Genomic DNA, 144,179 nt, shown 5'->3' with positions numbered 1-144,179 from the left:
CAACACTCCCTCTGTTTGAACTAGGGATGTACAAATCCCTTACCTTGTTCCATTATGGGGATTCCGTGGTGGGTGGGAGGCACTCCGTCCCTCCCCCTGGAATCCTCCCCAGCCAGCTCCGCTCTGCAGCAAATCCGTGGAGCTACCAGCTGGGGCTGGCCGCAGCTGGACTTCTGGCCGCTGCTGGGCTTCTGTGGCCGAAAATGGCGGCTGCTATGCCAGCTGCCATTTGCGCCTCTGCCAAGCTGTGATATATAGGTCCATCCCGGGGGGGATTTCGGGGGGTGGCAGGGGGGAGGCCGTTCTGCCATGGACTCGGGGGGGCTGGATTCCAAAGAATCCAGCCTCACTGGAGTCGGTGGCGGATTTCTCCAACATCCCTAGTTTGAACAGGATATATCTTTGGATATATCTTTGCTCTGGATATATTCTTGTCACTGGAGGCCCAGAAACCCTCAGGGGCTTGGATCACCGATTCCCAGTTTCAGCTGGTGTTGTAATGACAACTTTTGCTAGAGATGGATAACCTAGCCACAGTGGTATATGAACACATAATCTCACAGTTGGATTTATGTAATACACTCTATGTGGGGCTGGCCTTCACCTAGTTCAGAAGTGGCAGCTAGTGCAGAATGGAGCAAGTAGGAGTCTCAGTAAGGAATCCAGCCATGTACACATTTGTGTTGAAAGAAATGCATAGGCTGTTTATCAGCTATTGAGCCATGTTCCAGTTTCTGTTGTGGACATACAAAGCTCTAAATCAACTAGGAGCAAGGTACGACGACATAGCAGACCGTGTTCCACTCTGTATACCCAGCCTATGCAAGCTTTCCCTGTTTTGATATTTCTTATCATACCACTTCTCCAGTTCATGGTTTCTTTATATATATATATATATATATATATATATATATATATATATGTGTGTGTGTGTGTGTGTGTGTGTTAATGCTTTATTTTGACAGTCTTTGGATACTTTTGTATGTCATCTGCTTAGAGATTTTATTACCTCAAACACTCTGCATTATTAATCTTCCCCATTTAGAATACCATGTTTCTTTCTTTACACCCACAAGTGAAACCACAACTCTCAAAACATCTTTTTCTCAGTCCTAACCACTCTCCACTGATATTTCTGATTAGGTGCTGCCCATTTCTCTGTGTAATGACAACTGCCGTCCTGGTTACATCAGGAAAAAGAAGGAAGGGGAGCCATTTTGCTGTTATGATTGTGCCCCATGTCCTCAAGGGAAGATTTCTTATCAGAAGGGTAAATGTCATAGATCTGCATACATATCAAGCATGCTACATATCATACAATATCAAGCAAAACTGATATAATGAAAGTTGGCATGGTCTTTGGTTTGGAAGGAGTAGGAATGGGTTACTGACCCTTGAACATCTGTGTCTCTGAATGTTTTATACACTTATTGATGAAAAGATGACAGGCAGGCAGGCAGGCAGACATGTTCTATGTTGGTGTGGAACTTGAAAGGAGCAGATCACTGGGGCCAGAATGACTAAAAGTCTTCCTAAATAGTCATTGGTACATTCCCTGGTGCACCCTTTGTAATGGAATTTAAAGAAAAAATTCCCAGGAGGGCTTAGAGATGGTTTGGGAAGGCGACTAATTCTTATTCACCCACTCCAACCAGGGTGATGGACAAGCTAGGTGTAAATGGGAAACAATACAGGACATTTTGTGAGACATAAGATGGAGAATGAGAATGAGAGTGAACATAGCTGTAAACTCTGGAAGCATTTGGATTATATCTCCCTCCCTGGAGATCTGATGTGGGATAAGCAGGGCTGCTATGTAGGGATGGCACGGGTGCACAATTCACTCTGGAAATCCAGTGGACCTGCTCCTGCCTGCACCCCCGAGCCATGCTTGCTGAACCCCTGCCCCCACTAGTCCCCTGCCCCCACTCAGCAATTGGCCCACACTCACCCCGGCAGCCTTGTCAAGCTTTGCATTCAACATTTTCTGAGAAATAAAATGGCAATCACAAAAATATGCTCCTAAGGAAGAAGGATGTGATTAGTCACTGGCAGTGGCAACAGGGGCAGGTGGAAAGACAGCCTCCAGGGGTGGGGAGTTTTTGCTTGCCTACACCATGCAGGGCCATGGCATGGGTGGAGGCTGACTGTGCCTCTGGAAATTCTCAGAGGGGAAATAGGGAGAAAGAGAGAGAATTTCAGGTGAGCTCATGGTGATTAGGTGAGATTTAGACATCTTGGTTCACAGTTCATGCATTGCCATAATACTATACCAAACCAGAAAGCTCTGTCTCACATCCAAAACATTTTTCATTATATTTATTTTTGTTCCTTTGTTCTGTTTTGTTTTCCAGGCATGGATAAATGCAGATGTATGTCGGCAGTGTTGTCAGATAGGGATAGGATCTTTGAACCATGCTACACTTTTGCTTTGAGGCCTCAACGATATTCCTAGATTGCATCAGCTGTCTTTCTCTCATATACAAAAAAACCCCACTACTTTTTCTTTCCAGATATGGATTCCTGCACTGAATGTTCAGGAGATCACTATTCAAACATAGAGCAGAATCAATGCATTCCCAAGGTTATAAGCTATCTTTCCTATGAGGAACCTTTGGGGATTTTGTTGTCTTTATCTGCTGTTGGATTTGCTGTGATCACAGCTTTTGTACTTGGAAACTTTGTGAAGCACCAGGACACTCCCATAGTCAAAGCCAACAACCGGAGCCTCACTTACATCCTCCTCATCTCCCTCCTCCTTTGCTTCCTCTGCTCCTTGCTGTTCATTGGAGAGCCAAATACGATGACCTGCCTTCTCCGGCAAACAGCTTTTGGCATCGTCTTCTCAGTTGCTCTTTCTGCTCTTTTGGCAAAAACCATCACTGTGGTTCTGGCATTCATGGCTACCAAACCAGGATCCAGCATGAGGAAATGGGTAGGGAACAGGGTGGCCAGTTTGATACTCATGTCCTGCTCCTCTATACAAACAGTGCTTTGTGTGAGTTGGCTAAGCACTTCTCCTCCATTCCCAGATATGGACATGCATTCACTGAATGGGGAAATTGTAGCAGAATGCAATGAAGGCTCAGTCACCATGTTCTACACTGTCATGGGCTACATGGGCTTTCTGGCCATTGTCAGCTTCATAGTAGCTTTCTTAGCCAGGAAGTTGCCAGACAGTTTCAATGAGGCCAAGTTCATCACTTTCAGCATGTTGGTCTTTTGCAGTATTTGGCTCTCCTTTGTTCCAGCCTATCTGAGTACCAAAGGGAAATATCTGGTGGCCGTCGAGATCTTCTCTATCCTAACTTCCAGTGCCGGCTTACTGGCTTGCATCTTTTTCCCCAAATGCTACATTATACTACTGAGACCTGACCTAAACATCAAAGAGCAAATAAGAAGAGCAAAATGAAGGAGAAAAACAGTGGAAGAATGTGAGAATCAATCTTCTTTTTCCAAAATGTATGAGGCATTAGTCTGCGTTGCATATGAAGGAAAAATATTGCCCCTACTTTTCAGCGAAACATGGCCTATTGTATTGATAAACATGGAATCAGATTCCATTCTTATTAATCATTAAGTTTTACTGAGAATACTCTGGGTTGCTCCCTAATAATTGTCCGCTGAAGGACCTGGCTGGTGGCTACGCGCCTGCTAGACATTTATCCTACAGGCTATAGGGGGAGTGAGACATACTTCCTCTGGCTAAGTCCTTATTCCATATGTTTTTAATGTTGCTTTGACAGAAGCCTCATGCTTTCTCATGATAGCATTTAAAAAAACCCAAACTCCCTCTCTTACCAAATATCTAGAAGTAATTCCTCAGATGATGGAAAGAAGAAAAAATAACCTGGTGAATATTGTTCATTTCATCAGTAATCACATCCAACAGTTGTCTTTCTCAATGATGCTATTGATCTGTAGATGTCTTGCATGTTGTATATTTGATTTGACTCAAACACAAACACCCCCCCCCATGTTCTCTGTATCAAGCTGTATCAGTGATTTTTTTAATTGACATTTGAGTGTGTGATTCCATTTCCCTGGTGTATGTTTTAAATTCACTTTAGTGTTACTTGGATACACAAATAATGTTTTCCAGTGCCTTGTCTAAGTTCTGTGACTTCCTTAACATTTTGGGGTATCACATTTTCCTCTGCACCGAGCATTCAGTGTCAGAAGGCTGCCAAATTAAGCTAACTTCTTCCTATAGCAGGTTGGCCAGTGATGAATAATAAGCCAGTCAGAAATAAAATCCGGGTGAGGTGCAGCCCAAATGTCAACAGGGTAAATTACATGTGAAGCTAGCAGGTCTCAGACATCCTCCCGGTGCAATTGAGTGCTGAACAGCTGGGAGGGATCTGGACTGCTGGAAGGGCATCATGCTGCCCACATGCACTGAAAGGGCAGAACTGCCCACAATAGTCATCTCAGAACTTAGATGGGAGTCACAGGGCAATTTTGCAGCAGGACATCCAGGCCAGGCTGCTGAGGCAAAAGAAGTCTATGATCTGGCTCTGTTCCTTACTGGCCGATAGTGAGGGATGTTGCAAGCGTCCGTCTGGGGGCTAGAGCTCAGTGAGTTCCTGCCAGTACCACCCACCCGGACACCAGTCCATGACCCCCTCCTCTTGCGCAACTTGGTGCATGACAAATCAGGCAAGAGCGGCAGCCACTGCCCTTTGCCAAGCGTGGCTCTGAGCAGCAGCGGTGACAGGATAGGAGCCGAGAGGAAAGCGGCATGGTGCTTCCCTCTCGGCTCCCATCCTGCCTCCACATCTGCTGCCACAGAGAACAACTGCACCCCTTTCTGCTATGCACTGGCATCCTGTTCCCATCCTGGTTCCTCCGCTGAATACAACTGTAGCTAGGGATGGCGGAGAATTTCTCCACGAATCTCAGGGAGGCCGAATGCCAATGCATTCGGCCCCCCGAAATTGGCGGTGAAATTCTCCGCTCCCCTGCCCCCCCCAGGATGGGACTTACCTCCCTCAAATGTCCCTCTCCGCGGAGGGTCCCGGTGGCTGTTTGGCGGCGGTTCGGAGGGGGCGGGGGCGGCGGCCGGTCTTCCAACCGGCTGCCGCCGCCGCCATTTCCAAGTAAATGTAAAAAAAATAACCACACACACACACGTGATAGGCTACGTAACGATTTACGTAGCCTATCACGGCTGGATTTCCAAAGTCAGCCATGATAGCCTACGTAAATCGTTATGTAGCCTATCACGGGTGACTTAAAAAAAAAAAGCGCGTACGCAAATAGCGTTGCCCTTATTTTCACCGTAGTCTATGTAAATCTTTACGTAGACTACCCGGGCCCAAATAAGGAACGCAAATGGCGGCGCCCATGGGCGACGCCATTTCTGTACGTGCTTTTTTTTTCCCCAAAGTCACCCGGGATAGGCTACGTAGCGATTTACATAGCCTATCACGGCTCACTTTGGAAATCTAGCCGTGATAGGCTACATAAACCGTTACGTAGCCTATCACGTGTGTGTGTTTGTTTGTTTTTTAACATTCACTTTTGTATTTCGCGGCCGGGGATACGGGGCGCTTCTTCCCGGCCTGAATTTCGGCCGGGCGAGGCGGGGCGCCTCCCCCCTGGCCTGAACTTCGGGGGGAGAACCGAAGCTCCTCCTCCCCACTGCGAAGCAAGCTGCGGGACCAGGTAAGTGACTTTCATACATTCCTAACTGTAGCTCTCTCTGCCAAGCACCAGCAGAGAGGGATGCAGCTGCTCTTGGTGGAGGCTGTGAGGGCAGGATGGGAACCAAAAGGGAAGCACCATGGTTGTCAAGGGCTCCATGGAGGGCTCTCTCAGTCTAATCCAGTAGCCAAGTCCAGACACAGACAAAGGGATTCTTTTCAAAGCTTTATTCTTCTTGTACAACTTAACAACTATACAGGTAGCAACTAGATCTGAGCAGCAGCATCCCTATGCCCTAAGTTGGAACAGTTGGCCCCCGTTTGAAAGGCAATTACTGGCAGACCCCTGAATATAAGGACTAGGGAGAATCCCTCCCCTTTTCCCTTGGATCCTCTGGGTGCAACCATTCTTTGAGCGCCAACCGGGCACTTCGCCTCCTTTCCGCACCCTCCATTTGGCGCCGCTCTCTGTGTCTGCGCTGCGCATCCACCCAGTCTTCTATCTGTTCTGGGTCACTCCCTGGACTGCTTTCTAATCTAGGAATGTGGGTGGGAGGACTCTCTGTCAGCTGCGGGCCCTGGGAAAAAGGGGCGCGCTCCTCTCCCAGGAGCGACTGCTCTTCCTCCGAATCATAACTACTCTGGGATTCTATGGGCTCAGTGTCCACCCTGACAATGTTGCTTCACTCCAGTTCTCATCCTGCTGCCTCCAGTGCTGTGGATAAGAACAACTGTGCCCCTCTCTGCTGAGTACTGGCAGAGAGGGACACAGTTGCTCACAGTGGCAGGGATGGAGGTGCTCTCAGCATTCCTGCGAACCACCAGCTGGCTCGTATCCCAACGCAAGCAGGGGCGGGCAGTGGGTGGGGATCCAGTGGCGGCTCACAGGGAAGACTCAGGTGAGTTTGGTGATCCCTGCCGATAACTGTTTCAAGAGTTGATTAATGTCTTTCTTCTTGTTGTTGTTGTTCAGTCGTTCAGTCATGTCCGACTCTTCGTGACCCCATGGACCATAGCACGCCAGGCCTTCCTCTCCTGCGCTCTCTCCCGGAGTGTGCTCAAGTTCATCTTCATTGCATTGGTGATGCTATCAAGCCATCTCATCCTCTGTCGTCCCCTTCTCCTTTTGCCTTCAGTCTTTCCCAGCATCAGAGTCTTTTCCAGAGAGTTTTCTCTTTGCAATGTCTTTCTAAACATCTGCAACTCCGAAAGTTGTGAGTCTATGGTCCAACCTGTGGATATACAAAATTATGTCCACAGCTTGAAGGATAACATTTTTCTCTGTGTTCTTCACAGCAACCTAATCTGAGCAGGAAGCCATCTTGAGATTACCTTTGCTCTGGGAAAAGAAAGAGTGAAACGTCAAGGCCACATACCACCTGTTCCTGCTTCAGTTGTTTGGCTGTTTTCAGTGCCACAATAATGGCAGCGCATGGGAAGCAAATTTTCTTCCCTGAAATCATCAGCATGATTAACCCTTCCGCTCACTAAGCCCCAAGGGATGTCTGGAGGCCTCAATGAGCAATAACTTTGTTATACAAGCCACCGATAATACTCAGACCTGCACCAAAGGGCCAGAAGCTGTGTCACTGAGAGGGATGACCATTTTCAGGGATGTCTGCACTGCTGGATTTACTGGATTTCTACAGAGATAAAATATGAATAGAAGCTTGAGATATCTGCACCTACCAGTTCCCTCTTTTCCCCAAAAGGATTCCTCCTTCTCTTGATATCACTTGATGCATCAGTACAGGAAAGGATCAAATATTTCACAGGGTTTTATCTTTGCATGAAGTAGTAAGAAAAAATGGTCAACGTTCAGAAATTTCAAAATTGGGGAAATGGTGTAGATATTCTTTTATATCAACTTAACATTTTTTTTAGGAAGGTTTTAATTTATATATGCTGCTATATGAAAACCCCTTATGTATTTTACTATACTTAGTGGTATATAAATATCACAAATAAAAAATAAATAAAATATATATGGTCAGCTCTCATTCAAGCAGTTTATAAACAGGCAAATCTGAGACATCAAGTACTCTTGAGGAAAATAGGGGAATGTGTCTCTAAATGGGAACTTCTGACCTCCAAATGGTGTTGTTGGTGGTGTGGTTGCTTGTGCTGTTGCCTCATTTCATGTGCAAGACACGTTCTGTTCATCACAGCACAAAGACTCCTTCCAGTAAATGCAGAGTGAGTGACGAAATCAGCAGTAGGCATGGGTTTTATCAACGGGGAGACCTTGTCATTGGAGAGGTTGCTTCTACGCTCTATTCCCTGTACCCTCCTACATCTTTCAGGGAAAAGCCATCTTCATTGTCAATAAAGGAACCCATGTAAGGACTTTTCCTCTACCCCTATAGTTTTGTTTTGCTCATACCATGTTGTTGTTCAGTCGTTCAGTCATGTCCAACTCTTTGTGACCCCATGGACCATAGCACGCCAGGCCTTCCTGTCCTCCGCTCTCTCCCTGAGTGTGCTCAAGTTCATATACATTGCATCGGCGATGCTATCTAGCCAACTCATCCTCTGCCATCCCCTTCTCCTTTTGCCTTCAATCTTTCCCAGCATCAAGGTCTTTTCCAGTGAGTTTTCTCTTCGCATTAAGTGGCCAACTATTTGAGCTTCAGCTTCAGTATCTGTCCTTCCAATGAGCACTCAGGGTTGATTTCCTTTAGGATTGACTGATCTGACTTCCTTGCAGTCCAGGGGACTCGTAAGAGTCTTCTCCAGCACCACAGTTCAAACACATCAATTCTTCGGCGCTCAGCCTTCCTTATAGTCCAGCTTTCACAGCCATACGTTACTACTGGGAAAACCATAGCTTTGATGATATGAACCTTGGTCGGCAAGGTGATGTCTCTGCTTCTTACTATGATGTCTAGGTTTACCATTGCTTTCCTCCCAAGGAGCAAGCGTCTTTTAATTTCATGGCTACGGTCACTGTCTGTGGTGATCTTGGAGCCCAAGAAAATAAAATCTGTCACTGCTTCCATTTCTTCCCCTTCTATGTGCCAGGAAGTGATGGGGCCAGATGCCATGATCTTAGTTTTTTTAATGTTGAGTTTCAAACCAGCTTTTGCACTCTCCACTTTCACCCTCAACAAGAGGCTTTTTAGATCCTCTTCGCTTTCTGCCATTAAGGTGGTATCGTCTGCGTATCTGAGGTTCTTGACAATTCTCCCAGCAATCTTAATTCTGACCTGTGATTCATCCAACCTGGCATATTTCATGATGTACACTGCATATGAGTTAAATAAGCAGGGCAACAATATGCAGCCTTGTCAAACTCCTTTCCCAATTTTGAACCAATTGGTTGTTCCATGTAGGGATGTCAGAGAATTCCGCGACGGATCTCGGTGAGGCTGAATGCCAGTGCATTCGGCCCCCCAAAATCCATCATGGAATGAAGCCCATGCCCTCCCAACCCACGAAAGGCATGCAAGATGAAGTCCCCACCGTTCCCAACCCATAAAAGGCATGCGAAATGGAGCACTTACCTGCTCCCGTTCACACTGCTTTGCGAATGGCGGCGGTCCTGCGGTTGCCATTTGCTTCCTCTTCATAGCTGTGATAGGCTACGTAAATACTTATGTAGCCCATCACAGCTAAAGCAGGGACACCATTTATGTCCCTGCGGAGGCCATGATAGGCTACGTAAGTATTTACGTAGCTTATCACGGCAGGGGAAAAAAACCAGCGTATGCAAATGGCAGCGGCTACGGCGGCCGCCATTTGCATTACCTTTTTTTCATGGTTTTTAGCCTATGTAAGTATTTATGTAAGCAATTATGGAGAAAAGAAGGGGAAAGCAAATAGCGTTCCCCTTTTTCCCCCAGCGGAAAGAGAGCGGAACGGAAGGTAAGTGTTCCATCCACCCCTAGTTCCATGTCTGGTTCTTACTGTTGCTTCTTGACCCTCGTACAGGTTTCTCAGGAGACAGGGAAGGTGGTCTGGTACACCCATCTCTTTAAGAATTTGACACAGTTTGTTGTGATCCACACCATCAAAGGCTTTAGCGTAGTCAATGAAGCAGAAATAGACATTTTTCTGGAATTCTCTTGCTTTCTCCATGATCCAGTGAATGTTGGCCATTTGACCTCTAGTTCCTCTGCTTCTTCGGAACCCAGCTTGTACTTCTGGTTCACATACTGCTGAAGCCTAGCTTGTATTTTGAGCATAACCCTCCTGGCATGTGAAATGAGTGCAAATGTACGGTCGTTTGAACACTCTTTGGCATTGCCCTTCTTTGGAATTGGAATGTAAACTGACCTTCTCCAATCTTGTGGCCACTGTTGAGTGTTCCAAATGTGTTGGCATATTGAGTGCAGCACTTTAACAGCATCATCTTTTAGGATTTTAAAGAGCTCAGCTGGAATACTGTCATCTCCGCTAGCTTTGTTGTTAGTAATGCTTCCTAAGGCCCATTTGACTTCACTCTCTAGGATGCCCAGCTCAAGTTCAGTGATGGCACTATCATGGCTATCAGGGACATTCAGATCTTTCCTGTATAGTTCTTCTGTGTATTCTTTCCACCACTTCTTAATCTCATCTGCTTCCGTTAGGTCCCTGCCTTCTTTGTCCATTATCATGCCCGTCTTTGCACAAAACCTTCCCTTGATAGCTCCGAGTTTCTTGAAGAGTTCTCTAGTCATTCCCATTCTATTGTTCTCCTTGATTTCTTTACATTGTTCATTTAAGAAGGCCTTCTTGTCTCTCCTTGCTATTCTCTGGAATTCTACATTCAGTTGGGTATATCTTCCCCTTTCTCCCTTGCTTTTCACTTCCCTTCTTTCCTCATCTACTTGTAAAGCCTCCTCAGACAGCCACTTGGCTTTCTTGCATTTCTTTTTCTTTGGGATGGATTTCGTTGCTGCCTCCTGAACAATGTTACGGACCTCCGTCCATAGTTCCTCAGGCACTCTGTCTATCAGGTCTAATCCCTGAAATCTATTCCTCACCTCCACTGTATATTCATAATGAATATGATTTAAGTCATACCTGAATGGTTTAGTGGTTTTCCCTATGTTCTTTAATTTAAGCCAAAATCTTGTGATAAGAAGCTCATGAACTGAGCCACAGTCAGCTCCAGGTCTTGTTTTGACTGACTGTATAGAGCTTCTCCATCTTTGGCTGCAAAGGACATAATCAATCTGATTTCGATATTGACCATCTGGTGATGTCCATGTGTAGAGTCGCCTCTTGTGCTGTTGGAAAAGAGTGTTTGCTATGATAAGCGTGTTCTCTTGGCAAAACTCAATTAGCCTTTGTCCTGCTTCATTTTGTACACCAAAGCCATGCTTGCCTACTATCCCAGTGATTTCTTGACTTCCTACTTTAGCATTCCAATCCCCTATGATTAAAAGGATATCTTTTGTTGGTGTTAGTTCTAGAAGGTGTTGTACGTTTTCACAGAACCGATCAGCCTCAGCTTCTTCAGCCTCAGTGGTTGGGGCGTAGACTTGAATTACTGTGATGTTGAATGGTTTGCCTTGCATTTGTACTGAGATCATTCTATCATTTTTAAGATTATACCCCAGTACTGCTTTTCCCACCCTTTTGTTGACTATGAGTGCTACTCCATTTCTTCTAAGGGATTCTTGCCCACAATAGTAGATATGATGGTCACCTGAATTAAATTTGCCCATGCCTGTCCATTTTAGTTCGCTGATTCCCAAGATGTCGATGTTCAATCTTGCCATCTCATGTTTGACCACCTCCAGCTTATCTTGATTCTTTGATCTTACATTTCAGGTTCCTAAACAATATTGTTCTTTACAGCATCGGATTTTCTTTTCACCACCAGACACATCCACAGCTGAGTGTCATTTCGGCTTTGGCCCAGCCACTTCACTCTTTCTGGCGCTACTTGGAAATTCACTCTGCTCTTCCCCAGTAGTATATTGGACACCTTCCAACCTGAGGCGCTCATCTTCCAGTGTCATCTCTTTTAGCCTTGTGATACGTTCCATGAGGCTTTCTTGGCAAGAATACTGGAGTGGGTTGCCATTTCCTTCTCCAGTTGACCACATTTTGTCAGAACTTTCCGCCATGACTTATCCATCTTGGGTGGCTCTGTATGTCATAGCTTATGGCTTCACTGAGTTACACAAGCCCCTTTGCCACAACAAGGCAGTGATCCATGAAGGGGGCTTATACCATAATAGACCACGAAGAACAGAAATGGATTCTCAGATTGCAATAATACATTTGTTGTAGGAAGTCCAATGCATTTTGGACTTTTTTTCTTATTTTGAGGCTGTCTTCAATAGTAAAGGAAAAAGGTCTGTAGAAAAAGGTCTGCAGCAAATCATCGCCTCCAGTGTCAACCTACTGGCTTCACCTACTGGCTTCCTACAATTCATTTACTGATGCTTCATCAAAAATTTATTTTGGAAGACATTAAAACAATAAAGGCAACCAAAAAATGAACAAGGGTAACAACATAACTGGATTGCTAAAGAAATAAAGCAACTTGCTAATGCTCATTCTTATTCTATCACTGAATATTTGTGAACAGCTAGAGAAAAATATCATAAATACTACATCACTGTATAATGAAAGGATGACAACAAATGTGATATAGGTTGTGTGTGTGTGCATGTGTGTTATTTTGTGAGGGCATGTGTGTGCATTAGTCACAAGAATATAGAGAACTGTACTTGGTTGAAAGTTGATCTAATGTGTGTAGGGCTTCCACATCAGAAATAATTGGAAACTGTGGCACCATAGTATCCACCTATCTTAAAGTTAGGATTCCTTGCTTGCTACAGTTGCTGACTCATTTTACACATCATCATAGTTTTCCAAATTTTATCAATTTGCTGCTGTTTAGTTGTTTGCTTTGGGGACTTCCAGTTATGTGCTATGCAATGTTGTTCATGCCTACCGAGAAGCAGGTCCTGTGAAATCAATAGGGCCGACTTCCAGGCATATGGTGATAGGATTGCAGCCTTACATGTTACATTTATTCTGTTCAATAATGTTATATGCTTGTATTGCACACCATCTCATGTCTCCCTCATTCTATCAATGCCACTGCTTCTGTTTTAAATATTTCCTTTCATATATATTTTTTTAAAAAATTACCAGTACCAGATTGTGCTCTTCCATTTATGTTTTCCATTTATGTTTTTCCAGCACGACAGGTTCTCCTTTTCTTTATTCTGAGTTAGTAAGAGATTCATATCTGATCTGCCTGATTACTCTCCTGTGTTTTGGCATTAAACTCTACTTATGGAAGCCTTCCTTGCAAAACATGCATGTTGATCTCATTACTAGAAATGCTCATTTCACCTGTGCATCATCTGTTATCATCAGGAGTTTAGGAGTATGAGGTGTGGGCTTCTTGCCTCAGTCAGCATGAATTCACTGGCTGTGCTTGTTCAAGCCAGTTTTTCTCGGGTCCTCCAACTCCACTTATTATCTGCAAGGGGCTAATAAAAATAAGATGAGGGAAATATCCCTCCCTCCACACATACTGTTATTCCCCAATAACTGGTATGAAGAGGAAAACATGGTTTAATACACCTCTTTCATTTCTGCCTTCAGTCACCTTTTCTCTAAGCTGAGCAGTCCCAGAAGATGTATCCTTTCCTCATAGGAGAATTGCTCCAACTTCCAGTTGTTCTTCTCTACCCTTTTTCCCAGTCTACGACTGTAAGTGGCATCCAATACACCATTTGCATCTGTGTTTAGCCCATCGCAGGAAAAAACACAGATTCAAGTGGCATATTCAAGTGGCACTTGCAGCCATTAGGGATGTATGAAAGGTACTTACCTTTCACGGATTATGTTTATGGTTGGGGGGGAGACATTCCATCGCTCCCCCGGAATCCTCACTGGGGGGGGAAGCGATCCGTTCCTCCTGCCCCAGAATCCTGACCATCCTGCTGTGCTCCACAGCGATTCTGCAGAGCCACCAGCCGGCTCCGCCAGCAGCCGAACATCCGGCCACTGGCTAGCAGGGACGCAAATGGCAGCGGCCGTAGCCGCCCCCGTTTGCATCCCTGCAGTCAGCCATGATAGGAACGGCCCTATCTGTGCAGTCAGCCATGATAGGAACGGCCCTCCATCTGTGGCGGAACGGCCCGCCCCCCCCCGGGATGAGACTTACCTTGGGCGGATCTTCCTGGCAGCAGCGGCTCCGGCGGCAGTTTCGGCGGCGGTTCGGCAGCGGAGGCTGTGGCGGCCGGTCTTCCGACCAGCTGCTGCCACCGCCATTTCCAATTTAAAAAAACAAACAAATTTAAAAAACGTGATAGGCTATGTAAAGATTTACATAGCCTATCATGGCTAGGTTTTAAAAAACAAACGTGACAGGCTACGTAAAAGTTTATGTAGCCTATCTAGGGATGGTGGAGAATTTGTCCCCGAAACATCGGGGGGCCGAGCGCCAACGAGTTCGGCCCCCCAAACAAGTTTCAGGGAGAAATTCTCCGCACCCCCCCCCCCACACACGGGACTTACCTTTGCCGAATGTCCCTCCCGGCGACGGGTCCGGCCAGCGGTTCGGCGGGTGTTCGTCCGGGGCGGGAGCGGCAGCTGGTCTTTCGACCGGCTGCCGCCGCCGCCATTCCAATCAAAGAAAAAAAAAACGCCCCCGTGATAGGCTACGTGACGATTAACGTAGCCTATCGCGGCTAGATTTGCAAAGTCAGCTGTGATAGGCTACGTAAATCGTCACGTAGCCTATCACGGGTGACTTAAAAAAAAAAAAAATTACATACGGGTAATGGTGGCCCCCATAGGGAGCCGCCATTCCCGTTCCTTATTTGGTCGCTGTAGTCTACGTAAATCTTTACGTAGACTACGGCGAAAATAAGGGCAACGCTATTTGTGTTGCCCTTATTTTCGCCGTAGTCTACGTAAAGATTTACGTAGACTACAGCGACCAAATAAGGAACGCGAATGGCGGCTCCCTATGGGGGCCGCCATTTGCGTACGCACTTTTTTTTTTTAAGTTACCCGTGATAGGCTACGTGATGATTAACGTAGCCTATCACGGCTGACTTTGCAGATCTAGCCATGATAGGCTACGTTAATCGTCACGTAGCCTATCACGGAGGCGTTTAAAAAAAAAAAAAACACTTTTGAGTTCGCAGCCGGGCGAGGCGAGGCGCCTCCTCCCCGGCCTGAATTTCGGCTGGGCGAGGTGGGAAGCCTCCCCCCTGGCCTGAATTTCAGCCGGGCGAGGCGGGAAGCCTCCCCCTCCGGCCTGAACTTCGTGGGGGGAGCAGCGAAGCGCCTCCCCCCCACCGTGAACAAGCTTCAAGGACAGGTAAGTGACTTTCGTCCACCCCTAAGCCTATCACAGCTGACTTAAAAAAAAAAAAGTGCGTACACAAATGGTGGCGGCTGTGGTGGCCGCTGCCATTTGCGTTCCTCATTTTGGCACGTCTTAGTCTACATAAACATTTACGTAGACTAAGACGGCGAAAATAAGGGGAACGCAAATAGCGTAGCGTCTACACTATTTGCGTTCCCCTTATATTCTCCATCTTAGTCTACGTAAATGTTTATGTAGACTAAGACGTGCCAAAATGAGGAACGCAAATGGCAGCGGCCATGGCCACTGCCATTTGCGTAAGTGCGTTTGTTTGTAATTTAAATCAGCCGTGATAGGCTACGTAAACATTTACGTAGCCTGTCATGTTTGTTTTTTAAAACCTAGCCATGATAGGCTATGTAAATCTTTACGTTGCCTATCACATTTTTTTGTTTGTTTGTTTGTTTGTTTTTTAAATTGGAAATGGCGGTGGCAGCAGCCGGTCGGAAGACCGGCCGCCACAGCCTCCACTGGAGAACCGCCGCCGGAGCCGCCGCCGGAGCCGCTGCTGCCAGGAAGATGCGCCCAAGGTAAGTCTCATCCCAGGGGGGGGCGTTCCGCCACAGATTTCGGGGGGCTGAATGCATTGGCATTTGGCCTCCCTGAGATACGTGGCGGAATTTTCGTACATCCCTAGCCGCCATAAAGCCCTGAGTTTAACCTAACTGTAGCCAATTATGGCTCTTCTATTTAGGTAAAAAAACCAGCACTTTACAGCCTCAAGTGGCATCAACTACGCCATTTGTGGCTGTATTTCTCCCAGGAATATGGTAATGGCAGCCACAAATGCTATGGAGCCGGAGTGCCAGCCCAAGGAAAATCCTCCAGAGCTGGAGGTAAGTTTGAGCCATTCTGCCGTGGATTATGTAGGCCGGATTCCAAAGAATCCGACCTCATTTGAGTCCATGGCAGAATCCTCCGACATCCCTAGTGAGAATATAATAATGGCTCAAGAAGGTGGGCATAGATTTTCAGACCATGGTGCCTCTGAGCACAAACCCAATGCAGGAATTTGTTTTGTGAAGTGAAGCTCATAAACAAATCCTTTCTCACCCACCTATTCCTCTTTTCCCTTAAGTTTTCTTACCTAAATACAGATGGGGAAAAAAATAGGGATGTCAGAGAATTTCTCCACGAATCTCCGGGAGGCAGAATGCCAATGCATTCGGCCCCCCGAAATTGGTGGAGAAACAGTCCGCCACCCCCCTCCGGGATGGGACTTACCTTTAGCGAATGTCCCTGGTGGTGGCGGCTCCCAGTGGCGGTGCGGTGGCGGTGCGGCCGCGGTGCAGCAGCGGCCGGTGTTCCGACCGGCTGCCACCGCCACCATTTCCAAGTAAAAAACAACAACAACAACAACAAATGTGATAGGCTACGTAAAGAGTTACGTAGCCTATTACGGCTAGATTTTCAAAAAACTCCGTGATAGGTTATGTAAATGTTTACGTAGCCTATCACGGCTGGCTTTGGGGGGGGGGAAGCATGTACGCAAATGGCAGCACCCATGGGCAACGCCATTTGCATTCCTTATTTTGGCATGGGTAGTCTACATAAATATTTTTTTGCTATTTGCGTTGCCCTTATTTTTGCCGTAGTCTACGTAAATATTTACATAGACTACCCGTGCCAAAATAAGGAATGCAAATGGTGGCGCCCATGGGCGCCGCCATTTGCGTACGTGCTTTTTTCCCCCCAAAGTCAGCCGTGATAGGTTACGTAAACATTTACGTAGCCTATCACGGCTGACTGCAGGCCAGGTAAGCAAACGGCGGCGGCTACGGCCGCCGCCATTTGCGTCCTGGCAGGAGCAGAACGTTCGTGGCCGGAGAGGCGGGGCGCTCCCCCCCGGCCAGAATTTCAGCAGGAAGGTATGGGGTGCCTCCCCCCCACCCAGAATTTCGGGGGGAGAAACGGAGCACCTCCCCCCCACCATGAAGCAAGCTTCGGGATCAGGTAAGTGACTTTCATCCACCCCTAGGAAAAGATATTCTTGTTCTGAATGAAATGAAACCCTTACAACTCTACTGCAAATCCCCTGGAATTGTACAAATAGTCCTTGAGCTACGTTCTGCCCAGCACTGCATTAATGAATGCAGCGAGGACAAGTTAATAGACTTTCAGGTACTGGCTGGACACCTCAGCTATGACAGGCAGTAGTCCTTGGTCATGCCTTCTGTGCTAGAAGTGTGTGTTTTCAAACTATAGTTTTAATATTTCGAAAGCCTGTGGCATCTAGGTAACTATACAAGATCTATATTAAGTCATAGCTAATATTCTCTACTGTTCCATTAATTAGGACACACAGCCTTTATTATCTTATTAAACATTTCTGAAAGTTAGAATATACAAGCAAGGTTTCCATGTACATTTTTAGGCCAGATACAATCAATTTGTAATTATACCTTTGGGAAAATAACTCCTTACATAAAATTGGCTAATTAAACCAAAGTCTATACATTTTTCTAGACATTTCCACATCCAATATTTTCTAGACATTTCTACAATGATGTGTACACATTGCAAAATATTTTTTGCTGATTAATTGATCAGAGACAACTTGAACTTTTCACCTGGCTTAATACACCTTCACACCTGTTATTTACCTAAATAAATCTATGGGCCAAGTGGTAGGATGAATGCCATCCAGGTCATCTTGACAACTATGTGTTTTATGCCAGTTACCTAGAATTTATTGTAAACCAGTTTGTGGCTTTGTGTATCTTCCCTTTAATATGTTTTCTTCGTTTTCCTTATTTACCTTAAAAATATATATATTGATGACATTTTGGCTGGCATTCGTCTATGTCTTTAAGGGCTATTTTCAGTGTAATTCCTAGATGTTATGTTTTGTTCTCTTGTTTAAATTAAACCTGCATTAAAATTCATTTCTCTTTAAAGTACTGCTTTCACCAAAACCCCTCTTCTAAGTCAGACAGTAAGGTCGGCCCAAAGATTCTGCTGTCTGAAGTGGAACAGTAAACATCACCCCTCATCAGGTTATTTTGGTACACGATGAAGAAAATCCCACAAGCACCCCACCCCGTCCTTGACAGTCTATGTGCAATAATAACAAAGTAAATAATGAAAAATTCAGTGCCATTTCATGACACCCAACATCTGCTGCTTGAGGCAGCCACCTGTCACTGCCTAGTTGTAGGGTGAGCCTTGTCAAACATGCACACACACACACGCACACTTATTTTCTCTGTATCTAGCTGTATCACTGTTTTTTAAGTGCTTTTTATCTTGTAACTTTATATGTTTTATTGACTTCTGAGTATATGATTCTAATTCCCCTGACGTATGATATAAATTCACATGGGGGTGATACACAAATAATGGATTCAAGTCTCTTGTCAAAGGTCTCTGACTTCCTTAGCTTTTTGGAGTGCCTCTGCACCCAGATTTCGATGTCATAGGTTTCTGCATCTGTGTCCAGTTGACACAGAATCACAGAATCATAAAATAGTAGAGTTGGAAGGGGCCTATAAGACCATTGAGTTCAACCCCCTGCTCAGTGCAGGAAGCCAAGTCAAAGCATCCCTGACAGATGGCTGTCCAGCTTCATCTTGAATGTCTCCAGTGTGGAGGAGACCACTACCTTCCTAGGTAATTGATTCCCTTGTTGTATTGCTCGAACAGGAAGTTTTTCCTGCAGTTCAGCAGGAATATGGCTTCCTACAACCTGAGCCCTTTATTCAGTGTCCCACACTCTGGGATGAATGAGAAGAGATCCTGGCCTTCCTCTCACACAAGTCAGAACACAAGTCAGGCATTTCTTGGAGGGGCCATGTTTTGCAGAATTAGTCTTCCCACAAATATTGGGGAAATTGAAGTCCCCCATTACTATTTCATCCTGCTTCCTTGGAACATTGGCAATTTGCTTTTCCAAAGTTTCATCCTCATCTTCTCCTTGACTGGGTGGCTGGTAGTAGACTCTGACCACCATGTTCCTTCTGTTCTTTGCTCCATATATTTTAACCCAGATGCTCTTGATGGGGCTACCAAGCTTATCCTCCTGTATTTCTGTGCAGAGATATCTATTTTTCACATACAGTGCAACTCCACCTCCCTTTCTGTTCCTCCTGTTCTTTTGAACAAGTTATATCCTTCAATTGCTGTATTCCAGTGATGGGAGTCATCCCACCAAGTCAGTTACACCTATCAAGTCATAGTTTCTTTCCCATATTAAGAGTTCAAGTTCGTTCTGCTTGTTTCCCATACTCTGGGCATTAGCATATTGACATTGATGACCATGTGCTTTATAGTCTGGCTTTCTTCCTACATTTTTGAAGACTGTTATTGGGTGCTATTAGAGCTGTTGTTGTGTCCATTGTGGTGCATGAACTTTCGTCCATTGTTAGTCCCAACTTTATGTCTCCCTTCCCCCATAGGATTCAGTTTGAAGCCATCCTGATGAAGTTCTTCATGCTGTGGCCAAACACATTCTTCCCAGCCCTTGTGAGGTGCAACCCATCCCTTGCTAGCAATCCATCTCCAAGGAAGTATAGCCCATGGTCCCAGAATCCAAATCTCTCACATCAGCACCACCTTCATAGCCAGTCATTCACCTGGAGTATTTTTCTTTCCCTTTCTATCCCTCTTCTAACTACTGGAAGGCTGGATGAGAAAACTATCGGGGCCCCAAAGTTCTTGACTTTCCCTCCCAAAGCTTCAAAGTCTGCCATGATTTCTTTGTAGCTCCACTTGGTGGTATCATTTTTTCCCACATGGATAAGAAGAAAGGGATACCTGTCAGTGGGCTTTATGAGTGAGGGCAACCCTTCAGTCACCTCTCTAATCCATCCTCCTGGGAGACAGCATACCTGGTAAGTCCATGGATCTTTGTGACATACTTGGATTTCAATCCCATGGATGCTTTTTTCCTTTTTTTTTTTTGGCGGGGGTGGCGGCGGGAGCAGTGGGGGCGGCTGGTCTCCTGGCCGGCCGCGGCTGGGTGCAGGGTACACAAATGGCGGCGGCTACAACGGCCGCCATTTGTGTTCACTATTTTTCGCTGTTCTAGCCTACGTAAATATTTACGTAGGCTAGAACGGCAAAAAATAGTGAACTCAAATGGTGGCCGCCATAGCTGCCGCCATTTGTGTATGCGTTTTTTTTTTACTTTGCTGTGATAGGCTACGTAAATATTTACATAGCCTATCACGGTTAAGTACAGGGACGCAAACAGTGGTGGCTACAGCTGCCGCCATTTGCGTACCTGCTGCTCAGCGGCCGGATGTCCGGCTGCGGGAGGAGCTGGCCGGCAGCTCTGTGGAATCCCCGCGGAGCGGAGCCTGCCAGGCAGGACTCCAGGGGTTGGGATGGAGTGCCTCCCCCCTGTCAAGGATTCCAGGGGAAGGGACAGAGCGCCTCCCCCCCACCGCGAAGCAGATCAGCGAAACGGTAAGTGACTTTCGTACATCCCTAATAACATTGTTATAAAAGCCATCCATAATGCTCATAGCCAGACCAACAGGCCAGAAGCTCTGTCCCAAAGAGGGATGATCATTTTCAGGGATGTCGGCACTGCTGGATTTACTGGGATTTCTACAGAGATAAAATATGAATAGTAGCTTGAGATGTCTGCGGTTACCAGTTCCATCTCTTTTTCCAAAGGATTCTTCCATCTCTTGATATTGCTTGATGCATCAGTACAGGAAAATGTCACATAATTCATGGGGCTGTATATGTGCATGAAGTAGTAACAAAAAACCCTCAACATTTTAAAAATGAGGATTTGGTACAGACATTATCTTATGTCATTTTAACGGTTTTTCTGTAGGGATATATATATATATATATATATATATATATATATATATATATATACTGTATGTAAACTGCTTGTGGATTTTATTATATTTAATGGTATATAAATATCACAAATAACTAATAAATAAAATTAATAGGGTCAGCTCTCATTCAAAGCAGGTTACAAGCAGGTGATTCTGAGACATCAAATGCTCTTTTTTCCTCCCACTCTTGTATTGTGAATTTTTACAAACCAAACCAAACCAAAAACATAACGAAACCTAAAAAAAAGAACAAAATAAAAATAAAAATACAACAACAGTTTAGGACATCACACACTCTTGAGGAAAATAGGGGAATGTGTCTCTAAGCAGGAACGTGTGTCCTCCAAATGGTGGTGTTCTTGGTTTGGTTGCTTTTGCTGCTTCATTTTGTGTGCAAGACAGATTCTGTTCATCACAGCATGAAGACTCCTTCACATAAATGCCCTACCCGGCGCCAGCTTGTCTGGCTGAAAGGGGGGGTGGCATTGCAGGCGGGTGGGGTGATAAGACGTATGGGCCTCTGATTGGTGCACCCCAGTCGCACCACCAGTCAGGGAGGAGCAGGCCGAGTTGTCTTAAACTTGACCCCCCTCCCTATCTCAGCTCTTTGGTGCGACGCAGCTATTGAGAGCTAATGACTCACCTGGATTCGACGAGGGATTCTTGCCTGCTGGAGACCGGCTTCGTCATCGTCTTTCCAGCCATCTGCATTCAGCGTGCTTTTGCGCGCCAAAGCTTCTATTCACGCGCGGCTATCGAGTTGCCGACACTCGCGGTGGGTCTCGTGCGCTCCGGCGCCACTCCCTCTGGGTCGGTGCCTGCTGGCCGTCGGGAGAGCCAAAGTTACTGGTGATATCGTGTCCCCCCCTCCTTCCCTCCCTCCTTGCCGGCTCTTTTCCTCGAGTGCCCACCGCAGCCCCAGTTTGGCTTGCGGCGCGGCAGTGGCGCTCGAGCAGGAGACCTCTCTTCTCCACAGCCGGCCGTTAGTTCTGAACGCTGGCTGCGGCTCCTGGTGTGCGTGCCCGGGGAGGCGCCTTACTCCTTCCCGGGGGATCTGGGTGGGGCGGTGCGTGCCCACCCACCTACTCCCTCAGCTTTCGTTCACCCTCGCCCGCTGGCTCACCCAGCAGCCCACTCGATCGCCCGCCCCCTCGTTCCTTTGCCTGCCCGCCCTCCCTCTCGGTTGCCCGCCCGCCCGTTTTGTCTGTCGGCTGGCCGGCCGGCTGGCCAGCTCTCGGCCTGTCTGCCGGCCGGTCTATTAGTCCGCTGGGCTCGCCTTCCGCCGGCCTACCCGGCTGTGGCCTCCTGCTTGCCTCGCTGGGGCCTCAGAGGCGTTGGTGGCGGCAAGGTGCGGCAGCGGCGCGCGTTGAGCGTGGCGTCCGTGTTTGCCGGCTCCAGCTGTCTCGGCAGCTGTGTGCCTGCCTCCCCCCCGCAGCTCGACAGTTTAGATGGCCTGGTGGGGAGGGGAGTCTGGCTGCAGGGCCAGAGGCTGGGTGTTTTCCCAGTGCCTTAGTTATTCTCCTATCGACATCTCCCCCCCCCAAAAAATTAATTAATTAAACTGTGAAGCAGCTGCGGCTGCCTGTTTGGCGCCTCTGAGCCAGGGTGCCCTCAGCTGAGGGTGCCCGCGCTCAAGCGCGTCTCTTTCTCCACTGATTAAAAAAACAACAACAACCTTGCTGCGCCTCTTGAGCTTTAATCTCTCGGTATGGAACTCGTATCCGCTGATCGTGAAGATTGTCAAGTAGTTGCCTGTTGCCTGGGGTGCCCACTTGTTTACTTAAGTCTCCGATAGCAGCTAAGCTTAACTCACCTTTGGCATCATGCCTCCCAAGAAGGGCCAAGGTGGTAAGAAAGGGAAGGGGAGGGTCCCGCCCACCCAAAAGACCGCTGCCAAGGCCTGATTCTGAGTCTGATGAGGACTCAGACCCGGTACTGGCATCAATTCTTTCTCGTTTGGAAGCTGCTGAGCATTCCTCAGGGATCCCTCTCCCTCCCCCAGCCAGGCCCAAAAAACCCTCAGTGGTCCAGCCTAAGCGAACGCGGCAGCAGACCCAATGCTCGTTACTCCTTTCTATTTCAGTTCGTCTGGACGCTATTGAGGCATCCACCTCCTCTTCCTCAGCTCTTCCAGAAGGTGCACCACCTTCAGTGGAGCTCCTCCCTTCTGTGGCCTCACCTTCCCTGAGCGCACAAGCAGCAACGTCGCTTTTTCCAGCTAGGGATCAGAGCACGCCTACGATTAAGACAGGTGAGACTGCTTTGGCACCTCAATTCGCCTGGCTGGGCATGGGGCAAATCACCCCATGGGGTTGGTTGCCGTGGTTTACCCTTCAGGGTGGCCCAGTTCCCCCTCTCTCACTTCCTTCAGTTACTTCAGCCTCCCCAGTTAGTACTCCCCAGCCCGTTGCCTCAGCCTCAACTCTCAGTTCAACTGCTCCGGTGGCCAGCCCACCTAATTCAGTAGGGCCTGGCACTTCATTCCCCTTAGCAGGAGATGCCACCACGTCGGCTCCACCACTGCTCCAGCCTCATCCGCTTAATGTCGCCTCTGCCAGTGTTTGGCAGGGGCCCGCTGGTTCTTTTCAGGAACCCCTGGCTTCCCTATCTCCTCCTCTCCTAGCCCCACAGTTGTCCTCGGTTGACCCAAGTGCCAACCTGAGTCGAGGATCTATGCCCACTGGTGCTACTTCCTCCCCTATTGGTTTTCACTTAACCATTGCCACCAGAGAAAAGATTTTGCGGGGTGAATTTACCGATGTCTTTGCCCTGCTCTTTCGCGAGCCTGAACCCAGCGATAAAGATAGGACCCGTGACCGAGATCCTGAGTGGAGCAAAGCCCGCAAGGTGCCTTGCACCTGGGTGAACTGGTTGCCAGGTTTTTAAATCTACGCTGGCATCCTCCAACAGAGATTCCCTGAGAGGGCTTGGGTTCTCACCAAATACCTTGACATAATATACAGGGCTTACACCGAATATGAAGGGAGTGCATGGCTGGCCTACGATGAAGCCTTTCGAAGGAGGGCCGCCATTGACCCCTCCATGCGCTGGGATCTGAAGGACCAGGACCTTTGCTCCAATTCATGACCCCTTCTAGGCCAGGCTTCGGCGACAGGTCCGACAGCGGCCACATCCTGGCCAAGCTGTCGCCCGCAATAGCCGTTAGGCCTATTGCGGGTCCAGGGGTTCAACACCGCTGGCTGTGCTTGGAGTTCAGCTCCAAAGTTTCCTGCTCCTGAAACCCATGCCGCTTCTGGCACGAGTGCTCTTTGTGGCGGTCAACGCTTCTGCTCCTCCTGCCCAAGAGTCAGAGGTTGGAGAGGTCCCCCAAGGGATGGCCGTGGTGGCAGAAAACAGGGCAGTGGGCATCCTCCCCCTCCCAAAGGGCCCCAGCCCAGTTAAGATTCTTCTGCTCCTTCAACTTCTACCCAAATCGTCCGGCAGCGATCTACTTGGAATGCGGCTTTACACTGGGTTTCAGGATCCCCTTTGTGGGTCTGCACAAGCCATATCTGACTGGTAACCACCGGTCTGTTCTTAGCATGCGGCGCTTGGTGCAAGACAAAATTAACAAAGAAGTTCAGTCAGGTCAGGTCATCGGCCCCTTTTCCTCGCCCCCACTACCCAACCTGTGGATTTCCCCTTTGGGAATTATCCCCAAGAAATCGCCCGGTGAGTTCAGGTTAATTCATGACCTCTCTTTCCCCAAGGGCCAGTCAGTTAACGATGAAATCCCAGATTACCTATGTTCCGTGCGTTACACATCCTTTGACACTGCGGTAGCCATGATAAGAGCCCTGGGCCACGGGGCATTGATGGGCAAGTGTGATATCAAATCCGCTTTTTACATTTTGCCTATCAATCCTCTGGATTTTGATTTGCTGGGATTTTCCTTCCAGGACAAATTTTACATCGACCGCGCCCTCCCTATGGGATGCTCCATCTCTTGCACCATGTTTGAAATGTTTAGTACCTTTCTGGAATGGGCCATATGGGATAAGACGGGCTGCGGCGATGTGGTCCATTATTTGGATGACTTCCTGTTTGTTGGACCCAGGGACGGCAGTCAGTGCTCTGACCTGATGAAGGCATTCATATCCCTGTCCTCAGATTTAGGTGTCCCTTTGGCACACGAGAAGACAGAGGGCCCAGCTGTTACTTTGACGTTCTTAGGGATTGAGCTCGATACCCTCGCACAGTGTTCTCGTCTCCCTCATGATAAATTGCTGGTACTGAGGAATAAGATCCAATCCATCTTGCACCTTCGTAAAGTCCCCTTAGAGCCCTCCAAGAGGTCATTGGCCATTTGAACTTCGCTTGTAGGGTGGTGGCCCCCGGCCGCGCATTCCTGCGACGGCTCTGCTGGGCAATGTGGGGTCTTCGACTCCCGCATCATCGCACCAGAGTCACCTCCGCTATGCGCATGGACCTGCGGATATGGCTTAAATTTCTAAGAGACTTTAACGGCATCTCCTTTTGGAGGCGTGAATTACTTCTATGAGCCGACATGTAGATCCATTCGGACGCCGCTGGCACTTTTGGTTTTGGGCTAATTTGGCAAGACCGGTGGTGCCGGGGCCAGTGGCCAGAGAACTGGGCTGCCGGCAGTATCTGTCATGACCTCACCTTCCTGGAATTCTTCCCCATTTACGTGGCTGTACATATTTGGGCAGAATTGATGGCCAACTCTGTCGCTCTTTTTTGGTGTGACAATTTGGCTGTAGTGCACGTCATTAGTACTTTATCCTCCAGAAACCAAAGGGTTATGGAGTTAGTTAGAGCATTTACCCTCCAATGCCTACGCCACAACATATGGTTCCGCGCCCGCCACGTGCCGGGTCTGGGGAACCCTGTAGCCGATGCTTTGTCACGAAACCAGATCGACCGGTTCCGTGCGTTGGCTCCGTGGGCACGTCCGCTGCCAGACCCCATGCCAGATGAACTGTGGGAGATTGGCGCTCTCAAGTCGAACACGCTATCCTGAATTCTATATCCCCCAGCACTAGAGCTGCCTACGAGAGAGCAGGTAGGGAGTTTAGCGCCTTCAGGTGTGGACTTCAGTTGCAGGATGTGTGGCCCTTACCTGTGGACCACTTGTTACAATTCTGCGTACATCTGCATAACAAGGAACTGTCCGCTAGGACCATTTTGGGGAAGCTCGCTTCTTTGGCCTTCTGGGCCAATGTGCGAGGGGTGGAGGACTCCACCTCAGATTTCCGAATCAGGAAGGCTGTGCAAGGCTGGGCAGAGATGTCTCCCACCCCGCCAGACTCCAGACATCCTTTGTCGCCAGTTATTCTTATAGGGCTTCGGGCATTGTGGCCCTCCATTTGCTCTTCTCCATACAAAGCCTCCCTCTTTCACGCTGCAGCCTTAACAGCCTTTTTTGGGGCCCTTAGGATTTCAGAACTGGTCTGGGCATCCAAATCCGACAACACCGGGAGGGCCTTGAGGTATTCCGATATCCTGATCCATTCTAGCCTGATTCACCTCCATATTCGACGTTCAAAAACTGATCACTAAGGCAAGAGAACATTGGTGACCCTTAACTAGGCCCAGGCTGATGAGTTATGTCCTGTCAGGGCCTTGCAGGCTTTCATTGAGCATCGCGGGGTGAAGGAGGGTCCCCTATTTTGCCATGCTGATGGTTCACCACTGACAAAGTTCCAATTTTGGGCAGTCACTAAGTTAGCCTTGACCACACTGGGTCTGGGGCATTATTGTTTTGGGACTAACTCATTCCGTATTGGGGCGGCCTCTACGGCAGCTGCCATAGGTTTTTCTTCCAAGCAAGTGAAGGCGGTAGAGAGATGGCGCTCCAGGGCCTTCAGCTCTTACATTCACAAGTTGTCTGATGCTTCATGATGATTCTCTTCGCCTTCCCCAATCTTTTATTTAGATGGGATTCGACCGACGCCAGTACGGGTGCTCATTTGTGGGCACAGTATGGTTTTTTGGGCTGCCCGCAGAGCTTCTACGTCGGCCTTCGGATCCCGGCTGCAGTTTCCCCAAAAGGTGGTGATACAATGGATCGGCCGATGGGGTATGCGATGGGACGGTCTTCTTCCCACACTCTTTCAACGAGGTTTGGACAGTCTCCCTCCACAGGTCCTGGTGTTGCACCTAGGAGGGAATGACCTGGGATACAAGCCTGGAAAGGGCTTGATTGAGCAGGCATTGGCTGATCTGCATACAATCTGACATCGCTGGCCGGGGGTGACCATATTATGGTCCTCAATGCTCCCGAGAATCATGTGGAGGGCGCAGAGCAATGCGGCCATGGAACAGGCCTGGCGCAAGGTGAACAGAGAACTGGCACGTGGGTTGTCAGAGCATGGTGACGGTTATATCAACCACCAAGGAATCCATTGGACTAGGAGGGAGCTTTACAGGCAGGACAGCGTCCACCTGTCAGACATAGGCAACGACTTATTTTTGGCCGATCTGCAAAGGGGCCTGCGGGAAGTTCTTCTGCGCAGGTGGGGGGAGTTTCACAAGCAATAGGCTTGTGATTCCTGTGGCGGCTAGGATGGGCAAAACAGGAAAGGGAGTAGGGATGGTGTGCATGCAGAGGCATCTTATGGTGACAGGTGACTCCTGAGGCCCCCCGAACAGGTTGTGTGGCTCGGCGGGGGGATAAGGGTTGCCTGGGAGACCAACCCTACTCACTCACCCAGGTGTTGTGCAGCACCAGGTTGGGGGTGACACCGGAAGGTCTACCTCCCCCAGAAGGGGCAGTCCGGAGGGATGTCGAGATCACCGCCACCCCTCAGGCTGGGTGTGTTTTCGCTCAATAAGTGTCAGCTAGCGGCTGACACAGTTAGATGCCTGTCCTAGTTACCCTTTTGCAAATATTTCAATAAATGTGGCCCAATTTTCAACCCAAGCTTGTTGTCTGCGTCTTCTTTGACCCATCTCCACTCACAAATGCCCTACCTGGAGCCAGCTTGTCTGGCTGAAAGGGGGGGGGGCATTGCGGGCGGGTGGGGTGATATGACGTATGGGCCTCTGATTGGTGCATCCCAGTCGCACCACCAGTCGGGGAGGAGCAGGCCGAGTTGTCTTAAACTCGACCCCCCTCCCTATCTCAGCTCTTTGGCGTGACGCAGCTCGCTCCCACCCTCCCCTTAGCAGTGTGGGTTTTGCCGGTTGCCCCTTTGGGAGCCATGTAGGAATTTTTTGGCTCACAGCCAGATTGGCCTAGGACTGTGAGTCTTTTTTGCCTACGTCACACTGTTATGTGGGTTGAGTGTGTCCTGTAAGAGAATACAGTCTATATCATCGGTCACATTCCACTTGTCGGCTAGGACGGGCAAAACAGGAAAGGGAGTAGGGATGGTGTGCACGCAGAGGCACCTTATGGTGACAGGTGACGCCTGAGGCCCCCTGAACGGGTTGTGCGGCTCAGCAGGGGGATAAGGGTTGCCTGGGAGACCAACCCTACTCACTCACCCAGGTGTTGTGCGGCACCGGGTTGGGGGTGACACCAGAAGGTCTACCTCCCCCAGAAAGGGCAGTCCGGAGGGATGGCGAGATCACCGCCACCCCTCAGGCTGGGTGTGTTTTCGCCCAAGAAGTGTCAGCTAGCCGCTGACACAGTTAGATGCCCGTCCTAGTTACCCCTTTGCAAATATTTCAATAAATGTGGCCCAATTTTCAACCCAAGCTTGTTGTCTGCGTCTTCTTTGACCCATCTCCGCTCGCAAATGCAGAGTGAGTGACCACATCACCAGTAGGCATGAGTTTTATCAACGGGGAGACCCTGTCATCAGAGAGGTTGCTTCTACCTTCTCTTTCCTGTACCCGCCAACAACTTTCAGTGAAAAGCCATCTTCTGTGCTTACGAAGGAACTCATGCAAGGACTTCTGTTCTATAGTTTCCTTTTGCTTATACCATAATAACTGGGAACAGCTAATTAAGCAACAGAAAACTTAAAAACCTTCAATAAGTTTTCCATTTTTTAAAATGGTATAAAGGCCACTTTGGGGATTTCTATACTATAATTTATTCATTGCTAATAATTTACTCATTTTTTTCATCACATAATTCTAACATGATATTATATTTTATTTTGGAATACAATTGAAGAAATAAAGGCAACTAAAAAATAGAAAATTGAAAATAATATAACTAGATCACTGAAGAAATAAAGGAGCTCACTAATTATCATTCTTATTCCATCACTGAATGCTTGTGGAACAGCTAGAGTAAAACAGCACCAACCAATACAGTGTCACTATATAATGGAAGGATGATAAACTAATGTTATATTGTTTGTGCATGCGCGCACACGCGTGTGTGTTTGTGTGCGTGCGTGTGTGTTATTTTGTGTGTGCATTAGTCAGAAAAATATAGCGACTGCACTTGGTTGGAAGTTGATCTAAAGTGTGTAGAGCTTCCACACAGGAAATAAATGGAAACTGTGGCACCATAATATCAATCTTGCTACATTTGCTGACTAATTTTATACATAACCATAGTCTTCCAAATTGTATCAACTCAATGCTGCTTAGTTGGTTGCTCTGGGGACTTGCAGTTATGTGCTCTACAATATGGTTCATGCCTACCAGAAGCAGGTCCTGTGAAATCAATAGGGCTGAGTCCCAGGCATATGGTTATAGGGCTGTATCTGTAGATGTGATAGTTATTCTGTTCAATAATGTTATTTTTGTATATGTATTTTCATCTCTCCTGTTATCTATGAATGCCAGTGCCTTTGCTTTAAATATTTCCTTTCATCTTTTTAAAAGAAAATTACCAATACCAGATTGTGCTCTTCCATTTATGTTTTCCAGCACCAGAGGTTCTCTGTTTCATTATTCTGGCTTAGTAACAGATTCGTATCTGATATGTCTGATTACTCTCCTGTGTTTTGGCATTAACTCATTAACTGTGCTAATTTCTTAAGGTTTGTGTACATTCTCATTATCTGCAATATATTCTCTGAATCCAAGACTTCCTTCCAAAACCTGCATGTTTTTTTCCCCCTCAGAAATGCTCATATCACTTTTTGCATCATTTGTTATCATCAGGGGCTTAAGAGTTTGAAGTGTGGGCTTCTTGCCTCGCTCAGCATGAATTCACTGGCTGTCCTTGTGCAAGACAGTCTTTCTCACATCCTCCCACTCATTATCTGCAAGGGGCTAATAATAATAAGATGTGGGCAATACACTCCCCCACCCACAGACACACACTGTTATTCCCTAGTAACTGGTATGCAGAAGAATCCTGCCTTTGATCCAGGAGGTCTTATACTACCATTGTGAGCAGGCAGAATGTTAAACAAATAAGATATGTAAAAAACAAACAAAAACCTGTTCCAAAGTGATTTCCATCTCCTAAGAGTCCAGAAACACACTTGAGGTGTAAGTGAAGAACTGAATGTGCTGAAAGTATTTACAAGTAGCATCATTGAGAAACCACATCTCCTTGACTGAGCAGCCATTTGCATTTAGCTGTTTTCTTTGTTATATGGATAGCTCTGGCAAGTAAAGCACTCAGATTTCTTGATGTGGGCAGGGACGACAGTTCCCAAGACTGCAGGTTTTTAATATAATTTTTGTGTGGTGGTCATGCTAGACATGACATCAGATCTTTGGTCTCAAATATATAAAATCTCAAGGTCGTGAGAAATCAGTGTGCTGGTTTTCAGATCAGTTCCTTCCAAGGCTGATTGTCTTATACAACCTTAGGTCATTGACCCTGGATACTTGGGTTCTTGGACCCCCAATTTCTCCCAGAGTGAGGCAAACCCCAGCATTATGCTCACCTTCACAAAGCCCCCCCCCAGATGCAAGGTACTGTAGTTATGTCACTCCTCTGCACCCAGACTAGCCATAGCTTGGCTGCTTCAGTCCATGCCAAGTCATAGGACATGATCTGCCAAAAGCCTCATTTTGGAAGGACCATATTTCCTCCCTCTTCATGCTAAAACCATGCATTCTAATGCACCCCAATCGATCAGCTACAGGAAGGGGACTTTTGGCACAAGGAATGGTATCTTTAAATCCCCCTCTATCTTCAGAATCTACATGCCCACAGGAAAATCCACAAGCAGGACATGAGTGCAACAGCACCCTCCCAACAACATTCCCTAGCAACTGGTGTACACAGACATACTTCCTCTGATCCTGGAGGTGGCATATAGCCATCAGGGTATTACCCATTGATAGACGTATTCTACATGAATTTATAAACTTCATGGGATGACCCTGAATTCTAGCATCATGAGGAGAGAGAGAGAAATGTCTCCTTATCACTTTCTGCAGACCATGCATAGTTTTTATACACCTCTATAATTTCTCCCTTAACTCAATCTTTTCTCTTAGCTAAGCAGTTCCAGAAGATGTAACCTTTCCTCATACGGGAATTGCTCCAGCTCCTTGATCATTTTAGTTGTTCTTTTCTAAACTTTTGCCAACTCTACAATGCCTTTTTAGGTGTGGTGACCAGAACTGCACACAGTATTGGAGTTCCAGACGCACTGTAGATTTATGTGAGGGGAATATGAACCTGCCAGTTTTATTTTCATTTCCTTTCCTAATCATGCCTAGGGAAGGCGCCTTTTGCACAACAGCAGCAATTTGGGTCACCATATCCAAAAAGCTGTCCATCACAATCCCAAAGTCTATTTCTTAGTCAGTCATTGCTATCTCGGATCCCTTCAGCATATACGTGAATTTGGGAATTTTTTGCCCAAATGCGCAACACTTTACACTTGCTTACATTGAACCGCATTTGGTATTTTGATACCCATTCCCCCAGAGTGGAGAGATCCTTTTGGAGCAGTTTGCAGTCACTTTTTGTTTTAACCACCATACCTAATTTGGTGTCATCAGCAAATTTGGCCACCTCACTGCTCACAGTGAATTCCAGATCATTTATGACAATTTGAAAAAACATTGGTCCCAATACAGATCCCTGTAGAACACCTAGGTTTGCATCACTTCATTGGGAGAATTTACTATTTATCCCTACTCTCTGTTTTCTATTCTTTAACCAGTTACTGACCCATAAGATGACCTCTCCTTTTATGCCATGACTGCTAAGTTTGCTGAGAAGTCTTTGGTGAGAGACTTTATCAAAAGCCCTTTGGAAGACCAAGTAAACAATGTCAACCAGATCACCCCCATCTACTTATTTATTGACACTCCCAAAGAACTCTAAAAGGTTAGTGAGGCATGACTTACCTCTGTGGAAGCCATGTTTATTATTTTTCAACAGGGCTTGCCCTTCCATATGCTTACTAATTTTATCTTTCATAATCCCTTCAGCCAATTTATTGGAACAGACAGTAAGCTCACTAGCCTGTAATTTCCCAGATCCTCCCTGGACCCTTTTTTTTTTAAATGGCCATTCTCTAGTCCTCTAATACTGAGGCTGATCATAGCAACATGTTACACATTTCTTTTAGAAGATCAGCAGATTCATTTTTGAGTTCTTTAAGAACTCTAGTATGGATATCACCTGGGCTCAGTCTGTCACTAAGGTTGAGAACTTCATCCTCTGTCACCAGGATGAAGGATCACCCTTCCTGAAAACATCAGTTCAGGCACAGATGTCTGTCATACATCTCCTGCAGTGGAGACATATGAAAAGAAGCCAGTTAGCTTCTCTGCATTCTCCTTATCTTCCTTTAGTACATCTTGAACTCCCAATGGTTCAATTCCCTCCCTAGCTGGTTTCCTATTTCTGATATATTTAAATAATTCTTTATTGTTCACCTTGATGTTGTTAGTGATATGCTCCCCAATATGCTTTTTTGCATCTCTTGTTGTCTGCTTGAAACTTCCTTGCACGATTTTTGTCTCCATTTTCTTCTCCTCATTTGGGCAAGATTTCCATTTTGTGAAGGCTTTTTTTTCTTTCAGATCCTCCTTGACACTGCTAATTAACAACAGTGTTGACCCCTTGAACTATGTGTTTCATTTCCTATCCTGTGGTATACATTGTAGATGAGCTTCTATTATTGTGGTGTTGAGTAACCACGTGTTGAAGAGACTGGATGCCTTGACTCCCCTGTTCAGCTTTCAACCAGTTCCCTCATTGTAGACAGGTTTCCACTTTTAAAGTCAAATGTGACTGTGATGGACTTCCTTGGCAATTTTCCCACTTAAAGATATATTAAATCTAGTCTCCATCCCTTTCTGTGGGCTGTCTGTGAGTGCTAATTGGATGCATTTTCAAACTAATTGGGTTGGAGCTCCAGCATTTTTGGCATATCCTTCCCTGGCTGACCAGTAGAAATGATGTTTGCTGGGACCTCTGCTTCTCTCCTCAAGATTTTTATCAAATGGCTGTTGAATTCTACCTGAAGAGGCAATAATCATTCACAGTGAACAGGTCTGAAGCTGACCCACACACAAAGAAACAGGAGGCAAGCACATGAGCACTGGAAATGTAGAGTGAATTATCTTTGTATGCTGGATAGGTCCCTTCTCCCCCTCCTTCTAGTTACAGTGACTGTGCATCAGGAACTGGCCCAAACGTACCATATTTCATTCAGATAAATACTCCTCTCACCCTTTCCCTCTCCTCACTCCCTACGCTTACCCCTGACCCATTCATTTTCCTTTACAAGGGTTTTACATACTCCTGCTTACCTCATCCCTTCCACCTCACCCCCAAAATGCTTCCTCCTGCCAGCTGAACTGTCCACACATTCCATGCCCTAGTTTAATGTCAGGACCCAGTCTCAATGAGAACTCAGCTCATCTCCCCACAGTCTAAGTTTTTACTGAAGGCTTAAATAGTTCATTTTTCTGGTGTCTGCAATTCAATAGTGCTACCACAGTATTATCCCCAAAGTAATGTGTTTGTTTTAATACTTACTTCTGTTAGCAAAACAGATACACCATGGTAGGGATGTCAGCGAATTCCGCCACGGATCTCAGTGAGGCTGAATGCCAGTGCATTCGGCCCCCCGAAATCTGTGGTGGAATGGCCTGCCCCCCCTGCCCCCCCCCACGGATCCCTCCTGGGACGAGACTTACCTGGGGCGGATCTCCAGGTGGTGGTGGCTGCGGCGGCGGCAGCGGCGGCGGTGGCTAGTCTTCCGACGGGCTGCTGCCGCCGCCATTTGCCTTGTAAAAAAAACAAAAACAAAAAACGACGTGATAGGCTACGTAAAGATTTATGTAGCCTATCATGGCTAGGGATGGCAGAGAATTCTGCCACGGATCACGGTGAGGCTGAATGCCAGTGCATTCGGCCCCCTGAAATCTGTGGCAGAATGGCCTGCCACCCATCTGTCCCCTGGCGGATCCCCCCCGGGATGAGACTTACCTGGGGCGGATCTTCCAGGCGGCAGCGGCTCTGGCGGTGGCTCCAGCAGCGGCTTCAGCGGCAGCGGCTGGTCTTCCGACCAGCTGCCGCCGCCATTTGCAATTGTTGTTTTTTTTTTACACAGACGTGATAGGCTACATAAGTTTTTATGTAGCCTATCACGTCTGTAAAAAAAAAAAGGCATACACAAATGGTGGCGGCTATGGCCGCCGCCATTTGCATTCCTTAGTTTGGGCCGTCTTAGTCTATGTAAATATTTATGTAGACTAAGACGGCGAAAATAAGGGGAACGCAAATAGCGTCCACTACGCTATTTGTGTTTCCCTTTTCACTGTCTTAGTCTACGTAAATATTTACGTAGACTAAGACAGCCCAAACTAAGGAACGCAAATGGCAGGGGCTGTAGCCGCCGCCATTTGCGTATGCGGTTTTTTTTTTTTTCCCCAGAGCCCTCCGCGGCTAGAAATCTGGCTGCGGACCGCTCTGGCCTGGCTGGGCCTGGCCGGCTGCTCCGCGGAGCTGCCGCAGAGCACAGCCGGCCGCAGAGGATTCTGGGGGGGGGGAACGGAGTGCCTCCCCCCCGGCGAGGATTCCGGGGGGAGGGACGGAATGCCTCCCCCCCACATAAACATAACCCACAAACAGGTAAGTCACTTGTGTACATCCCTACACTATGGTGTTCAGAGGTTTGTGTGCATTTGGATTGATTTGAATTTCCCCTCCCTCACTTTGCCGATGATACTGTGCCAATGTTAAGAAGTGCCTTTTGATGAATGCTTGTCTTTTTGAACATAACACAGCTTCCCCAGTTTCCTCACCTCCTTGCCCAGGACTTCCCCCCTTTTCCCCATCTCCGTGCTCCATTTCCAAGTGCAGAGACATAGCCAGAACTACACTGGCTACGAGGGGGAGGGGGGAACACAATTTCTGGGCTCCAAGGTTGGAGCCCTGTTTCTGACATTGGATCCCAGAAATGGAACACTCCTATGTCCCCCAAGACACTGTCTAGGGGCATAGGATTGCTCTCTAAATTAGTTAAATGCTGTTTTAAAACCTTTCCAGTTGGTGTCCAGTTCTAGTCTATATAACAGGATCACTGTAAGGATTCCTTGGACAATGTATATGAAGCAGACGCAAGCACTGTAAATCACTTTACAAATGCAAACTCTTCTTTACTTGGTATTAAAGCAGCTGGCTGATCATCTCCTTTCCTAGGCAGATCCTTGGTTAACACGTTCAGATGGATGGCTGATGTTTCTTCAGTGGGAGCTAATGGTTAGCAGATAATTCTGGGTTCCTCTGTGTTTTTTATTGAGAAACCCATCATGAAAGTGTCAGCCCTGGACCTAACACTAGGGTGACAGACATTAGATGACTGTGGAAAAAGTCAGGAAGAGAAAAGTGTGGAGTGGCTGAAGGATGTCACTTCTCTCCCTGAGGCCCTGATATGGGATGACAGAACTTCTACTTTCAACAAATTCTTCTTGGATCCACCTATGTCCCAATGAACTACATATATAACACATTTTCTTGTTTAAATTGCAGTTAAGTCTCCAGTGCCCTCCGATCCAGAGGAAACCAAGAACAAGCAGTTCTTTTATCTTTTATCTTTGCTGTTTTAAATCTGTATTTTAAAGTCCTGTACTGCTGCTAGGTTTTATTGTGGTTGTATTGTTATATTGTGGTTTTAATGTTCTATATATTTTAAATTGTTTTATTGTGTGTCGTTTGGTTTTAGTTTTTGTGAACCGCCCAGAGAGCTTCGGCTATTGAGCAGTATAGAAATAAATAAATAAATAAATAAATAAATAAGCAGTACTACCTAGAAATTCATCACATATGAAGAAAAGTGGGGAAAGTGTAATAATTCCCCCTTCTTAAAATATCCAAAGAGCTTAATATCTACCATTTCCACATAGCTTTGGCTATGTACTATTTGACAACAGGAGATGCACAGTGCTGACAATCTGTAGTCCTGCCTGACATATAGCCCCCCGTAGCAATGTCAAATGCCTAATATTAAGACGCTACTGGGAATTACTTTGAACAATAAAACATCCCCGATGTGAACACAGGGAAAGAAAACTGTTGTCTGTCCCGAATACTGCAAATATGGTGAAAAGTATGGTGTAAGGAAAAGGAAAACATGATGCTCTTTGCTTTCAGCCTGTCCTGTGAATAACAAAATCTCTGGCATTAAAATTTGAGAACATGATGCATGCTTTATTATTAAAGCTACATATCCAAATTAATACAAAGTAATATTAGCATGGTACATTGTTGTAACCGAATGCACATAATTATAATCCTTTTGTACACTGGCTCCCTCCCCCTTAACTGAAATGATCAGACTTAAGAGCAAAGCCATTATGTCATTTAAAACATAAATGTTATTTAAGTTTTATTTAAAAATAAAATAGTCATCTAAAAAACATGCATTTCTCCAATTCTCTGAAAACCCAATATTCTTTACTCACTGTTGTTAGAACCATATCCAAGTACTCTGTGGATCTCAAAAACCTCTTATGAAAGAACCAGATTACATTTCCAGCTCACCTGGGTTGGGGGGCAGGGGGATACATGCCAAGACACCAGAAAGGGAGCTATTTAAAAGACGTTGACCTCACACAGATTCTTTACAGCACAGCTGGGTTTTCAGGGTTTTAGTTCTTCTTTCAAAGGGATATTCTAGTGTGCAAGTGGATAAAAAAAATCAGTTGTAACTTTCTTTGGGGGGATTATGCCAGGGACAATATTGTTATAGGCTGTATTCAAAGAGAATTAGAGAGCTCAAATTATTTAAATCAATGTACATTTAAAAAATGTTCATGAAAGAATGTGTACTTTTTAAAGATGCACACAAATATACTTTTATCAATGCGAGTAGAATGCCTGCATTCCAGAGATGCACACAACTGATGTGAAGTGACATTTGAAAAATACACTGTAAATCAAAAGGGGATGTCAGCCCAATTGATTTTCCTGTTCTTTCATACATATTTTTTATGGTGCAAGTGGTTTAAATAATCAGTTTTGACCTTTCTTTTTTTGTGTGTGGGGGGGTATGCCACAGACTGTGTTATTACAGGGAGAATTCCAGGAGCAGCAAAGAACTAAAATAATGCCATGAAATGTTGAATAGTGCTCCTACACATAATTCAGGAGAGCAAATAAGGCCCCATCAGAGGTAATCATGGCTATAAGAAACTATCTAAAATGCTTCAGGTATTGTAATCTTTTTATTACATGGTGTGTATCTTTCGTTACAGTGCGATGTCAAAGAACTACCAGCATATCTTAGCCTTGGTTTTCGCTATAAAGGAGATCAATGAAAATCCCATCATTTTGCTTAATATCACACTTGGGTTTCACATCCATGAGAGCTACTACAACCCACAGATGACCTACATGGGCACCCTTAGTCTGCTTTCTACAATGCATAGATTTCACCCCAACTACAAGTGTGATGGGTGGAACAATCTGATAGCCATCATTGGGGGAATTTACTCTCTCATCTCTCTAGACATTAGCACAATCTTGGAGACTTACAAGATTCCACAGGTAGGTTTGTAGACCTGAGTTGGGGTCTTCATCCCAAAATGGCAGAAATTATTTTATTTATTTATTTCATTTCTATACCACCCAATAGCCAAATAACCCATGGTTCAACAACAGCCCACACTCAATCATTAGCATGTTGTGCAAACCCAGTCAGAGTTTAGGTAGAGATCTGGGGTGTGAGAGAAAAAGGGATGGGGAAATGGCTGGCAGAGTGAGAGCGAAGAGAAGAGAAGAGGAATACATTTTTGTTGGCTCAGAAAACTGCACTCAAAGGAGTTATTTTGTGTGTTGAGACTCAGATGTCACCTTGTGCTCACAAAGGACAAGTAAAAGCCATTTATTTGTCCTTTGGGGCTAGCCAGGCCAGTGGCAGCCTTATGGCCATTGACACCCTTCCCCATGGATTTAGAGGTCCAAGCAGACGAGATAGGCAGTCAGTGTTCCCACAAGGCAAAATAAATAGTCTGTGTTTAATTGATATTTGGATGAGAGGGAAGCCAAGGCAAAGAAAAGCAAGTGTTGACATTTGGTATCTGACCAGTGTGAATCCCATAGGTGCCAGTTTCCTCTGGTGTCTGACCACTGTGTCCCAGAGAGAAGAGAAAATTAGGCAGAGAATGAGTATTTGGCAGCAGTACACATTTTACCCCAGCACCCCAGAGAGGGGGAGAGAGGCACACAGACACACACACACACTCGTGCACACATACACAAACAAGCGAGGAGTGCATGTGCCGAAAATGAATACATACATGCATAGACACAAGTCCTGCTCTTCTCCTCTTCACTGCGACCACATGAAAAACCACAATCAATCTCTTTCAGGATCCCTCCAAAATCCCTCCTCTCTGAATCATTACAATACCTTTATCCCCCCCACCCTTCAATAATAGAAGCACACAACCCTTCTCAATTCCCTAGGTTGCTGAAGCTGGCTCCACCATCACCATGGCTAACTTCCACTCCCCACTAGGCATGTACGAATCCCTTACCTGGCTCCATCCTGTGGTGTTCGCGGTGGGGGAGAGGCAATCCGTGTGTCCCCCCCGGAATGGCGTAGCGGCTGCAATTTGTGTCCCTGCGTTAGCCATGATAGGCTACGTATATATTTACGTAGCCTATCACGAAAACAGCAGGGATGCAAATGGTGTAGTGGACGCTATTTACGTCCCTGCTCTTTGCCATGATAGGCTACATAAATACTTATGTAGCCTATCACTGCTAAAGTCGCAAGGGCAATGGTGGCCACAGACCAGGGTAGCCATTCACAGCCACAGATGAGGGCAGTGGACGGCCGACAAAAGCTAGGGACTGTCCCGGGGAGGTTTCGCAGGGTGGTGGTGGGGATTGCTCCATTCCACCATGGACTCTGCGGGGCTGGATTCTAAAGAATCCGGCCTCACTGGAGTCGGTGGTGGAATTCTCTAACATCTCTACTCCCACCCAGGTGCTGATACAGGGTCTGCTTTCCTGTGTCCCCATCACCTGCTGCTCTCTGAATGGTCATTTGGGAGGGGGGCTGGCACTTAGACACCAAAGTCCAACCCTAGCTGCACCACAGCCCCGGAATCAAATCAGAACCATCCTTGAAACACAGAACTCTATAGCACAAAACCTAAACTGTCAAGAATGCACATTTTGTAATTTCAGTGTCTTGAATTCAGGTTTTCTACTATTTCCCCAAGGAATACTCCATGCCAAATTTAATCACATTTTCCAAAACCAAATCCAAAAATGAATGTATTTGTTTTCACATTCATTGTTCTCATCTCTTCTGAACATTTGTTTTACCTTAAAGTGTAATACAAATGATGATACATTCATTTCTTCATTTGTTTTTGAAATGAATGCACATTTCATCCTGTGGCATACACAGTGATGTTCATTATCTTAGCCTGGTGAGCAAGCTACAGTATCTCCTAGAGAACAAAAAATAGCCTGGCCACTGTTATCCATCCATTACTAACCTCTAGGATGGGATACTACAATACATGATACGTGAGACTACCTTTGAAGACTTTGCACAGTACAGATTGCAGCATCTAGGTTTCTCATTGGGAGTGGGACTGGGAATGGTCATGCTCAATATATCTTGCTAGTTCCTTTTCTTGTGATTATTATTTGTATTTATATTCATGAGATGCCAATAAAAGAAGGCTGCAAACAATATAAAATCAAGAGAAAACCAACACATAGCCAGCACAATAAAAAGCAGTACAAATGGCAACATAATATAATACAGCAGAAATGAAGAGCTAAAACCCCTTAATAAATACAGTCAGAACCTCAAACCTCAAAAAGTGTCATAGGGATTAAATATGATAGATTAAAAGCAAAAACGATGACAACAAAAGTCTTAACCTGATACTGAAAGTAATACAATTTTGATAGTGCATGATCTTCCCTTGGGAGGGCACTACATACCCGAGTGGCATCCCCAAGAAGTTCCTCTCCGTAGTGGCCAGCCTACAAAGTTCTGGAAAAGGGGACAGGCAAACCCACCAGGCCTCTTTGCCCATGGGTAGGCACATAAGGGAATCGGTGTTTCATGAACTCCCAAGACACCAGGCCATGAAGAGCTGCGTAGGTCAAACCAGCACTTTGGGCTCCGAGGTGAGCAGGAAGCCAGAGCAGATGAGTCAGGGCTACTGTAATACATTCCAATCACCTGCTCCTTAATAGCTACACTAACTGTCAATCTGTCTCCAGATCCAATTAATGGTAAAATAACTTATCTATAGAGACCTTCATGTCTTAAAGACTGAGAAGCTAAAGAACTGGTGTCTATAACAGAGCTTGCCAAAATACTGTCTCTCTCCCTAATTTCCCTAGCTGAAATTAGGAAGGTTGGGCTAGAGAGAAGAGCTTTTCTCTCAAGTCACCTGGTTTATACAATGCCACCCCCCCACCACCCTACCCTTGCTACAGGGAGGGACACCTGGAGCCCACTCTACTATTGTTTTGGTTCCAGGTGAACATGTTTTGATTTGTTCAAGCCAGGCCTGCTGGGGGAGGGGGAGCAAAGGGGGCAGTTTGTCCTAGGCCCCCATGAAGTACCCCACCCAGACAAGAGCTATTTTATTTTATTTTATTTTATTTTAACAAAATGCAAGCCATTCACATGATGAGCCAAGGGGAGGAGAGCATTTAAACAAACAAACAAACAAACAAACATGCTTGCACATGCTCAGAACTTTCCTGCTGCTCCAGGGCCTTCCCCTGGCAAAGGCTTTGGAGTCTTCCTGGTGCCCAGCCCCAGGCAGTGCTAGCCCCCCTAATTGAGAGGGGAAACACCACAAAAAATGGGGTCAGCTCAGGCTGTTAGCCTGAGCTGGCCAATCAAAGATGGCCCCTTCCCTCCACAAGGGATGGGTGGTTTGGGATGATAGGGGCAGGGTTGCGCAGAGGAAGGAGGCTGGCTGGCTGGCCAGTAAATGGAGTAGGTGGCTGGCTGGCCAGTAAATGGAGTAGGTGGCTAGCTGGCCAGTGAGTGGCCAATCAGAGCCACTGTGGGTGTGTTGGGGGGTCCAAGCCCAGTTAAATGGAGTAGGTGGAGTGACTGAGGCACAGTATCTGCATTATTTCCACTCTACCCTTCATCACGTGTAGAAAGTAGGGATGTCAGAGAATTCCGCCACGGATCTCAGTGAGGCCGAATGCCAGTGCATTTGGCCCCCCGAAATCCATGGCAGAAAGAAGCCCCCACCCCTCCAACCCATGAAAGGCACGTGAAACGGAGCACTTACCTGCTGCCGTCTGTGCTGACTTGCGAATGGCAGCCGCCCTGCGGCCGCCATTCACTTCTTCATCATAGCAGTGATAGGCTATGTAAATACTTACATAGCCTATCACGGCAAGCCAAAAAAAACCACCAGCGTAGGCAAATGGCGGCGGCTACAGCGGCCGCCATTTGCATTCCCTATTTTTCACAGTTTTAGCCTACATAAATATTTACGTAGGCTATTACAGCGAAAAAAAGGAGAACACAAATAGCCATTTGTAGTGGGCACCATTCACGTCCCTTTTTTCCCCGCCGTTTTAGCCTACATAAATATTTACGTAAGCAATTAAGGCAAAAAAAAAAAAGGAATGCAAATAGTGCCCACTACACTATTAGCATTCCCCCTTTTTTCACCGTAATAGCCTATGTAAATATTTACGTAGGCGAAAACAGCGAAAAATAGGGAATGCAAATGGTGGCCGCCATAGCCGCCGCCATTTGCGTATGCTGTTTTCTTTGGGGGGGAGCTTGCAGTGATAGGCTACATAAATACTTACATAGCCTATCATGGCAGCTTCGCTGGACGCAAATGGCGGCCGCTATGGCGGCCGCCATTTGTGTCCACAGCAGCCCGTCTGCGGCCGGAACTCTGGCTGTGGACGGCCCTGGCCGGTGGCTCCGCGGAGCTGCCGCAGAGCAGAGCTGGCCCAGGGAGGATTCTGGGGGGAGAGACGGAGCGCCTCCACCCCCCCGTGAATCCAAGCTGCGAAAAGGTAAGTGACTTTCATGCATCCCTAGTAGAAAGTAGTCGGGGGAGGCGGGGGAGAGAGAGAGAGAGACCAGACCAGACCAGACCAGACCAGACCATCACTGTTTATTTTTTCATAGTTATACTGGCATGTTCTTCATTTAAAAATCTTTCCAGTCTCTGTTGTGGGTGTCTAGAAAAATCCATAGTTGCTGCTGGGTTGTAAAATGCAACAAAATGTTTGTACGCATCTTGTTTACACCATCTCTCTCCCCCCCACCCCCAAACCCCTGCCCCAGTACTCAAAAACAATCTTTAAGTGGCCTCTGCTAGAAATTGCTTTCTATGTCTTACTATACTGGATAAATTGGAGTGGAGATGGGCTGGGTGATTGGAACTGGTTTTGAATTGGGGCTTTTTTTGTCTTCCATTATACTTGCCTTAAGTAATTAATGGGCCTCCATTCTGTGGTGCTAGGCATTGCTTCTCAGTCTGTTTTTACTCTTTCCCTTCTTTTGGTGGTGCAAAGTAATGCCTGAGACCATATATTTCTAACCAAGTTCCTCATGGTGTATATTTGCTGATCTGCTGTCTTCAAAAAAATATTATTTTCAACCCTGTGATTATGTAACCATACTCAGCACTGACTTCAATTGCCTGCAGCCTCAGCTTTCCTGTGTGTGAAATGGGTTCCCCCCTCCCCCCGCTTTCTTCCAATCACTGATAAGTTGCTTTAGAACACACATTTCTTGCTAAATTCCTCTTTTTTCTGCTTGCTGGGCCACACTTAAAAAAAAAGCCTATGGTTATCTACAGTATACCAAATATTCAAGGACAACATTTCAATCATTTCTTCCTATAAAGGTCACCCATTATAACAGAACTTCTGGTCATAATCTTGACCCCACATTGGTTGTTTTTGAGGTGTGCCTCATGGGCCTTCTTTCAATTGTGTGCATTTTCACTCTGAAGCCAGTTAGTGTAATGGCTCTTGCACTCTTGACTGTGCATAAAGTTACAGTGGTACAGGACATAGTATTTTGTGTCTTGTTTTGAACAGAACTATCAGCTCATGTTGTCTTGTATTAATATTTCATTCTGTTCCAGGTCTCTGACAAAAAGAAGTTGAGGAAGCAGCTCAGAACTTGGTTTTGGAATACTTCCCAGGCAGTGGTTACTATGCATCTGAAAGCTCTGTTCGTATAGTTCTTCTAGGAGTAGTGACTGGAGGATTGTGGTGGCTATAAGGAGAGGAGGAGGCCATTAACCTTTCCTCCCAGTAATTTTAACTATATGAAAATAGTACATTAAAAAAATCACCTAAAATTCCTTTTAAATTGTCAATTTGTAAGAGATAAGCAACATATATTAAACATAAAAATTCTCAGCTCAATAATGGGACGCTGCTCTCCACCCCAATTTAACTTTCGGTCTAAAATATTTTTAATTACCTATTGGGGAAAGCTTCAGCAAAGGAGATGGTTACCTTGTCGTGGTGCTGGAGCTTGAGCACTTCCATGACGTCATGAGCTAAACTATGAAGGGACACCCAAGACGGGAAGGTCATGGCAGAAAGGTCAGACTAAATACGATCCCTGGGGAAGGAAACGGCAACCCACCCCAGTATTCTTGCCATGAAAACTAAATGGATCAGTACAACCAGAGATATGTTGGTATACCATCGGAAGATGGGACTCCCAGGTCGGAAGATGGTCAAAATGCTACTGGGGAGGAACAGAGGATAAGTTCAACTAGCCCCAGATGTGATGACGCAGCCAGCTCAAAGCTGAAAGGACAGCTAGCAGCCGATGGCACTGGTGGTGAACGATGAATCCGATGTTCTAAAGATCAACACACCATAGGAACAGGAATGTAAGATCGATGAGCCAGGGCAAATGGGATGTGGTTATTGGGGAGATGTCAAGATTAAATATAGACATTTTGGGTGTCAGTGAACTGAAATGGACTGGAATGGGCCACTTCACATCAAATGACCACCAGATCTACTACTGTGGACAAGAGGACCACAGAAGAAATGGAGGAGCCTTCATAATTAATAATAAAATGGCTAAAGCAGTGCTTGGATACAATCCAAAAAATGACAGCATGATCTCAATTAGAATTCAGGGTAAGCCATTTAACATCACAGTGATCCAAATATATGCCCCAACCACAGATGCTGAAGAAGCAGAAGTAGATCAGTTCTATGAGGATCTGCAGCACCTACTGGACAGTATGCCGAACAAAGATATTATTTTCATTACAGGAGACTGGAATGCTAAGATGGGTAGTCAAACGACACCTGGAATTACAGGCAAGCATGGTCTGGGAGAACAAAATGAAGCAGCACATAGGCTGATAGAATTTTGCCAAGACAACTCACTGTGCATAACAAACACTCTCTTCCAACAACCTAAGAGACGACTTTATACATGGACTTCACCAGACGGTCGACACCAAAATCAGATTGACTTCATCCTTTGTAGCCAAAGGTGGCGGACATATATGAAGTCAATAAAAGAAAGACCTGGAGCTGATTGTATTTCATATCACAAACTTCTTATTGCACAATTTAGAATCAGACTAAAGAGAATAGGGAAGACCCACAGATCAGTTAGATATGAGCTCACGAATATTCCTCATGAATATGCAGTGGAGGTGAAGAATAGATTTAAGGGACTAGATTTAGTAGATAGGGTCCCGGAAGAACTATGGACAGAAGTTCGCAACATTGCTCAGGAGGCGGCAACAAAAAATGTCCCAAAGAAAAAGAAAACCAAGAAGGCAAGATGGCTATCTGCTGAGACACTGAAGCAGCCCAAGAAAGAAGGAAAGTACAAGGCAACAGTGATAGGGGGAGATATGCCCAATTACATGCAAAATTCCAAAGGTTAGCCAGAAGAGATAAGGAATTATTTTTAAACAAGCAATGTGCAGAAGCGGAAGAAGATAATAGAATAGGAAGGACAAGAGACCTCTTCCAGAAAATTAGAAACATCGGAGGTAAATTCCAGGCAAAGATGGGTATGATCCAAAACAAAGATGGCAAGGACCTAACAGAAGCAGAAGAGACCAAGAAAAGGTGGCAAGAATATATGGAAGATCTGTATAGGAAGGATAAAAATATCGGGGATAGATTTAGGGATGGCGGAGAATTTCTCCCCGAATCTCCGGGAGACCGAATGCCAACGCATTCGGCCCCCCGAAATTGGCGGTGAAATTGGCGGTGAAATAGCGTTGCCCTTATTTTCGCCGTAGTCTACGTAAATCTTTACGTAGACTACAGGGACCAAATAAGGAACGCAAATGGCGGCGCACATGGGGCGCCGCCATTTGCGTACGCGCTTTTTTTTTTTTAAGTCACCCATGATAGGCTACATAACGATTTACGTAGCCTATCACGGCTGAGTTTGGAAATCTAGCCGTGATAGGCTGCGTAAAACGTTACGTAGCCTATCACGGGGGGGTGTTGTTTTTTGTTTTCACTTTTTCTTTCACGGCCAGGGAGACGGGGCGCTTCTCCCTGGCCTGAATTTCGGCCGGGTGAGGCGGGGTGCCTCCCCCCCTGGCCTGAATTTCAGCCAGGCGAGGCGGGGTGCCTCCCCCTCGGCCTGAATTTTGGGAGAAGCGAAGCGCCTTCCCCCCCACCACGAAGCAAGCTGCAGGACCAGGTAAGTCCCTTTTGTACATCCCTAGATAGATTTGATGGTGTGGTCAGTGAGCTAGAGCCAGACTTCCTGAAGAGTGAGGTTGAATGGGCCTTAAGAAGCATTGCTAATAACAAGGCAGCAGGAGATGACGGTATCCCAGCTGAACTGTTTAAAATCTTGCAAGATGATGCTGTCAAGGTGATGCATGCCATATGCCAGCAAATTTGGAAAATACAAGAAATACAAGGATGGCCAACAGATTGGAAAAAATCAACTTCTATCCCCATACCAAAAAAGGGAAGCACCAAAGAATGTTCCAACTATTGAACAGTGGCACTTATTTCACATGCCAGTAAGGGAATGCTCAAGATCTTGCAAGGTAGACTCCAGCAATTCATGGAACGAGAATTGCCAGATGTACAAGCTGGGTTTGGAAAAGGCAGAGGAACTAGAGACCAAATTGCCAATATCCGCTGGATAATGGGGAAAGCCAGGGAGTTTCAGAAAAACATCTATTTCTGTTTTATTGACTATTCTAAAGCCTTTGACTGTGTGGATCATAACAAATTGTGGCAAGTTCTTGGTGGGATGGGGATACCAAGTCATCTTGTCTGCCTCCTGAGGAATCTGTATAACGACGACCAAGTAGCAACGGTAAGAACAGACCACGGAACAACGGACTGGTTTAAGATTGGGAAAGGAGTATGGCAGGGTTGCATACTCTCACCCTACCTATTCAACCTGTACGCAGAACACATCATGTGACGTGGTGGGCTTGATGAAGCCAAGGCTGGAGTTAAAATCGCTGGAAGAAACATTAACAATCTCAGATATGCAGATGCTACCACTTAGATGGCTGAAAGCGAGGGGGAGCTGAGGAACCTCATGACGAAGGTGAAAGAAGAAAGTGCAAAAGCTGGGTTGCAGTTCAACCTCAAAAAAACCAAGATTATGGCAACCAGCTTGATTGAGAACTGGCAAATAGAGGGAGAAAACGTGGAGGCAGTGACATCTTTTTGTCTTTCTAGGCGCAAAGATTACTGCAGACGCTGACTGCAGCCAGAAAATCAGAAGGTGTTTATTTCTTGGGAGGAGAGCAATGACAAATCTTGATAAAATAGTGAAGAGCAGAGACATCACACTGACAACAAAGGTCTGCATAGTTAAAGCAATGGTATTCCCCGTAGTAACCTATGGCTGTGAGAGCTGGACCATAAGGAAGGCTGAGCAAAGGAAGATCGATGCTTTTGAACTGTGGTGCTGGAGGAAAATTCTGAGAGTGCCTTGGACTGCAAGAAGATCAAACCAGTCCATACTCCAGGAAAGAAAGCCAGACTGCTCACTTGAGGGAATGATATGAAAGGCAAAACTGAAGTACTGACCACATCATGAGAAGACAGGATACCCTGGAGAAGATGCTGATGCTAGGGAAAGTGGAAGGCAAAAGGAAGAGGGGCCGACCAAGGGCAAGATGGATGGATGATATTCTGGAGGTGATGGACTCGACCTTGGGGGAGCTGGGGGTGGCGACAGCCGACAGGAAGCTCTGGCATGGGCTGGTCCATGAAGTCATGAAGAGTCGGAAGCAACTGACTGAATGAACAACAAAATTGGGGAAAGATTAAATGTACTAATAATTAGTTATTAGGTACAACTATTTTGATATTTACTTTTTAATTATGTAGGTATATATATATATATATATATATATATATATATATATATATGCTATACCTGTTTGAGAAGCTGGGAATGTTTAATGGGATTCATGGCCTTTTAATTATATACATATATTCAAAATGATTGCAATTCTTGTGTATGACATCCCCCCCTTCAATTCCATTGCCCCAGGATCCCAGATTCCTCTGGACAGCCCTAGTCCAAGCATTCCAGCAGGACTGATGCAAGGTAGAGGCGACGCCACTCCCTTTCCCTGTACCATGCCCCCCTTACCTTTGCCACCACTGTGTTGGGTCTATGGGTCACTTGCAGGAGTTCACGCAGGTCTTGCAGGAGCTCAGCTGGGTCTCACAAGAGTTCTGTGGGGGCAGAGATGGGGTGGGGAGAGCACTGGAGTGGTGCAAATTTCTGCTATTTCTTCTCCATTCCTGATAGAGGTGTCACACCTTGCTTCATGGGTGGGCCAGCCCTGCATTCCAGAATGGAATGTGAATTGTCTGACTAAACAGGTTTGGTCTACTCCATTGAATTGTTTCTCTTTTGGTCTCGTTTGTGATCATTCTCATTGTCATTTTAGACTGACGTTCTTACTTTTTTCTTGTAGGTTACTGCCCTAAGACATTAAGGGAAGGGCATCTTAGAAATCTTTTCAACACACAAATAATTGAATCAGTGTGATTCTGTAAATGCTGCTCTATGAATACATTTTGTAAAAAAAACCACTGTACATTCAACTAGTATGTCAGGGAAGAAGATTTAGATGAGCCATTTCTTTGACCACCTACATTTACCTAAAACTTAACCTGTGGTTTTTGAGTTCTAGCCCACATTTATCCATGAAGCTTTTTATCCATACGATTTCAGCTCAATTCTAGCCCTTTTTCCCTAGCTTGGGGGGACAAATCACAATTCCATTCTTAATACCAGATAGTCCCAAATGAGGCTCATCAGTATATTGGGATTGCCCAGTTACTTGTCCATCCATAAAATACATCTACATTCTATTTCAGCTCACTACTGGACCTTTTTCCCCAGCATGGGGTGACAAATCTCTATTCTGGTATTTATACCGGATGGTCCCAAACGATGCTCATCAGTACCGAGGGATTGTCCAGTTACTTGTGCAATTCAACTGGACATGGATCGGGCTCTTCACTGGGGATAATATCCATGGAGAACGCCGTTTGCGGAAATTACTGCCAATGCTTTCACAGGGAGGCATCTGTGCTGCCTTTATAGAAAAATTCCAAGACTTGGAAAAACGTGGTGAAAAGGCAGGGTTGTTGTATAATGAATGGGAGAAAATTCAGCTTTCATGGAAACCAAAGCCAATGTGTTTCTTGTTGATACTGCAAATACAACTATATTTAAAATAAGCTTGTTCCTTCAGAGGGCTGTGCTGGACTCACCTATAAATAAGGTATGGGTTATGACCACATATTGGGATTTCACAGAAAGCACTGCAGTAACGCATCATGACATACAGTCCGTCCAAGGGATGCTATCCTTTGCAATTCACTCAAAGGAACCATTAGGATTCAGGCAATTTCTTCAGAGTGTAAATGCTTCCTGGGCAAAAGAAGATGGCTTTACAAAGGTATTCTGGGAGAAGAACCTTCAACTGTTCATTGAAAAGTCCCTCTGAGAGTGGAGTATTCCAGAAAGACTGCAGTGGAGAGGAGAAACTGGAGATCCTTCCTGGAACTTTCTTTGAAATGGGTATGACTGGTCACAGCTACAATGTGTACAGTGCAGCCCTTGCTGTGGCACATGCTCTACATTCCATGCATGTCTCAAGATCCAGACAGATATTGCAGGGTCTGGAAGAATGCTGGAGCCCTGGAACGTGCTGGCATGGGAGGTATTTTCAATTAATGCACATCCCTTATTTGGGGGGATAGGGAAGTGGCTGTGGAGACTGTAAGCCTGTTCCAGATGTATTCTTTCCTCTATACAGTAAAAGCCACAAAAGCTACCTGCGTATCTCTTCCCAGCTTCTCATTTCTTAAAGTCACAGTGTATGAGTTATTAGGGTTAGGGGAAAGAGATATCATGTTATTCATCGTCTCCTCTCAGAGAAAAGGTAATATCCTAAACCACACAAAAACCACCAAACAGTATAGGTTACAGGAAAGTGTGTGTGAGTGTGTGTTTGTGTGTATGTATATATATATGCATGCACGCACATCCTTTCCTATAACCTATACTGTTTGATGACACATTGTCTCCTCTCTATTTCTATGAGTAACTTATCTTTCTGGAGGATCACGTTAAAACAGAACGGAGCAGGAGGACATGCCTCAACCCCCAGTTACCCAAAATGGTCTGCCACAAATCTCTTTTTTCTACATAGTTAGGAACCAGGACAGAAAACCCAGTTTCCCTCAAAGGAAAGATTTTGCATCTGTCCAGCCACAGAACTTAAAGCATTTAGGAAGCGGGAGAGAGATTTATCCAAAATAAGCTCCACATATCTGAGATAGGTACCTGTCGATGTAATTGTGAAAATACTTGGTTGTCCATTAGTATCTTTTCCTCTTTGAATTTAGCTCCATCCCTTTCTAAGGAGCATCTTATTCAACAACAGTGCAGGAGAGACAATACAGTTCGATGCAAATGGAGATACAGTCATGGGATTTGATGTTACAAACTGGATAATTTTCCCAAATCAGTCTTTTGTGAGAGTTAAAGTGGGAATGTTCAGTCCAGTAGGCCCCCCTGGAAAAAGGTTAACAGTCCATGATAAAAGCATTGTGTGGCCTAGGATGTTCAACCAGGTGAGACAGAAGAAAGCATGCAAGATGGAGCACAAATTGTTTGTTTAAACATATTTGACACCATCGGTCATTTTCAACATGCATAGGTGGGGTACAACAGTAGAACTACAAAGAAATTAAAGAGGCGTGGGAGTTCCCCTTTAGCTTAGGCACACACAGAGAAAAGTTCCACCATTGCAAGCCTCAAAATTGTGTTGCTTCTACCAGTGACACCAGTTCAGCTGGAAACCTAGCATCTGTATTCTACCTTATGAGGTCTGCAATTGCACAGACATTCAAATCAATCTGAAAAAGTTGCCACTGGTACAGCCTGTTAAATAGTGCTTAAGATGGGCATGTTTACACTTTCCTCTCCAACTCCAGCATGGCTTATCATACATTTCTTTCAAATGTTGGTGAAAACTCCAGATGTACTTTATTCTTGCTTGTTGAGGAGGTGTGCCTTTCACTGGTTTGGCAACGTTCTGAGCAGCTGTTCAAAAAATATTAAGGTTTTTCTGTCCCATTATAGACAGTGGCATCAAATGCTGGCAAAGCTATGTCATGCATGCTCAGTGTCATCCTGAAGCTAGAATGCTGAAGGTAGCTCAGTGTTGTCAAATGGTTTTGCAAGGAAATCTATGGCTGTCAAGAAGGATGGCCTGTTTTCCATCATGAGATTAGGCTGTGTTGTCCTGTCTAATGCAACCACCTGGAATAGTACTGTATGTTATCTAGAGGTGGCTCGGCCCCTTGCTTAGGGCCAGGCACAGTCCCTGTTAATTGGGGAGTGACAACAACTGGGTTTGGTGGGGAATTCCAGCCTCTTGGACACAAGGGCCATCCAGCCAGGGGATGATCCAGTACTTGGCTAAAGGAAAATCTGCCCTGGATTGCCAGGCTGGGCTTTAAAAGAGGGCTTAGGCAGAGGCATAGTGCCTCCCTTCGTCCCGGTGGTTCTGGACCTCCTGACGGCTGGTTGCTATCCTGGGAGAGGCATACTTAGGTTTGTTAAGGACAGGCCAGGTAGCTTTATTCTTTTGTTTGGGTGTGTGTTGATAAAGCTCTCTGTGGATGTTTAATCAATTTGGCCTTGTACGCTCTTCTGCAACTTGCTACTTCCATTCCTCCCCTTCCCTCTATCCCTTTATTTTTACCTTCATAAACCTTTATCCAACCTCTAGTTGGTGTGATTTTCTTATGCTAGGGATCCTAGCATGAGGGGTGCATAGGGGACTTTAAAACTTTGCTCCTCCCTGCTGTGCTTGCAATCTGAATCAGGCCACTCTGGTTCCACTTTACATTGCCCAAAAGGAATGTGCTTACATAGTCTTTTTCTGAGCTTTGTGCTCAATGCGGGAAGGTTTAAACAAAAGCTGGACATGCAGGGACATTGGGCAGAGAGCTTACATATGTGCCCATGTACCCCTGCCCACATCAGGCCTACACGCCATCAGGTGAAAGCAGGAAAAGGGCTTCAGATTCACACAGATGGCTTCTAAGTCCTCTAACATCTCCAAATACATTTTGTCAAAACCCACCCACCTCTCCCACTCTCTCTCTCTCTCTCTCTCTCTCTCTCTCACACACACACACACACACACACACACACATACATAAACTTTTCAAGCTCAGGCTTCCTTAAAGAACCTTTAAATATTTACCCCCTGAAGGTTCTCTCCTTCCTTGTACTGCTGATGCATGTGCACTGTCACAAGTATATATGTGCCATTATCATTTGGTCACTTGCAAATCATAGTTTGTTTTGTGCAGGTTTTGTTGGCTTTTTTAAAAAATAGTCAAAATAGAGATGGGGTGGCAAAACAGGGAGGTCACACATAGCCTCAGATGCAAGATTTATGACTCTGTTTGCGTCTAAGTCTATGTCTAAGTCTAAGTTCCCCTCTACTCTGCACTGGTTAGTACTCATCTGGAGTACTGTATCCTGTTCTGGGTGCCACACTTTAAGAAGGATGCAGACAAACTGGAGAGGGTTCAGAGGAGGGCAACAAAGAAGATCAGGGTACTAGAAACAAAGCCCTATGAGGAGAGATTGAAAGAACTAGGCATGTTTAGCCTTGAGAAGAGAATACTAAGGGAAGATATGATAGTGCTCTTCAAGACCTTGAAAGGTTGTCACAGAGAGAGAGGCCAAGATCACTTCTCAATCTTCCCACAGTGCAGGACATGGAAGAATGGGCTCAAGTTACAGGAAGCCAGATTCCAGCTGAACATCAGGAAACACAATGTGACAATGGAACCAATGACCTAGGGAGGTGGTGGGCTCTCCCACACTGGAGGCATTCAAGACAAGGCTGAACAGCCATCCGTCAGGGATGCTCTGACTTGGATTCCTGCATTGAGCAGGGGGTTGGACTCGATGATCTTATAGGCCCCTTCCAACCCTACTATTCTATGATTCTATGAAAGAAGGAAGAATTATTTATAAGCAGCTGCTGACAAAGAACATGGTAATATGTCATCAAATAAAGGTGCATGCTTTGGATCGTGATAGCTCTGTTTCTGAATCTATGTCAGTCACATAATTCTATGTTCTCTATGTTTCAGTGTTTGCTGACGTGGGACCCATGCCATCATGGCTGCAAGGAGAGGAAGCCCTTCAGTATTGCAAGGCAGGTGGGATCCGGCGCTCTTGCTGCTGCTGCCTTGCCAGAGCGGTACATCCACCTGGGGGACTTCCACTCTGCCTCCTTGCAGACCCAGGTCCAGCCAAGCACCACCCCACTCCCAGCTGCAACACCTGTGGGAGCTGGGGCATAAAACCCAGGCCCGGTGGGGGCGGGACTGCTGGCGGTGGGTGTCGGCGCAAGGGGAGCACGAGGGCGAGGGTCTGTCCCCCTGCTTGAAAGGAGGGAGGGGGACTGTTAGCCTCAGTGTGGCCTGCTGGACTGCCTGCATTACATATGTGTTTTCCAATGAAGGGGGGAGGTGTTGGGAGCCAGGGAATGGCCATTACGGTTCTAGAGGGCAGAGGGAGATACGGAGAGGGGAGACAGTCACACTCTAAAGGCAGAATGTGTAACAATAGGGTGCTGACTGTGCCTAAACTGTTCCCCAATTCAAATAACCTGGATGACCCTGGCAACAGACCCCCTGGGTTGAAACTGCTGCTGCTGAATGCCAGGTCAGTGAATGGTAAAACAACTACTATCCAGGACTTGATCCTGGATGAGTGCACTGACCTGGCTTGTATTACAGAGACCTGGCTGGATGAAGCTGGGGCATTAATCTCTCTCAGCTCTGCCCTCCAGGGTTCTCTGCTCAGCAGCAGGCAAGACCTGGGGGGTGCGGAGGTGGAGTGGCACTGGTCTATCATGATTCGATCCCCCTTACCAGGTGCCCTATCCCACAGTCTGCTGGGTTTGAGTGTGCGTATTTGAAGGCAGGTGCCTGGGACAGAATAGGGATTCTGTTGGTGTACCGTCCACCCCGCTGCTCAACAGTCTCCCTTCCTGAGTTAGCCAGTGTAGTCTCAGGGTTGGTGTTGGAGACCCCTCGGCTTGTTGTGCTGGGGGTAGGGATGGACGAAAGTCCCTTACCTGATCCCAAAGCTTGCTTCATGGTGGGGGGGAGGCGCTCTGTCCCTCCCTCTGAAATTCTGGTGGGGGGGGAAGCGCCCCGTCCCTCCCTGCCGAAATTCTGGCTGGGGGGGAGGTGCCCCATCCCTCCGGCCACAAAACCTCGTCTCCTGCCGGGACGCAAATGGCGGCGGCCATAGCCGCCGCCGTTTGCGTCCCTGCAGTCAGCCGTGATAGGCTATGTAAATGTTTACGTAGCCTATCACGGCTGACTTAAAAAAAAAAAATCACGTATGCAAATGGTGGCGCCCATGGGTGCCGCCATTTGTATTCCTTATTTTGGCATGTGTAGTCTACGTAAACATTTATGTAGACTACAGCAAAAATAAGGGCAACGCAAATAGCGTTGCCCTTATTTTCACCGTAGTCTATGTAAATGTTTACGTAGACTACACGTGCCAAAATAAGGAAAGCAAATGGCGGCGCCCATAGGTGCCACCATTTGCGTACGTGCTTCTTTTTTTTTTTCAAAGTCAGCCGTGATAGGCTATGTAAACATTTACGTCGCCTATCATGGTGTTTTTTAAAAATCTAGCCATGATAGGCTACGTAAATCTTCACATAGCCTATCACATTTGTTTGTTTGTTTGTTTGTTTTTACTTGGAAATGGCGGTGGCGGCAGCTGGTCAGAAGACCGGCTGCCACTGCCGCCGCCGCTGCACCGCCACTGAACCACCGCCGGAGCTGCCACCGCCAGGGACATTCGAGCAAGGTAAGTCCCATCCCGGGGGGGGGGCGGAGGGTCAGACTGTTTCTCCACCAATTTCAGGGGGCCGAATGCGCTGGCATTCGGCCTCCCCGAGATTCGTGGAGAAATTCTCTGACATCCCTAGCTGGAGGATTTCAACATCCATGCTGAGGCTGCCCTGTTGGGAGTGGCTCAGGACTTCATGTCCGCCATAACAACCATGGGTCTGTCCCAGGAAGTATCTGGCCCCACCCATGCTGCTGGGCACACTCTGGACCTCGTTTTCTGTGCTGGATGGGTTGACTGTGATCTGAGAGTGGAGGAACTCTGTATAGTTCCATTGTCATGGACAGATCACTACCTGGTGGGGTTTAGACTTGCTGGCACTCGGAACCTCTGCAGGGATGGAGGACCGATTAAGATGGTCCACCCCAGGAGGCTGATGGATCCAAATGGTTTTCTGATGGCTCTTGGGGATTTTCCTGTTGCCTCGGCAAGTGATTCTGTCGAGGCCCTGGCCGATCTCTGGAATGAAGAAATGACCAGGGCTGTGGACACAATCGCTCCTGAGCGTCCTCTCACACAAAGTGAAACTGTAGCAGCACCCTAGTTTTCTAGGGAGCTGGCAGTGATGAAACAAGTGAGAAGACGACTGGAGCGATGTTGGCAGAAAACTCGGAGTGAATCCCATTGAACATGGGCTAGAGCCTATTTGAAGGCCTACTCCTTGGCAATATGGGCAGCAAAGACAATATTTTTTTTCTGCCACTATTATGTCTGCAAAGAGCCATCCAGCGGAGCTGTTTCAAGTGGTTATGGGTCTTTTACATGCTAGCCTGCAAGAAGATAATTTAAACCCTTTGACAGCCCACTGTGAACAATTTGCTCAGCAATTTGCAGACAAAATCGCACAGATCCGCTCTGACTTGGACGCTATAGTTGCTACAGACCCAGTGGATGTAACTCTGGCCCCTGCTTGTCCAGTGTTGTTGGATACTTTTCAATTTGTACAGCCTGAGGATGTGGACAGGATCCTTGGAGAGTTGAGAGCCGCCATGTGTGTTCTAGATCCTTGCCCTTCCTGGCTTATAAAAGCAGCCAGAGGTGGACTGGTCAAGTGGGTAAGTGGAGTGGTAAATGCCTCCCTTAGGCAAGGCAGAATTCCAGCCTGCTTGAAGGAGGCAGTGGTGAGACCTTTGTTAAAAAAGCCCCACTATATTGGATAATTATTGGCCAGTCTCCAATATTCCATTTCTGGGCAAGATATCGGAGCGCATGGTGGCCTCCCAACTCCGGAGATTCTGGATGAGACAGATTATCTAGATCCATTTCAGTCTGGCTTCAGACCCAGTTATGGGTAGGGGTGTACAAAACCCCGCTTACCTGGCTCTGCCACCGCAGGTGGGGGGAGGCACTCCATGCCTTCCCCCGGAATCCTGGCCGGCCGGCCGCAGCCAGACATCTGGGCGCTGGGCAGCCCTGCAGGGACGCAAATGGCGGCTGTTGTAGCCGCCGTCATTTGCGTCCCTGTAGTGAGCCGTGATAGGCTACATAAATATCTATGTAGCCTATCATGGCAGGGGGAAAACCCCAGCATACACAAATGGCAGCAGCCGCCGCGATTTGCGTAGGCTGGGGTTTTTTTCCCCTTGCCGTGATAGGCTACATAAATACTTACATAGCCTATCACGGCAGGGGGAAAACACCCAGCATACGCAAATGGCGGTAGCCACTTCCATTTGCATACACTGGGGTTCCCCCCCCCCGTGATAGGCTACGTAAATACTTACGTAGCCTATCACAGCCTCCACAGGGACGCAAATGGCATCCCTGCATTAGCCGTGATAGGCTACCTAAGTATTTTCGTAGCCTATCACGGCTGAAGAAGGAGGAAGCGAATGGCGGCCACAGGACGGCTGCCATTTGCACAGCAGCGTGGATGGGAGCAGGTAAGTGCTCCATTTCACGCGCCTTTCATGGGGTGGGGGTGGCAGGCACTTCGTCCCACGCGCCTTTCGTAGGTTGAGGGGGGCGGGGGCTTCGTTCCACGGTGGTTTTCGGGGGGCTGAATGCACTGGCATTCGGCCTCACCGAGATCTGACACAGAATTCTCTGAAATCCCTAGTTATGGGACAGAAACAGCTTTGGTCACCTTGGTGGATGACCTACGCCGGGAACTAGACAGGGGGAGTGTGTCTCTGTTGGTAGGGATGGCGGAGAATTCCACCATGGATTTCAGTGAGGCCAAATGCACTGGCATTCGGCCCCCTGAAATCTGTGGCAGAACGGCCTGCCCCCCGCCCCCCCTGCGGATCCCCCCCAGGATGAGGCTTACCTGGGGCGGACGTTCCGGATGGCAGCGGGTCCAGCGGTGGGTCCGGCGGTGGTGGCAGCTGGTCTTTCGACCGGCTGCCGCAGCCGCCATTTGCATCCTGGTCTTTGCCAAGATAGGCTACGTAAGTATTTACGTAGCCTATCACAGCAAGCCAAGCAAAACCCCCCAAAAAACGGTGTACGCAAATGGTGGCAGCTATGGTGGCCTCCATTTGTGTTCCCTATTTTTCGCCGTTTTAGTCTACGTAAATATTTACATAGGCTATTTTTTTTTTGCCGTTGTAGCCTACATAAATATTTATGTAAGCTATTACAGAGAAAAAAAAGGAATGCAAATAGCGTCCACTACACTATTTGCGTTTCCCTTTTTTTTCGCCGTAATAGCCTACGTAATTATTTACGTAAGCTAAAATGGCAAAAAATAGGGAAGGTAAATGGCGGCTGCCGTAGCTGCCGCCATTTGTGTACACCGTGTTTTTTTTGGGGGGTTGCCCAGCCGTCATAGACTATGTAAATACTTATATAGCCTATCACGGCTGCCAGGCTGGACACAAATGGCGGCCGCTACAGGATCGCCTCCCCCCCATCAAGGATTCCAGGGGGAGGGATGGAGCGCCTCCCCCCCCCCATCGCGAACACAATCCGCGAAAAGGTACGTGACTTTCGTACATCCCTACCTGTTGGTTATGCTGGACCTCTCAGCAGCTTTTGATACCATCGACCATGGTATCCTTCTGGGCTGCCTTGCTGGGATGGGACTTGGAGGCACTGTTTTACAGTGGTTCCATTCCTTCTTGGAGGTGCTGACCCAGAAGGTGGTGCTGGGGGACTCCTGTTCGACTCCCTGGCCATTGGCTTGTGGGGTCCCTCAGGGTTCTGTTTTGTCTCCCATGCTATTTAACACATACATGAAACCACTGGGGGAGGTTGTCCGGAGTTTTCGGGTTCAGTGTCACCAGTACACTGATGACACCCAACTCTACTTTTCCTTTCCATCTAATTCCAAGGAAGCTGTTGGGGTGGTGAACCCGTGTCCGTCGGCAGTAATGGACTGGATGAGGGCAAACAAATTGAAGTTTAATCCAAACAAGACAGAGGTGATCCTGGTCAGTCGAATGGTAGATCAGGGAATAGGGATACAATTTGTGCTGGATGGGGTTACACTCCCCCTGAAGACACAGGTTCGCAGCTTCGGTGTACTTCTGGATTCAGCCCTGAGCCTGGATGCCCAAGTTTCAGCGGTGGCCAGGAGTGCATTTGCACAGTTAAAGCTATTGAGCCAGTGGCGCCTGTTCCTTGAGACGTCTGACTTGGCCACAGGGACACATGCCTTAGTTACATCCCGTTTGGATTACTGTAATGCACTCTACATGGGGCTGCCTCAGAAGAGTGTTCGGAAACTTCAGCTGGGTCAAAGAACTGTGGCCAGACTGCTGACTGGGGCTGGTTACAGGGAGCATACAACTCCCCTGTTAAAACAGCTTGACTGGCTCCCAGTCTGTTTCTGGGCACAATTCAAAGTGCTGGTTATGTCCTATAAAGCCCTATATGGCTCAGGTCCAGGTTATCTGAAAGACCGTATTCTCCCTTATGAGCCTACTCATGCCCTGAGATCTTCAGGGGAAGTCCTTCTTGCCATCCCACCATCATCACAGGCATGCTTGGTGGGAACATGGGAGAGGGCCTTCTTGGTGGCTGCCCCAAGGCTCTGGAACTCCCTTCCCAGGGAGGCGAGAGTGGCACCCTGCTTGATATGTTTTCATGGACATGCAAAAACTTTTTTTGTTCCAGCAGGCCTTTGGGGATAACTAGTCTGGACCTGGGAAAATGTGACGTATGGATACCATTTTTGTTGTTCTGGTTGTCTTTTAATGTTTTAATATTTTTATAATTTTAATATTGATGATTTAATTATATTTTTAAATTTTGTACAGTTGTGTTTATATTTCTATATATAGGTTTTAATTGTAGCAGTTTTAACGTTGTAAGGCCGCCTTGTGTCCCAGTATTGGAAAAAAGGCGGGATATAAATACATATAATTATTATTATTATTATTCTCAAAAAAAGGAAGGAAGGAAGGAAGGAAGGAAGGAAGAAAGAAAGAAAGAAAGAAAGAAAGAAAGAAAGAAAGAAATCACTCTATATAGAAAGCTAGATGCCAGGAAGAAAGAATATAGTGTCTGGAAAATTTTACAATATTATAATGGATGAATGACAGACAGACAGATTGTTCTACTTGTTGTATGATTTGTGAGGAGCTCGACTGGAGAAGATTCATGGGGCCAGGATGATGAAAATGTTCCTCAGTAGTCAGTAGCAATGTTTCCAGGCCCATCTTCTGTTATGGAATTTAAAGAAAATGCCCCAGGAGGGCTTGGAGTTGGTTGGAGAAGGTAACTCATCCTTATTCACCCCGTCTAGCAAGAGGGAGGGCACAAGCTTGGTGTGAGTGGGTAAAAATACAAGAACATTTGGGACATGAAACGATGGATGTATCTAAGGATTATATCTCCTCTCTGGAGATCTGATGTGGAAAAGGCAGAGTTGCTATTGCAGTCTTTTCTCCAACTATGTTCAACCTGCATCTTTGTAAATAAACTCAAATATTGCAAAATGCCATAATCCTCCAGTGCCTGCCTTCCAACAGAAATCCCAGGTAAACACAACACCCAAGACCAGCCCTACCATCAGGTTCGGTAAGCCACCTGCCTCAGTTGGCAAATAGAGATGGATGGTGAAATGACCATGCCCTGCCACCTTCCCCTGCAACTGCCTGCCCAACTCAGGTTCAGCCACCACTGCCATCTGACTTTAGAGTAGAGTTCCAGCTTGTGACATATTGGGTATTGCATTTCAGAGGAGTTTAAATGGCAGTTGTCTTCTGCTTTGACTGACACTCTGGAATCGAGTGGGAGCTAAGATTCTACAATAGGATTCTGTGGCTGCTACTGCCAGAATTGGAGCTGGTAGGGTGGAAGATGTCACAAGTGACTGGCAGTTTCAACAGGGGCAGGTGCACAGGGGAAAGTCTTTGTTTGCTTAAATCAGGCAGTGGCATGGCATGTGCTGAGGCTGACTGTGCAGCTAGAGATTGTCAGGGTGTGTGTGCTGGTGTGTGGTTTCCAGGTGAGATTCTGGAGAGATTTAAACACAGAGGTCCTGGCTCACAGTTCATGCATTACCTTGATTCACCACAAAGCACCATGTTCTCTCTCATATTAAAAGCTTATTTTGTTATATATATTTTAGCTTTTTAGATATGGATTCATGCAGATGTATGTGGGCAATGCTGTCTGATGAGGATAGGATCTTTGAACTATGCTACATTGTTGCTTTAAGGTCTCTACCATCTTGCTAGATGGCAGCTCTCTATCACTCATATAAAAGCACTACTTTTTCTTTCCAGATATGGATTCCTGCACTGAATGTTCAGGACATCACTATTCAAATCTAGAACAAAATCAATGCATTCCAAAGGTTATAAGCTATCTCTCCTATCAGGAACCTTTGGGGATAACTTTGGCTTTGACTGCTGTTGCTTTTGCTCTGACCACAGCTTTGGTCCTTGGAACCTTTGTTAAGCACCAGGACACTCCCACAGTAAGAGCCAACAACCAGAGCCTCACCTACATCCTACTCATCTCCCTCCTTCTTTGCTTTCTCTGCTCCTTTCTGTTCATCGGACAGCCAAAGAAGATTGCCTGCCTTCTCTGGCAAACAGCTTTTGGCATCATCTTCTCAGTTGCTCTTTCTGCTCTTTTGGCAAAAACCATCACTGTGGTTCTGGCTTTTATGGCAACCAAACCGGATGCAGAATGAGTCAATGGAGGTGGCAAATTTGATAATCAGTTCCTGCTCCTTTATTCAAGCAGGAATTTGCATAATTTGGCTAAGTACATTTCCTCCATTTCCAGATATGGATAGCCATTCACTGAATAGAGAAATTATAGCAGAATGTAATGAAGGTTCTATCATCGTGTTCTACTCTGTCCTGGGCTACATGGGCTTTCTGGCCATTGTCAGCTTCACAGTAGCTTTCCTAGCCAGGAAGTTGCCAGACAGTTTCAATGAGGACAAATTTATCACTTTCAGCATGTTGGTCTTTTGTAGTGTTTGGCTCTCCTTTATTCCAGCCTATCTGAGTACCAAAGGAAAATATTTGGTGGCTGTGGAGATCTTCTCTATCCTAACCTCCAGTGCTGGCTTACTTTCTTGCATCTTTTTAGGGATGTACGAAAGTTCCGCCACGGATTTCGGGGAGGCCGAATGCCAGCACATTTGGCCCCCCAAAATCGGTGGCGGAATGGCCCGCCACCCCCCCAGGATGGGACTTACCTTGGGTGGATCTTCCTGGCGGCAGTGGCGGCGGCTCCGGCGGCAACTCCGGCAGTTGTTCGGCAGCAGAGGCGGCTGCGACGGCCAGTCTTCTGACCAGCTGCCACTGCCGCCATTTCCAGGTTTAAAAAAAAAAACGTTATAGGCTACGTAAAGATTTATGTAGCCTATCACAGCTAAATTTTTTTAAAAAAACACCGTGATAGGCTACGTAAATGTTTACATAGCCTATAATGGCTGATTTAAAAAACAAAACAAACACGTGCGTACGCAAATGGTGGCGCTTATTGGCGCCTCCATTTGCATACACGCGTGTGTGTGGTTTCTTTAATCTGCCGTGATAGGCTACATAAACATTTACGTAGCCTATCACGGCTGACTGCAGGGACACAAACGGCGGCAGCTACGGCTTCCACCATTTGCATCCCTGCTAGCCAGTTGCCGGATGTCCGGCTGCTGGCGGAGCTGGCTGGCGGCTCCGCAGAATCACTGCGTAGCACAGCCGGCTGGCCAGGATTACGGGGGGGGGGAGGAACAGAACGCCTCCCCCTGCACCATCAGCATAATCCCCCAAAGGTAAGTGATTTTTGTACATCCCTACACCAAGGGATGGGGGAGAATTTCTCCCCGAAACTTCAGGGGGCCGAGTGCCAACGTGTTCAGCCCCCCGAAGTAGTTTCAGGGAGAAATTCTCCACACACACCCGCACCCCGCCCCGGGATGGGACTTACCTTTCCCGAATTTCCCTCCCGGCAGCGGGTCCCGGCAGCGGTTCATCAGTTCTTCAACAGGGGCAGAGGCGGCAGCCGGTCTTTTGACCGGCTGCCGCCGCCGCCATTCCAATAAAAGTAAAAAAAAAAAAAAAATGCCCCCGTGATAGGCTACGTGATGATTAACGTAGTCTATCATGGCTGACTTTGCAGATCTAGCCATGATAGGCTACGTTAATCGTCACGTAGCCTATCACGGGGGCTTTTTTTTTAACTTTTTAGTTTACGGCCGGGCGAGGCGCCTCCTCCCTGGCCTGAATTTCGGCTGGGCGAGGCGGGAAGCCTCCCCCCCCGGCCTGAACTTCGGGGGGAGCAGCAAAGTGCCTTCCCCCCACCGAGAAGCAAGCTGCGAGACCAGGTAAGTGGCTTTCTTGCACCCCTACCTACACCTTTTTTCCCAAATGCTAAATCCTTTTGTTCAAGCCTGACCTGAACATCAGAGGGCAATTAATAAAGGCAAAATGAATGTGAAAGACAGTGAAAGACTGTGAAAATCAGTATTTTCTCCTCAAAATGTGTGTATTTTTAGTCTGCATTATTTATGAAGGAAAAATATTGGTCTTAGTTCTCAAGCAATCAGAGCCTATTGTATTGATGAACATGGAATCTGATTCTCTTCCTATTATTTGGAAGTATGTCATACTGAGAACACCAGAATGTATTGCTTAATAATTATCAGGAGAAGCTATTATATATAGAAATAAATAAATAAATAAATAAATAAATGATGAGTTGGCTGGTGGCAACATAACTTTTCCACATTTGTCCTTCAGGCTATAGGGGGAGTCCAGCATGCATCCTCTGACTAGATCCTGAATCCATATGTGTTCACCAGTGATTTGATACAAACACATTTTCTTATGTGAGCATTAAAAAAATTCCCTCTCTTACCAAGTATCCAGATATACTTGAAGCCCCTGGTGAATATAACTCAAGTCATTGCAAATCATACCCAAGAGTTGCCCCTCTCAGTGATGCTATTGATCTGGAGCTGTGCTCCATGATGTATGTTTCATTTGACACATCAGTATCAATGCTGTGAGCACCATGTCCTAGGGCCTTGATGGCAAGTGTGGCATTGGGTCCACTTTTAGGCTTTTACCAGTGCACCCAGCTGAGTTTGAATGGTTAGGATCCTAATTTTCTGGGATCGTTCTATTTTTATAAGTATTTGCCCATGGGCTCTTCTATTTAATGCTCATATTTGGAGCAATTCAGTGCCTTCTTGGAATGGTATTTGGGAGAAGATCAATGTAGCTTTCAGTAGTTCACTATTTGTATGGGGTTTTTTTGTTTACATGGCAGGCCTGGTCTCGCATCTGCATAGACTGACTGGCTACACTTCAGCACTTGGCACGGGAGCTTGAGGGTCCCTCTAGCATCATTGAAAAGACATGGTCCTAATTCAAGAGTGATTTTTCTGGGTGTTGAATTAGATGCTGTGGTGGGATTGTATCTCTATTCTACCACAGGTTTAGTTGTACTTTTTGAGGGAATCGTTGAGACCCCTTAAGGAATCAGTGGGGTGACTTGGGCTTCTGGGATCTAGTATGCTTTTCTGTAGGATCCTGTGGTCTCCCAGGCATAGCCAATTACACTATAGTAGCTCAAGAAGCTGCTGGACAGAACAAGGTGCCTCTGAGCACATGCCCATTGCAGGAATTTGTTTTTAGTTCCAGAACTGGAGCTCACACACAGATCCTTTCACAAACCAATCTCTTCCTGTTTTCCCTTATGTTTTCTTACCTAATTAATGGTGGGAAAAAGTCTTCTTCTTGTTCCTGTTTTTAAACCACTGGGAGTAATTTTTTTAAAATTAAATCCTTGTTTCTCTACTGCAAATCCCCTTGGATTCTATGAGTAGGCCCCAAGCTACCTTCTCTCCAGCCATGCATTAAGGAACACAGGAAGGGCAGGTTAATATACTCTCAGGTAATGCCTGGACACCTCAGCCATTACTGAGACTTAGGGTAGTCCCTGGTCATGCCTTCAGTGCTAGAATCTATAAAGCCATTACAGAGTTGGCCTTTGTAAGTGTTTTCTAGTTTTAGTGTTTCAGAAGCCTTTGTCTGCCAGTTAACTACCTATATCCGATCAATACACTTCAAACAAAGCATACACTAAATATTGTTTTAGTTGGATTCAATTTTGGTTGTGTACTAATTAGGGATGGGGGAGAATTTCTCCACGAAACTTCGGGGGGCCGAGTGCCAACGCATTTGGTCCTCCGAAGGTTGTTCGGGGAGAAATTCTATTTGCGTTATTTGCAAATATAATTTCTATTTAAATAGAAATTCTATTTGCGTTGCCCTTATTTTTGCCGTAGTCTACGTAAATATTTACGTAGACTACAGGGACCAAATAAGGAACGCGATTGGTGGCTCCCTATGGGGGCCACCATTAGCGTATGCGCTTTTTTTTTTTAAGTCACCCGTGATAGGCTATGTGACGATTAACGTAGCCTATCATGGCTGACTTTGCAGATCTAGCCATGATAGGCTACGTAAATCATTACGTAGCCTATCACGGGGCTTTTTTTTTTTAACTTTTCTTTTAAAGTTCACGGCTGGGGAGACGGGGCGCTTCTCCCCGGCCTGAATTTCAGCCAGGTGAAGCGGGAAGCCTCCCCCCTGGCCTGAATTTCAGCCGGGCGAGGTGGGAAGACACCTCCCCTCACATGAACTTCGGGGGGAGAAGCGAAGCGCCTCCCCCCCCACGGCAAAAAAAGCTGTAGGACAAGTTAAGTCCCTTTCGTACATCCCTAGTACTAATAAGAAATAGTAAGGGAAAAAATCTTTTGATTTTTTTTTTTTTTAGAAATATACAGTACATGTAGCATCACAGAATGTGCAGATGAAAACATGTCTTGTTAAACAGAGCATTGCTAAAATCTTAATTCCTTAACAGGAAATATGATGAGAATTTCCAAAATATTTTTTCTCTAGTCAGTGTCAGAAGGAGAGATCTCATTCTAAATACCAAGATCCCATTCAACTCCGAATAGGATATTCAGCTGACAAGTACACAGGCCTGGTCAGCTTCTTATATGAAGCTCCAGCATTCTAAAACCAGCACATATTATATCTTTTAGCTATTACGTCATAGCCAATATTCTCTACTGTCCCATAAATTAAGGTTCACAGTCTTAATTAACTTATATATTATAAGTTAATTAAGTTATAAAAGTTATAAACTTTTCTTTAAAATTTAGAATATACAAAAAAAGGCTTCTACATACACTTTTTAGGCTAGATACAATCCATTTTGAATCATTCCTTGGGGAAAATAACTCCTTACTTAAAATTTTCCTATTAAAATAAAATTCAGTATACATTTTCTAGACATTTGCATATATATGTAGCAAAGTGTACATGTCAAAAAACTTGACATGCAAATGTGTGTGTATATATATATATATATATATATATATATATGTATATATATATATATATATATATGTCCCCTTAATGGATCACTGCCTTGTTGTGGCGAAGGGGCTTGCGTAACCCAGTGAAGCCATAGCTATGCCGTGCAGGGCCACCCAAGATGGACAGGTCATGGCAGAGAGTTCTGACAAGATGTGGTCCACTGGAGAAGGAAATGGCAACCCACTCCAGTATTCTTGCCAAGAAAACCCCATGGAACGTATCACAAGGCTAAAAGAGATGACACTGGAAGATGAGCCCCTCAGGTCGGAAGGTGTCCAATATACTACTGGGGAAGAATAGAGGGTATTTCCAAGTAGCGCCAGAAAGAGTGAAGAGGCTGGGCCAAAGCCGAAAGGACACTCAGCTGTGGATGTGTCTGGTGGTGAAAAGAAAATCTGATGTTGTAAAGAACAATGTTGTTTAGGAACCTGGAATGTCAGATCAATGAATCAAGGAAAGTTGGAGGTGGTCAAACATGAGATGGCAAGATTGAACATCGACATCTTGGGAATCAGCGAACTAAAATGGACAGGCATGGGAGAATTTAATTCAGGTGACCATCATATCTACTATTGTGGGCAAGAATCCCTTAGAAGAAATGGAGTAGCACTCATAGTCACCAAAGGGTGGGAAAAGCAGTACTGGGGTACAATCTTAAAAACGATAGAATGATCTCAGTATGAATCCAAGGCAAACCATTCAACATCACAGTAATTCAAGTCTATGCCCCAACCACTGATGCTGAAGAAGCTGAGGTGGATCGGTTCTATGAAGACCTACAACACCTTCTAGAACTAACACCAAAAAAAGATGTCCTCTTCATCATAGGGGATTGGAATGCTAAAGTAAGAAGTCAAGAAATCACCGGGATAACAGGCAAGCATGGCCTTGGTGTACAAAATGAAGCAGGACAAAGGCTAATAGAGTTTTGCCAAGAGAATACGCTGATCATAGCAAACACTCTTTTCCAACAGCACAAGAGACAACTCTACACATGGACATCACCAGATGGTCAATATCGAAATCAGATTGATTATGTCCTTTGCAGCCAAAGATGGAGAAGCTCTATACAGTCAGTAAAAACAAGACCTGGAGCTGACTGTGGCTCAGATCATGAGCTTCTTGTTGCAAAATTTCGGCTGAAATTGAAGAACGTAGGGAAAACCACTAAACCATTCAGGTATGACCTAAATCATATCCCTTATGAATACACAGTGGAGGTGAGGAATAGATTTCAGGGATTAGACCTGATAGACAGAGTGCCTGAGGAACTATGGACGGAGGTCCATAACATTGTTCAGGAGGCAGCAACGATATCCATCCCAAAGAAAAAGAAATGCAAGAAAGCAAAGTGGCTGTCTGAGGAGGATTTACAAGTAGCTGAGGAAAGAAGGGAAGCGAAAAGCAAGGGAGAAAGGGGAAGATATATCCAACTGAATGCAGAGTTCCAGAGAATAGCAAGGAGAGACAAGAAGGCCTTCTTAAATGAACAATGCAAAGAAATTGAGCAAAACAACAGAATGGGAAAGACTAGAGATCTCTTCAAGAAAATCAGAGGTCTCAAGGGAACGTTTTGTGCAAAGACTGGCATGATAAAGGACAAAGAATGCAGGGACCTAACAGAAGCAGATGAGATTAAGAAGAGGTGGCAAGAATACACAGAAGAACTATACAGGAAAGATCTGAATGTCCCTGATAGCCATGATAGTGTGGTCACTGAACTTGAGCCGGACATCCTAGAGAGTGAAGTCAAGTGGGCCTTAGGAAGCATTACTAACAACAAAGCTAGCAGAGTTGACAGTATTCCAGCTGAGCTATTTAAAATCTTAAAAGATGATGCTGTTAAAGTGCTGCATTCAATATGCCAACAAATCTGGAACACTCAACAATGGCCACAAGACTGGAAAAGGTCAGTTTACATTCCAATTCCAAAGAAGGGCAACGCCAAAGAGTGTTCAAACTACTGCACAATTGCGCTCATTTCACATGCCAGCAAGGTGATGCTCAAAATCCTACAAGCTAGGCTTCAGCAGTATGCGAACCCAGAACTACCGGAAGTACAAGCTGGGTTTCGAAGAGGCAGAGGAACTACAGATCAAATTGCCAACATTCGCTGCATCATAGAGAAAGCAAGAGAATTCCAGAAAAATGTCTATTTCTGCTTCATTGACTACGCTAAAGCCTTTGATTGTGTGGATCACAACAAACTGTGGCAAATTCTTAAAGTGATGGGAGTACCAGACCACCTTACCTGTCTCCTGAGAAACCTGTACGAGGGTCAAGAAGCTACAGTAAGAACCAGACATGAAACAACCGATTGGTTCAAAATTGAGAAAGGAGTACGACAAGGCTGCACATTGTCACCCTGCTTATTTAACTTATATGCGGAGTACATCATGAGGAATGCCTGGTTGGATGAATCAGAGGTCGGAATTAAGATTGCTGGGAGAATTATCAACAACCTCCGATATGCAGACGATACCACCCTCATGGCAAAAGGTGAAGAGGATGTCAAGAGCCTCTTGTTGAGGGTGAAAGAGGTCACTGCAAAAGCTGGTTTGAAACTCAACATTAAAAGAACTAAGATCATGGCATCTGGCCCCATCACTTCCTGGCATATAGAAGGGGAAGAAATGGAAGCAGTGACATATTTTACTTTCTTGGGCTCCAAGATCACTGCAGACGGTGACTGTAGCCATGAAATTAAAAGACGCTTGCTCCTTGGGAGGAAAGCTATGGCCAACCTAGACAGCATAGTAAGAAGCAGAGACATCACCTTGCCGACAAAGGTCTGTCTAATCAAAGCTATGTTTTTCCCTGTAGTAATGTATGGCTGTGAGAGCTGGACTATAAGGAAGGCTGAGCGCCAAAGAATTGATGCTTTCGAACTGTGGTGCTGGAGAAGACTCTTACGAGTGCCCTGGACTGCAAGGAGGTCAAATCAGTCCATATTAAAGGAAATCAACCCTGAGTGCTCATTGGAAGGACAGATACTCAAACTGAAGCTCCAATATTTTGGCCACCTAATGCGAAGAGAAAACTCTCTGGAAAAGACCCTGATGCTGGGAAAGACTGAAGGCAAAAGGAGAAGGTGACGGCAGAGGATGAGATGGCTAGATAGCATCACCAATGCAATGAATATGAACTTGAGCACACTCCAGGAGAGAGCACAGGACAGGAAGGCCTGGCGTGCTATAGTCCATGGGGTCACGAAGAGTCGGACATGACTGAAGGACTGAACAACAACAATATATATATGTATGCACATTCAGTGGTAAGTAAAGTCTTTAAGTACACTTTTGATCTGGTATAATGCAGTTTCACGCCTGTTCATTTCTTAAATAACTCTTTGGTCCAAGTAGTAGCATTTTCTCTTTGGATACCTTCCAGATCATCTTGACAACTAGTTTTATGCCAGTTACCCAGAATTCACTGCAAACCTGCTTGTGTCTTTGTGTATGGTTCCTTTAATACAATTTCTACTTCTTTCTTTCTCTGTCTTCCCTTCTTGATCCTGAAGGATCTCAGCAGTAGGGGTGTACGGATTCCCCACTGTCTGTTCTGGTGGGGAATCTGTGGCAAAGGGAGGCGTTCCATTCCTCCCCCTCCCCTGGAATCCTACAGAGCAGTTCCACTCCACTTTGATTCCTGGGGGGGGGGGGCTGGCTTGAGGGTGCTTACCTTCCCTCCTGCCAGCCAGAGCCATTTGCCTCCCTGTCGATTGCCACGTCTTTAAAAAAAAAAAAAAAAAAGGCTACTGGGCACATCCTGCTAATTGCATGTGCCCATAGACTTATACACAAAATAGAGCTGTGAATCTTGCATATAAGCCTATGGACACATAGACTTATACGCAAGATTCATGACTCTATATGTGTATAAGTCTATGGGCACATCCTCCCAATTACTTTTTTTTTTTTTTTTAAGACATGGCAACCAGCAGGGGCAGGGAGAAGGCGAACGGCTCTGGCTAGTAGGAAACAGCCGAATGCCGTTCCGCCTTCAGTCCTCCTGGAATGGAAGTAAATAGTTCCGATCTGCTGTGGATTCCTGAGGCCGGATACCAAAGAATCCAGACCCATTTGAATTCGCAGAAGATTTATCTGACATCCCTACTCAGTAGAGCTTCCATTGTATGCAAGCCAGCAAAAGAAGGACAAGTATAGCTCCTATTTATTCCTTTAACTTGTCCAGAAGCCAATTAGACCTTTCTCTCTCGCTCTCTGTTTTCCCTAGGGATGTCATCTGAAATTCTCTGACATCCCTAGTTTAAAGCCTACTACGTTTGTGGCCAGTTCTAATCTGTATGATAGGACTGTTCCTTGGATAATGTACATGAGGCAAATTAGTTCTGAAATGCTCACTGTCATTTATATGGTATTAAAGCAGCTGGCCAATCAACTCCTTTCTTGGGTGGATTGTTAGTTAATACCTTAGGATGTCTGGCTGATGTTTCCTCAATGGGAGGTAATGCTTAGGAGATGAATGTCGGGGTCTTTGTGGGTTTTTTGTTTCTTTTACTGAGAAATCGATCAGAGCTTGGGGAAAGTGACACCTCTGTAACTAACATAAGGGAGTCAGAGAATTCCGCCACGGATCTCAGTGAGGTCGAATGCCAGTGCATTTGGCCCCCCGAAATCTGAGGCGGAATGGCCTGCCACCCCCCCCCGGGACGAGACATACCTGGGGCGGATCTTCCGGGTGGCAATGGCTCCGGCGGCGGCGGCGGGTGGTCTTCTGACCGGCTGCCGCCTCCGCCATTTCCAGGCTTGTGAAAGGGGGAAAAAAAAGAGACATGATAGACTACGTAAAGATTTACATAGCCTATCATGGCTAGGTTTTTTAAAAAAGAAAAAAAGTGATGTGACAGGCTACATAAATCTTTACGTAGCTTATCATGGTTGGGGGTGCATTTAAAAAAAAACGCATACGCAAATGGCAGCGGCTACGGCCACTGTCATTTGCGTTCCTTCTTTTTACCATCATACTCTACGTAAATATTTACGTAGAGTATGATGGCGAAAATTAAGGGGAACGCAAATAGCGTAGCGGGCGCTATTTGCGTCCCCTTTTGATTTGCCGTTTTAGCCTACGTAAAGATTTACATAGGCTAAAACAGTGAATGAAAAAGGGACGCAAATAGCACCCGCTACGCTATTTGCGTTCCCCTTGATTTTTGCCATCATAGTCTACATAAATATTTACGTAGATTAAGACAGCCAAAAAGAAGGAACCGTAGCCACCGCCATTTGCGTACGCGGTTGTTTTTTGTTTGTTGTTTTACCCAGATCCCTCTGCGGCCGGAAATCCGGCTGCGGACGGCTCTGGCCTGGCCGGGCTGGGCCTGGCCAGCTGCTCCACAGAGCTGCCGCAGAGCACAGCCAGCCGTTCGAGGATTCCAGGGGGATGAACGGAGCGCCTCCCCCCTGGCCAGGATTCCGGGTGGAGGGACGGAACGCCTCCCCCCCACCATCAACATAATCCGTGAAAGGTAAGTCACTTTCTTATATCCCTAGTTTTCCCTAATATTCTACCACAATGCCCACACCTGCACAATTCAAGGTAGGAACTCTTCTCTGTAGCTCACTCACCCACTACCACCACCAAAGATTTTCCCTCTGATCTCTTCTTTAGCTCTTTATTTTTAGATTCTGGGTACTTTCTCTTTGTTCTCATGCTATTCCTTAAAAATAGGGTATGTTATCGTCCTTCTTTCCACAACCCCTACTCCCCATCACCTCTCCCAAACGACAAATCAGTCCTTGGCTTTGGAACTCCCCGTTGCTCTTTTAAGCCTTCCTGCCTGCTTTCTTCCCAAACCCCTTTATTTGCACCACCTCCAAAACTTTCTCACAAATCGAAAAAAAAACTTCATTCCAGTCATCTCAAAATGACCATTCTGAAAACTTTTATTTCCCATTCTTCTTCCTTTCCCCTTCCTCTTTTCCATAATTAGCCATATATACACTTTCCTAGAAACAGACATAAACTTATAGGCCTATGTCTTTCAATGATGCTATGGGCTGGCATTTGTCTCTCTCTTTAAGGATTAATTTAAGTGTAAATGCTAGATGCTATTTTTTGCTCTGTGCTTAAATTAAGCCTGTGTTAAAATTAATTTCCCTTTAAAGTGCTGCTCCCACCAACACCCCTCTTCTAAGTCAGACACTAGGGCTGGCCCCAGACATTTTGCTTCCTGAGTTGGAAGAGTAAATGTCACCCCTCACCCACCCCAGTCAAGCCAAACAAGTTATTTTGGCACATGAGGAAGAAAATCCCACAAGCACCCTGCCCCATTCTTGACAGTCAATGGACAATAATAACAAATTAAATAACTAACAATATGCTGCTTTTTCATGACACCCCAAGTCTGATACCTGAGGCCACCATCTCTTACGGACTAATGGTAGGGCCAGCCTTGCCAAATACACACACACACACACACACACTTATTTTCTCTGTATCTAGCTGTTTTGCTGACTTTTTAAAAAAATCCTTGTTATCTTGTAACTTAGGGCACAATCCCATGGGGATAGTTGGCTGCCTCCAGACTATCCAATGCAGGGTGGGTGGAGTGCAGAAGAGATCTTCTCCTCCATCATCCAGCCGCCCTGCATTTGCAGCTAGATGGCCATTTTGGCAGTCCAATCAGGGCACCTCAGAGTGGGAGAGGGGGAGGCCAGACAGCTCATAGGAAGCATTGTAATGGCCCTTCCATGGTCCCTCCTCACCCCCAGGAACACCCCCTTTTCAGCTGCTCTACACTGCTTTTATGAGCATGGAGCTGGGGACAAACCACACCACCTACAAGGAGGTGGAAGAGGGGGTGAGGAGTTGGATTTCTGGGTACTGTGCTTGAAGCGCTTGCTCTGTAATGACCCCAAGAGTGTAACCAAGTCATCTGTAGCTTTAGTGGGGCCTAGAGATTCCTAATGCTTTGCTTAGATTCATTATTGGTGCCTATTCCTTTCTAGTGGGCCTCTGAGCATGTGAGATGCATCAATAGCGTGGCCTCAGCACGTTCCATGCTAATGAAGGCTAGTATCTTATCAGGGCCTAGGATGTGCCTGAGAAGTGAGGCTATGTTTATGCTGAGTTACAGGTGGCTGTGCTGAGAAAATTCTGATTGTTTTCCTTCTGAACAAGCACGGTTAGTCTATGCTGGGAATGAATGCTAATTAACACTTGCTTCTGTCATGCTGCTTCACTGCTGGCATGTGTGGTATAAAACCCATTGTGCCTCTTGGCTCTGGGTTCAGAGAAGCTGTGTTGTAAGTACTCAGTAAGTCTCCTTGTAAGCAAACCTGGATCTGGCTTATCATTATCTTGGCACCTCCAAACCTTAGCAGCCCACGGCCAGGGCATACAGGCTTCCAGAAACCGAGAAATCTTATGGCCATCTAGACACTGCCTAGAACCCATTGGGTTGCACCCTTACTCAGTTTTAATGTCCTTTGAGTGGATGATTCTAATTTCCCTGTTGTATGTTTTAGATTTCCCTGTTCTTCTTGAATACACCAGTATTGGTTTCAAGGGCCTTGTCTATGGTCTCTGGCTTCCTTAGCTTTGTGGGTGTCACATTTTTTCTGCACCCAGAGTTCAATGTCATATGATTCTGCATATGTGTATTCAGTTGACATGTATGTAATATGCATGTATATCTGTTACTAGGTACACATTTTACGGGGTTGGGCAGAAGGCTATCAAGCTCAGCTAGTGCCTTCCAACTGCAGATTGGCCAGTGATGAAAAGAGAGCCAATCAGGAATAAAATGGGGAATAAAATGTCACCAGGGGCCAATCTACACTTACAGGTTTTTCGCTTCCAATGAGGTTTCACCGCCCGTCTTTCACACTACGCAGTACCTGCTTCGAATTGGAACCGGAATTTCCCGCTTCCGTGCTACAGCTTTCAATGCCCTGATATCCCAGTATTTCCCCTTAATGTGCTCTGATTTTCTGTCTTCGCTACTGTATCTGGTCAAAGTCCCCTCCCTTGCCTGTCCATATATGACAGTGTTTGTATTTCCCTCCTGTTCAATCACAGCTCTCGACGGCCCATGTCATCTTCCGACTACTGGTCGTATAGCTTCCTCAGCACTCAGTCACTCAATGTTTCCTCAGCAACAAGCAAAGGGCTGGATGTGAGCATGCTTGTCTGATCCCAGGCAGTAGTTGGATGGCCCACCACCTGGGAATCAGGCTTCCTGCACTGAGCAGGGGGTTGTTCTATCCCTTCAAATGAGACTAAGTTTTACCCCCTTCTATCCCCCACTTTGGCTTTTTTAAAAAAAATTAAAGCATTATCTTCGAAGAATCATGGCTTCTCTGTGATTCCCCCCCCCCCAATAAGGCATGATCCTTGAAGATTCAAAAATTTGAAGCAGGAAGCCTGATTCCCAGGCAGTCGCCCATCCAACACATGGCCAAATTTATATATCTTGTCTTGTCTTATATTATATTAATTATATTATACTGATGTGAGTATGTTTATGCACTTCCAAGGAGCTTTGTCATAAGACACAAGATTCTTGTTACACTGCAGTAGTGTCTGTGTTTTTTGGTCCTCTAATAGAGGGAATCCCCTTGTCTCCTAACTCAAGCGTTTTCCCCCATCCCCTTGTAGTAAAGTGCCTGGCTTCTAAAAGGTTCTCCACCAATTTCTGGTGAATTTAATCCCAAATGTTTTACCATGTAAGATGAAAATTAGATCACTTTGTGTTAAGCCAGACCCAATCTGCCTGCTACTCCAGTTGCTCCCAAGCCCTTTCAATAGCTTTGCAGGTTAAACTATGCAGTTTTTGAGCTGCCATTTTGTGAGCAGCCTCTATTCTGTGACAGCTTTAGAAGCTATTATCCCTAGCATACCATACAGAACCTTTAACATATTTTGCAGGACAACCACTATTTCCCAGGGCTACAACTGAGAACCATTTCATGGTGGGGTATCAAGGCCAGTCTGCCCAGGCTTCGGGAATGCATGGTCTGGCTCTTTTCCTCACTGGCCTACAGTTGTTTAAACCAATGTTTCATAAGAACTGACATTAATAAAACTGTAGACAGTTTCACAGCAACATAGTGTACATCTCTTACTAACAATCCACAATTCCCCACGTTGTGAGTCTGGGGTCAAAAATACTGGTTATATGAAACAATATGACCAATATTCTCTGTGTCTAAGTAGGCTGAGCAGGAAGCCGGCTGATATTCCCCTTGCTCTGGACAAAGAGAGGTTGGATGCACCAGGTCTTTGGCCCCTGCTGCTGCTTCCCCTGTTCTCCTCCTCTAGGTGTCACAACAGTGCCAGCACAGGGAAAGCACATTTTCTCCCCTGTAATTATCAGCATGTAACTGTCCTCCTCACTAAGCCCCAAGGGATATCTAGAGGTTTCAAGAAAAAATAACAACAACACTGGAATATTTTATAAAGCCATCCTTATAAAAGCTGGGCCAAAGGGCCAGAACCAATGTCCCACAGAGGGCTGATATTATTATGCGATGTCTGCACTGCAGACTGGGATTCCTATAGAGATAAAATACTAATAGTACTTTGCAATATCTGCAACTACTAGGACCATCTCTACTAGGACCAGAGAGCTTCAGCTATGGGGCGGTATAGAAATATATCATTATCATCATCATCATCTCCTTTCCAAAGGCTTTTTCCATTTCTCAGTATTGTTTGGTGCATCAGTACAGGAAGGGATCAAAAATTCCACAGAGATATACACCTGCATGATGTATACACATATACACCTGCGTAACAACCCCCCCTCAACATTCTGACATTTAAAACTGGGGAATTGGTGTAGTTCTCCTCTTATAAAAATATAGCAGTTTTTCAGTAGGGTCAGCTCCAGTTCAAGGCAGGTTACATACAGGCAATTCTGAGACGTCAAATTCTCTTGAGAACAACAGAGAACTATGTGTCAAGTTGGGAACTTCAGCCCTCCAAATGTTCATGTCATTGGTATGGTTGCTAGGGCTGCTCCCTCATTTTATGTGCAAGACAGATTCTGTTCATTGCAGCATGAAGACTCCTTCACATAAATGCAGAGCGAGTGACCATATCACTAGTCGGCATGAGTTTTATCAGCGGGGAGACCTTGTCATTGGAGAGATTGCTTCTACGTTCTCTTTCTTCTACCCCTCTATACCTTTCAGTGAAAAGCCATCTTCAGCATTCATGAGGCAACTAATGTAAGGACATCTGTATGTAAGGAATCTGATGTAATGTATGAAGGGCTTCCACACAGGAAATAAATGCAAACTGTGGTGCCATAATATGTATCTAAAAATTAGGATTCCTTGCTCTCTGCACTTGCTTTCTGCTTATGCATAATTGTATAAGGGGACTAAAGGGGCAGCGGTGGCTTAGTGGTTAAGATGCTGAACTGCAGACCGGAAGGTCGGCAGGCCAGCAGTTCGAGACCCGAGTGCTGCGTGATGGAGTGAGCTGTCTTCAGTCCCAACTTCTGCCAACCTAGCAGTTCGAAAGCAAGCAATTGCAAGTAGATAAATAGGTACCGCTCTGGCGGGAAAGGTAACAGCGTTCCGTGCACCTCGGTGTTCAGTCATGGCAGCCACATGACCACAGAAGTGTCTTCAGACAGCGCTGGCTCTTTGGCTTAGAAATGGAGATGAGCACCACACCCTAGAGTCGGACACGAGTGGTTGGGGACACTTTTTACTTTTTATAAGGGGACTATGATACTGGCAATTTTATTTTTGATCCATTTCCTAATTATGCCAAAGACGGAAAGTGCCTTTTGCACTGCAGATGCACACTGGGTCGACATTTTCATCAGGCTGTCCACCACAACCCCAAGGTCTCTTTCTCTGTCAGTCACTGTTAGCTTAGATCCCATCAGCTGATTTATGAAGTTGGGATTTTTTGCCCCTACATAAATCACTTTACAGTTCCTTACACTGAAACACAGTTGATATTTTGATATCCATTCTTTGGGATGTCTTCTGTGAACAGCTGAACCCAAGGCTGATGGGTTGTTACATTGCGATGTACATGAACAGGTTCTTGTCAAGGAACTAAGTGGTAATCTGTTAACTGTGGATCTTTATTGGAATTGTAAAGGCTTATAGGCGATTACTGGAATTACTGAAGTAAGAGATTTTACTGTGAGTTGTGTCTTGGCTCTGGGAATACAGGTTCCAGCAGCCTTGATGCTATTAGTAATATGCTCCTCAAAATGCTCTTTTGCATCTCTTATTATCTGCTTGCAACTCCTTTGCACAAGGTTGTGCTCCCTTTTACTCTCCTCATTTGGCCAAGGCTTTCATTTTCTGAAGGAAGCATTCTTTTCTTTAAGAACTTCCTAGACATTGCTCATTAACCATGCTGTTGACCTCTTGGACTTCGTGTTACATTTCTAAATGATTTCCTGGCCTGTGGTATACATTCTAGCTGAGCTTCTATTATTCTGGTTTCAAGTAACCTCCAAGTAGTTTGTAGGTATTTAACCCTCTTGACACCCTTTTCAACTTCCTTTATACCAGTTCTCTCATTTTAGAGAAGTTTTCTCTTTTAATTCAGATGTGACTATGTTGGAATTCCTTGGCAATTTTCCACTTAAATATGTATGAAATCTAGCCTCCATTCTCCTTTGTGTGCTGTGTGTGAGTGCTAAAAAAAGGTAAAGGTGTCCCCAACCAGTCATGTCCGACTCTAGGTGCTAACTGGATGTATTTCAAAGTCATCTGATTAGAGTTCCGTAACCTTCCCTGTTACAATAGGGAATCATATCAGTAGAAAGGATTGTGGCTCAGACCCCTTTTGCACCCCCTGCTTCTCTCCTCATGATCTACCTGAACAGACAATCAACATTTGCAGTGAACAAACGTGAAGCTGACCCGCTCGTAAAGAAACAGGGGGCAAGAGCACAAAGCACTCAAAAAATAGAGTGAATTATATGTGTATGCTGGATAAACCCCTTCGCCCTTCTAGCTACAGTGACTATGCATTGGGAACTGGCCTGATCATACCATTTGCATTGGGATAAATCCTCCTTTCACCTCTTCTTCTCCCTGCTCTCTACATTCACCTCCAGCCCTTTCATATTCCTTCACAAATGTTTTAGTAACTTCTGCTTACCTAATCCCATCCTTCTAACTCCACAAACCCTTCCTTCTGCTGGCTGAACACTCTACACATATCCACAGCCTAGTTTTAAGTCTGGAGCCAGTCTCCATGAGAACTCAGCTAACCTCCACAGGATCCAAGTTTTCATTAATAGCTTAACGGGTTTATTTTTCTGGTGTCTAAATTGCAATTGTGCTACAACAGTATTTCCCCAAAAGTAATGTGTTTGTTTTAATACTTATTTGTGTTAGTTAAAGAGACACACCATTGTTTTCAGATCTGAGTTACCCCTCTTTGCGAAAGACATTCTATTGCCAATGTTAAGAAGTTCCTTTTTATGAATGTGACATTAAGAATATGAGCAAGTTTGTACACATATTTAGAAGGAGCACATCCAGTAACACCATCATGAGTTCTATGCATTGCTAGCCTTATCTTCCATAAATTACTTCAATCCTGTTTGAAGTAGGGATGTACGAAACTCACTTACCTTTTTGCAGCTTGGATTCGCGTTGGGGGGAGGCGCTCCATCCCTCCCCCCGGAATCCTTCCTGGGCTGGCTCCGCTCTGCAGCAACTCCACGGAGCCGTCAGCCAGGGCCATCCACAGCCGGAGTTCACTACACTATTTGCGTTCCCCTTTTGTTCGCTGTAATAGCCTATGTAAACATTTACATAGGCTAAAACGGCTAAAAATAGGGAACGCAAATGGCAGCTGCAGTAGCCGCTGCCATTTGCGTACGCTGTTTTTTTTGGGGGGGGGCTTGCCGTGATAGGTTACGTAAATACTTACGTAGCCTATCACGGCCACCGCAGGGACACAAAAGGCATTCCTGCATTATCCGTGATAGGCTACGTAAGTATTTACATAGCCTATCACGGCTATGATGAAGAAGCGAATGGCAGCAGGTAAGTGCTCCATTTTGCACACCTTTCGTGGGTTGGGGGGAGGGGGCTTCGTTCTGCCATGGATTTCAGGGGGCCCGAATGCACTGGCATTCAGCCTTACCGAGATCCGTGGTGGAATTCTCTGACATCCCTTGTTTAAAGCCTACTACGTTTGTGGCCAGTTCTAATCTGTATGATAGGACTGTTCCTTGGATAATGTACATGAGGCAAATTAGTTCTGAAATGCTCACTGTCATTTATATGGTATTAAAGCAGCTGGCCAATCAACTCCTTTCTTGGGTGGATTGTTAGTTAATACCTTAGGATGTCTGGCTGATGTTTCCTCAATGGGAGGTAATGCTTAGGAGATGAATGTCAGGGTCTTTGTGGGTTTTTTGTTTCTTTTACTGAGAAATCGATCAGAGCTTGGGGAAAGTGACACCTCTGTAACTAACATAAGGGAGACAGACATTAGATGACTGTTTAAAAAATGTCAGACCGGAGCAGAGAACTGTGAGGTGGCTGAAGGATGCCACTTCTCTCCCGGAGGCCCTGGTATGTGGTGGCTGAATTTCTACTTTCAAGAAATCCATTGTCACCTCCGCTTATGTCCCAGCCAACTGTTTATTGTAAATCAAAAGTTTTCTTTTAAAAACATGCCATAAGTCCCCAGCGCTTTCTGATCCATAGGAAAGCAAGAACAGGTAGCACTACATAGAAATCTTCTGTGTGGGGAAAGTATAATCATATCTGTTTTCTTAAATGTTCAAAGGACTTAATATCTACCATTTCCACATGACATTGGCTATGTATTCTTTGATAGGAATACATAAATTGTGAAAGCAGTTTAATAAATCAGTTTTGACTTTGTTTTCAGGGGTTATGCCAGGGACTGTGTTATTACGAAAGACTTCCAGGAGCAGCAGAGAGCTAAAATACTGCCATGCAGTATTGAATACTGCTCTACACATAATTCAAGAGAGCAACCAATGCCCCATCAGAGCTAATCATGGCTATAACAAACTGTCTAAAATGCTGCAGCTATTGGTATTATTTTATTACATGGTACGTAACTTTCATTGCAGTGTGATGCCGAAGAACTACCAGCATATTTTAGCCTTGGTATTTGCTCTAAAGGAGATCAATGAAAATCCCACAGTCTTCCCTAATGTCACCTTGGGGTTTCGCATCTATGAGAGCTACTACAACCCACAGATTACTTATATGGGCACGCTTGGTCTGCTTTCTACACTGCATCAATTCCACCCAAACTACAAATGTGACGTGCAGAACAATTTGATAGCCATCGTTGGGGGAATTTACTCTCTCATTTCACTTGAGATTGCCACAATCTTGGAGACTTACAAGATTCCACAGGTAGGTTTGCAGACATGAGTTGGCTTCTTCAGCCCATAATGTCAGGAAGAACAGGCTTTGATATTTGAATTTTGGCCCTTTACCCCCGACATTTTTTTCTCATTTAGAAAGGTTTTCTCTAGTGGTTTTTATCACTACTGCTCAGGAACCTAGTTACTGAGTTCCTTTTAGCTTTAGAGGGTTTATTCTGGTGGCAAAACTTTTTTTTTATTAGAAGATGAAGTATTCCCTAATGGTGAGGTCCATTGTGAACATTATTAAGAACTGTGGGAATAAGTTTCATTTTTTTAAAAAAAAAATTCTCAGTGTAGTTTTTTCTTCTTTTAAGAAACATAGGTTGGATAACCCACACATTGTTCCATTCCATGTGTTGAAAATAATGGAATAACTTACATTAGCCTTCCAAAACCTTGAGCCCTCCAGATGTTTTCGACTTCAACAACCGCCAGGATCTGCCAGCATGGCCAATCATCAGGCATGCTGGGAGTTGTATTCCAAGACTTCTGGGTAGCAGCAGGTTGGGGAAGTTTGATATGCAGTGTCACTGTCATGTATAGGCTTTAGAGCTACATTAATTGACTGCTACAGCATCTAATTCAGGGGTCTGCCAAACCTGGGGGCACATTTGATCTCTGCAAAACTGTCCTGGGTACCACCTTAAAATGGCTGCCTAAGACCTGGCTAGTCAAAAAAGACAAGTAAACTTCCACAAATACCCAGTACAAGGTGAGATCTGAGCCCCAACACAAAAAACACTTCCTTTGAACCCAAAGTTTTCTGTGCCAACAGAAGTGCCTCACCCCGCGCCCGGCTTGCCTGGCTGCGGGGCGGGGGGGTGGATGCGAGTGGGGGGGTGAGGACAGGACAAAGGCGAAGGCCATATATATATTTATAGAAACACATCCCAAAAATCTTTTCAACACACAAATAATTGAATCAATATGATTCTATAAATGGTGCTCTATCAATAAAACGTTTAAAAATCCCTGAACATTCAACTAGCATGTCAGCAATGAAGGTTTAGATGAGCCACTTCTTGAAACACCTTGTTGTTCAGTTGTTCAGTCATGTCTGACTCTTCATGACCCCATGGACCATATAGCACCCCAGGCCTTCCTGTCCTGCGCTCTCCCCCGGAGCATAATCAAGTCCATATTCATTGCATCAGTGATGCTATCTAGCCATCTCTTCTTCTGCCGTCCCCTTCTCCTTTTGCTACAGAGGTGATCTTGGAGCCCTAGAAAATAAAATCTGTCACTGCTTCCATTTCTTCCCCTTCTATATGCCAGGAAGTGATGGGGCCAGATGCCATAATCTTCATTTTTTCAATGCTGAGTTTCAAACCAGCTTTTGCACTCTCCTCTTTCACCCTCAACAAGAGGCTCATTAGATCTTCACTTTCTGCCATTACGGTGGTATCATCTGCATATCTGAGGTTGTTGATAATTCTCCCGGCAATCTTAGTTCCGACCTGTGATTCTTCCAACCCCGCGTTTCTCATGATGTACTCTGCATATAAGTTAAATAAGCAGGGCAACAATATGCAGCCTTGTCGTACTCCTTTCCCAATTTTGAACCAATCGGTTGTTCCATGTCTGGTTCTTACTGTTGCTTCTTGACCCTCGTACAGGTCTCTCAGGAGACAGGTAAGGTGGTCTGGTACTTCCATCACTTTAAGAATTTGCCACAGTTTCTTGTGACCCACACAATTAAAGGGTTTAGCATAGTCAATGAAGCAGAAATAGATGTTTTTCTGGAATTCTCTTGCTTTCTCCATGATGCAGCGAATGTTGCCGATTTGATCTCTAGTTCCTCTGCCTCTTCGAAACCCAGCTTGTACTTCCGGTAGTTCTCGGTTCACATACTGCTGAAGCCTAGCTTGTAGGATTTTGAGCATCACCTTGCTGGCATGTGAAATGAGTGCAATTGTGCAGTAGTTTGAACACTCTTTGGTGTTGCCCTTCTTTGGAATTGGAATGTAAACTGACCTTTTCCAGTCTTGTGGCCACTGTGGAGTGTTCCAAATTTGTTGGCATATTCAATGCAACACTTTAACAGCATAATCTTTTAGGATTTTAAATAGCTCAAATGGAATACTGTCATCTCTGCTAGCTTTGTTGTTAGTAATGCTTCCTAAGGCCCACTTGACTTTACTCTCTAGGATGTCCGGCTCAAGTTCAGTGACCACACTATCATGGCTATCAGGGACATTAAGATCTTCCCTGTATAGTTCTTCTGTGTATTCTTTCCACCTCTTCTTAATCTTATCTGCTACTGTTAGGTCCCTGCCTTCTTGGTCCTTTATCATGCCCGTCTTTGCACAAAACCTTCCCTTGATAGCTCCGATCTTCTCAAAGAGATCTCTAGTCTTTCCCATTCTGTTGTTTTCCTCGATTTCTTTGCATTGTTCATTTAAGAAGGCCTTCTTGTCTCTCCTTGCTATTCTCTGGAACTCTGCATTCAGTTGGATATATCTTCCCCTTTCTCCCTTGCTTTTCACTTCCCTTCTTTCCTCAGCTATTTGTAAAGCCTCCTCAGACAGCCACTTGGCTTTCTTGCATTTCTTTTTCTTTGGGATGGATTGAGTTGCTGCCTCCTGAACAATGTTACGGACCTCTGTCCATAGTTCCTCAGGCACTCTGTCTATCAGGTCTAATCCCTGAAATCTATTCCTCACCTCCACTGTATATTCATAAGGGATAGGATTTAGGTCATACCTGAATGGTTTTCCCTACATTCTTCAATTTAAGCCAATAATTTTGCAAGAAGCAGCTCATGATCTGAGCCACAGTCAGCTCCAGGTGTTGTTTTGACTGACTGTATAGAGCTTCTCCATCTTTGGCTGCAAAGGACATAATCAATCTGATTTCGATATTGACCATCTGGTGATGTCCATTTGTAGAGTCGCTTCTTGTGCTGTTGGAAAAGAGTGTTTGCTATGATCAGCGTGTTCTCTTGGCAAAACTCTATTAGCCTTTGTCCTGCTTCATTTTGTACACCAAGGCCATGCCTGCCTGTTATCCCGGTGATTTCTTGACTTCCTACTTTAGCATAGGGATGTACGAAAGGGACTTACCTTGTCCCGCAGTTTATTTCGCGGTGGGGGGGGCGTTTAGCTTCTCCCCCCGAAGTTCATGCGAGGGGGGTGTGTCTTCCCACCTCGCCCGGCCGAAATTCAGGATGGGGAGAAGCGCCCTGTCTCCCTGGCCATGAACTTCAAAAGAAAAGTAAAAAAAGTAAACAAAAAAGCCCCGTGATAGGCTACGTGACGATTAACGTAGCCTATCACAGCTGACTTTACAAATCTAGCCGTGATAGGCTACGTTAATCATCACGTAGCCTATCACAGGGGCATTTTGGTTTTTTTTTTACTTTTCTTGTAATGGCGGAGCAGCAGCCGGTCAAAAGACCGGCTGCCACCCCCGCCCCTGACGAAGATCTGCCGAACCGCTGCCGGGACCCGCTGCCAGAAGCAACATTCGTAAAAGGTAAGTCCCATCCTGGGGGGGGGGGTGGCGGGGGGGAATTTCTCCCTGAACAACCTTCAGAGGACCGAATGCGTTGGCGCTCAGCCCCCCGAAGTTTCGGGGAGAAATTCTCCCCCATCCCTACTTTAGCATTCCAATCCCCTGTGATGAAGAGGAAATCTTTTTTTGTGTTAGTTTTAGAAGGTGTTGTAGGTCTTCATAGAACCGATCCACCGCAGCTTCTTCGGCCTCAGGGGTTGGGGCATAGACTTGAATTACTATGATGTTGAATGGTTTGCCTTGGATTTGTACTGAGATCATTCTGTCATTTTTGAGATTGTACCCCATTACTGCTTTCCCCACCCTTTTGTTGACTGTGAGTGCTACTCCATTTCTTCTAAGGGATTCTTGCCCACAGTAGTAGATATGATGGTCACCTGAATTAAGTTCGCCCATGCCTGTCCATTTTAGTTCGCTGATTCCCAAGATGTCGATGTTCAATCTTGCCATCTCATGTTTGACCACTTCCAGCTTACCTTGATTCATTGATCTTACATTCCAGGTTCCTACACAATATTGTTCTTTACAGCATTGGATTTTCTTGTCATCACCAGACACATCCTCAGCTGAGTGTCCTTTCAGCTTTGGCCCAGCCGCTTCACTCTTTCTGGTGCTACTTGGAAATTCCCTCTGCTCTTCCCCAGTAGTGTATTGGACACCTTCCAACCTGAGGGGCTCATCTTCCGGTGTCATATATTTTAGCCTTGTGATAGGTTCCATTGGGTTTTCTTGGCAGGAATACTGGAGTGAGTTGCCATGTCCTTCTCCAGTGGACCACATTTTGTCAGAACTCTCTGCCGTGACCTGTCTGTCTTGGGTGGCCCTGCATGGCATAGCTTATGGCTTCACTGAGTTATGCAAGGCCCTTCGCCACAACAAGGCAGTGATCCATGAAGGGGTCTCTAAACATCTACATTTATGTAAAATCTCACCTGCGGCTTTTGAGTTCTAGACCATATTTATCCATTTAGGAATCTTACCCAATCAGGTTTTTGCTAATACTGATTTCATTTGCACATAAAACTCACATACAGATGTTATTCAATTCATAAAATATCTCTGCATTGTATTTCAGCTCACAACTGGACATTTTCCCCAGCACGGAGTGACAAAGCACTATCTCATACTTTATATCTGATGGTCCCAAATGATGCTCATCAGTAATAAGCTTCTGTTGTTGTTGTTGTTGTTGTTGTTCAGTCATTAAGTCATGTTCGACTCTTCGTGACCCCATGGACCATAGCACGCCAGGCCTTCCTGTCTTCCACTCTCTCCCTGAGTGTGCTCAAGTTCATATTCATTGCATCGGTGATGCTACCTAGCCATCCCATCCTCTGCTGTCCCCTTCTCCTTTTGCCTTCAATCTTTCCCAGCATCAGGGTCTTTTCCATGGAGTTTTCTCTTCATGTTAGCTGGCCAAAATTTTTGAGCTTCAGTTTCAGTATCTGTCCTTCCAATGAGCACTCAGGGTTGATTTCCTTTAGGATTGACTGATTTGACCTCCTTGCAGTCCAGGGCACTCGTAAGAGTCTTCTCCAGCAACACAGTTCAAAAGCATCAATTCTTCGGTGGTCAGTCTTCCTTATAGTCCAATCTCACAGCCATACATTACTACTTGGAAAATCATAGCTTTGATTAGATGGACCTTTGTCAGCAAGGTGATGTCTCTGCTTCTTACTATGCTGTCTAGGTTTGCCATAGCTTTCCTCCCAACGAGGAAGCATCTTTTAATTTCATGGCTACAGTCACCGTCTGCAGTGATCTTGGAGCCCAAGAAAGTAAAATCTGTCACTGCTTCCATTCCTTCCCCTTCTATATACCAGGAAGTGATGGGACCAGATGCCATGATCTTCTTTTTTTAATGTTCAGTTTCAAACCAGCTTTTCCACTCTCCACTTTAACCCTCAAGAAGAGGCTCTTTAGATCCTCTTCGCTTACTGCCATTAGGGTGGTATTGTCTGCATATCTGAGGTTGCTGATAATTCTCCCAGCATTCTTAATTCCGACCTGTGATTCATCCAGCCCAGCATTTCTCATCATGTAAATAAGCTCCTGTACCACCTACATTTATGTAAAAACTCACCTGCAGCTAGGGATGGCGGAGAAATCTGCCATGGACCCCAATGAAGCTAGATTCCTTAGAATCCGGCCCCCGGAGTCCATGGCAGAATGGACTGCCCCCCCACCCCGCAAAGCCCAGTCTTGATGGACCATACCTGGAGCTGGCTGGTCCAGGTCTGTCCTCTTCCTTCTGCAGCCGGCTGCTGCTGGGCTGCGGCTGCAAATGGCGTCCAGCGTAGGGGACACCATTGGCATCCCTGCCCTTGGCCATGAGTGGCTATGTAAATATTTACGTACCCTATCACGGCAAAGAGCAGGGACACAAATGGCATAGCAGATGCCCTTTGTGTCCCCGCTCTTTATGTGTTAGGCTACATAAATATTTACGTAGCCAATCACAGCCAAGGGCAGGGACGCAAACGATGTCCCCTATGCTGGACACCATTTGCAGATGCAGCCTGACAACGGACAGAAGTCTGGCTGCCGGTAGCCCCTGCCGGCAGCTCTGTGGGCTCACCATGGTGTGGATCACCTCCCCCACAGCAGACCCCAGAGCAGAACGGTAAGTGTGTAGTAACTTTTGAGTTCTAGATGATATTTATCCATGTAGGAATCTTACCCGATCAGGTTTTTGCTAAAACTGATTGCATGTGCACATACAACTCAGGAGGTTGGAGAATTCCACCATGGACTCCAGTGAGGCCAGATTCTTGAGTCCGGCACCCCAGATTCCATGGCGGAATGGGGCAATCCCCCTGACCCTGTGGAATCCCCCCCGGATGGAGCCTACCTGGGGGCAGCGGCAGCGGCGGTGGCGGCGGCTCGGGCTCTGGGTGGTCTTCTGGCCGCTGCCGGGCTGTGGCCGCAAATGGCAGCCCCTACACCAGCCGCCATTTGCATCCCTGTCTTTTGCCATGATAGGCTATGTAAATATATACGTAGCCTATCACGGCTATGGCAGGGATGCAAATGGCGGCCGCTGCGAGTCACTGCAGAGCGGAGCCGGCCAGGGAAGATTCTGGGAAGGAGGACGGAGCACCTCCCCCCCACTGTGGATGGCCCCAGCAGAACAAGGTAAGTGTTTTGTACACCACTACATACAACTCACATACAGATGTTATTCAATTCATAAAATATCTCTGCATTTTATTTCAGCTCACAACTGGACCTTTTTCCCCAGCCTGGGGTGACAAAGCACTATCTCGTACTTTATATCAGATGGTCCCAAACGATGCTCATCAGTACATTGGGCTCGTCCAGTTACTTGTGCATTTCAACTGGACATGGATTGGGCTCTTTACTATGGATAATATGCATGCAGAATGGCGTTTGCAAAAGTTACTGCCAATGCTTTCACAAGGAGGCATCTGTGTTACCTTTATAGAAAAATTGACAACCTTTGGAAAACGTGGTGGAAAGGCATGGTCATCGCATAGTGAATTGGAAGGACATTCAGCTTTCGTGGAAAGCAAAGCCAATGTATTTCTTGCTGATACTGCAACTCCACTTATAATTATAATAAGCTTGTTCATTCAGAGATCAGTCCTAGATTCACCATTAAGTAAGTTATGGATTATGACAACATATTGGGATTTCACAGCAAGCACCACTTTAATGGCTCACGATATACAATCCTTGCATGGTATGCTATCCTTTGCAGTCCACTCAAAGGACCCATTAGGATTCAGGCAATTTCTTCAGAGTGTAAATCCTTCCTGGGCAAAAAAAGATGACTTCATCAAGGTATTCTGGGAGAAGGCCTTTAACTGTTCATTGAAACAATCCCATGAGAATAGAGGGCTGAAGAAAGACTGCAGTGAGGACGAGAAACTGGAGAGCCTTCCTGGAACTTTCTTTGAAATGAGTATGACTGGTCACAGCTACAATGTTTACAATGCTGCCCTTGCTGTAGCACATGCTTTATATTCCATGTATGTATCAAGATCCAAACACAAATTATGGGAGTCTGGAAGAAAGCTGGTGCCCTGGAATGAGGTGGCATGGCAGGTATTTCCAATCAAAGCTACATCTTTTCTTTGTTTGGATAGGGAGGTGGCTGTGTAGAGGGTAAGCTGGTACCAGTGCTAGCTGTATTATGTCCTCTTTACATTAAAAGCTGCAGAAGTTACACATGAAGCTCTTCCCAGCTTCTCAATGGAGCATTTCGTAAAGTCATGCATACGAGTTATTAGGTTTAAGGTTAAGGTTAATAGATATCACTTTGCTCGTTGTCTCCACCTCCTTTTCCTTTTCTATAGAATCCCGTTCAGTAACTTATTTTTCTCTAGAGGGTCACATTAAGACAAAATTGCATGAGGGACATACCATAATTCCCAGTTACCCAACATGATCTGCCACAAATTTCTATTTCTACCTGCTTAGGAAATGCGGCAGACAACTCTTCCCAAGGGAAAGATTTTGCATCCATCTAGCTACAATAAAGCAGTGAGGAAGCAAGACCCTGACTGATGTAAAATAATCTCAACCTTCCTAGGATAGGTCAATGTGATCACAAAAATACTTTGTTGTCCATTTGTGTGTTTTTATCTTTGAATTTAGCTCCATCCTTTTCTGAGGGGCATCTCATTCAACAACAGTGCAGGGGAGGCAGTAGAGTTTGATGAAAATGGAGAAGCAATCACAGGATTCGATGTTACAAACTGGATAATTTTCCCAAATCAATCCTTCCTGAGAGTTAAAGTGGGAATGTTCAATCCAGCAGCTCCTCCTGAAAAAAAGTTAACAGTCCATGATAAAAGCATCGTGTGGCCTAGGACGTTCAAGCAGGTGAGACACAAGGATCTTGCCAGATGTAGCACAACTTGATTGTTTTAAAATACTTTACACCACCTTTCGTGTCCAACCTAACCAGGCTGTGTACAATAAAAGAAACACAATATAAATCAAAGAGTCACGGGAGTGCCTTTTTAATTGAAGGTGAGTCATGCATAGGGATGGTGGAGAATTTCTCCCTGAAACTTCGGGGGGCCGAGTGCCAACGTGTTTGGCCCCCCAAACAAGTTTCGGGGAGAAATTCTCCTCACCCCCCCCGCCCCCCGCAGCCCCCCGGGACGGGACGTACCTTTGGCAAATGTCCCTCCCGGCGGCGGGTCCGGCCGGCGGTTCGTCGGGTCTTCGGCCGGGGCGGGAGCGGCAGCCGGTCTTTCGACCGGCTGCCGCCGCCATTCCAATAAAAGAAAAAAAAACGCCCCCGTGATAGGCTACGTGACGATTAATGTAGCCTATCATGGCTAGATTTGCAAAGTCAGCTGTGATAGGCTACGTAAATCGTCACGTAGCCTATCACGGGTGACTTTGTAGTTTTCTTTACAAAATGTACCATAATATCTCTGGGTAGACCTCTTGTTTTTGCATATGTCAAATTCAGTCTGTAAGCTCGATCTATTTCCATTTCCATGGTTTTCTCTTCTTTACTCAAAAAGGCTGCTATAGTCTTTACCAATTCCATTCTGAGGTCAGGGTCTGTGCTGCCATAAATTTCTGCGACCCCTCTAAAACATAACAAACATTCCTTGTCTTTAAGCTCAAACCAAGCTAAGGCATCCTGCTCACGTTCTAACTCTGTAGTTACAATTTCTGCATTATTTTCCAGTACTTCCACTCTTTGTCATTATTTTAAATTCTTCTGTTCTTTGATTTAATGCATCATCTAATTTCTTAAATTCTTGTCTCAGTTCTTCCTTCATGTCTTTAATCTCCTCCTTTACTTCCAATACTTGTTTTTCCATCCATTTTTCTATACGTTGTTCAAAGGTGCTCATCCTTTGTTCTATACCTTGCTCAAAAGTGCCCATCCTTTGTTGTATGCATAGTTCCAAAGCCTCCATCTTTTTGCTTATAGCATCTATAGTATTTTGTGTTTGTTCATCCAAGGCCAGTTTTTGTATATCTTGCTTCTGCTCAGGTACCTCTTCCTTGCTTATAGATGTTGCTTTCACCAATAATTTCATAGCTCCCATCAGAGTCTCTTTTAGAGAGCCTTTCCTGGATTTAGTATTTCTACTTAGTTGTTCTGTAGGCATCTCCCAGGTATTCGCTCTACTATGAGTTTTTCTGATATCCTTTGCTGGTTTATCCAAATTCATAGCCCTCAATCAATTATCTTCTTCATTACTTCCTTTATAAAGTAATCTATCTGGATATCCAGTAAGTTATTGATCTTCCAATGCCAAAAGAGATCTCTCTCAGTATCAAAAGGAGAAAAAGGGATAAAAATAAACAAGAACATGAAAAGAAGAAAGATTTTTCATAAGCTGCTGATTTTTTAACATCCAACAGGTGTCAGTAATACTCCTTCTTTACTAAATTTCACTAAATCAGCCCACAAGTTGATCTTATTCCAGCCTATTCCAGGCTTTCTGTCAAAGATTTATTTATTTTGACTTTGTCGCTTTCTCAAGGTCATGCAGAAGATAGAAGCAACTGGACATAGCTTTCAGCCATATAAATTCAAACATTAAACCCTTCAAACAATGATTTAAAGAAATAGGAAGTTAATTAGACTGTAATAGTTATTAAAAAATACAAACAGTTTTAGTACTCTTTCTTTTTTCTTCTTTTGAAAGGACCTCTTGAGCTAAATTCACTTTGTAAAAGTCTGCAACTCCTTGATTTTAATTCAGGTTAGATTTCTACAACTGCCATACTTCTGCTTTTTTCTGTGTAAGGGGTGCTTGCTGGTAGCTTAAATTTCCAAATGGTATCTAAGACTGGAGCACGCCCATCCTCTTAATTAATTAAGAGTTTCAAAACAGCATTTCAGTAGGTGTTTATCTCCTGCATCTGACCTTAGTTTTCAGCCCCTTTGCATCCTCCACAAAGGCAGCTGTTCTTCTAAGATTTCATCCAGATGGTACTGCAGGCTTCCCCTTTATTTTCCAGGGGGAAAAAAAGGTTTCTCAACCTTTTCACAGCTGTTTGAAAGAAGCGACTTGCAGAGCCCCGCAAGTCACTGCCAGGATGACATGGCTCCTTACCGGAAGTCTCGACAGTCATGAAACCATAATGATCAAAACATCTTTTTCTCAGTGCTGTCCATTCTCCACTGATGTTTCTGATTAGGTGCTGCCCATTTCTGTGTGTAATGACAACTGCCATCCTGGCCACATCAGGAAAAAGAAGGAAGGGGAGCCATTTTGCTGCTATGATTGTGCCCCGTGTCCTCAAGGGGAAATTTCTAATCAGACCGGTAGGAATCATGGTTCTTCATAGATGTCAAACATACTGCATCTCATACCATATCCAGCAAAACCAGTGTAATAAAAATGTACATGGCCTTTGGTCTGGAAGGAGTAAGAAAATGTTACTAATCCTTGAATATCTGGCTATAGGAAGAGGTCTTGTTATGCAAGAATGCAGACCTCTCTTTTACATTCAGGCCTAGGTATGCTTGAATATCTGGCTGTAGGAAGAGGTCTTGTTATGCAAGAATGCAGACCTTTCTTTTACATTCAGGCCTAGGTATGCTTGGTCACACATTTTGACACTAGTCTAAACATTGGATTGATGGTTTCTTTCAGTTGGAAATGTGCTTCATACATAAAGAAAAGAAGGAAGATATATACAGCCAGCTACTGACAAAGAACACAGTGCTGTGTCATCAAGTAACAGTGCAGACTCTTTGGGAGTCCAGTAATTCAATGTTTCTTGCATAATACAAAATAAAAAGAAACCACTCCATATGCAAAGCTAGGAGCCAGGGGGAAGGATTATAGTGTCCATGTAAAACTTTGCTATATAGACGTATAGATGGATAGACAACAGGCAGAAAGACAAATCATCACCTTTACCTTCCAATTCCCTGGCTTGTTTGAGTTTGACCCAAAATGAGATAGCCTTAATTCTGGTGTTAACCTGGCAAAATTAATGGGGCCAGAATGACCAGACATATTCCTTAATAGTAAGAGGCAAATTTTCCAAGCACACCTTCTGTCAAGGAATTTGAACAACAATCCCCCAGGAGGGCTTGGAGATGGTTAGAGAAGATGACTCATCCTTATTCGCCCCCTCAGCAAGGCAGGGGCAAGCTAGGTGTGAGTGGGAAACAGCAGAAGAACTTCGGGAAGACAAAAGATTAGGGATGGACGAAAGGGACTTACCTGGTCCCGCAGCTTGCTTTGTGGTGGGGTGGAGGCGCTTCGGTTCTCCCCCCGAAGTTCAGGCGAGGGGGGGAGGCGCCCTGCCTCGCCTGGCTGAAATTCAGGCTGGGGGGGAGGCGCCCCATCCCTCGTTGCTGAAATTCAGGCCGGGGAGGAGCGCCCCGTCTACCCGGCCGCAAAAAAAAAAGTAAAGTAAAAAAACACACACACCCATGGTAAGCTACGTAACGATTTACGTATCACGGCTAGATTTCCAAAGTCAGCTGTGATAGGCTATGTAAATCGTCACGTAGCCTATCATGGGTGACTTTGGAAAAAAAAAAAGCACGTACGCAAATGGTGGCACCCATGGGGCACCACCATTTGCGTTCCTTAGTTTGGCACGTCTAGTCTACGTAAAGATTTACGTAGACTACGGCGAAAATAAGGGAACGCTATTTGCGTTGCCCTTATTTTCGCCGTAGTCTATGTACATCTTTATGTAGACTAGACGTGCCAAACTAAGGAACGCAAATGGCGGCACCCCATGGGTGCCGCCATTTGCGTACGTGCTTTTTTTTTTTTTCCAAAGTCACCCGTGATAGCCTATGTGACGATTTACGTAGCCTATCACGGCTGACTTTGGAAATCTAGCCGTGATAGGCTATGTAAATCATTACATAGCCTATCATGGCTGTGTTTTGTTTTGTTTTATACTTTCCTTTTTTATTTTGCAATGGCGGCGGCGGCAGCCGGTCAGAAGACCGGCCGCCGCCCCTGCCCCCGCCGAACCACCGCTGGGACCCGCCGCCAAGAGGGACATTCGCACGAGGTAAGTCCCATCCCGGGGGGAGCGGGGGGACGGCGGGGAATTTCACCACCAATTTCAGGGGGCCGAATGTGTTGGCATTCGGCCTCCCAGAGATTCGTGGAGAAATTCTCTGCCATCCCTACAAAGATACAGAATGGGAATGAGAGTGAAGTGACCTATAAACTCTGAAGCACTGGGGGATAGTATCTCCCTCTCTGGAGATCTGATGTGGGAAAGGCAGGGCTGCTATTGGAGTGTTTTCTTTCACCTCTATTCAGTCTATGTATTTGTAAATTACATTCAACTATTTCAAAATGCCATAAGCCTCCCACGCCATAAGCCTCCACCTTCTAAAAGAAATCAAACCCAGGTAAGCACAACACCCAAAACCAGCAGTACCATCAGGCTCAGTAGGACTCCTGCCTCAGTTGGCAGGTTGGAAAGGGTGGTGAAATGAACATCCCTACCCCACACACACATTGCCTTCCCACCTCAGCTTCCAGCCACCACTGCCATCCTGCTTTGCAGTTGAGTTCCTGCTCATGTTTGCTGGGGATTGCATTTTTGGAGGGTTCAAAATGATGGGAGCCTCCTGCTGTGTCTGGCACTCTAGAATCTAGCAGGAGTGAAGATTCTACAATAGGATGCTGCTGCTGGAACCAAGTAAGCTGAGCGGGAAGGGGAGAAGGATGTCATGAGTGATTGTTGGGAAAAACAGGGGCAGGGGTGGGTGTAGCAGTGTGATGGGGGATAGTCTTTGCTTGCCTACATCAGGCAGTGGCATTGCAGTTGGAGAGAGAGAGAGAGAGGGCTGCTTCACACAGGGCTTTTATCCTGCAATTGTGATTGCTCCTTCACAGAAGCTTGCAGGCTCTTTACATGACACCATGATCATCCAAGGCGTTTCCTGCAATAAAGGCCATTTGTTCTGTTTTTAAATAGATCACAGGTAATGAGCTATCAAATTACCCTGTTGTGTTCTGCTTGAGTTCCCTCTGTAAAAAAAGAAGATATGGCAAGAAAAGGAGTGAGATCAATGAAAGATAATGGAAGACTCAGATATGGGGAGAAGGAGGGGAAAGGGGTGGGGAGAAGGAAGCACGTGAAAAAGGGAGTCAAAGTGATCCAGAATTTAAAATGGAAGCAGAAAGCCCCATTTTAAATGCAGGATTTTACGCTGGTAAAGAGATGCCAAGTGAGAGAGAGAGAGAGAGAGAGAGAGCAACACCAGTTGCTGGGGAACATGGGGGGGGTGCTGTTGCACTCATGTCCTGCTTGTGGACTTCTTATTCGGGCATCTGGTTGGCCATTGTGGGAACAGAATGCTGGAATAGATGGACCCTTGGTCCAATGCAGCATGGCTCTTATGTTCTTAAGTGTGTGTGTGTGTGTGTGTGTGTGTGTATGAGAGAGAGAGAGAGAGAGAGAGAGAGAGAGAGAGAGAGAGAGAGAGTGAGCAGCTTCCCGGTGAGCTTGTGGTTCACAGGTGAGATTTAAACACAGACGTCTTGGCTCAAAGTTCATGCATTACCATAATACATCAGGAAGCACCATGTTCTCTCTCATATCGGAGGCATATTTATTTTATATATATATTTGGTTTCCATACATGGATTAAGGCAGATGTATTTGGGCAATGCTATCTGATAGGGATAGAATATATGAATAATTCAAGAAGAGTTATTTTAAAGGCCTCTACCACCTTCTCAGATTGCATCTGCTCTCTATCTCTTATTAAAAAGTACTTCTTTTTCTTTCCAGATATGGATTCCTGTATTGATTGTTCAGAAGATCACTATTCAAACTTAGAGCAGGATCAATGCATTCCCAAGGTTATAAGCTATCTCTCCTATGAGGAACCTTTGGGGATTTCATTGTCTTTCTCTGCTGTTGCTTTTGCTGTGATCACAGCTTTGATACTTGGAAACTTTGTGAAGCACCAGGACACTCCCATAGTCAAAGCCAACAACCGGAGCCTCACCTACATCCTGCTCATCTCCCTCCTTTGCTGCTTCCTCTGCTCCTTGCTGTTCATCGGACAGCCAGAGAAGATAACTTGCCTTCTCCGGCAAACAGCTTTTGGCATTGTCTTCTCAGTTGCTCTTTCTGCTCTTTTGGCAAAAACCATCACTGTGGTTCTGGCATTCATGGCTACCAAACCAGGATCCAAGATGAGGAAATGGGTAGGGAAAAGGGTGGCAAATTTGATAGTCATTTCCTGCTCCTCTATTCAAACAGGAATTTGCTTGATTTGGCTAAGTACATTTCCTCCATTCCCAGATATGGACATGCATTCACTGACTGGGGAAATTGTAGCAGAATGCAATGAAGGTTCAGTCACCATGTTCTACTCTGTTCTGGGCTACATGAGTGTTCTGGCTATTGTCTGCTTCACAGTAGCTTTTCCAGCCAGGAAGTTGCCAGACAGTTTCAATGAGGCCAAATTTATCACTTTCAGCATGTTGGTCTTTTGCAGCGTTTGGCTCTCCTTTGTTCCTGCCTATCTGAGTACCAAGGGGAAATACCTGGTGGCCGTCGAGATCTTCTCTATCCTAACCTCCAGTGCTGGCTTACTGGCTTGCATCTTTTTCCCTAAATGCTACATCATAGTGTTCAGGCCCTACCAGAACATCAGGGAGCAAATAACAAGGACAAAAAACTAACAAGGAATGCCAGAAATGGTTTCCTTTTTCCAAAATGTGTGAATAATTGGTCTGAATTGCTTATGAATAACAAATTGTGGTCCTACTTCACCCCTGAACAGGGCCTATTATATTGAAAAATGTGGGATCTGATCTATGCAAATTAGTTGCATGTTTTTCCTTCTGAGTGTATCAGAATTCCTACCTAGCAACAATCAGCTTGAGGCCATTGCTGGTGACTACAGACCTGTTGTACCTTTGGTCTTTATACTGCGCAAGAAGTTGGGTATACATACTCTGACTAAACTTGAAATCTATCTGTATTTGACATTTATTTGAGACAAAGGCTTGGTTTGCACAAAATGGCTAACTGTGGTTTAAACAACCCATAGTTAATCAGGGCCATACCAGAGCAAGAGAGTGTTGTGCTTTCTATACAGTTGCCACTTCTCCTTTGCATCCAGTTTCTTAAAAAACATGGAATGCCCCATCCATTAGTTGCTTGATGCAACCTCAGTAGTAAAAGAGGGGGATTTGCATCAAACTCTAAACCACACCCCATTTTCAAAGGTGACAGTTGCACCACCCCCTGTTAAGAAAGGAAGTCCTGCCCTAGCTGGAAGTCTGCCGTATGTGATCAGTTGACCTGGTCATATGACCTTCATGGTCACCTGATGGGGGTCACGTGACCCCTCTATGAATTCGCCATACCGCTGTGGAAAAATCGGAATTGGTTTTAGAGCCCTAGGGTGTTCGGGTGAGGAGATGGGTGAGCAGAGCCTTTTCCAAGCCATGCCCAGATTGGCACGGCGGGGTCATGTAACCCCTCTCTGAACTCATTATGCCACTGCGGGCTGCTAGGATTTGGTTTTAGAGCCCTAGGGCATACAGGTGCGGAAATGGCTTGCAGGGCTTTTTCCAAGCTGCTCCTGGATTTGCCCGGCGGGGTCATCTGACCCCTCTATGAACTCACCTTGCTATCACAGACCAATAAGAAGAGGTCTTAGAGCCTGTCCCTGTAACGTCACACCCCACAACCCCCCTGACCAATAGAGATAGACTTGCCCCCAGAAAAACAGCCTTTTTTCTTGCCCAGGCATGTTTTCTACACAGACAACATGGAATGGCTAAAGAACATGGAGTGGCCAAGAGTGACTGGGGGACCTTCAGGTTTTACTCATCCCCCAGTACCCTTGTGCATTCAGCCCAGAAAGATGGAAACTGCACCTATGACACCCAGAGTCATAAACATTAAACCAAGGAAGGGAGCTGTATTTCCCATGGGACAAAGAACTTTTCCTGAAACTGAGTTACATGCTGATTTGAGTATGGATAGCACTGAGGTGAAGCCTGTTGATGACATGGATGGGTGCTTATGAAAATAGCCACCTTGCCTTTAGAGAAAATGGAGCTGGGGGATCCTGACACAGACTGGTCTACTTGCCGCACAGCCCTTGAGGATCTGGAAGAGGAGATGGAAGTTGTGGCAGAGAAAGGATGCATGCTGGTAAGTGTTTATTTCTTAGATTTGTTCTTAATAGTATTTAGGGAGCAATTGCAGGGGCGGTACATGCTGCTGACTCTAAGCTTTTCATTGTGTTACACAGGAACATGGAATGTGTGATGATATTGAGAACCTGAACATTGAGAGTTCACCGAAAGTCAACATTTCCTGCCTGTCATGTATTTCCCGAGACATTTATGTAGAAAGATAATGCTTTTGGTGGTGATTGTTTCTTTTGCACCAATAAAAATGCTTTGTAGTAACCCTATGTGTCCATTCTTGTGTTAACCTACAAAATGTCAGAGCACGAAGAAATCCTAAAGAAGATTTATTATACCCCTGGTGATGTTGGGAGTTTGGGTGGAGTGAACACCTTATTTCAGGAGGCAAAGAAACAGAGCAAAATGCTGGTCAGAAGAGAGGTTACAAGTGGCTCTCAGATCAGGAGGCTTACACACTGCATAAACCAGCCAGGATCCATTTTAAATGAAATAGGACCATAGTGTCTGAAGTGGATGCACAATATCAAGCCAATTTAGTCAACATGAAGCGATTTTCTCAATACAACAATGGTTACAAATATATTTTAACGGTGACAGACATTCTATTTAAATACGCCTGGGCTTGCACTCTAAAAGGCAAAATGGGCAGGGAGGTGTCTGGAGTTTTTAAAGTGGTTTTCACATAAGACAGAAGACATCCTATCAAAATACAGATGGACAAAGGAACGGAGTTCCTAAACAAGGATGTGGGTCGTCTATTAAAACAACACAGGGTACACCACTTCATTTCCAATAGCAAGTTCAAAGCTGGGGTTGTTGAGAGGTTCAACAGGACTTTAAAAACAAAAATGTGGAGGTATTTCTAGGGATGTACAAAACTGACCTTTTCGCAGGGGTGAGTCGCAGTGGGAGGGAGGCGTTCCACACCTCCTCCCAAAATCCTAACCTGGCTGGCTCCACTCCACGGCAACTTTGGGTGCATTTGCAGGTGTGTGGAGCCTGTGGATGCAAAGAGTGGCAGCTATGGTGGCCACCCTTTGCGTTCATGTTTTTGGCCATGATAGGCTATGTAAATATTTACATAGGCTATCACAGCAAAAAAAACAGGAATGCAAATGGTGGCAGCTACACCCCTGCTCAGAAAAGGGGATCATGTGTGGATTTCTAGAAGCAAGGGTGTTTTTGCTAAGAGTTACAAACAGAATTTCACCACAGAGTTATTTATATTGGATCAAGTCATCCAAAGAGCAAAGAGACCTGTCTACCAGTTAAAAGATTATGAAGGGGACACCGTAGTGGGGACCTTCTATCCTGAAGAGTTACAGAAAGTTAATGCCATGGAGGATAGAGTATACAGGATCAAAGAAGTCCTGGCTACAAAGGGTAGGGGAAGGAGAAAGTATCACCTAGTGAAATGGTTAGGCTGGCCTAGCAAGTTCAACAGCTGGGTGCACGCTTCTGATCTTTGTGAACCTGTATAGAAGTTCAGAACAGAATGGGTGACAGTGGGTTTTATATTACCCTGCCTAGTAACGCCTGTGCAGAGGTTTTCCCACAGAACATCATCTCAATGTTTACTATATGCCTAGTAAGATCTCTGGACCTTCCTGGGTCATGGGAAGTGGATCTGGTTGGGAAACAATACTCGCACAGCTGGTACACTCTAACTAGCAATGCACAATTTGAAATTCATCAAGGGAAAAGCAAATGTACCTTTTTTCTGCTCAGTGGCTATTGTGCGAGCATTCCTGATCTGGTTGAAAACATAAACAAGATTATACTAGATAAACAGGGTGGCCCGGAAGTGATTATGCACTACAGTGAGTTGTCTGGAAAAGTTGTTGTTAAAGCCACAGAACTGTATAGCTTACTAGGTAGTACAGAGTTGATCCACATATTGGGGCCATTAACTGGACATTCTGACATTACAGGTGGCTTTAACACCTTAGAAATCTACACAGACCTTGTGGAGCACCAGATGGTTGGGGACTTTTATGTACCCTTACTGTACTGTGTGTGCCGGTGTGTGGACAGAACAGGAAATGTGTCAACATTGGTTATCTAGGGATGGGGGAGAATTTCTCCCCGAAACTTCAGGGGGCCAAGTGCCAACGCATTCGGTCCTCCGAAGGTTGTTCAGGGAGAAATTCTCCGCCCCCCCGCCCCCCCGGGATGGGACTTACCTTTCATGAATGTCGCTCCCGGCGGTGGGTCCCAGCGGCGGTTCGGCAGGTCTTCGTCATGGGCGGGGGCGGCAGCCGGTCTTTCGACCGGCTGCCGCCACCGCCATTACAAGAAAAGTAAAAAAAAAAAAACACCCCTGTGATAGGCTATGTAACGATTTACGTAGCCTATCACGGCTAGATTTTCAAAGTCAGCCATGATAGGCTACATTAATCATCACGTAGCCTATCACGGGTGACTTTAAAAAAAAAAAAGCACTTATGCTAATGGCGGCCCCCATAGGGAGCTGCCATTCGCCTTCCTTATTTGGTCCCTGTAGTCTACGTAAAGATTTACGTAGACTACTGCGAAAATAAGGGCAATGCAAATGTTGCCCTTATTTTCGCTGTAGTCTACATAAATCTTTACGTAGACTACAGGGACCAAATAAGGAACGTAAATGGCGGCTCCCTATGGGGGCCGCCATTTGTGTACGTGCTTTTTTTTTTTTTAAGTCACCCGTGATAGGCTACGTGACAATTAACATAGCCTATCACGGCTGACTTTGCAGATCTAGCTGTGATAGGCTATGTAAATCATTACGTAGCCTATCACGGGGCTTTTTTTTTTTTTTTTTACTTTTCCTTTGAAGTTTGCGGCTGGGGAGACGGGGCGCTTCTCCCCGGCCTGAATTTCGGCCGGGCGAGGCGGGAAGCCTCTCCCCCTGGCCTGAACTTCAGGGGGAGAAGTGAAGCGCCTCCCCCCCACCACGAAGCAAGCTGCGAGACCAGGTAAGTGACTTTCGTAAATCCCTAGTTATGACAAGCCTCACTACATACCTGTGAGTAATCATCACATTGACACCATCACTGTTGAAATAAAGATAGATCAGAACAAAAGTGTACCATTTTGTTTTGGTAAGGTGGTTGTGAAGCTGCACTTTCACCCCCGGAGATCCCAGGTATTTAAAACTTAAAATGGTCATCCTAAAAACCTATGGTGACCCTACCCTGTATAGGGGGTATTATAGGGCCCAGGCTGGAAATGCACTGCCAGGATTCCACGGAGCCCCTGTTATGTACAGAGCATGGATCGGTGGGATTTTCAGGAGCCTTTTCCAAAAAGCAGTTCCCCTTTTGAGAAGAGGCTTGGACATCATCAGACTCCACATGAAGACTGCTGCGTGTAATATTGCTAAAGATGTGGCTGGCCATGTTATTCATGCAGTTCCAAATAGAGTGAACAATCCACTTTCTCAAGAGGGCTCAGACCTAGTGTATATTCAAAGGAAAAGGAGCCGAAAAAGAAAAGCATCACAGGTGAGATTGATTGGACCACCCCACCTCCTTAAAAGATAAGCTGTGAGAGGAAAGAGAAGTCAGAAGTGCCGTGTTGTAAGAAAGAAGAGATGTCCAGCTGCGTCCAAAAGAGATATATATTATACTCAACCATGGCTTTTATCCACTGTGGCTCTGAAGAATGCACTAAATCTGAATTGGATCTATTCAGCATTGGACCTACGCACACCAGTACTGAGAGAAGTTTGTTTATCCAAGTAACCCCCTTGTCAGCCCTGACAGAATCTGCACCCCTAGACTTCTTCATCACAGGAAATGGTGAAGCTTATATGGATCTAAATAACACCTTGCTCTATGTGTGCTGCAAAATTGTCAATGAAGATGGAAGCAACATCGCTGCAGATGCAGAAGTAGGCCTGGTAAATTACCCCATAGCCTCCTAGGGATGTCAGAGAATTCCGCCACGGATCTCGGTGACACCGAATGCCAGTGCATTCAGCCCCCCGAACTCTGTGGCAGAACGGCCTGCCCCCCGCCCCCCCTGCAGATCCCCCTGGGATGAGACTTACCTGGGGCAGATCTTCCAGGCAGCGGTGGCTTCAGCGGCGGCTCCAGCAGCGGCGGCTGCGGCGGCTGGTCTTCCGACCGGCTGCCGCCGCCGCCATTTCCAGTGCTGGGAAAAAAAAAAAAAATGTGATAGGCTACATAAAGATTTACGTAGCCTATCATGGCTAGGTTTAAAAAAGAAAATGATGTGATAGGCTGCGTAAATCTTTACGTAGCCTATCACGTCTGACTTTTTTTAAAAAAGCATGTACGCAAATGGCAGCTATGGCCGCCACCATTTGCGTTCCTGTCAGGGTGGACACTGAGCCCATAGAATCCCAGAGTAGTTCTGATTCTGAGGAAGAGCAGTCGCTCCTGGGAGGGGAGTGCGCTCCTCTTTCCCAGGGCCAACAGCTGACGGAGATTCCTCGCACCAACATTCCTAGGTTAGATAGCAGTCCAGGGAGTAACAGAGAGTGGATAGGAAACTTGGTGGATGCGCAACGCCGACGCAGAGAGCAGCGCGAGATGGAGGGTGCAGAAAGGAGGCGGAGTGCCCGGTTGGCGCGCAAACAAAGGCTGCAACCAGAGGATCCAAGGGAAAAGGGGAGGGACTCTACCTAGTCCTTAAGTTCAGGGGTCTGCCAGTAATTCCCTTTCAAACGGGGACCAACTGTTCCAACTTAGCGCATAGGTTCGGTGCTGCTCAGATCTAGTTGCAAACGGTATAGTGGTTAAGTTGTAAAAGAAGAATAAAGCTTTGAAAGGAATCCCTTCATCTGTGTCTGGACTTGGCTACTGGATTAGACTGAGAGAGGCCTCCAAGGAGCCCTTGAAAGCTCCTTATTTTGGGCCATCTTAGTCTAGTAAATATTTACATAGACCAAGATGGCGAAAATACAGGGGAACGCAAATAGCGTCCGCTACGCTATTTGTGTTCCCCTTATTTTCACCGTCTTAGTCTACATAAATATTTACATAGACTGAGATGGCCCAAAATAAGGAACGCAAATGGCGGTGGCCGTAGCTGCCGCCATTTGCGTATGCGCATTTTTTTTTTTTAAGTCAGACGTGATAGGCTACGTAAAGATTTACGTAGTCTATCACAGCTGACTACAGGGACACAAATGGCAGCGGCTACGGCCGCCATTTGCGTCCCTGCTAGCCAGTGGCCGGATGTCCAGCTGCTGGCGGAGCCGGCCGGTGGCTCCATGGAATCCCCACGGAGCGGAGCCAGCCGGCCAGGATTCCGGTGGGGAGGCGCAACGCGCGTCCCCCTGAGTGAGGATTGCCGGGGGAGGGATGGAGCGCCTCCCCCCCCAGCGGAACTCAGCGGAGCCAGGTAAGGGCAATTTTGTACATCCCTATAGCCTCCATCTTTAGTCAACTGGATGTAATGGTGGGGGATCGACTTATAAGTCAGAGTTCTTATCCATCTGTATTTTGATAGGCTGTCTTCCGTCTTGTGTGAAAACCACTTTAAAAGCTCCAGACTCCTCCCTGCCCATTTTGCCTTTTAGCGTGCAAGCCCAGGCATATTTAAACAGAATGTCTATCACCGTTAAAATATACTTGTAACCATTGTTGTATTGACAAAATTGCTTCATGTTGACTAAATCGGCTTCCATTGTGTATCCACTTCAGACACCGTGGTCCTATTTCATTTAAAATGAATCCTGGCTGGTTTATGCAGTGTGTAAGCCTACTGATCTGAGAGCCACTTGTAACTTGGTTTCAGGAAAAGTTCTTTGTCCCATGGGAAATACAGCTAAAGGTAAGCTTTCTGTTACAGTCACTGTGACACCAGCTCCCTTCCCTGCTTTAATGTTTATGGCTCCAGTTGTCATAGGTGCAGTTTCCATCTTTCTGGGCTGAATGCACAAGGGTACCGAGGAATGAGTAAAACCTGAAGGTCCCTCAGTCACTCTTGGCCACTCCAAGTTCTTTAGCCATTCCATGTTCTCTGTGCAGAAAAGATGTCTGGGCAAAAAGAAAAGGCTGTTTTTCTGCGGGCAAGTCTGTCCCTATTGGTCAGTGGGGTTGTGGAGTGTGACCTTACAGGGCCAGGCTCTAAGACTTCTTCCTATTGGTCCACGGTGGCATGGCAAGTTCATAGAGGGGTCACGTGACACCCATCGGGCCAATCCGGGTGCAACTTGGAAATGGCCTTGTGAGCCATTTCCACACCCATACCCCCTAGGGCTCTAAAACCAATTCCTATTGGTCCATGGTGGCATGGTGAGTTTGTAGAGAGGTCACATGACCTCCATTAGGTGACCCTGAAGGTCATATGACCAGGTCAGCTGATTGCATATGGCAGACTTCCAGCTAGGGCAGGACTTCCCATCTCAACAGGGGACAGTGCAACTGTCACCTTCGAAAATGGGGTGTGGTTTAGAGTTTGATGTGAACCCCCTGCTTTACTACTAGCCTCTCAACCCAGAGCTCCAGGTTGTTGTAGGGCAAACAAACCAGAGTTTTTCACATAATTCATTGTTGGATTAAAACTCTAGGGTGTTTGTCCCTCAGAGTTACAGATATGGATGTCATATCAAACAACCAGGAATGGGGCATTCCTGGGGTTTCTGTGAAACTGGATGCAAAGCAGAAGCTGTGAGCATGTGGAAGCAGCACGCCTGGTCGCTATCATGTGGCTACGGGAAAAACACAATTAGAATAAAATAGAGTAAATAATTATATACTAGAAAAACATAATTGCCCTACAATATGTCCATAATAAATCTTTCTACCATGTAAAATGACCACACATTTACAAGCATGTGCAGTAGAGACAAGATGTATCCAGTATCCAACCTGGAAATTCTCCCTTAGATATAAATTTATCCCTGGAGAGGGGGCCTGACAACTGACACCAACTCTTATCACTCATATTAAACAGTCAACATTTGAAAAAATCCCCTGCCTTCTCATATGCCCCACACATGTGCCTGCATCTTCTGCCTGAACATCAACTGAAAGAAACTTTGAGCTTTTCTACTTGAGGTTGTTAATTGGCTGTTAATCTGGTGTCACTAGAAAAGAGAGAAACAGAATTAATTGAGTTAGAATTGGGAGCTGACAGGGATAGCAGTCCATGCACAAGTTAGGTTGGGCTATGAGAACCAGTAGTTATAATTCTTTATCACATGACTACTTGTTCTGGATGTAGTTTGATACAGCGAAGCCTTCAAGCAAAGTTACGCAGCTGGCAGAGTTGGACACATTATGCCTGCCCTGGCCCCTAGGCACAACCCCTGCCATGGTGACCCCCAGAGCCCCTTGAAGGGGGGGGCTGCCCAGCAGAAAAGATGAGGGGCAGCTATATAAGTCTTTCTCCCAGACTACTTCCTCCTAGCTTCAAACTGTCTGAACTGCAGAACTATGTCCTGGTTAAGGAAGTCTGCCACGTACTGCCTAAATGTGGTACAGCTGACTGCAGCCTCACAGACACATTCAGATTAATTGTAAGTAATGAGTTTTAAGAAACAAATAACCATCAGGTGTACACTGTCGAATAACCCCGGGTCTGCATGGCAAGTTTCGGGTGTCTAGGTTTCACAGTCTTGGAGGATATACAAACAAACGGTTAAATTGAAGAAGTAAATCCTTAAATGTTTTTGATTGGCCACCCTTGTGTTTCAAGGTGGGGGATGAAATTTTCACTATACCTACAGCCATCCCATGTGGAGGTGCAACAAATCCTGGAAGTACCATAACAATCAGATGTATGGTTTTCAAGTCCATCAAGGACATACAGACAAACACTTCCTTGTATATAGAGAGAGTGGCTGAAGTAACCAGCATTGCCCAGATTAATTTCCTTAGACACAACTCAGGCATCCACCTGGCAAGGGGAGGGAGCAGGCAATTCAGATGCTCCCTTCCTTCCTGGAATTGTGTGCAAAATGGTGAATTTGGTTTTAATGGAGATGGAGAAGGGTGTAGAATATAAAAGAAGGATTATAACTTGAAGTGAAAAAGTTCCCTGTGCATTGTATACTTGGGTTCTTTGATGAAATGTCTCAACGCAGAAATACTAACATGTAATCTTTTAATTTTAATGTTTTTCACCGCTGCAGTCTTCTTCTGAGTCCTCAGGTTCATCCGCAAACTCTACATCTGTTTTCAGGGTTGCTACATGACTGTAGTTTGCACACAGCAGGGCAAGGAAGTCCATTGGATAGTAGGGATGTACGTAGGGATGTCAGAGAATTTCTCCACGAATCTCTGGGAGGCCGAATGCCAACTCATTCGGCCCCCCAAAATTGGTGGGGAAATTCTCCGCCCCCCCACCCCCCGCCCCCCTGGGATGGGACTTAACTCGTGCAAATCTCCCTCTCGGCGGCGGGTCCCGGCGGTATTACGGCGGTGTTGCGGCTTCCAACTGGCTGCTGCCGCCTCCATTTCCCGGTAAAGTAAAAAAAAAAAAAAAAGTGATAAGCTACGTAACGATTTATGTAGCCTATCACGGCTAGATTTTCAAAGTCAGCCATGATAGGCTACGTAAATCGTTATGTAGCCTATCATGGGTGACTTTGAAAAAAAAAAGCACGTACACAAATGGCGGCGCCCATGGGTGCCACCATTTGCGTTCCTTATTTGGGCACGGGTAGTCTACATAAAGATTTACATAGACTAAGGTGAAAAGAAGGGCAACGCAAATGATGTAATGATTTACGTAGCCTATCACGGCTGACTTTGAAAATCTAGCCATGATAGGCTGCGTAAATCGTTACGTAGCTTATCACGTGTTTTTTTTTTTACATAACTTTTTTCTGTCATGGCCAGAGAGGTGAAGCGCTCCCCCAGCAAGAATTTCGGCGGGGAGGGATGGGGCGCCTTCCCCCCATCCTGAATTTTGGCAGGGAGAGGCGGGGCGCCTCCCCTCGGCCAAGAATTTTGGGGGGAGAACCGGAGCGCCTCCCCCCCACCGAAAACAGCTGCAGGACCAGGTAAGGGACTTTCGTCCATCCTTAGATGTATGAGAGTCACTTACCTTTTCGACAGGGTGATTTGCTGTGGGGGGAGTCACTCTGCGCCTCCCCTCAAAATCCTAATCTGGCCGGCTCCACTCTGCGGAGATTCTGCGGAGCCGGCGGCCAGGGCCACCCGCAGCCAGAAATCTGGCCGCTGGGCAGCCTGCAGAAAAAACAACAACAGCGTACACAAATGGCGGCGGCTACGGCGGCTGTCATTTGCATTCCCTTTTTTTCATTGTTTTAGTCTACGTAAATATTTACGTAAGCTATTACGGCGAAAAAAAGGGGAACGCAAATATCATAGTGAGCGCCATTGGCATTCCTTTTTTTCCCGCAGCTTCAGCCTATGTAAATATTTATGTAAGCTATTGCGGCGAGAAAAAAAAAGGAACGCAAATAGCGCCGAATATGCTATTTGCGTTCCCCTTTTTTTCTCTGTAATAGCTTATGTAAATATTTACGTAGGCCGTTACGGCGGGAAAAAAAAGGAACTCAAATAGCACCCACTACACTATTTGCGTTCCCCTTTTTCTTTGCCGTAATAGCTTACGTAAATATTTACGTAGGCTAAAACAGCGAAAAAATGGGAATGCAAATGGCAGCCACTGTAGCCGTCACTATTTGCATACGCTGTTTTTTTTTAGCTTGCCATGATAGGCTACGTAAATAATTACGTAGCCTATCACGGCCTCCGCAGGGACGCAAATGGCATCCCTGCGTTAGCCGTGATAGGCTACGTAATTATTTATGTAGCCTATCACAACTATGATGAGGAAGCCAATGGCGGCCACAGCGTGGCCGCCATTCGCAAGTCAATGCGGACGGCAGCAGGTAAGTGCTCCATTTTGCATGTCTTTTGTGGGATGGGGGGGTGGGGGCTTCATTCCGCCATGGATTTCAGGGGGCCGAATGCATTGGCATTCAGCCTCATCAAGATCCGTGGTAGAATTCTCTGACATCCCTATTGGATAGGCATAGGGATGTTGGAGAATTCTGCCATGGATTCCAGGGAGGCTGAATTCCAGTGAATTTGCCCCCCCCCCCAGAATCCATGGCAGAACGAAGAAACCCCCTTTGCCATCCTGCAAAATGGGCCCGGAACGGAGCCTACCTGGTCTCGGCCATCCGGTGCTCCGCAAATGGTAGCCGCGGCTGCGGCTGCCATTCACCTTCCTTCGAATGGCCGTGATAGACTACGTAAGTATTTAGATAGCCTATCACGGCTAATGCAGGGACACCATTTGTGTCCCTGCAGAGGCCATGATAGGCTATGTAAATACTTATGTAGCCTATAACGGCAAAAGGCAGGAATGCAAATGGCGGCCGCTATGCCATTTGAATCCCTGTCTTTTCTTTTGCCGTGATAGGCTACTTAAATATTTATATAGCCTATCACGGCTCAGCGAAGGGACACAAATGGTGGTCGCTACACCGGCCGCCATTTGCAGCTGCAGACCTGCTGCAGCCGGATGTCCAGCTGCGGATGCACCCGGCCGGTGGCTCCGTGGAGTCGCAGTGGAGTGGAGCCAGCCAGGGAGGATTTTGGGGGGAGGGATGGAGCCCATCCCCCCTACACCGTGGATGCCACTTACGAAACAGGTAAGTGGTTTCGTACATCCCTAGATAGGCATGAGTGGTTTGTCTGGGGATGGGAATGCACACACTTGCCTGACAACATCTCCAAAACTACTGTAAGTGCTTGTGGTTCATGCATCCAATCAATGACCGAATCGCCATCTCTGTCTGTCTGACTAAATGTCAGTAGTTGTGAAATGATAACAATGTAACATTTGTAAATAAAAACATATGCATGCCGATAGGGATGTCAGAGAATTTCACCACGAATCTCAGGGAGGCCGAATGACAGCGCATTCAGCCCCCCGAAATCAGTGGCAGAACGGTCTGCCCCCTTCGCCCCTCCCAGGATGGGACTTACCTTGGGCGGATCTTCCTGGTGGTGTTGGCGGCGGTGGTTTGGCAGCGGTTCGGCGGTGGCGGCGGCCGGTCTTCTGACCGGCTTCCGCCACCTCCATTCCCAGTTAAAAAAAAACAAAAAACATGATAGGCTATGCAAAGATTTACAAGCCTATCACATCTAGATTTTTAAAAAACACCGTGATAGGCTACGTAAATTTTTACGTAGCCTATCACGGCTGATTTAAAGGGAAAAAAAGCGCATGCACGTAAATGGCGGCGCCCATGGGCGCCGCCATTTGCGTTCCTTATTTTGGCATGGCTTATTTTGGCATGTCTTAGTCTATGTAAACATTTAGAGTGGGGGCCACCGCCACCAAGAACATTTTGGCTGACCTCATAGCCAAGTCAGTAACCCCCCTTCGATATGACAACATGGACATGTTATTCATTCTCCATCCTCCTGTAATAGGAGGGTCAAGTCATGTGTCAGTGTGTTCGTGCTCCAGTGTCGGTGTAACAACATCTGGTTCTGGGTCCGCCATGTCCCTGGTTAGGTAAACCCAATTGTCAATGTTTTGTCATGAAATCAGGCCAACGACGTCCGGGCCTTAGCCCCACGGGTGCGTCCATTCCCAGATCCCATCCTTGCAGTACTATGGGAGACTGGGAGATTAAAGCCAGACATGCCATCCTGCATTCCATAGCTCCCAGTACAGGACCTGCCTGCGACAGAGCAGGTAGGGTATGCCGTGCCTTAGGCAAAGCTTCAGCGATAGGATTCATGGCCCTTACCTATAGATCATTGGCTGCTATTTTGTGTCTCCTTAAGGAACAACAAATTATCTGGGACCATAAGTCGCAAGCTGGCCGTTTAGCCTTCCAGCCCACAACAGTGGGATTCACTGACTCCATGTCAGATTTTAGGGTTCGGCTTGCAATATAGGGTTGGGCACAGATGTTGCCTGCTTTAGTAGATTTTAGCCACCCTCTCTCCCCGGATACCCTTTTGGGCTCAAGGGGTAAGGGCCCTCCATTTGCGCTTTCCAGTAAGACATTTTCCTTTTCCACGCAGCAGCCTTAACAGCCTTTTTCAAGCCCCCCTTAGGAATTCAGGGTTGGTCTGGGCTCTCAAGTCTGGCTTGTCCCAGAGGGCCTTGATATACTTCAAGGTACAGGTCTGTCCCAATGTAACCCACTTATGCATTTGGTGATCAAACTGATCGGTATGGCAAGGGCACGGCAGTGGCCCACGGCCAAAAGCAAGTCAATGGGTTATGCCCCGTCAGGGCGTTATGGGTTTTATGGAATGCCACGGTCGGCATTCCATAAAATTTTTGGAATTTTTTGGCTCACAGTTTGATTGGCCTATTACTGTGAGTCTTTTTCACCTACGTCACACTGTTTTGCAGATTTAGTGTGTCCTGTAAGGGAATATGGTCTATATCATTGGTCACATTCTAGTTGGCGGCTAGGACGGGCAAAACAGGAAAGTAGGGATGGTGTGCATGCAGAGGCACTTTATGGTGACCGGTGATGCCTGAGGCCCCCTGAACGTGTTGTGCGGCTCGGTGGGGGGATAAGGGTTGCCTGGGAGACCAACCCTACTCACTCACCCAGGTGTTGTGCGGCACCGGGTTGGGGGTGACACCGGAAGGTCTACCTCCCCCAGAAGGGGCGAGATCACCGCCACCCCTCAGGCTGGTTGTGTTTTCATCCATGAAGTGCCAGCTAGCCACTGACACAGTTAGATGCCCGTCCTAGTTACCCCTTTGCAGGTATTTCAGTAAATGTGGCCCAATTTTCAACCCAAGCTTGTTGTCTGCATCTTCTTTAACCCATCTCTGCTCGCAAATGGTCTAACATTTTCTTAATTTATAGCTTATACCATAAAAATGGTAACTGATAGGATCATTATTATAATTTCTAAGAGCATTCACTTGCTTTCCAATGCAGTTTTAATATTTTAAACCGGACACTTGGTCCATACATTACAAAGTTAGAAAAAGATGGCTTTGGCCATCTTGCTGACAATATAAAAAGCTGAAGCATTCAGAATAGGCTATCACATGACAATAGAATCTAGAGACACACACCTTTAAAAAAATCATAATGAAGTTTTGCCACCTTACTTGATACCAATATCTCAATTTTCAGCTCTTCACCAACTATAACCTGCCTCACATGATTACTGTGAGTATAAAAATGGAGAGAACATTCATTCCTAGAGGAAAGGCAAGACACAAATGTAATAAAACAGACGAAGTGATTATACACTAGAAAAACATAATTGTCTTGCAATATGTTCATGATAAATCTAGCTAACATGTACACTGACCACACATTTACATACCTGTAAAATAGAAACCTTCAGCAAAGGAGATCGTTACCTTGTTGTGGTGCTGGAGCTTGAGCACCTCAATGACGTCATGAGCTAAACTGTGAAGGGACACCCAAGACTGGAAGGTCATGGCAGAGAGGTCAGACTAAATACGATCCCTGGGGAAGGAAACGGCAACCCACCCCGGTATTCTTGCCATGAAAACTAAATGGATCAGTACAACGAGAGATATGTCAGTATACCATCGAAAGATGGGACTCCCAGGAAGATGGTCAAAATGCTACTGGGGAGGAACAGAGGATAAGTTCAACTAGCCCCAGATGTGATGACACAGCTAGCTCAAATCCGCAAGGATGGCTAGCAGCCGATGGTGCTGGTGGTGAACGACGAATTTGATGTTCTAAAGATCAACACACCATAGGAACATGGAATGTAAGAACTATCAGCCAAGGCAAATGGGATGTAGTTATTGAGGAGATGTGAAGATTAAATACAGACGTTTTGGGTGTCAGTGAACTGAAATGGACTGGAATGGGCCACTTCACATCAAATGACCACCAGATCTACTACTGTGGACAAGGGGACCACAGAAGAAATGGAGTAGCCTTCATAATTATTAATAAAGTGGCTAACGCAGTGCTTGGATACAATCCAAACAATGACAGAATGATCTTAATTCGAATTCAGAGTAAGCCATTAGTGATGGCAGAGAATTCCACCATGGATCTTGGGGAGGCCAAATGCCAGTGCATTCAGCAACCCGAAATCTGTGGGGGAATGGCCTGCCACCCCCCACCCCCACCCCGCGGGTCCCCCCAGGACGAGACTTACCTGGAGCAGATCTTCCGGGTGGTGGCCTAGCTGGCTGGGCCTAGCCGACTGCTCTGCGGAGCCGCCGAGGAGCACAGCCGGCCAAGAAGGATTACGGGGGGGGGGGTGGAGGAACGAAGTGCCTCCCCCCCCATCCAGGATTCTGGGGGAAGGGACAGAGCACCTCCCCCCCATCCAGGATTCCGGGGGGAGGGACAGAATGACTCCCACCCCACCATCAGCATAATCCGCGAACAGGTAAGTGATTTTCGTACATCTCTATAAGCCATTTAACATCACAGTGATCCAAATATACACCCCAACCACAGATGCTGAAGAACCAGAGGTAGATCAGTTTTATGAGGATCTGCAGCACCTACTGGATAGTATGCCAAAAAAAGATGTTATTTTCATTACAGGAGATTGGAATGCTAAGGTGGGTAGTCAAACGACACCTGGAATTACAGGCAAGCATGGTCTGGGAGAACAAAGTGAAGCAGGACATAGGCTGATAGAATTTTGCCAAGAGAACTCACTGTGCATAACAAACACTCTCTTCCAACAACCTAAGAGACGACTTTATACATGGACTTCACCAGACGGTCGACACCAAAATCAGATTGACTACATCCTTTGTAGCCAAAGGTGGTGGACATCTATGCAGTCGCCGGTAGGGATGGACGAAAGTCCCTTACCTGGTCCCGCAGCTTGCTTCGCGGTGGGTGGGAGGTGCTCCATTTCTCCTCCCAAAATTATTGGTGGGGGGGAGGCGCCCCGTCCCTCCCCACCGAAATTCTGGCTGGGGGGGAGCGCCCCGTCTGCCCGGCCGCGAATCTTGTCTCCTGCCGGGATGCAAATGGCAGCGGCCGTAGCCACCGCCGTTTTCGTCCCTGCAATCATCCGTGATAGGCTACGTAAATCCTTACGTAGCCTATCACGGCTGACTTTGGGGGGGGAAGCACGTACGCAAATGGCGGCGCCCATGGGCGCCGCCATTTGCGTTCCTTATTTGGGCACGTCTAGTCTACGTAAATATTTACGTAGACTACGGCAAAAATAAGGGCAACACAAACAGCGTTGCCCTTATTTTCACCGTAGTCTATGGAAAATATTTACGTAGACTAGACGTGCCCAAATAAGGAATGCAAATGGCAGCGCCCATGGGCACCTCCATTTGCCTATATGCTTTTTTTCCACCCCAAAGTCAGCCATGATAGGCTACGTAAACTTTTACATAGCCTATCACGGTGTTTTTTGAAAATCTAGCCGTGATAGGCTACGTAAATCTTTACGTACCCTATCACGTTTGTTGGTGTTTTTTTTTTAACTTGGAAATGGCGGCAGCAGCAGCCAGTTGGAAGACCAGCCGCCGCTGCCCCACCACCGAACCGCTGCCGGGAGCCGCCACTGCAAGGGACATTTGCCGAAGGTAAGTCCCATCCCGGGGAGGACGGGGGGTGGACTGTTTCTCCACCTATTTCGGGGGGCCGAATGCGTTGGCATTCGGCCCCCTGAAGTTTCGTGGAGAAATTCTTTGACATCCCTAGCAGTCGGTAAAAACAAGACCTGGAGCTGATTGTAGTTCAGATCACAAACTTCTTATTGCACAATAAGGAGTTCCATCCCTCCCCCCAGAATCCTCGACAGGGGGGGAGGCAATTCATTCCCCCCCCCGGAATCCTCCGTTGCTGTCTGTGCTCGGCGGCAGCTCCGCGGAGCAGCTAGCCAGGCCCAGCCAGGCCACAGCCGTCCGCAGCCGGCTTTCTGGCCACGGAGGGCTCTGGGGAAAAAACAAACAAACCTGCGTACGCAAATGGCAGCGGCTACGGCTGCTGCCATTTACGTTCCTTATTTTTGCCATCTTAATCTACGTAAATATTTACGTAGACTAAGACTGCAAAAATTAGGGGAACGCAAATAGCGTAGTGGATGCAATTTGCGTTCCCCTTATTTTTGCCGTCTTAGTCTACGTAAATATTTTGTAGACTAAGATGGCAAAAATAAGGAACACAGATGGCATTGGCCGTAGCCACTGCCATTTGCATACGCATTTTTTTTTAAATCTAGCCATGATAGGCTACGTAAAGATTTACGTAGCCTATCACGTCATGTTTTTTTTAAAACCCAGCCATGATAGGCTACGTAAATCTTTACGTAGCCTATTCCATCTTTTTTTTTTTTTAGCAAGAGTGGAAATGGAGGTGGCAGCTGGCCGGAAGTCGAGGCGCCGCCACCGCCGAAGCCACCGCCGGAGCCACCGCTGCCCGGAAGATCCGCCCCAGGTAAGTCTCGTCCCGGGGTGGATCCGCAGGGTGGCGGGGGGGGTGGAAGGCGTTCCGCCACAGAGTTCGGGGGAATGCACTGGCATTCAGCCTCACCGAGATCCATGGCGGAATTCTCTTGCCATCCCTATAACAATCTCAGATATGCAGATGATACCACTTGGATGGCTGAAAGCGAGGAGGAGCTAAGGAACCTCATGACGAAGGTGAAAGAAGAAAGTGCAAAAGCTGGGTTGCAGTTAAACCTCAAAAAAAAAACAAGATTATCGCAACCAGCTGGATTGATAACTGGCAAATAGAGGGAGAAAACTTGGAGGCAGTGACAGACTTTGTCTTTCTAGGCACAAAGATTACTGCAGATGCTGACTGCAGCCAGGAAATCAGAAGACATTTACTTCTTGGGAGGACAGCAATGAGAAATCTTGATAAAATAGTGAAGAGCAGAGACATCCCACTGACAACAAAGGTCCACATAGTTCAAGCAATTGTATTCCCCATAGTAACCTATGGCTGCGACAGCTGGACCATAAGGAAGGCTGAGCAAAGGAAGATGGATGCTTTTGAACTGTGGTGCTGGAGGAAAATTCTGAGAGTGCCTTGGACTGCAAGAAGATCAAACCAGTCCATACTCCAGGAAAGAAAGCCAGACTGCTCACTTGAGGGAATGATATGAAAGGCAAAACTGAAGTACTTTGGCCACATCATGAGAAGACAGGATACCCTGGAGAAGATGCTGATGCTAGGGAAAGTGGAAGGCAAAAGGAAGAGGGGCCGACCAAGGGCAAGATGGATGGATGATATTCTGGAGGTGACGGACCCGACCTTGGAGGAGCTGGGGGTGGCGACGGCCGACAGGAAGCTCTGGCATGGGCAGGTCCATGAAGTCACAAACAGTCAGAAGCGACTGACTGAATAAACAACAACCACAATAGAGACAAGATGTATCCAGTATCCCATTTGGAAATTTGTCTTATCGAAGCCCTGGAGAGGAGGCCTGAACATCTCTTGTAACTCATATTAAACATTCAAAATTGGGGGGGGGGACATCCTCTTGCTTTGCATATGCCCCAACGGTATGGCTCCATCTTCTGCCTGACAATCACCTCAAATAAATTTGAGCTTTTTTACATGAGGCTGTTAATCAGCTGTTAAGCTCCTGTATCTATTTTCAGTTGCAGCATAGGATTGAGATGCAAGTGAACAGAAGGAAAGTTTCCTTTCCTGCTTTTCTGCTTCATAACCTCTAGGTGGCACTGTGGTACAGTGGAACAGTGCAAATATACAGGTAAAATACCTGCTTTCTTTCATTTAACAAATAACACTCTACTTCTACTGATCTCCAAAAACTCACCGGAAGTGCTCTCTAGAAACAGAAGCACAACTGGAGGGCCATGACACTGTAAACAACCATGGCTAGGGAATGACAGGCGCACAATAAATGGCTTTGTTAACAGCAAAACCAAGAAAGTGTTACGTGGCACCTTAAAGACTAACGAATTTATCCTGGCTCAAGCTTTCATGGACTTCACTTCATCAGATGCATGGAATATAATGGGGATTTTCAGGTTTATATACAGTACATATAGTTATGGGGTGGCGGGGGTGGTTGTAAACTGTGAGGTCAGAAAAAATTAAATGCTGGAAGTACTTAATGAAGGAAACTAACCTCCTTTTCATTAAATACTTCACAGTCCTTTGACTGCATTTCCCTAAACAAAAAACTTAAAAAATAGGGGAAAGAAGAACAGTCCACTAGCATACTAGATGACAACTCTGGACTACACTGCCGTGATGTCATCCATTACTCTCTTTTCCAACAAGATTGGTATAACAACTATGGGCTACTTCGCAGTGCTGATGTAACCCATAGTCAGATACAGCAGCAAGTTCTGAGGACATCCAAACCAAACATCCTTTTGCATGTTGCGAGAACAACAACAATAGCAATGATATTCCACACTTTGAAGTCATGAGGCCCAAGTGTGAGAGGAGTGGGGTGGAGGAAGAACCACACAACACACCCCGTACGAAAGCACTTCTTTCGACACACATTCTCCTGCTCCAGCAGCAACTCCTATTGCACAGATAATCAAGTGACTTTAAGAACATGAGCAGGAGAGGGGAATCCACACTGCCACACATCATCATCATCAATAATAATAATAATAATTATAATTAAAAAAACAATAATAGGAAGAAGAAGAAGAATTGTCAGAGTAACACAGAAAAGCAGCCCTTGGAACACAGCAGCAAGTTCTCAGAACATCCAAAATCCTTTGCTTTGCATATCCAATACAAAACATCTCCCAAAGCTGCATGCCTACTCACAAGTAACAATGCTGAGAAGCAGCACAACAATCCATCTTATGCATATATGGGTGCAAGAATAGGTTATTTAGGGAGCAATCCTATGGCTGCTGGCCAGCGGCTAGACGGCCATAGGATATATGGTTTTCCGAGAACTGACCTCAGAGCCTGTGCTCTGAAGTCAGTTCCCAGAGAAGTGACCTTCCGCCCCTTCCACGCTGCCTCGCGTGGAACAGCCCCATGCTCTGCACTCCAAAGAGGGGCATGGAATGGCCAAAACGGGGCGTTCTGGGGGGCATTCTGGGGTGAGGAAGGCGGAAATGCCAGTACGACACATCCTATGTGTCATCCAGCAGCCTCTTCCCCCCTCCACCTTCTCACAGTTAGACGGCCAAAATGGACTGTCTAGCCGCAAATGCAGGGCAAGAGAAGCGTGGAGGGAACAATCCCCTCCATGTTTCTCCTGCCATGTACTGGATAGGCAGTCCCCTCCAATTTCGAAGGCAGCCGCCTATCCCCATAGGATTGTGTCCTTAGATAGAAAAAGGTCCTACAATTCCCAGCATGCCCCATTCAGCATGGCTGCCCAGCATTCAAAGACACACACAAATGCTTTTTAAAAATGAATTCATGTGGCCACTGTGATAAAAAAAAAAATCACATTTTTCCTTTAAAAAAATGAATATGACATGGAGCAACCAAGAATCAAAATCAATCTTTTCCACACACACTCACAAATCCATTTTAACATACCAAAGGTATTCCCCACATGCTCAAGTCACAAATCAGTTTTAAAAGTACTATTTCTTTTGAACACACGTGCACACGTGCACACACGCACACACGCGCACACACACACTATGCCATACATTGTCCAAATAAGAAGTAGATAGGTAATGATTTTGGAGGAGCAAGCAGGGAATTCTTTTGGAAGCAAAAAGTGGCACAAAAAGTGGGAGACAAATTCTGCAAAACATGACCCCTCCAGGAAATTCCTGACTTGTGTGGCAGATAACTTCCTCCTACAGAAAGTAGAGGAAGGAACTAGGGGATCGGCTATCCTTGACTTGATCCTAACCAACAGAGATGACTTAGTGGATCAAGTAGCAGTTACAGGAACTCTGGGGGAAAGCGACCATGTTGTACTTCAGTTCTTGGTTCTAAGGGAAGCAAAAGCCGAGTGTAGTCAAACGCGTACCCTGGATTTTAGGAGCTGATTTTAATAAACTCAGAACAATGATCAGTAAGGTCCCATGGTAAGCAACGCTAACGAGAAAAGGAGTCCAAGATGGGTGGGAGCTTTTAAAAAAGGAAATTCTCAAGGCACAATCACAAACAATTCCAACAAGAAGAAAAGGTGGAAGACAACAGAAGAAGCCAATGTGGCTTCACAAAAAGCTTAGGGATGACCTGAAAACAAAAAAGGACACATATAGGAAGTGGAAAGAAGGCCAAGTAACAAAGGAAGAGTACAGGCAGGTAGCACAGAATTGCAGGGATGGCGTCAGGAAGGCTAAAGCTGAGAATGAGCTGAGGTTAGCGAAGGATGCTAAAAACAACAAAAAGGCTTTCTTCAGCTACGTGCATAGTCAAAGACAGAGGAAAGAAATGGTTGTTCAGCTATTAAATAAGGATGGCAAAATGATAACAGATGACAAAGAAAAGGCAGAGGTGCTCAATATCTACTTTGGCTCAGTCTTCTCCCAAAAGAGGGTCTATGACCCCCCTGGCAAAGGCTGAAGGGGCAGGATTGCAGCTTGAGATCGATAGGCATATGGTCAAGGAACACCTCATTACTTTGAATGAGTTCAAATCTCCCGGGCCAGATGAGCTGCATCCTGGAGTAATAAAGGAGCTGGTAGAAGAACTCTCAGAACCGCTGTCTATTCTGTTTGAGAAATCATGGAGGATGGGGAAGTGCCAGATGACTGGAGGAAGGCTAATGTTGTCCCTATCTTCAAAAAGGGTAAAAAGGAGGAACCTGAGAATTACAGACAAGTCAGTTTGACATCAATCCCTGGGAAAATTCTGGAGCAGACGATAAAGCAATCCATCTGGAAGCCCCTTGAAAACAATGCCGTGATTACTAGGGATGTCAGAGAATTCCGCAACGTATCTCGGTGAGGCTGAATGCCAGTGCATTTGGCCCCCCGAAAGCCATCGTGGAATGGCCTGCCACCCCGCCGCCCCCTGCGGATCCCCCCTGGGACGAGACTTACCTGGGGCAGATGTTCCGGATGGCAGCGGCTCCAGTGGCAGCTTCGGCGGGGGTGGGGGCGGCTGGTCTTCCGAACGGCTGCCGCTAGGGGTGGACGAAAGTCACTTACCTTTTCTCGCAGCTTGTTCGCGGTGGGGGGGAGCGCTTCGCTGCTCCCCCCGCGAAGTTCAGGCCGAGGGGGGAGGCTTCCTGCCTCGCCCGGCCGAAATTCAGGCCAGGGGGGGAGGCTTCCCGCCTCGCCCGGCCGAAATTCAGGCCGGGGAGGAGGCTTCCCACCTCGCCCGGCCGCGAACACGAAAGTAAAAAAAAAAAAAAACAACGTCCCCTGATAGGCTATGTGACGATTCACGTAGCCTATCACGGCTAGATCTGGAAAGTCAGCCGTGATAGGCTACGTGAATCGTCACGTAGCCTATCACGGGTAACTTTAAAAAAAAAAAACGCGTACGCGAATGGCGGCCCCCATAGGGAGCCGCCATTCGCGTTCCTTATTTAGTTGCTGTAGTCTACGTTAATGTTTACGTAGACTACGGCGAAAATAAGGGCAACGCTATTTGCGTTGCCCTTATTTTCGCCGTAGTCTACGTAAACATTGACATAGACTACAGCGACCAAATAAGGAAGGGGAATGGCGGCTCCCTATGGGGGCCGCCATTGGCGTACGCGCTTTTTTTCTTTTTTAAGTCACCCGTGATAGGCTACGTGACGATTCACGTAGCCTATCACGGCTGACTTTGCAAATCTTGCCGTGATAGGCCACGTGAATCGTCACGTAGCCTATCAGGGGACGTGTTTTGTTTTTTTTCTTTCATTGCAATGGCGGAGGCGGCAGCCGATCGAAAGACCGGCTGCCGCTCCCGCCCCGCTCGAACACCGGACGAACCGCCAGCCGGACCCGCCGCCGGGAGGGACATTCAGGGAAGGTAAGTCCCGTCCCGGAGGGGGCGGGGGGCAGGGGGGGTGCGGAGGATTTCTCCCCGAAACTTGTTCGGGGGGCCGAACACGTTGGCGCTTGGCCCCCCGAAGTTTCGGGGAGAAATTCTCCGCCATCCCTAGCTGCCGCAGCTGCCATTTGCAGTCTGTGTCTTCCCCCACCCCCCATAGACGTGATAGGCGACGTAAAGATTTACGTCGCCTATCACATCTGGGTTAAAAAACAAACAAACGCGTACTCAAATGTTGGTGGCTACGGCCACCGCCACTTGCATTCCTTATTTCTCACCGCCTTAGTCTATGTCAATATTTACGTAGTCTTAGACGAAGAAAAGAAAGGGGAATGCAAATAGCGCCCACTACGCTATTTGCATTCCCCTTTCTTTTCTTTGTCTTAGTCTATGTTAATATTGACGTAGACTAAGGTGGTGAAAAATAAGGAATGCAAATGGCGGTGGCCGTAGCCGCCACCATTTGCATATGCTTTTTTTATTTGTTACCCAGAGCCCTCCGCGGCCAGAAATCCGGCTGCGGATGGCCCTAGCCTGGGCCTGGCCAGCTGCTCCGTAGAGCCACCATGGAGCACAGCCAGCCATCAAGGATTCTGGGGGGAGGGACGGAATGCCTCCCCCCCCCATGAACAGAATCCGCGAAAAGGTAAGTCTCTTTTGTACATCCCTAGTGATTACTCAAAGCCAACATGGATTTGTCATGAACGAGTACAGACAGATGAATCTGATCTCATTTTTTGATCAAGTAACCTCCCTTGTGGACCGTGGGAATGCTGTAGACATCATATACCTCTGCTTCATCAAAGCTTTGGTCAAAGTGCCCTATGATATCCTGATGAGCAAACTAGCTCAAAGTGGACTAGATGAATCAACGATCCAGTGGATCCACAGTTGGCTACACAATCGGACTCAGAGAGTGCTTTTAAATGGGACCTTCTGAAACTGGGGAGAGGTAATGAGTGGGGTACCGCAGGTCTCAGTCCTGGGCCCAGTGTTCTTCAACATTTTTATGAATGACTTGGAGGAGGAGGTGCAGGGAATGCTGATCAAATTTGCAGATGACACCAAATTGGGCGGGAGAGCTAATACTTTGGAAGACAGAAACAAAATTCAAAGTGATCTGGATAGACTGGAGCGCTGGGCAGAAAACAACAGAATGACATTTAATAGGGATAAATGCCAAGTTCTGCACCTAGGAAAAAGAAACCAAATGCACAGTTGCATGATGGGGAATCCGTGGGTCAACAACACTACAAGCGAGAAAGATCTTGGAATTGTTGTCGATGACAAGCTGAATACGTGCTAACAATGTGATGTGGCTGCAAAAAAGGCCAATGCTCTTTTGGGCTGCATTAATAGAAGCATAGCTTCCAAATCCCATGAAGTACTAGTTCTCCTCAACTCAGCTCTGGTTAGGCCTCATCTGGAGTACTGTGTCCAGTTCTGGGCACCACATTTTAAGAAGGATGCAGACAAACTGGAGAGGGTTCAGAGGAGGGCAATAAAGATGATCAGGGGACTGGAAACAAAGCCCTATGAAGAGAGACTGAAAGAACTGGGCATGTTTAACCTTGAGAAGAGAAGACTGAGGGGATATGATAGCGCTCTTCAAGTTCTTGAAAGGTTGTCACAGAGAAGAAGGCCAGGAGCTCTTCTTGATCATCCCAGAGTGCAAGACACGGAATAATGGGCTCCAGTTACAGGAAGCCATATTCTGGCTGAACAACAGGAAAAACTTCCTGACTGTTAGCGCAATACGACAATGGAACCAATGACCTAGGGAGGTGGTGGGCTCTCCCACACTGGGGGTGTTCAAGACGAGGCTGGACAGCCATCTGTCAGGGATGCTCTGACTTGGATTCCTGCATTGAGCAGGGGGTTGGACTGAATGGCCTTGTAGGCCCCTTCCAACCCTACTATTCTATGATTCTAAGTGTTCTTTATAACAGATTGCTCCAGATTCTGGAGGTAGTATATAGCCGTCATGAGCAGTAGCCATTGTTTGCTTCATCCTCCATGAATTAGTGACATCGCTTTTTGAATTCTTCTTAGTTTGTATCCAGTACTAGATAATATGTAATATAATTGTTGTAATGATTCCTTAGATATTGTATATGATGTAACTCCAACTGCTCCAAATTACTCTATAAATGAGAAGTGTTATGAAAGCTGGTCAAACAAAACCAATTAACCACATTATCAATCTATTTTTTTTCTATATGTATTCAGGCTGTGATACTTATAATACTGGTTTTCTTCCAATGTGAAAATGTGGTAATATTTTTGTCATCTTTTAAAAGTTATAGTCATATAGTGTGTTGTTACAACCTCCGAACTGAAGTTATAATCATAATGTACATTTGTATTCTGTGCTTTAACTGAAACAATCAGGCATGAGAGAAAAGTAATGTTTTGACTTCAAAAAAAAATCTCTTTGAACCTTTGATAACTCAATATTCCCTGTCCCAGTGTTGGTAGAACCCTTTCCAGTGACTTTGTAGTAAATGGAAATGGGCCTATGTTAGGTCACCAAGGTTATGATATGGTTATAATCACCTAGGTTACAAACCCATTACAGGTTACCCAGGTAATCTTTTGATGTTATCTAAGAGGGAGAATGCATGCCCAGACATCATAAATGGAGCCATTTTATGAGATTGTGACCTCCCATGTTCTGTACAGAAAAGGGGGATGTCAGCTCAGGTTTTACAGGAGCAACAGAGAGCTGAAATATTTTCATGCAGTGTAGAATCCTGCTGCTACACATCATACAGAATAGAAACCAATGTCCGATCAGAGATAATCAATAATATAAGAAACTGTATTTCTCAATGATTCCTCAGCTATTGTTAAACTTGTATTAAACAATATGTATTTTATATCACAGTGTGATGCCAAAGAACTACCAGCTTATCCTAGCTTTGGTGTTAGCTATAAAGGAGATCAATGAGAATCCGACACTCTTACCTAATGTAACCTTGGGATTCCGCATATATGAGTTAGGGTTGTCAGAGAATTCCACCACGGATCTTGGTGAGGCTGAATGCCAGTGCATTTGGCCCCCCGAAATCTGTGGCGGAACAAAGCCCCCACCCCCCCACCTCACGAAAGGCACGCGAAACGGAGCACTTACCTACTGCCGTCCGCGCTGACTTGTGAATGGCGGCCGTGCTGCGGCTGCCATTCACTTCCTCATCATAGGTGTGATAGGCTACGTAAATAATTACGTAGCCTATCACGGCTAACACAGGGACGCCATTTGAGTCCCTGCAGAGGTCGTGATAGGCTACGTAAGTATTTACGTAGCCTATCACGGCTAACACAGGGACGCCATTTGAGTCCCTGCAGAGGCCGTGATAGGCTACGTAAGTATTTACGTAGCCTATCATGGCAAGCTAAAAAAAAAAAACTGTATGCAAATGGCGGTGGCTACGGCAGCTGCCATTTGCGTTCCTTTTTTTTTTTTTTGCTGTTTTCGCCTACGTAAATATTTACGTAAGCTATTACGGCGGGAAAAAAAGGGGAACGCAAATAGCGTAGTGGGTGCTATTTGCTTTCCTTTCCCCCCCCACCGTAACAGCTTACGTAAATATTTATGTGGGCTGAAACGGTGGGAAAAAAGGAACGCAAATGGCACCCACTACACTCTTTGTGTTCCCCTTTTTTTCGTCATAACAGCTTACGTAAATATTTACGTAGGCTAAAACAGCGAAAAAAAGGGAATGCAAATAGCGGCCACCGTAGCCGTCGCCATTTGTGTACGCTGTTGTTGTTGTTTTGCCTGCAGGCTGCCCAGCAGCCAGATGTCCGGCTGCGGGCGGTCCTGGCTGGTGGCTCTGTGGAATCTCCGCGGAGCAGAGCCAGCTGAGTTAGGATTTCGGGGGGAGGTGCGGAGTGCCTCCCCCCCACCGCGAATCACCCCGTCGAAAAGGTAAGTGACTTTCGTACATCCGTACTGTGAGAGCTACTACAGTCCACAGATGATCTATATGGGTACCCTTGGATTGCGTTCTACACTTCATAGATTTCAACCCAACTACAGGTGTGATATGCAGAACAATTTGATAGCCATCACTGGAGGAATTTACTCTGTCATCAACTTTGAGATTGCCAGAATCGCAGACACATACAAGTTTCCACTGGTAGGTTGGTAGTCATTAGTTGCCGCCTTCAGCCAATACTGGCTGTGAAATTGGACTGTGGTGCCTTCATCCCATAGATTTAGAGGCACTTGCATTTTTGCACACTTGCACGAACACCTTTAATTGGGCCAGTAGCTCAATGGCAGCCAGTGCCGAGATTCAAAAACAGTTACAATAGACATAGCCTGGCCATGCACCACTAACCTCTAGGTTGGAGTACAGTAAAGCATTGCATGTGGGTCTCTCTTCAAAGACTTCTCAGAAACGTCAGAAAGTACAGAAAGCATCATCTAGGTTAATCACTGGGATGATCAAGCTCCAGGGCATCTCCCACGCTTTCTGACCTTTATCCGGCTTTTTAGAAGCCCAGAATTAACCCAATAAAGAATGTTGATCTGATATATTTGCTTTGTTTAATTGTGGAATTCCGCTATAACCACAGTGCCATCTAGTGGCTATAAAATGAAATATATAGAACTTGCGGAGAAAGAAAATCCCTGATTCAAAGCAGGTCACCACCCATGTAAAGGAGCTGATCTTAATCCTGCAAAGTATCCGGAAACAGGAGCCCCAGTAACTATGTGGGATTTTAGCCTCTTGTGCTGCAGATCACAGTGGTGATTTGCCACCAATTCTGTGGCTTACATTATCTAGACCTCATTTATCCAGGTATGCAATTTACCCAATAAGGTATTTGGTAAACATGATACAATGTACACCCCTATTGCACACAAAATTGTATTCCATTCATACCTTCTGTTTCAGCTCACCTGTGGATTCTTTCCCCCTTCCAAGGGTGACAAAACACTATTCCGCCCCTTGTACCAGATGGTCCCAAACGAGGCTCACCAGTGCACTGGGATAGTCCAGTTACTGGTCCATTTCACATGGACATGGATCGGGCTCTTCGTAACTGACAGTAACCGTGGAGAACGGCGTTTGCTGAAATTGCTGCCAACAAAAAGGAATCTGCGTTGCCTTCATAGAAAAATCACCCAAATCCAAAAGACATGGTGGAAAGGCATTGTTGTTGCAGACTGAATTGGAATACAGTTCAGCTTTCCTGGAAAGCAAAGCCGATGTATTTCTTGCTGACGCTGCACTTTTGTCTATGACTGAAATAAGCCGGCTTCTTCAAAGAGCAATCCAGAGTTCACCTGTAAGTAAGGTATGGATTATGATGACATGCTGGGATTTCATAGCAAGCAGCAGTCTAAGGGGCCATGATATGCAACCTTTCTATGGTATGCTATCCTTTTCAGTTCACTCCAGTAAACCACCAGGATTCACACAATTTCTTCGGAATGTAAATCCTTCCTGGGAAAAGCAAGATGGATTCATCCAAGACTTCTGGGACAAGGCCTTCAACTGTTTGTTGAAAAATGCCCGTGTGAGTGAGGTTGCCAAGGAAATCTGCAGTGGGGAAGAGAAATTGGAAAACCTCCCTAGCCCTTTCTTTGAAATGGGTATGACCGGTCACAGCTACAATATCTACAATGCTGCCCATGCTGTGGCACATGCTCTACATTCTATGCATGGATCCAGATCCAAACACAGATCACAGCTGCCTGGAAGAAGGCTGGAGCTTGGGAATCTGCTGACATGGCAGGTATTTTTTTAATCAAAAGCAGTTCTCTTATTTGATCGGAAAGGGATGTGGCTGTAGGAAGCGTAAGATAATAGCAGTGCCTTCTAAATCCATGTATACTTCTCAACTGTATTACCTGCAATATTTATTTATGTATTTATTTATTATTATTATTTATTTATTACATTTATATCCCGCCTTTTTTCCTCCTTAAGGAACACAAGGCAGCTTACATTATCCTCCTCCTCTCCATTTTATCCTCACAACAACAACCCTGTGAGGTGGGTTGGGCTGAGAGTCTGTGACTGGCCCAAAGTCACCCAGTGAGCTTCCAGGGCCAAGTGGGGACTAGAACCTGGATCTTCCAGCTCCTAGTCCAATTCTTGCCACTACACCACACTGGCTCTCCATATGTAGATTCTTTGCCACAAATTTTATGGATTTTATGGCTCTTCCCAGCTTCTGAATATATCAATTTCATTATGATATAAGTTATTAGGCTTCAGGTATGGGTGAAAGTTACCCATATCACATTGTTCAATGGATATCACGTTGTTCATTGTCTCCATCCTATTTTATGTAGACCCCTGATTAGTAAAATAATTAATGGATCCTAAGGAGCACACAACGGCAGTAATTAAACCACTGAACTCTAATATGGATATAAATGACTTATACAGTATGGATTCCATCCCCTCCAGAATGGACCACAGCTGGCATATCATGCTCAGCTAGTAGAACACACTGCTGGACCCCACAACTACTTCAGATACCCCAGTTAGAAAAGATCCCACGGAGGGCTCCCAGATTATGCACTTGGCCTTTTAGAGGGAGTGCAACCTTATCTAAGACCAGCTGCAAACTTCTTGTCTCAAATGAGGAGCCGACCAGAGGGTGGCAAACCTGGATTTAATCCTAAGTGGTATCGCCCAGGACCTAGTATGGGATGTAAATGTTGTTGAACCAATTGGAAACAGTGACTGCTGTAGTATCAGATTTAATATATATTTAAGTGGAAAATTGCACAGGAAGTCCAACACAGTCACATTTGACTTCAGAAGAGGCAACTTCTCTAAAATGAGGGAACTGGTGCAAAGGAAGTAGAAAGCGGGAGTCAAGATGGTTAAATCCCTCCAAAACTCATGAAGGTTACTCAAATTCACAGCAATAGAAGTTCAGCTAAAATGTATACCACAGATTAGGAAAGGTAGCACCAAATTCAAAAGGTCACTGGCACGGTTAATGAGCAGTGTCAAGGAAACTCTAAAGGAAAAGAAGGCTTCCTTCAGAAAATGGAAAACTTGCACAAATGAGGAAAACGAAAGGGAGCACAAGCTTGCACAAAGGCGATTCAAGAAGACAAAAGGAGATGCCAAAAAGCATTTTGAGGAGCATATCGCTAACAACATTACAGCCAACTATAAAGAATTCTTTATCAGAATCAGGAAACCAGCTAGGGAGGCAGTTGGATCATTGGATGACAGTGGAGCTAAAGGAGTACTAATGGAGGACAATGAGATTGTGGAGAAGCTGAATTAATTCTTTTCATCCATCTTCACTGCAGATGAAATTGGACCGATATCTGTGCTTGAACTGATGTTTTCAGGAAGGGAGTCTGAGCCACTGAGGCAAATAGTGGTGACAAAAGATGAAGTTCTCAACTTCATTGATCACCAGGCCCAGGTGGTATCCATTGTAGGGTTCTCAAAGAACTTAAATATGAAATTGCTTCTCTTCTAACCAAAATATGCACATGTCCCTTCCTGTTGAGGTTTAGACTCTTAGCAGCCTTCCCCCTCTTCAAGGGTGGGGGATGTATTAAAATGGTCCACCCCTGGAGGCTAATGTATTCTGATGGATTCCAAAGGGCTCTGGGGGATTTTTCTGCTAGTATGGCTGGTGCTCCCGTCAAAGCCCGGGTTGCTCTGTGGAATGCAGAGATGACGCGGTAGGGGTGTATGGACCACACCTACCTGGGTCCACTGGGGGGTCCGCGGTAGAGATGGCGGAGAATTCTACCATGGATTTCAGTGAGGCCAAATGCACTGTCATTCAGCCCCCCGAAATCTGTGGCGGATCGGCCTGCCCCGTCGCCCCCCCACGGATTCCCCCCAGGATGAGGCTTACCTGGGGTGGATGTTCTGGATGGCGGTGGCTCCGGTGGTGGCTCAGGCGGTGGCAGCGGCGGCTGGTCTTTCGACCGGCTCCCGCGGCCGCCATTTGCATCCTGGTCTTTGCTGTGATAGGCTATGTAAGTATTTATGTAGCCTATCACAGGAAGCCAAGCCAAAAAAAAAAAAAAACGCGTATGCAAATGGCAACGGCTACAGCAACCGCCATTTGCGTACCCTATTTTTCGCCGTTTTAGTCTACGTAAATATTTACATAGACTAAAACGGCAAAAAAAAGGGGAATGCAAATGGCGGCCACCGTACCACCGCCATTTGCGTACACCTTTTTTTTTTTTGCTTGGCTTGCTGTGATAGGCTACGTAAATATTTACTTAGCCTATCATGGCAGCCTGCCTGGACACAAATGGCGGCTGCTATGGCGGCCGCCATTTGCGTCCGCACCAGCCAGTCCATGGCCAGAACACCCGCTGGGGACGGCCCTGGCCGGCTGCTCCGTGGAACCACCGTGGAGCAGAGCTGGCCAGGCAGGATTCCAGGGGGGAGGACCAGATTGCCTCCCCCCCATCGAGGAATCTGGGGGGAGGGACGGAGTGCCTCCCCCCCCACAGCGAATCAATCCGTGAAAAGGTAAAGGACTTTCGTACATCCCTAGTCCACAGGAGGGGAGGTGATCCAGTCCTCCCCCCCCAGAATCATCCCTGGCTGGCTTCACTCCATGGCGAAGTTGCGGAGCCGCTGGCTGGGGCTGGCCGCAGCTGGTCTATTGACACAAATGGCATCCAGCATAGCGGATGCCATTTGCGTGCCTCCCTTTGGCCGTGATATGCTACATGAATCTTTACGTAGTCTATAATGGCCAAAGGGAGGCACGCAAATGGCGTAGTGGATGCCATTTGCATGCCTCCCTTCAGCTGCGATAGGCTATGTGAATCTTTACGTAGCGTATCATGGCAAAAAGGGAAGGACGCAAATGATGTCCACTCTGCCGGACGCCATTTTGCATCCGCACAGGGCAGTGGACGGACCCGGCCAGATCTGGAGCTAGTGGAGCCAGCCTGCCAGGTAGGATCTGGCCACGTTGGACTTCGCAGGGTGGTGAGCCGGGGTGGTCCATTCCACCACGGAGTCCGGGGGGAGTGGATTCTAAGAATCCGGCCTCATTGGAGTCCGTGATGGAATTCTTTGCCATGCCTAGTTTAGAGGAGGGCATCAAAGATGGTCTGTGAGGAGAGACTGAAAGAACTAGGCATGTTTAGCCTCGGGAAGCGAAGACTTAGGGGACATATGATAGTGCTCTTCAAGTCCGTGAAAGGTTGTCACAGAGAGGGAGGCCAGGATCTCTTCTCGACCATCCCAGAGGGCAGGACTCAGAATAACGGGCTCAAGTAACAGGAAGCAAGATTCTGGCTGAACATCACAAAAAACTTCCTGACTGTTAGAGCAATACAACAATGGAACCAATTACCTGGGGAGGTGGTCGGCTCTCCCACACTGGAGGCATTCAAAACGAGGCTGGACAGCCACTTGTCAGGGATGCTTTGACTTAGATTCCTGCATTGAGCAGGGGGTTGGACTCAATGGTCTTAGAGGTAAAGATGGACGAAAGTCCCTTACCTGGTCCCGCAGCTTGCTTCGCGGTGGGGGGGAGGCGCTTCGGTTCTCCCCCCAAAGTTCTTGGCAGGGGAGGAGGCGCCCCGCCCAGCCTGGCCAGAATTCAGGCCGGGGGGGAGGCGCCCCATCCCTCGCTGCCGAAATTCAGACCGGGGGGGAGCTCCCCGTCTCCCAGGCCGCAAAATAAAAAATAAAGTAAAAAAACACACACACACGATAGGCTACGTAACGATTTATGTAGCCTATCATGGCTAGATTTTCAAAGTCAGCCATGATAGGCTACATAAATTTTTATGTAGCCTATCACGGGTGACTCTGAAAAAAAAAAAAGCATGTACGCAAATGGCGGCGCCCATGGGCATCGCCATTTGCGTACGCGCATTTTTTTTTTCAAAGTCACCCGTGATAGGCTACGTAAAGATTTACGTAGCCTATCATGGCTGACTTTGGAAATCTAGCCGTGATAGGCTACGTAAATCGTTACGAGGCCTATCACGTGTTTGTTTGTTTTTTACTTTACTTTGTAATAGCGGCGGCAGCAGGTCGGAAGACCGGCCGCCGCCCCCACCCCCGCCGAAATGCCGCCGGGACTGCCACCGAGAGGGACATTCGAAGGAGGTAAGTCCCATCCCGGGGGGGTGGGGGGGTGGAGAATTTCACCACCAATTTCAGGGGACCGAATGCATTGGCATTCGGCCTCACCGGGATTCGTGGAGAAATTCTCCGCCATCCCTACTTTGAGGCCCCTTCCAACCGTACTATTCTATGCTTCTATGAAACAAGGAAGAAGTATTTATAGGCAGCTACTGATAAAGAACATGGTGATGTGTCATCAAATAAAGGTGCATGCTTTGGATCATGATAGCTCTGTTTCTGAATCTATGTCAGTCACATAATTCTATGTTCTCTATGTTTCAATTAGGAGTGCACGAAAGCCACTTACCTGGTCTTGCAGCTTGTTCGCGGTGGGGGGGAGGCGCTTCGCTGCTCCCCCCGAAGTTCAGGCCGGGAGGGGAGGCTTCCCGCCTCGCCCAGCTGAAATTCAGGCCATGGGGGAGGCTTCCCGCCTCACCCGGCTGAAATTCAGGCCGGGGAGGAGGCGCCTCACCTCGCCCAGCTGCGAAATAAAAAGTTAAAAAAAAAAACACCCCCGTGATAGGCTACGTGACGATTAACGTAGCCTATCACGGCTGACTTTGCAAATCTAGCCATGATAGGCTATGTTAATCATCACGTAGCCTATCACGGGGGCGTTTTTTTTTGTTTTACTTTTATTGGAATGGCGGCGGCGGCAGCCAGTCGAAAGACCAGCTGCCGCCCCAACCCCTGACAAAGACCTGACGAACCGCTGCCTGGACCCGCCGCCGGGAGGGACATTCGGGAAAGGTAAGTCCCGTCCCGGGGGGGGTGTGGGGGGCGGGGGGGATGCGGAGAATTTCTCCCCGAAACTACTTCGGGGGGCCGAACACGTTGGCACTCGGCCCCTGGAAGTTTCGGGGAGAAATTCTCCCCCATCCCTAGTTACAATGTTTTCTCAAAGAAAGAAAGAAATCACTCCATTTTGAAAGCTAGATGCCAGGAAGAATGAATATAGTGTCTGTGAAAATTTTACAATATACAGTTATAATGGATGGATGATAGATGGACAGGTTGTTCTACATTTGTGAGGAGCTTGACTGGAGAAGATTAATGGGGCCAGGATGATGAAAATGTTCCTTAATAGTCAGTGGCAATGTTTCCAGGCCCATCTTCTGTTGTGGAATTTAAAGAAAATGCCCCAGGAGGGCTTGGAGTTGGTTGAAGAAGGTAACTCATCCTTATTCACCCCCTCTAGCAAGAGGGAGAGCACAAGCTTGGTATGAGTGAGTAAAAATACAAGAACATTTGGGACATGAAACGATGGATGTATCTAAGGATTATATCTCCTCTCTGGAGATCTGATGTGGATAAGGCAGGGTTGCTATTGCAGTGTTTTTTCCAACTATGTTCATCCTGCAACTTTGTAAATAAACTAAGGATGGACGAAAGTCCCTTACCTGGTCCTGCAGCTTGCTTCGCGGTGGGGGGGAGGCGCTTCAGTTCTCCCCCTGAAGTTCATGGCGGGGAGGAGGCGCCCCCCCGCCCAGCCAAACTTCAGGCCGCGGGGAGGCCCCCCATCCCTCAACGCCGAAATTCAGGCCAGGGGGGAGCGCCCCAACTCCCCGGCCACGAAATAAAAAAAATAAAGTAAAAAAACAAACAAACCACGTGATAGGCTACGTAACGATTTACGTAGCCTATCACGGCTAGATTTTCAAAGTCAGCCGTGATAGGCTACGTAAATCGTCACGTAGCCTATCACGGGTGATTTTTTTGGGGAAAAAAAAGCACCTACGCAAATGGCGGTGCTATGGGCGCCGCCATTTGTGTTCCTTGTTTGGGCAGGGGTAGTCTACGTAAATCTTTACATAGACTACTGCTGCCCAAATAAGGAACGCAAATGGCGGTGCCCATGGGCACCACCATTTGCGTACGCACTTTTTTTTTCAAAGTCACCCGTGATAGGCTACGTAAAGATTTACGTAGCCTATCACGGCTGACTTTGAAAATCTAGCTGTGATAGGCTACGTAAATTGTTATGTAGCCTATCACGTGTTTGTTTGGGTTTTTTTACTTTGCTTTGTAATGGCGGCGGCAGCCGGTCGGAAGACTGGCCGCCGCCCCTGCCCCTGCTGAAACGCCGCCGGGACCCGCTGCCGAGAGGGACATTCGAAGGAGATAAGTCCCATCCCGGGGGGGGCGGAGGGGGAGGAGAATTTTCCCACCAATTTTGGGGGGCCGAATGCGTTGGCATTCGGCCTCACCGAGATTCGTGGAGAAATTCTCCGCCATCCCTAAAATAAACTCAAATATTGCAAAATGCCATAATCCTCCAGTGACTTTCTTCCAATAGAATCCCAGGTAAACACAACACCGAAGACCAGCCCTACCATCAGGTTCGGTAAGCCACCTGCCTCAGTTGGCAAATAGAGATGGATGGTGAAATGACCATGCTCTGCCACCTTCCCCTACAACTGCCTGCCCAACTCAGGTTCAGCCACCACTGCCATCTGACTTTAGAGTGGAGGCCCAGCTTGTGTCATATTGGGTATTGCATTTCAGAGGAGTTTAAATGGCAGTTGTCTTCTGCTTTGACTGACACTCTGGAATCGAGTGGGAGCTAAGATTCTACAATAGGATTCTGTGGCTGCTACTGCCAGAATCGGAGCTGGTAGGGTGGAAGATGTCGCAAGTGACTGGCAGTTTCAACAGGGGCAGGTGCACAGGTGGCAGACTGATGGGGAAAGTCTTTGTTTGCTTAAGTCAGGCAGTGGCATGGCACGTGCTGAGGCTGACTGTGCCACTAGAGATTGTCAGGTTGTGTGTGTGCATGTGTGTGGTTTCCAGGTGAGATCCGGTGAGATTTACACACAGAGGTCCTGGCTCACAGTTCATGCATTACATGATACACCACAAAGCACCATGTTCTTTCTCATATTAAAGGCTTATTTTGTTATATATATATATATCTTTGCTTTCTAGATATGGATTAATGTAGATGTATGTGGGCAATGCTGTCTGATGAGGATAGGATCTTTGAACTATGCTGCATTGTTGCTTTAAGGTCTCTACCATCTTGCTAGATGGCAGCTCTCTATCACTCAAATAAAAGCACTGCTTTTTCTTTCCAGATATGGATTCCTGCACTGAATGTTCAGAACATCACTATTCCAATCTAGAAAAAAAAATCAATGCATTCCAAAGGTTATAAGCTATCTCTCCTATCAGGAACCTTTGGGGATCACTTTGGCTTTGACTGCTGTTGCTTTTGCTCTGACCACAGCTGTGATCCATGGAACCTTTGTTAAGCATCAGGACACTCCCATAGTAAGAGCCAACAACCGGAGCCTCGCCTACATCCTGCTCATCTCCCTCCTTCTTTGCTTTCTCTGCCCATTACTGTTCATTGCACAGAGAATGAACATTGCCTACCTCTTCCGGCAAACAGGTTTTGGCATCATCTTCTCAGTTGCTCTTTCTGTTCTTTTGGCAAAAACCATCACTGTGGTTCTGGCATTTATGGCAACCAAACGAGGATCCAGAATCAGTCAATGGATTGGAAAAAGGTGGCAAATCTGATAATTAGTTCCTGCTCCTTTATTCAAGCAGGAATTTGTATAATTTGGCTAAGTCCATTTCCTCCATTCCCAGATATGGACAGTCATTCACTAAATAGAGAAATTATAGCAGAATGTAATGAAGGTTCTAGCATCATTTTCTACTTTGCCCCGGGCTACATGGGCTTTCTGGCCATTGTCAGCTTCACAGTAGCTTTCCTAGCCAGGAAGTTGCCAGACAGTTTCAATGAGGCCAAATTTATCACTTTCAGCATGTTGGTCTTTTGTAGTGTTTGGCTGTCCTTTGTTCCAGCCTATCCGAGTACCAAAGGAAAATATTTGATGGCTGTGGAGATCTTCTCTATCCTAACTTCCAGTGCTGGCTTACTTTCTTGCATCTTTTTTTCCCAAATGCTACATCCTTTTGTTCAGCCCGGACCTGAACATCAGAGGGCAAATAATAAGGGCAAAATGAATGTGAAAGACAGTGAAAGACTGTGCAAATCAGTATTTTCTCCTCAGAATGTATGTATTATTAGTCTGCATTATTTATGAAGGAAAAATATTGGTCTTAGTTCTCAAGCAAGTGGAGCCTATTGTATTGATGAACATGGAATCTGATTCTATTCCTATTAATTCGAAGTATGTCATACTGAGAACACCGGAATGTATTGCTTAATAATTTTCAGGAGAATCTGGTGAGTTGGCTGGTGGCTACATACCTTTTCCACATTTGTCTAGGGATGTCAGAGAATTCCACAATGGATCTCGGTGAGGCCGAATGCCAGTGCATTTGACCCCCTGAAATCCATCGCAGAACAAAGCCCCCGCCCCCCCAACCCACGAAAGGTGCATGAAATGGAGCACTTACCTGAGTGGAGTATGAAGTATGTCCTACTGAGAACATTGGAGTGTGTTGTCTAATAATTATCTGGAGAAGCTGGTGACTTGGCTGGTGGCAACATACCTTTTCCACATTTGTCCTTCGGGCTAAAGGGGGAGTCAGGCATGCATCCTCTGACTAAATCCTGAATCCATAAGTGTTCACCACTGATTTGATACAAACACCATATTTTCTTATGCGAGCATTAAAAAAAAATCCCTCTCTTACCAAATATCCAGATAAAATTCACCAGATGGTGGCAAAGAAGCCCCTGGTGAATATAACTCAAGTCATTGCAAATCATATCCAAGAGCTGCCCCTCTCAGTGATTATATTGAACCGGAGCTGTGCTCCATGTAGGAATGTACGAAATGACTCACCTGTTTCGTTACGTGACATCTGCGGTGGGGGGGAGGCGCTCCATCCCTCCCCCAGAAATCCTCGCCAGCTGGCTCCGCTCTGTGGCAACTCAATGGAGCTGCCAGTAGGGATGGATGAAAGTCCCTTACCTGATCCCGCAGCTTGCTTCTCGGTGGGTGGGAGGTGCTCCGTCCCTCCCCCCGAAATTCTGGGTGGGGGGAGGCACCCCGTCCCTCCCCCCTGAAATTCTGGCTGGGGGGGGAGGCACCCCGTCCCTCCGGCCGCGAAACCTCCTCTCCTGCCAGGACACAAATGGTGGCAGCTGTAGCCACAGCCGTTTGCGTCCCTGCAGTCAGCCGTGATAGGCTACATAAATGTTTACATAGCCTATCACGGCTGAATTTGAAAAAAAAAGAAGTGCATATGAAAATGGTGACGCCCATGGGAGCCGCCATTTGCGTTCCTTATTTTAGCATGTGTAGTCTACGTAAACATTTACGTAGACAACGGTGAAAATAAGGGGAACGCTATTTGCGTTCCCCTTATTTTCGCCGTAGTCTACGTAAATGTTTACGTGGACTACACGTGCCAAAATAAGGAACGCAAATGGCGGTGCCCATGGGCGCCGCCATTTGCGTATGCGTTTTTCCCCCCCTCCAAAGTCAGCCGTGATAGGCTACGTAAACATTTACGTAGCCTATCATGGTGTTTTTTTAAAAATCTAGCGGTGATAGGCTACGTAAATCTTTATGTAGCCTATCACATTTGTTTGTTTGTTTTACTTGGAAATGGTGGTGGCGGCAGCCGGTCGGAAGACCGGCCACCGCAGCCGCCGCAGCCGAACCGCTGCAGAACCGCCGCCGAACCGCCACCGGAGCCACCGCCGCCAGGGACATTCGCACAAGGTAAGTCCAATCCTGGGGGGGCGGGGGGACAGACCGTTTCTCCACAAATTTTGGGGGGCTGAATGCGCTGGCATTCGGCCTCCCCGAGATTCGTGGAGAAATTCTCTGACATCCCTAGCTGCCAGCTGGGGCTGCCCGCAGCGATATCCGGCCACAGCTGGGCTGCGCAGTGACGCAAATGGTGGCCGCCGTAGCCACCGCCATTCATGTCCCTTTTTTTGCCGAGATAGGCTACATAAATATTTACATAGCCTATCATGGCTCCATGACGTATGTTTTATTTGCCACAGCAGTATCAATGCGTGAGCACCATGTCCTAGGGCCTTGATGGAAAGTGTGGCATTGGGTCCACTTTTAGGCTTTTACCAGTGCACCCAGCTGAGGTTGAATGGTTAGGATCCTAGTTTTCTAGGATCGTTGTATTTTTATATGTATTTGCCCATGAGCTCTTCTATTTAATGCTCATATTCTGAGCAATTCAGTGCCTTCTTGGAATGATATTTGAGGACAAGATCAATGTTGCTTTCAGCAGTTCACTATTTGGATAGGGTTTCTCTTTGTTTGTTTACATGGCAGGCCTGGTCTCGCATCTGCATAGCCTGAATGGCTACACTTCAGCACTTGGCACGGGAGCTTGGGGTCCCTCTAGCTTCATTGAAAACAGACGGACCTAATTCAAGACTAATTTTTATGGGTGTTGAATTCGATTCTGTGGTGGGATTGTATCTCTATTCTACCACAGGTTTAGTTGTACTTGTTGAGGGAATTGTTGAGACAAGTGCACAGGCCTGGTCAGCTTCTTATGTAGAGATGTCAGAGAATTCTTCCACGGATCTCGGTGAGGCCGAATGCCAGCATATTTGGCCCCCTGAAAACCATGGTGGAATGGCCTGCCACTCCCCCGCCCCCGTGGTTCCCCCCCGGGACGAGACTCACCTGGGGCGGATCTTCCGGGCGGCGGTGGCTCCTGTGGTGGCTCCGGCAGTGGCTTTGGAAGCAGTTGGTCTTCTGACCGGCTGCTGCCGCCGCCATTTCCAGGCTTGCCTTGTGTAAAAAAAATTAAAAAGATGTGATATACTATGTAAAGATTTACGTAGCTTATCATGGCTAGGTTAAAAAAAAAAGACGTGATAGGGTACGTAAATCTTTACGTAGCCTATCACGGCTGGGTGGGTAAAAAAACAACAACAACTGCATACACAAATGGCGACAGCTATGGCAGCCGCCATTTGCATTCCTTCTTTTTACCGTCTTAATCTACGTAAATATTCACGTAAATTATGACAGCGAAATTAAAGGGGAACGCAAATAGTGTAGCAGGCGCTATTTGTGTCCTCTTTTGATTCGCCGTTTTAGCCTATGTAAAGATTTACGTAGGCTAAAACGGTGAATGAAAAAGGGATGCAAATAGCGCCCGCTACGCTATTTGCGTTCCCCTTTATTTTCCTCATCATAGTCTACGTAAATATTTATGTAGATTAAGACGGCCAAAAAGAAGGAACGCAAATGGCGGCGGCCATCGCCGCCGCCATTTGCTTACATGGTTGTTTTGTTGTTGTTGTTGTTTTACCCAGAGCCCTCCACGGCCGGAATTCCGGCTGCGGACGGCTCTGGCCTGGCCGGCCTGGGCCTGGCTGGCTGCTCCACAGAGCTGCCGCGGAGCACAGCCGGCCGTTCGAGGATTCTGGGGGGAGGAATGGAGCGCCTCCCCCTCGGCCAGGATTCCGGGGGGAGGGACGGAACGCCTCCCCCCTCCCACCATCAACATAATCCGCGAAGGGTAAGTCACTTTCGTACATCCCTAGTTACAATCCACTTTGAATCATTCCTTTGGGAAAATAACTCCTTACTTAAAATTTGCCGATTAAACCTAAATCTATTTTTTTCTAGACATTTGCATGACAAGCTTTTTGATGTGTACACTTTGCACTATGTGAGCATGTGTGTGTGTGTGTGTGTGTGTGTGTGTGTATGCATGCTCATTCACTGGTAAGCAAAATATTTAAGTACACTTTTGATCTGGAAGAATGCAGTTTCACACCTGTTCATTTCTTAAATAACTCTTTGGCCCAAGTGGTAGTATTTTCTGTTTGGATACCTTCCAGATCAACTTGACAACTACTTTTATGCCAGTTACCCAGAATTCATTATACACCTGCTTGTGTCTTTGTGTATGGTCCCCTTAATACAATTTCTACTTTTTTCTTTCTCTGTCTTCCCTTCTTGATCCTGAAGGAGCTCAGCAGAGCTTCCATTGTACACAAGCCAGCAAGTATAGCTCATATTTATGCCTTTGAACATGTCCAGAAGCCAATGAGACCTTTCTTTCTCACTCTCTGTTTTCTAGGGATGTATGAAAGTCACTTACCTTTTGACGAAATGTGATTCAAGGTGGGAGGAGGTGCCCCGTCCCTCCCCCCCAAATTCTGGCCGGGGGGAGGCACCCCGTCCCTCCCTCCTGAAATTCTGGCCGGGGGGGAGGCGCCCCGTCCCTCCCGCCGCAAATCCTGGCCGGCCGGGTCTGCAAATGGCGGCGGCCATAGCCGCCGCCGCTTGCATCCTTGCAGTCAGCCGTGATAGGCTACGTAAATGTTTACGTAGCCTATCATGGCTGAATAAAAACCAACAACAACCGCACGTATGCAAATGGCAGCGACCATGGGCGCTGCCATTTGCATTCCTTATTTTGGCACGTCTAGTCTACGTAAACATTTATGTAGAGTACGGCGAAAATAAGGGGAACGCAAATAGCATTAAAATAAGGGGCACGCACGTTTTTGTTTTTGTTTTTTTACTCACGCACGTTTTTGTTTTTGTTTTTTTTACTGAGCCGTGATAGGCTACGTAAACATTTACATAGCCTATCATGGTATTTTTTAAAAATCTAGCCGTGATAGGCTATGTAAATCTTTACGTAGCCTATCACTTTTTTTTTTTTTTTACTGGAAATGGCAGTGGCGGCAGCTGGTCAGAAGACCAGCCGCCGCACCGCTGCCGCCGCACAACCGCCACACCACCACCGGAGCTGCCGCCGCCAGGGAGATTCGCCCAAGGTAACTCCCGTCCTGGGGGGGGCAGACTGTTTTTCCACTGATTTCGGGGGGCCGAATGCGCTAGCATTCAGCCTCCCCAAGATTCGTGACGAAATTCTCTGACATCCCTACTGTTTTCCCTAATATTCTACCACAATGCCCACACCTGCACAATTCAAGGTAGGAACTCCTCTCTGTAGCTCACTCTCACCCCCTACCACCACCAAACATTTTCCCTCTGCTCTCTTCCTTAGCAATTTATTCATAGAGTTTGGGCACTTTCTCCTTGTTCTCAGGCTATTACTTAAAAATAGGGCATGTTATCTTCCTTTTTTCTGCAACCCCTACTCCCCATCACCTCTCCCAAAGGACAAATCAGTCCTTGGCTTTGGAACTCCCTGTTGCTCTTTTAAGCCTTCCTGTCTGCTCTCTGCCCAAGCCCCTTCATTTGCCCCACCTCCAAAACTTTCTCACAAATCGAAAAATGACTTCTTCTTCCAGTCATCCCAATATCAAAATGACCATTCTGAAAACTTTTATTTCCCATTCTTCTTCCTTTCCCTCTCTCTCTTTTCCATAATTAGCCATATATTCACTTTCCTAGGAACAGTCATAAACTTACAGGCCTATATTTTTCAATGATACTATGGGCTGGCATTTGTCTCTCTCTTTAAGGATTAATTTAAGTGTCAGTGCTAGATGCCATTTGCATCCCTGCTCTTTGCCGTGATAGGCGATGTAAATATTTACGTAGCCTATCATGGCAAAGAACAGGGACCCAAATGGCATCTGCTATGCCATTTGTGTCCCTGCTTTAGCTGTGATATGCTACGTAAATATTTATGTAGTCTATCACAAAAAGAGTAGCGATGCAAATGGCATAGCGGACGCCATTTGGGTCCCTGCTCTTTGTCATGATAGGCTATGCAAATATTTATGTAGCCTATCACAGTTAAAGCAGGGATGCAAATGGCGTCCACTACGCTAGACGACATTTGCAGCTGCAGATTGGGGCAGCGGACGGCAGCGGATGGACCAGACCAGCCGGCGGCAGGTAGGGTTCATCCGGGGAGAATTTCGTGGGGTGGCGGAGGGGAGTGGTCCATTCTACCACGGACTCCGGGGTAAATCTGGCCTCATTGGAGTCCGTGGCAGAATTTTCCACCATCCCTAGTTCCAAGTACTGTCTCTAGCAGCTGCAGTTCTCCTCAGCAGCCCTTAAACTGTCTTCTTCCATCTCCGTCCTTCAGCTAAATGTAGCCTGGGTAACACAGTTCTCTCTAGTCCCTTTCAGCAGGCAGCTCAATCCAGGACAGGCCAACAGCTAGGGATGGGGGAGAATTTCTCCCCGAAAGTTCTGGGGGCCGAGCGCCAACACATTCGGTCCTCTGAAGGTTGTTCAGGGAGAACTTTTCCACCCCCCCTGCCCCGCCGGGATGGGACTTACCTTTCACAAATGTCCCTCCCGGCAGCGGGTCCCAGCGGTGGTTCGGCAGGTCTTCGTCAGGGGCGGGGGCGGCAGCCGGTCTTTCGACTGGCTGCCGCCACCGCCATTACAAGAAAAGTTAAAAAAAAACGCCCCTGTGATAGGCTACATAACGATTAATGTAGCCTATCACGGCTAGATTTGCAAAGTCCGCCATGATAGGCTACATTAATTGTCACGTAGCCTATCACGGGTGACTTAAAAAAAAAAAAGCACATATGGCTAATGGCGGCCCCCATAGGGAGCCGCCATTCGCATTCCTTATTTGGTCCCTATGGTCTACGTAAAGATTTACGTAGACTACAGCGAAAATAAGGACAACGCAAATAGTGTTGCCCTTATTTTCGCCGTAGTCTACGTAAATCTTTACGTAGACTACAGGGACCAAATAAGGAATGCGAATGGTGGCTCCCTAATGGGGGCCGCCGTTTGCGTACGCGCTTTTTTTTTTTTTCAAAGTCACCCGTGATAGGCTACGTGACGATTAACGTAGCCTATCACAGCTGACTTTGCAGATCTAGCCATGATAGGCTACGTTAATCGTTACGTAGCCTATCACAGGGGCGTTTTTTTTTTTTCTTTTGAAGTTCGCGGCCGGGGAGACGGGGCGCTTCTCCCCGGCCTGAATTTCGGCCGGGCGAGGCGGGAAGCCTCCCCCCCAGCCTGAATTTCGGCCGGGCGAGGAGGGAAGCCTCCCCCCCCGGCCTGAACTTCGGGGGGAGCAGCGAAGTGCCTCCCCCCCCACCGCGAAGCAAGCTGCGAGACCAGGTAAGTGACTTTCGTGCACCCCTACCAACAGCCCAACTCTAGTGCCAGCAGCTACAGTACACCACAAATGTTTCTATTGTGCCATACTCCAGTTCTCATAGTCCTTTGGGGTCTTTTTGTTCCTGTTGGTCCGTATTAGTTACTTACCCTTCCGAAGAACTGCAGAATCCTTGGAGATCACTCATATCATATGACTGGACTTCCAGAAGGTTCGGTTCAGCACAGGCCTCAGCTCAGCCAGGCCTCACAGACTGAGCTTGGCCATAGAGTGCAAGACATCCAGACACAACTGAGGCCAGATTTATATTTTATATCATGTTATATTATATAATATAGTATACTGATGTGAGTATGTTTATGTACTTCCAAGGAGCTTTGTCATAAGACACAAGATTCTTGTTACACTGCAGTAGTGTCTGCGTGTTTTGGTCCTCTAATAGAGGGAATCCCCTTGTCTCCTAACTCAAGCATTTCCCCCACCCCCTTGTAGTAAAGTGCCTGGCTTCTAAAAGGTTCTCCACCAATTCCTGGTGAATTTAATCCCAAACGTTTTCCATGTAAGATGAAAATTAGATCACTTTGTGTTGAGCTAGTCCCTATCTGCCTGCTACTCCAGTTGCTCCCAAGCCCTTTCAATAGCTTTGCAGGTTAAACTATGCAGTTTTTGAGCTGCCATTTTGTGAGCAGCCTCTATTCTGTGACAGCTTTTGAAGCTATTATCCCTAGCATACCATACAGAACCTTTAACATATTTTATAGGACAACCACTGTTTCCCAGGACTGTGACTGAGAACCATTTCATGGTGGGATATCAAGTCCAGTCTGCCCAGGCTTCGGGAATGCATGGTCTGGCTCTTTTCCTCACTGGCCTACAGTTGTTTAAACCATTGTTTCATAAGAGCTGAGATTAATAAAACTGTAGACAGTTTCACAGCAACATAGTATACATCTCTTACTAACAATCCACAATTCCCCACATTGTGAGTCTGGGGTCAAAAATACTGGTTATATGAAACAATATGACCAATATTCTCTGTGTCTAAGTAGTCTGAGCAGGAAGCCGGCTGATATTCCCCTTGCTCTGGACAAAGAGAGGTTGGATGCACCAGGTCTTTGGCCCCTGCTGCTGCTTCCCCTGTTCTCCTCCTCTAGGTGTCACAACAGTGCCAGCACAGGGAAAGCACATTTTCTCCCCTGTAATTATCAACATGTCTCTGATTAATTGTCTTCCTCACTAAGCCCCAAGGGATATCTAGAGGCCTCAAGAAAAAATAACAACAACACTGGAATATTTTATAAAGCCATCCTTATAAAAGCTGGGCCAAAGGGCCAGAACTAATGTTCCACAGAGGGCTGATAAATTATGCGATGTCTGTGCTGCAGACTGGGATTCCTATAAAGATAAAATATGAATAGTAGTTTGAAATATCTGCAACTACTAGGACCATCTCTACTAGGACCAGAGAGCTTTGGCTATGGGGTGGTATAGAAATATATAATCATCATCATCATCATCATCATCATCATCATCATCTCCTTTCCAAAGGCTTTTTCAATTTCTCAATATTGCTTGGTGCATCAGTACAAGAAGGGATCAAAAATTCCACAGAGATATACACCCGCATGAAGTAGTAACAAAAAACCCTGAACAGTCTGCAATTTAAAACTGGGGAAATGGTGTAGTTCTCTGCTTATAAAAATCTAGCAGTTTTTCAGTAGGGTCAGCTCCAGTTCAAGGCAGGTTACAAACAGGTGATTCCGAGATGTCAAATTCTCTTGAGTACAACAGAGAACTATGTGTCTAGATGGGAACTTCAGTCCTCCAAATGCTCATGTCATTGGTATGGTTGCTAGGGCTGCTCCCTCATTTTATGTGCAAGACAGAGTCTGTTCATCGCAGCATGAAGACTCCTTCACATAAATGCAGAGCAAGTGACCATATCACTAGTCGGCATGAGTTTTATCAACCGGAAGACCTTGTCATTGGAGAGATTGCTTCTACATTCTCTTTCTGGTACTCCTCTACAACTTTCAGTGAAAAGCCATCTTCAGCGTTCATGAAGCAGCTAATGTAAGGACTTCTGTATGTAAGGAATTTGATCTAATGTATGAAGGGCTTCCACACAGGAAATAAATGCAAACTATGGTGCCATAATATGTATCTCAAAATTAGGATTCCTCGCTTCCTGCACTTGTTCCTTGCTTATACATACTTTTATAAGGGGACTATGATACTGGCAATTTTATTTTTGATCCATTTCCTAATTATGCCTAAGACAGAAAGTGCCTTTTGCACTGCAGATGCACACTGGGTCAACATTTTCATCAGGCTGTCCACCACAACCCCAAGTTCTCTTTCTTTGTCAGTCACTGCTTGCTCAGATCCCGAATGCTTGTATGTGAAGTTGGGATTTTTTGCCCCGTCGTGCATCACTTTATAATTACTTACACTGAAACACAGTTGAAATTTTGATACCCATTCTCCCCGTTCAGGGAGATCCTTTTGGAGCTCCTCACAGTCCCTTTTTGTTTTACCAGGGATATTTAGTGGCCACTCCTCGGTATTTAAACCAGAGCAAACAATAGCAGACTTTGCTGGAAGCAACACATTGGTAACCTGGAAAGCTTCCTGGTTTTACTGGAATTGTGAACTCGTTGGGATGTCTTCTGTGAACAGCTGAACCCCAGGCTGATGGGTTGTTCGTTGCGATGTTCATGAACAGGTTCTTGTCAAGGAACTAAGTGGTTAACTAAGTTCCTTGACTTAGTTAACTAAGTGTTAACTGTGGATCTTTATTGGGACTGTAAAGGCTCATCGCTGATTACTGGAATTACTGAAGTTTTTACTGTGAGTTGTGTCCTGGCTCAGGGAAGACAGGTTCCAGCAGCCTTGATGCTATTAGTAATATGCTCCTCAAAATGCTCTTCTGCATCTCTTATTATCTGCTTGCAACTCCCTTGCACAAGGTTGTGCTCCCATTTATTATCCTCATTTGTCCAAGGCTTTCATTTTCTGAAGGAAGCATTCTTTTCTTTAAGAATGTCCTACACATTGCTCATTAACCATTCTGTTGACCTCTTGGACTTCTTGTTACATTTCCTGGCCTGTGGTATACATTCTAGCTGAGCTTCTATTATTCTGGTTTCAAGTAATTTCCAAGTGATTTGAAGGTATTTAACCCTCTTGACACCCTTTTCAATTTCCTTTATATCAGTTCTCTCATTTTAGACTAGTTTTCGCTTTTGAATTCAAATGTGACTATGTTGGACTTCCTTGGCAATTTTCCACTTACATATGTATGAAATCTAGCCCCCAAGTCCTTCTTTGTGTGCTGTGTGTGAGTGCTGACTGGATGTATTTCAAACACATTTGGTTGGAGTTCCGTTTCCTTCCCTGGCTGACAAGTAGAAAGGATTGTGGCTGGGACCCCTTTTGCACCCCTGCTTCTCTCCTCATGATCTGTTTAAATGGTTGTATAATTCTACCTGAACAGACAATCAACATTTGCAGTGAACAAACATGAAGCTGACCTGCTCATAAAGCAACAGGGGGCAAGAGCACAAAGCACTGGAAAAGTAGAGTGAATTATATGCGTACGCTGGATAGACCCCTTTACCCTTCTAGCTACAGTGACTATGCATTGGGAACTGGCCTGATCATACCATCTTGGATTAGGACAAATTCTCCCTTCACCCCTTCTTCTCCCTGCTCTCTACATTCACCCCCAACCCTTTCATATTCCTTCACAAATGTTTTAGTAACTTCTGCTTACATAATGCCATCCTTCTAACTCCACAAACCCTTCCTACTGCCAGCTGAATACTCTGCACATATCCACAGCCTAGTTTTAGGTCTGCAGCCAGTCTCCATGGGAACTCAGCTAACCTCCCTATGACCCACGTTTTCATTATTGTCTCAAATAGTTTCTTTTTCTGGGGTCTAAATTCCAATGTGCTACCACAGTATTTCCCCAAAAGTGATGTGTTTGTTTAAATACTTATTTGTGTTAGCTAAAGAGATACACCCTTGTTTTCAGATCTGAGTTACCCCCACTTTGTCCATGACACCCTATTGCCAATGTTAAGAAGTTCCTTTTTATGAATGTGTGACTTTTAGAACATGAGCAACTTTGTACATGTAACTAGAAGGAGCACATCCAGGAACACCATCATGAGTTCTATCCATTGCTAGTTCAATCCTCTTTAAAGCCTTCTAAATTTGTGGCCAGTTCTAATCTGTATGGTAGGACTGTTGTAACGATTCCTTAGATAATGTACATGAAGCAAATTACTTCTTAAAGGCTAACTGTCATTTATATGGTATCAAAGCAGCTGGCCAATCAACTCCTTTCTTGGGTGGATTGTTGGTTAATACCTTAGGATGTCTGGCTGATGTTTCCTCAATGGGATCTAATGCTTAGGAGATGATGTGTCTTTGTGGGTTGTTGTTGTTGTTGTTTTTTACTGAGAAATCGATCAGAGCTTGGGGAAAGTGACACCCCTGTAGCTAACATAAGGGAGACATTATATGACTGTGAAACATCTCAGACCGGAGCAGAGAACTGTGAGGTGGCTGAAGGATGCCACTTCTCTCCCGGAGGCCCTGGTATGTGGTGGCAGAATTTCTACTTTCAAGAAATTCATCATTGCCTCCACTTATGTCCCAGCCAACTGTATATTGTAAATCAAAAGTTTTATTTTAAAAACATGCCATAAGTCTCCAGCACTTTCTGATCCATAGGAAACCAAGAACAGGTAGCACTACACAGAAATCCACTGTGTGGGGAAAGTGTAATCATATCTGTTTTCTTAAATGTTCAAAGGACTTAATATCTATCATTTCCACATGACGTTGGCTATGTATTCTTTGATAGGAAGACATGCAGAGTGGTGACAATGTGCATTATAGAACTGCCTGTGCCAAAGACCCCTGTGGCAATGTCAGAACTGATGTATTTAAGCCAATTCCACATTAGAGATTGCATTTGACCAAATTGT

The 144,179-nt window shown here is 46.2% G+C and overlaps 2 protein-coding genes, 1 long non-coding RNA gene and 1 pseudogene across 3 annotated transcripts; all 4 read left to right on the top strand.

Moving 5' to 3' along the window:
- Window positions 1-1,152: 1,152 nt before the first annotated feature.
- Window positions 1,153-3,412, top strand: LOC146341773 (vomeronasal type-2 receptor 26-like). Its single transcript, XM_084807666.1, has 2 exons — window positions 1,153-1,270; window positions 2,514-3,412. Exon 2 carries the CDS (start codon window positions 2,516-2,518, stop codon window positions 3,410-3,412), a length of 897 nt encoding a protein of 298 aa, XP_084663792.1. The 5' UTR covers window positions 1,153-1,270; window positions 2,514-2,515.
- Window positions 3,413-21,376: 17,964 nt separating this feature from the next.
- Window positions 21,377-27,658, top strand: LOC146341772 (uncharacterized). The gene is made up of 3 exons (XR_014784123.1): window positions 21,377-21,549; window positions 22,858-23,025; window positions 26,674-27,658. It is a non-coding gene; the product is annotated as an uncharacterized LOC146341772 (long non-coding RNA).
- Window positions 27,659-90,370: 62,712 nt separating this feature from the next.
- On the top strand, window positions 90,371-94,851 carry LOC146341771 (vomeronasal type-2 receptor 26-like). The gene is made up of 2 exons (XM_084808407.1): window positions 90,371-90,488; window positions 93,950-94,851. The coding sequence occupies exon 2, from the start codon at window positions 93,952-93,954 to the stop codon at window positions 94,849-94,851; it is 900 nt and encodes a 299-aa protein (XP_084664533.1). The 5' UTR covers window positions 90,371-90,488; window positions 93,950-93,951.
- A 1,384-nt stretch (window positions 94,852-96,235) lies between these two features.
- Window positions 96,236-132,222, top strand: LOC146341770 (vomeronasal type-2 receptor 26-like; annotated as a pseudogene).
- Window positions 132,223-144,179: the final 11,957 nt, after the last annotated feature.

The sequence above is a fragment of the Heloderma suspectum genome, chromosome 6 (assembly GCF_057233095.1).
Source record: "Heloderma suspectum isolate Gila_16-S chromosome 6, 16-S_ref, whole genome shotgun sequence".
In the NCBI taxonomy this organism is placed as follows: domain Eukaryota; kingdom Metazoa; phylum Chordata; class Lepidosauria; order Squamata; family Helodermatidae; genus Heloderma; species Heloderma suspectum.
This window is presented reverse-complemented; position numbering and strand designations above follow the sequence as displayed.

Bases quoted from the DNA above. Each gene is read 5' to 3' on its own strand.
- LOC146341773 (XM_084807666.1), top strand. From the start codon at position 2,516: ATGGATTCCTGCACTGAATGTTCAGGAGATCACTATTCAAACATAGAG.
- LOC146341771 (XM_084808407.1), top strand. From the start codon at position 93,952: ATGGATTCCTGTATTGATTGTTCAGAAGATCACTATTCAAACTTAGAG.